Raw genomic sequence first — 133048 nt, 5'->3', positions numbered from 1 at the left:
GGAGCAGGGACTTTGTTGAGGGAGCGAGGCAAATGGGACATGGCAAATGTCTGGTTCTGGGGTGGGGTAGGAGGGTGCTGGGGCTGGGAAAGGGGGAGATAGGATGGGGTGGCAGTTGGGTCTGGGCCTGAGGCAGTGGGAGGGGGCGGGGCTGGCAGTGAGGCAGTTGGAGGGGAAAGGAGGGGCTGGCAGTGAGGCAGTTGGAGGGGGTGGGGCTGGGGCTGGCAGAGGCAGTTGAGGCAGTGAGGCAGTTGGAGGGGAGGGGGCTGGGCTGGCAGTGAGGCAGAGAGGGGAGCTGAGGGGAGAGAGAAGGGGTTGGCAGTGAGGCAGTAGAAGGGGAGGGGCGGGGCTGGCAGTGTGGCAGTTGGAGGGGAGGGGCGGGGCTTACAGAGAGGCAGCTGAGGGGAGAGAGAAGGGGTTGGCAGTGAGGTAGTAGAAGGGGAGGGGCTGGGGCTGGGGCTGGCAGTTGGAGGGAGGGGCGTTGCTGGCAGTGTCTTTGTTGTTGCTGTCGGTGCTTGGCCAGTGTCTGTGAGCAGCGGTGGGGATGGGGCTGCAGGTCTGGGCTCTGCTCCTGCTCCTGCGCCCAGGTGAGGCTCGGAGCGAGTGCGGTGGAAATGCCACAGCAGGAGGTGTTTGGGGTCATGCTTGCAAGGCAGAGGCCGGGCAGGGAAGGGGGAGTCAGGGGTCTGAGCAGGGGTGTGAGGGAATCCGGCCGGAGCAGGGAGGAGGAGCAGGGCTGGGGCACAATGAGAGGAACAGGTACTAGTGCTGGAACTGGGCTGGGAGGGAGCAGGGGGCCATGGCCCGCCACACTTCTACAGATATCTGTTGCCCTTGGGAACAGAGGCCTGAGAGAAGGAGCAATGTATGGTCTGGGGGCAACTCAAGGGGGGGCGGTTTGTGAAGCTGGAGCAGGGCCCACGGAGGGGTAGATTCAGAAGGTGCCAGAGGGGGAGTAGGAGCAGGAGCAGGAGCAGGATCTTCTGAGAGCAGGTCAGGGGTCGGAGCCCTGGAGGAGGCAGAGAGAGGCTGGGGCAAAGGGACTCTGGGGGCAGGGAAAAGGACCATGAACGACCTGGGGGAGAGGGAGGGTTCAAGGGATGGGGCAGGGAGGGGTTAGAGCCGGGGGCAATGGGCTGTGCGGCCTTTGGATCTTGGAGCGAGGCAGCCCTGAGCACCAGAAGGAAAGGGGCAAGGTGGAGCAGGGAGGGGGCTGGGGGGAAGCAGCTGAGGCAATGTGTCTTGCCCGTCATGGCTGCAGTCAGAGGTAGTAGTGAGAGGGCAGGGCCCACAGAAGGCTCAAAGGATGCCTGACCAGGGAAGGTGGTGTGGGCCCCACAAAGGGTTAGTGTTTTGGGATGGAGCCTAGGGATGGTGGTTGTTGTGAGGGAAATACGGTTGCTGGGAGGGTTTGGGAGCATTCCAAGGAGGACTCAGGGGAGCTGAGCATGGAGCAGAGGATCCTAAAATTGGTTTTCAGGAGCCATTGTGAGTGAGGAGCAGTGCCAGCTGGGGGCAGTTTGTAGGGGACTGAATCATGGGCACAGAGAGAGTCTTGGCAAGATGAATTTGGGAGGAGAGAATAGGGAAAGTAGTGTGGGGTTTGCTGAAGGCTTTATTTGGGGTATGGAGCAGGGAGGGCAGAGTGAGTTCCTCTGAGGGGTGTTTTGGGGTACATAGGAAGGAGTACAGCTTGCTAAAAGGAGATGTTGCAGGGACAGTGCAGGGAGCCATGAAGCAGGACCTGCCGGAGGGTCTTTGAGGGTCACTGAGGAGGGTGGAGCAGACCCTGTTCAGGGGGCTCAGGTATACTGGCACAGGGGAAGGGATAGGAGGCCTGCTAAGATGAGAAGAGTTCATGAATGGAGTTTGTGTAGGGCAGGCAAGGGGAGTGAGAGTCCCTGGGAGTGGGGGAGACAAATTTTTGGAGTGATGGAGCAGGGTCTGCAGCATGGGCAGTACCCCAGGGAGTTGGAGAAAAGAGAAGAGAGAGTGTCTCACATAACTGGGGACAGAGTAGATAGTGGGGCTCATTAAGGGCGGCTTTGATGTGTGAGCAGTTTTGGCACTGAAGCAGGGACCTGGGCCAGCTGAGGAAAGCTTGAGCAGGTGGAGAAGGGAGGAGAGGAGTGCAGTCTGCTGAAGATGATGTGGAAGTGGTGTGGTAGGAAGAGGCTTGTGACTGTGGAATAGGGAGTGGCCCTAGAAGAGTTATTTGAGAGATGGAATAGGGAGAAGGAAATGGGTCTTGTCCAGTACAGTTTTGGAGGGCCTGAGCAAAGAGAGGAAGACAGTTCTTACTGATGGGGAAATAGTTGGGAGTGCAGAATAGGGATAGAGGGATTATGCCTCAATAAGAGGGGATTTTGAAGTTGAATAATGGGGACAAACATGGCCTTCAGAGGAGAGGTTTGCAGTGGCTGGAATAGGGAATGGGGAGTGTGGTTTACTGAGTGTGGTTTGCAATAGCAGATGATGAAGTGGGGTCCACTGGGGTTTCAGGGGCAGGGTTGTTCCCTTTGAGGGAAATGGTTGTGGGTGCAAGAAGGACAGAGCAGGGGCAGTGAATGTTGGTATTTGGAGAATAGGGCTCATTGAAGAGTACAGTGCAGCTATGGGGATTGTCATGGTTGCAGGTTGTGTGATGCAAAGGACGGATAGAGGAGCAGGGCTTAGTGTGAGGTGTATTAGAAGAATGAAGCTGGGTGTGATGGGGTAAAGCAGACTAGGGAGGGTGTAATCTGGGAGAGGGGGTTGACGGAATACTGGTTGCAGTTTTATCGTAAGGGCTATCTTGTCATAGCAGGGAGACACACAATTCCAGGTGGAAACTTATGGGGGAGAAAGCCTACTGATGGGGGAATATGGTGCAGGTGGAGGGAAATCAGGATGATGAAAGGATGGAAGGGGCCTGCTGGAGAATTTAGCATGGGTTTGGGTTGTGAAAAAGAACGAAAGGAGTAGTAATGTTGCCGTGTTCTGTGTGTGTGTAAACTTATTAAGTGGATTACAAATATTATTGAATTAAGATGTGGACTTCATCCCTGTTGTTCCCCTAGAATTGTTCCTCCTTCGCACATTTTACAGAGCGACTTCTGTATAAAATGATTTGCAGTGTCAGAATCTAGAAGCATGATCCCAGTAACTGTAAACCTATATTCTATTTAACGTATTTGAAATTAATTCTCTTTTTAGGCTTTTCTGAGACTTTCAAATTCTCTTACTCTGAAGTAATAGTGCCAAGAAAGTTAGAACCAAAGGATGGCATAGACACCAAGGTAATAGTTCTTCCTAAGGAAATTGGAATTGCTATGCTAAATCAGACTAATGATTCATGAATCCTGTCTTTGAAGCATTGAGTACAGGCACTTACCAGTGGACGGTGTAACCGCCTCTGTAATAAAGTGTCTAGGGCAGAAAGTTTCTTCGTAATCCTGAGCAATTAGTGATTTGGTTCTCTTCTGAAGCAGAAGAGTTGACAATCCTTAATATAGTCTATGCTTGCCTGTGTAACTGCATTTGACATTTTTATGAGTGGAACTCAATATGCATTAATAACATTTATCATTTGACAGTAGGTAAACATATAGTATCTTGTTCTTGCAAAGATCTAAGGAATTCAGATGGCCCCCATTAACAAGCACTACACAATATTTACAGGAGTGCTGTGAGGATAAATATTTTAAAGTAGCGAAGTACCTCTGTGAATTGGCAAATCCCAATTTTAAGAACAGTCATGCCATCATAAGACTGATTATTCTTGTCTGTAACTTCTGGTAGGGGGAAATAGCCCATTTGTGCTGGTTTAAAACCTTAGAGAAATTGTTCTGGCATTCTGGTTTTATTGATTGTCTGTTTTGAACTTCTCCTAGAGTACTAGGATTGGAAGTTCATGCTGTACATTATTTGAAAGGTAATTTTGCTTGGTATGTCAGGTATAGAATTTGACCTATGTTGTCCTAGTTTAGGGATTCTTAATATATCTTTTCCTATTGGAAATATTCTACAAGACTTTTATACCAAGGAAAAGGAGCCTAATGTAAACAGCACTCCGAGGGCCACAACCATCTTGCACCCTGTGGACTAGATTTGTTCTGACCAGGTTTAGCTGATTTGGTGTAAAATATTGTTGGGACCATGGGAAGCTGGTTTATATTGTGGATCCTAATGCTGCTAATGGTGATCCAGCTGTACTAGTATTAGCAGCTTTGGGAAATATTTAGCAAACTTCAAGGAGAAAAAAATCTGTGAACACAGTCTGAGGGAACATAGTGAATACAATTTATATAGAATGGAATACAGTATAGGGATTGATTAGTCAGAGTTTTATAATACTATTGAATTATACTTCTTTATCTGAATGCTCTAGGAGAAGGAGTCTTATCTAATTAAAGTAGAAGGGAAGCTCCATATTGTTCACCTATTACAGAAGAAGTAAGTGACAGTTCTCTTCCAACCCTTTCATCTTCTCTTTTAATAGAGAAATAGGTATATATGGGGCTTTGCAATCAGGTATAAAGACAAAAACCCCTTCTCCGAGAAGCTGTCCATCTAGATATGGAGAAATAACAGAAGTGGTAATAAATAAATAAATAAATAAAAGTACCCAATGGGATGCAAAGAAAACTGTTTTTCTAGGGGGCAATAGTTAGAGGAGTAATAATTAGGGAAGGACAAGCGTCTCCATACTTTAAAGTTAAAGCTACCTTTCCATTATTAACTTGATATTCTACATGCTTTCTAACTTTGCCAAGAACAAATCAATCCACACAAAATTCTACAACCATGTAACCATATGACATGGAAGGATATTTCTGAAAGGGTTGGGATACGCTGAAGAATGTATGTTAGCTATATGAGATCTCAGAACAGGAGGCTCTTCTTGGAGGTGGTCTCTGCATATCAACACAAATAAGATTTGTGCTTCCCTGTGCTGCTGAACTTTGGCAATCTTCTTGAAAAGAGGTGTCCACAGAGACCACACGAACACTCCTTGTCAGAGCTAATGTTCAGAGCTAACGTTAGAAAGTGTCATACAATTCCTTATTGCATTTGCTTCTTCTTTTCAACTTGTAGCTGCAGGTATGGAGACCCTTCTTCTGTGCCTGGAGAGAAGTTCTAAATTTTTTTTTTACCTGAAACTTCCTGCTGGTTGATTCAAGTTATTGCAGTTTTAGAAAACGTAGATGCTTTTAGATCACTTCTGCACTGTTGGTCGATTTAAGTTCCTAGACCAACTGCGACTTCAGTGCCCGGCTCATTTCTGATGAGACCCTAAAAATCCAACAGGAGAGAGCTGGTTTAAATAGAATATCATGTCATATCATTTCATGCATCTCTGTCTTGTGAGAGCAGAGTGTATTATGTACTTGCTGTCTGATATGCCTCAGGGACACTCGTTCTATGGATTGTTCTTTTTCCTGGGCATTTACACCCTGGGCATGAAAGAACAGATACACTCAGCTCCAAGATTTTCTCATTACAGTCATTAGGATATAGCTCCTCAGGTTCCTCCTCTTACCAGGCCCCTTTCCTGTGCAAGGACAGAGTAGGGCGTCATCTGCTTGTATTAGTTTTGATGGAATACATGGTCCCAAAACATCAAAGCTGTCACCATAATCCAGTCGCTTTCCAGTGTTAAACGAGGTTTTGGTTTGGTAAACAGCCAGCTCAACCTGCTTAGTACCAAGGCACAAAGGCCATTATAAAGCCGTTTAAGTTTTTTAATAAAGACCAGATCCGCAAAAGTATTTAGCCACCTAGATCCCACTGACTTCAGTGAGAACTCGACACCTAAATATTTGTGAGGAGCTGGGCCTTAGTTACATAAGGTCTGTCAGTTCACATGCATGAAGACTGCAAGCAGCTGTGTTGGAATTTTTGGATCCGGTTTTAAGAATAGGGCTAGGAGTAGACAATTGACCAAAAGTACCTATATTTCCCAAAGGCTGATGAGCTTTTTACCAAAAGAAGTACAACCTACAGGAAGTACAAAGTATGCTGTACTCAATGTAACGATAAACCCCTACAATGATAATGCTTCCCTAGGACTATAAACAATGCCCTGTTCTGTAGAGTAGAGCTAGAAAGAGGACCCACCACATTATCCAGGTCCCACCATGGGCCTGCTGAGCTAAAGCTTGATCTTCAAATCCCCCTTTTTGGATTCTGTGCCTAGATGCCAGCTGCACATGTTGGTGTTAGCAGGTGGTCCACTTGTCTCAGACACATCCTCTTGCAGCAGTTGTTGTCTTCCTCTCACAGCTGTTTCAAGTAGCTTGAACTAGTTTTGCAGTTTTAACTGACTGAAAAACAGTCCCCTTCATTCTTAAAAAAAACAAAACACTTTAATTTGCCTAACAGCAAAGCTAAATACAATCAATTTTATCTAACAACTGATTATCATATATTTGTCAAGCACCATCTTGTATTATCTATATATCTTCAGCAGGGTCCCCTGCTTTCCAATTTCTAATTTTTTAACAACTTTTATTTTCAGAACGTTCATAGTCCCAGATTTCCCAGTTTTTACTTACAATGAGAAGGGAGACTTGATAACAGATTATCCATATATACAGGTAAGCATGAGACACGTACCTTAACCGGTACAGTACTGGGTAAAATGAAACTGCCATGCTGTAAAGTGTCAATGAATGAAGGTTGTCAGTTTTGATAACAAATTCCTGGGTTTTTAATAGGGTTATAATTTGAGGGAATTTTCTGTGTAGTGAGACAACCATGTCCTGGGTTGAAAGCGGATGAATTGAACCTTAGGTATGGTTAAAAAGTCCCTGTTTAATAATCTTATCTTAGACCTTAGTTCCTTGTGAGCAGCTGACACATCAGGCAGTTGATTGTCACTTGCTAGTTGTACTTCTTCCTAGGTGATGCCAGAGCATTCAATCTCCTCTGTCACTGTCATCTGTCAGTTCTTCCATGATCTTCCTCACTTACCCCTTTCTACACATTTCATGGTAAATAACCCTGATGTAAAATACTGAATTTTTTAAGTTCATTAGCCAAATTCTAAGTGAAAGAGGGGATGGCATGAAGAAAATGGAATATCAAACTGCTGAAAGTTGCAAAGGTTTAAAAAAAAGTTTTAAAACATTGTTGGCCGTTCCTACTCTCTGTTCTCATTTCCCCCTTCCCTTGTTAGAGACGAAAAGGACTCATCTTCCCTGAATAGCTCCAAAATATTTTTGCTTTAAAATCAAATTGTTAGGGAGCAGTGGTTGTATTCTTCCAAATATACCATGAATGTATATGCAAATGAATAGTTACTGTAGGGCCATCAGCCTTGCTGACCTGTAGAAGGAAGTAGATTGGGAGAGTATGATGATGGGAGGGGTCCAGTCCTTTTCCCACTGAAGTAACTGGCGGAACTCCCATTGACTTCACTGGGAGGAGGATTGTGCCTGAAGGAAGGAAATCAAATAGAGATCTTAAAAAAACATTCTGTTCTTGCAGTTTGCAAGCCTCATTTTCTTTGGTTCATTGTCACTTTTTCCTCCTTTCATGTAAGCTTTGGCACCCTTTAACTTCAGTTGAAGGGAGTGAGAAGTGGAAGTGGCCACGATTGTTGCTAGCCACCACTTAAATTCACCATTCAGGAGCCAATCAGAAAAGAGACTATAGTAGCCAGACATGCTAGAAAGATATGGTTGACATTCTCAGCTCTCCCTTGCACATGCATTGTTGGTAGGTGGACATTACGGAACATGGTGCCTCAGTAATCCTTAATTTTCTTTCCAATGTGTACATAGTTAAGCTGATTCTTCCTTTGTCTTTAGGGATGATTTACTGCTTTTTTTACATCCCATTAGAAATACCATCAAACGTGTAAGGGACAGAGCAAAGGAGGCAATGCACTTCAGTGGATAATTCACCAGGGTGGAACTGATGCAAACAAATTTAGCCACTGCATTGTGTAAATTTAATTTTATGTAACTAGTATCTGTTATGGTATTTGATTAGAATTAATGATAGAAAAGAACAACATTTTTATTTTTTGAACCTTGCAGGATGATTGCTACTACTCTGGATATGTGGAAGATGTCCCAGAATCTGTTGCAGTTCTCAGCACCTGCTCTGGACTCTGGTAATGTAGGCTCCTCAACACGCTACATTGAAAACATGAAATTTCTTCTTCTGAAATGAGAGGGTGGATTTAGCATAGTAGAATCATAGAATATTAGAGTTGGAAGGGACCTCAGGGGGTCATCTAGTCCAACCCCCTGCTCAAAGCAGGACTAACCTCAGCTAAATCATCCCAGCCAGGTCTTTGTCAAGCTGCAGTTTAAAAACCTCTAAAGATGGAGATTCCACCAGCTTCCTAGGTAACCCATTCCAGTGCTTCACCACCCTCTTAGTGAAAAACTTTTTCCTAATATCCAACCTAAACTTTCCCCACTGCAACTTCAGACCATTGCTCCTTGTTCTGTCATCTACTACCATTGAGAACAGCCTAGCTCCATCCTCCCTGGAACCCGCTTTCAGGTAGTTAAAGGCTGCTATCAAATCCCCCCTCATTCTTCTCTTTTGCAGACTAAACAAGCCTAGTTCCCTCAGCCTCTCCTCCTAAGTCTTGTGCTCCAGCTGCCTAATCATTTTTGTTGTCCTCCGCTGGACTCTCTCCAACTTGTCCACATCTTTTTTGTAATGGGAGGCCCAAGAATGGACACAATACTCCAAATGCGGCCTCACCAATGCTGAATAGAGGGGAATAATCATTTTCCTTGATCTGCTGGCAATGCTCCTACTAATGAAGCCCAATATGCTATTAGCCTTCTTGGCAACCAGGGCACACTGCTGACTCATATCCAGCTTCTTCTCCACTGTAACCCCCAGGTCCTTTTCTGCAGAACTGCTGCCTAGCTCGTCAGTCCCCAGTCTGTAGCTGTGCATGGGATTTTTCCGTCCTAAGTGAAAGGACTCTGCACTTTTCTTTGTTCAATCTCATCAGATTTCTTTTGGCCCAATCCTCCAATTTGTCTAGGTCATTCTGTATCCTATCCCTACCTTCAAGGGTATCTACCACTGCCTCCAGCTTAGTGTCATCTGCAAACTTGCTGAGGGTGCAATCTACCCCATCCTCCAGATCATTAATGAAGATGTTGAACAAAACCGGCCCCGGGACCAACCCCTGGGGCACTCCACTTGTTAGCGGCTGCCAGCTAGACATGGAGCCTTTGATCACTACCTGTTGAGCCAGATGATCTAGCCAGCTCTCTATTCATTTTATAGTCCATTCATCCAACCTATACTTCTTTAACTTGCTGATAAGAATACTGTAAGAGACAGTATCAAAAGCTTTGCTAAAGTCAAGGTATATCACTTCCACCGCCTTCCCTACATCCACAGAGCCAGTCACCTTTTCATAGAAGGCAATCAGGTTGATCAGGCATGACTTGGCCTTGGTGAATCCATGTTGACTGTTCCTGATCACCTTCCTCTCTTCCAAGTGCCTTAAAACGGATTCCTTGAAGACTGCTGCATGATTTTTCCAGGGATTGAGGTCAGGCTGACCGGTCTGCAGGTCCCTGGATCCTCTTTCTTCCCTTTCTTGAAGATGGGCACTATATTTGCATCTGGCCTCAGACTTGTGTATGTCCAATCTTTCTAAATAGTCCTGAACCTGTTCCTTCAGCATTGTGGGATGTTCACCTCCTCCCGATTCTGTGCCGCATAGTGGGAGCTGACCTTGTCTGTGAAGACAGAGGCGAAAAAGGCATTGAGTATCTCAGCTTTCTCCACATCCTCTGTGACTAGGTTGCCCTCCCTAATCTTCCTTTTGTTGGTAACATACCTGTAAAAACCCTTCTTGTTCCCTTTCACATCCCTTGCTAGCTGGAATTCCAGTTGCGCTTTGGCCTTCCTGATTTCATTCCTGCATACTCAAGCTGTATTTTTATAATCCTCCCTAATCATCTGACCAAGCTTCCACTTCTTGTAAGTTTCTTTTTTGTGTTTAAGCTCACCAAAGACTTGTTTGTTAAGCCGAGCTGGGCGCCTACCATATTTGCTATTCTTTTTGCACATCAGGATGGTTTGTTCCTGTGCTCTCAATAAGGTTTCTTTAAAATATAGCCAGCTCTCTTGGATTCCTTTCCCCTTCATCCTGCCCATCAGCTCCCTGAGGGAGTCAGTCTGCTTTTCTGAAGTCCATGGTCCATATCCTGCTCTTCTCCTTTCTTCTTTTTGTCAGGATCCTGAACTCTACCATCTCATGGTCACTGCTGCTTAGGTTGCCACCCACTTCTACCTCCCCTACCAAATGTTCTCTCTCTGTGAGCAGCAGGTCAAGAGGAGCACAGCCTCTAGTTGGTTACTCCAGCACTTGCACCAGGAAGTCGTCCACAACACTCTCCAAAAACGTCCTGGATTGTCTGTGCTCTGCTGATTTGCTCTTCCAGCAGATGTCAGGGTGATTGAAGTCCCCCATGAGAACCATTTCCTGTGAACTGGAAACTGTGCCCTTTTACCATTTCCTAATGCGGATTTCATGCTAACTAGTCATCTAACTAGTCATCTGCTGCTACTGCATAGGGCTAGAAACACAAGTTTGTAATCTTAATATTTTTGTTTTATTTTATAGATTATAAAACAGTATGTCGTGTGGTGATGACTAATCTGTGGCATGACTGTGCCTCTGAAAAGTTGTTGTATTACCAAGAAATTGGTATTCAATTGTAAACTGGAAATGTTTTTCCCTCAATAGCTCTTTCCTTTAAGGGGCAAGGGATGAAATTTCTGTAAAAGTTTTGCAAAAAATTGCATTATACATAAAAAATAATTGAGATGGAAAATTCCTGAGGAGCTCTAATATTTTTGTGGAGTTTTTCAGTTTTCCCAAGTCACTAAATCACACTTCAATTTTACAATTCTCAGGGGACATTTGAAGATTTATGATTTAAACTATGAAATTGAACCTGTTAAATCTTCCTCTACATTTCAACACGTTATTTATCGAATAACAGCTGATGAAGACTCACCTGGTCAATGTGGAGTAACTGATGAAGATATCGAAGATCAAGCAATTAAAAGCAGAGAACATGAAATATCTGAGCTTCAGACTGAGAGTCAGATCGTAATAGATGTACGTATTTTTACGGGTTCACAAAGTAAATGCAGCGTCATGGGAGCCAGAAAACAGAGTTGAAAACAGGGGAGTTTAAATGGGAGTTTGAGGAGGGAGTGTGTGGTGTTCTAGTATTGTTGGGGTGCTTGTTGGGGGTTGTTTTGGTGGGTGTTTTGTTTTTGTTTTTGTGTCTCTCACTGACAGGAAGTAGGGGAAAGGCTATGACAGATACAAGGGCGGTAGTTGTAGTCACTCAAGCAGTGGAAGAGACAATGAAGATGACTGGATGTGGAAGCTGCATGATGTACATGATCCTGGAGGGGGTACCTCAGAAAAACTTCGCTTGCATGAAGTGCCGCCTCATAGAGCTGCTGTAAGAGAAGATTTGAGGGTTGGAGATGCAGGTGGAAACTCTGGTTGAGTTTAGAAGGGTGCTGGAGCAGATGATGGAGCAAAGGAATGATGAGGCTGAAGGGAAAAACCCAGACCTGCAGATGGAAGCAGGACCAACGAACTCTGAGGGGAGAATGCTGGTTGAGGAAAGTGGCCAGTGGAAGCATTTGACTGCGAGAACTTGGCAGAGGAAAAGACAGGCTAGTGAAGGAGAAATAGAGCTCAGAAACAGGTTTACAGAGTTGGAGATTGAAGAAGGGGCACAGCAGGTGGTTACTGAAGGTGGGAGGGCAAGGAAGAAGAGAAGAGCAGCTAGTCCTATAAAAAGAATGGATTGAGCTAATGGAGATAGCACAAAATAAGAACCCCAGGAGGATACAGGGACAGTTGCAGTGGATTGCAAAGGAGAATAGTAGACGCAGTAACTTGCATCCAGAAAGAACAGGGGATAGGCTGGAGAATCGCACTGTCACCAGATGTACGTGACTGGGGACTCCCTCCTGAGAAGAACAGACAGGCCTGTAACCAGAGCTGATCTGGAGAACAGAAGGGTATGCTGTCTTCCCAGTGCTAAGATATGGGATGTGGACCTGAGGCTGAAGAGGATCCTAACAGGAGTAGGAAAGAATCCACTGATTGTCCTTCACGTGGGTACAAATGATATAGCTAGATTCCCGCTGGAATGTATCAAAGGAGACTATGCCAGGCTGGGGAAGACTTAAGGAAATCAAGGCTCAGGTGATCTTCAGTGGGATTCAGCTTGTCCCAGAGGAGGACAACAAAGACCTGAGAAGATTCTGATGATCAACAGATGGCTCAGGCAATGGTGCTATGAGGAGGGTTTGGGATGTATGGTGACTGGGAGGCATTTATGGACAGAGGACTGTTCTCTTGGGATGTACTTCACCTGAGTAGGGAAGGAAATGCACTTCTAGGATGAAAGCTGGCACAACTGATTAAGAGAGCTTTAAACTAGGGAGTTGAGGGAGATGGTTGGGCGATGTAATCTCCACGCCTGATTTTAGCATTGAGAGGGAGGAAAATGAAGTAAGAAAGGACACAGCAGTGCGGAGCAGAATGGACATTAAGAGGAAAGGTAGTATAGATACCAGTCTAATAGGCGATATTGGCAGTAGAATAACTGTACCAAATCAGGTAAAGAACATGAGCGAAGCCAAACAGCAAAAATTAAGATGTTTGTATACCAATGCGAGGAGCCTGGGTAACAGAATGGAGGAACTAGAGCTACTGGTAGAGGAAGTGAAACCAGATATTATAGGGATAACAGAAATATGGTGGAATAGTACTCACGACTAGTGTACAAGTAGTGAAGGGTATGTGCTGTTTAGGAAAGACTGATATAAAGGCAAAGGTGGTGGAGTAGCACTGTATATTAATGATGAGGTAGACTGTAAAGAAATTAGAAGTGATGGAATTATTAAGACAAAGTCTGTCTGGGTAAAAATCACATTGGGGAAGAAAACTACTAGAGTTTCCCCTGAGATAGTGCTTGGGGTGTGCAGCAGACCACCGGGATCTGATTTGGACATGGATAGAGACCTTTTTAAGGCTTTCAGTGAAGTAAATACAACTGGGAACTGTGTGATTATGGGAGACTTTAACTTCTCAGATATAGGTTGGAGGACAAATGCTAGTAGTAATAACAGGGCCCAGATTTTCCTGGATGTGATAGCTGGCAGATTCCTTCACCAAATAGTTACTGAACCAACAAGAGAAGGATGTAGGGGACAACCTTGCTTTGAGCGACCAGGAGCTAATTCAGTTCAAACTACATGAAAAGATAAACAAAAATAGCTCTGTGACTAGGGTCTTTGACTTCAAAAGGGCTAACTTTAAAAAGTTAAGGGAATTAGTTGGTAAAGTGTAATGGACTGAAGAACTCATGGATCTAAAGGTATAGGAGGCTTGGAATTGTTTCAAGTTGCTGGAACAATCTGAAATCTGCATCCCATGGAAGGGGAAAAAATTCATAGGCAAGAGTTGTAGACCAAGCTGGATGAGTAAGCATCTCAGACAGATGATTAAGAGAAAGCAGAAAGCCTACAAGGAGTGGCAGATGGGAGGGATCAGCAAGGAAATCTACCTCTTGGAGGTCAGAACATGGAGAGATAAAATGAGAAAGGCCAAAAGCCAGGTAGAGTTGGACCTTCCAAAGGCAATTAAAACCAGTAGTAAAAGGCTCTATAGCCATATAAATAGGAAGAAAACCAAGAATAAAGAAATTGGATCGCTAAGCACTGAGGATGGGGTGGAGGTTAAGGATAATCTAGGCATAGCCAAATATCTAAACAAATACTTTGCCTCCATTTTTAATGAGGCTAATGATGATCTAAGGGATAGTGGTAGGGTGGCTAATGGGAATGAGGATATGGAGGTAGAAATGACCACATCTGAGGTAGAAGCCAAACTCAGACAGTTTAATGGGACTAAATTGGGGGGAGACAGATAATCTCCATCCAAGAATATTAAAAAAATCTGTAAACTCAGGGGCTGTATCATATGACTGGAGAATTGCTAACATAGTTCCTATTTAAGAAAGGGAAAAAAGTGATGCAGGTAACTACAGGCCTGTTAGATTGACCTCAATAATACGCAAGCTCCTGTAAAAAATTTTTGAAAGAAAAAGTAGTTTAGGACATTGAGGTTAACGGTAATTGGAATAAAATACAACATGGCTTTACAAGAGGTAGATTGTGCCAGACCAACCTGATCTTCTTTTCTGAGAAGATAACAGATTTTTTAGACAAAAGGAATGCAATGGATCTAATTTACTTAGATTTCAGTAAGGCATTTGATACGGTTCCACAAGGGGAATTATTAGTTAAATTGGAAAAAATGGGGATTAATATGAAAATTGAAAGGTGGATAAAGAACTGGTTAAAGGGGAGGCTGCAGTGTGTCATACTGAATGGTGAACTGTCAGGCTGGAGAGAGGTTAGTAGTGGAGTTCCTCAGGGATCGGTCTTAGGACCAATGTTATTTAACCTGTTTTATTACTGACCTTGGCACAAAAAGTGGGGATCTGCTAATAAAGTTTGCAGATGACACAAAGTTGGGAGGTATTGCCAATACAGAGAAGGATCGGGATATCATACAGGAAGATCTGGATGATCTTGTAAACTGGAGTAATAGAAATAGGATGAAATTTCATAGTGGAAAGTGCAAGGTCATGCATTTAGGGACTAATAACAAGAATTTCTGCTCTAAGCTGGGGACGCATCGGTTGGAAATGACAGAGGAGGAGAAGAACCTGGGTGTATTGGTTGATCACAGGATGACTATGAGCCGCCAATGTGATACGACCATGATAAAAGCTAATGGTCCTTGGATGAATCAGACAAGGTATTTCCAGTAAAGATAGGGAGGTGTTAGTCCATTATACAAGGCGCTGGTGAGACCGGATCTGGAATATTGTGTGCAGTTCTGGTCCCCCATGTTTAATAAAATGGAATTCAAACAAACAGGTGCAAAGAAGGGCTAATAGGATGAACTGTGGAATGGAAAACCTACCTTATGAGAGGAAACTGAAAGAGCTTGGCTTGTTTAGCCTAACCAAAAGAAGGCTGAGGGGAGAAATGTACATCAGATGGATAAATACCAGGGAGGGAGAGGAATTATTTAAGTACACTGCCAACGTGGACACAAGAACTAATGGATATAAACTGGCCATCAGAAAGTTTAGACTTGAACTTAGATGCAAGTTTCTAACCATCAGAGGAGTGAATTTCTGGAATAGCCTTCCAAGGGGAGCAGTGGGGGCAAAAAACCTAGCTGGCTTCAAAACTGAGCTTGATAAATTTATGGAGGGAATGGTGTGATGGGACAGCCTAGTTTGTCAGTTGACTGATCTCTGACTACTGGTGGAAGTTATGCCAGTGGCCTGTGAAGGGATGCGTTCTGAGTTATTACAGAGAATTCTTTCTTGGGTGTTTGGCTGGTGTCTTGCCCACATGCTCAGGGTTTAACTGATCACCATATTTGGGGTAGGGAAGGAATTTTCCCCCAGGGCAGATTGGCAAAGGCTCTGGGGGTTTTTCACCTTCCTGTGTAGCATGGGACACAGCTTACTTGCTGGTGGGTTCTCCGTAACCTAAAGTCTTTAAACCATGATCTGAAGACTTTAATAACTCTGTCATAGGTTAGAGTTTTATTACAGGAGAGAGTGGGTGAGGTTCTGTGGCCTGCATGGTGCAGGATGTCAGACTAGATGATCATATTGGTTCCTTCTGACCTTAGAGTCTATGAGTAAATGGGTAAATTATGTGGAACATACTAAGCTATGTACATTAGGCCAATTTTTCTAACTGATTGTTGGAAGTGGTCTCACTTGTGCTGGAAATTCACTTTGTAGTCAGGGGAACAAATTAATTCTTTCTCCTGAGTTTATCCATCCATAAGTCTGGTAGATAAAAGCATTCGTATATATTGATTGTGAAAGAAGCATTTGTCAGCATCGTGGAATCTATTCAACATGAGTCTAAATGCCACTGTTGATAGTCCCACCGCTGTCTCCCTTTCCTGATTTCTTTCTAGAAATGTTGTCAGCTCTGCTTTGCCTTCATTTTTTTCCAAGCTCAGATAGAGCCCAGTGTTCCGCCTCTATCTGGTGGAAGAAGGTCATTCCGTCACCCCAATCTCCCCTGTCTGTTTCACTTAGGGAAGGCCTGACACTCTGGGGGAAGACAGAGCCGAGGGCAGTGAATTTTTCACACCTTTCTTTCCCCTCTTCCTTGCGTCTGTGATTCTGCATTGAGTTAAACACCTCAATTTACTTTACATAACTTTGCTTTACTTCTTCCCTTCCAGAAAGGTAAACTGAACATTATGTACAAATCTACACGATATCTAGAGTGTTATTTTTTTGCAGACAAAGCAAAGGTAAGTAAATAGCATTTTGTTCCAATTATAATGTGATACTTATTAGCCATTTTAGTAGTGATCCCTTTGCACTTAAGTCTCCCAGTAAAATATCTACATGAAACATTAGTTTGATTTATGGATTAGAATGTAAATCATTCTCCTTAGTCATTGGTTAGAAATGTAAATATACCCTTCAGTTGATGAAAGTTGGATATTTTAAAATCAGCAGGTCCAGATAACTTGCATCTAAGAGTTTTAAGAGGGCTGCCTAAGAAATTTGCTGAACCACTGATGTTGATTTTCAATAAGTCTTCGAACACGGGGGAGTTCCAGCAGACTGAAAGAGAACTAATTTTGTGCCAGTATTTTAAAAGGGTAAATGGGATGACCCAGTTAGTTATAGGCCTGTCAGACTGACATCAATCCCAGGGAAGCTAATGGACTGGCTGATGCAGGACTGATTAATAAAGAGCTAGAGGAGAGTAATATAATAAATGCCAATTAGCATGGGTTTATAGAAAATAGATCCTGTCAAACTAACTTGATATCTTTTTTTCATGAGATTACAAGCAGGGCTGATAAAATAATAGTATTGGTGTAATAGACTTCTTTACGATATTTGGCTTGGTAGTGCACAATATTTTGATTAAAAAACTAGAATGATATAAACTTACCATGGCACATATGAAACAGATTAAAAGCAGGCTAATTTGTTAGGTCTTAAAATGTAATTATAAATGAGAATCCATCATTTAGTGCGTGTATTTCTAGTGGGGTCCTGCAGGGATCAGTTCTTGTCCCTATGCTAGTTAACATTTTTATCAATAATGTAAAAGAAAACATAAAATCAGCACTGAAAAAGTTTGCAGATGACAAATTGGAAGAGTGGTAAATGATGAAGACAGGTCACAGATACAGTACAGTCTGGATTGCTTGGTAAGCTGGGTGCAAGAAAACAATATGTGTATCAGTATGGCTAAATGTAAATGTGTAAATTTAGAAATAAAGAATGTTGACCATGCTTACAGGATGAGGGACTATCCTGGGAAGTGGTGACCCTGAAAAAGATTTGGTCATTGTGGTGGACAATCACTTGAGTTCCCAATGTGATGCTCTGACCAAAAGGGCTAATGTGATCATTGGATACATAAATAGGGGAATCTTAAGTAGGAGTAGAGAGATTATTTTACCTCTGTATTTGGCACTGGTGTGACCATTCTTGGAATACTGTGTCCAGTTCTGGTGTCCACAGTTCAGGAAGAATTATGGTAAATTGGAGAGGGTTCAGAGACGAACCACGAGAATGATTAAAGAAAATTATTATTAGAAAACAATTCTTATATTGTTAGACTAAAGGAGCTCAACCTATTTAATAAATGCACAGGGGGCTCTAATGCATCTAGAGTGGAGCATCCAAAAGGTGACATCTTGAAGAACCACAGTTAGTGCACAGATGAGTAACCATTTCTTCAGAGGACATAAAAGCATGTGACGAGGAGTTTTGTGTATGTATGGTAGTGGGGTTGTGCTAAAACACACAGGAGAACACATGGTAAGACTGCAGTGTAGACCTACTCTTTGGAACAAAGAATATGATGTGCACTATTGGAAACTGTACCTTGGAAAGCATTGACTCTGAAAAGCATTTAAGAGTGATGGAGGATAACCAATTGAACATGAATTGCTAGTGTAATACTGTACCTAAGTGAACAAATACAATTATTGGATAAACAGAGCAATACTGAGTTGGAGTAAGAAGTACTTCTCTTTCAAGCATTTTTACACCATTGCTGGAATACTGTGCTCATTCTACTTTAAAAATGGTATTGAAAAATTGATGAGGGTTCAGGAAATATCCACAAGGATGATTGAGGTCTGGAATGCCTGCCTTCCAGTCAGAGATTTAAGAAGCTCAGTCTAGGTAGTTTATCAAAGAAAATGTTAAGTGGTGACTTCATCAACCTATAACATTGGGAAATGGTTTCTGACGGTAGAGGGTTCTCTAGACTAACAGACAGACATAAGACTTAATGTCTGGAAATTGAAGCTAATCAATTCAGGCTGGTAAATTTTAACACTGAGGCTTTTTAAGCATTGGAACATTATCACTGAAGCTTTTAAATCCAGATTGGATGAGTTTTTGAAAGATATGCTCACTCCAAGCTGAACATGAGTTTCTAGTGTGACGCTGTGGCCAAAAGGCCTAATGTGATCCTTGGACGCTTAAACAGGAATCTTGAATAGGAGCTAGTAGTTATTTTGCCTCTGTATTGGGTACTGGTGCAATCACTACTGGAATACTGTGTCCAATTCTGGTGTCCACAATTCAAGAAGGACGTTTGATAAACTGGAGAGGGTTCAAAGAGCTACCATGAAAACAATTAAAGGATTAGAAAACATGCTTTATAATGATAGACTCATGGAGCTCAATCTATTTAGATTTAACAAAGAGAATGTTAAGGGATGACTTCATCACAATCTATGAGTACCTACATGGAGAACAAATATTTGATAATGGGTCTTCAATCTAGATTAAAGGATGAAAATCCTGAAGGAATATTTTCAGATGAGCAACATCACAGAACTATAATTGTCATGAAAATTTAAATTAATAACAGACTGAAAGAGTGAAATGATATGTTGACCTATTTGTGTGAATTGCAGTTAATTTGGAAAGATTTTTCATGAAATACCTGCTGCTGTTTAAAAATCTCACATTGAATTACTTTTCTGTTCAGAATAGAGAGTCTAATATGTTTTGGTCTTTTTACTCCTAGTTTCGCCTTGAAGATTCCAATGAAACTTTGTTGACATTGAAGATGATTCAGTATGTCCATTTAACAAGTGATGTGAGTTATTTATTCTTATTTATTATGGGCACAGTTGTGACTAATGTTATACATCTTCACTTGGGAATCAGGGGACATAAGGTGCTCCTTTAGTGTCCCAGAAGGCATAGGCTCATTGTTCTGGAACAACTCTGAATGAAATTCAGACAGGATCCTCTTGCAGTGTGACAACCCCTTAGGGCATGTGTTCACTGGGACAAACCCCCTTGGCTTCAGTGCCTCCTTGGGTTTGACCTCTGAGCACTCCGCACCCTTGTTCATACCGTGAACTCCCCACAGAGAGTCTCCTTGAATGGGACACTGGGTAAGCCTTGCATGCCCACCAAAGGGGGCCATGCACCCCAACTTCACAGTCAGCTGACTTTCAGCCAGTGTTGTAAAATAGAAGGATTTATTAGACAACTGGAACACAGCATAGACTAGATCTTGTTAGCACAGAAAGTAGGAAAATTTAACAAAGTCTAACTTGGGGGAATCCAGAGCCCTGGACTCTCCCCTTGAGTCCTGAACCAGGAGACTGCCCCGCTTTCAGCAGCCGAGCCTCAGACATGGCCGTTGTCCCTCCTCCACCCTGTGTCTCTCTCCTGGGTAAACAAATCACCTAGCCTCCACTTCTCTTTGTTCCAACTTGTCACAGCTGGCTGGTTCCTGGTAGAGGGGCCCCGACCATCAGTTGCTAGGTTATAGTGTGACTGGTGAATATTTGTGTACAGGCAGCTAGAGGCAGTCGCATCTGCCTGGTAGGGTCTCTGCAAAAATCACATATCCTTGTCCCACCACCAGTATATTTGTGTAGGACACAGAGGAAACTGAGGTACACACGTAATACTCATGCAAAACATTAAGAAATTCCCACACTTTGTCACACCTGTATAAAGGGTTGCAGCTCTGGTATGGATTCAGTTTAAATGCTTTATCATCATCTTTCTCATCAAAAGCAGGGTCTCTCATAATCTGAAAAGGAATTCTGTATTTTAGAAGAAAGCAAGTCATCTTTGTTTCCAGGCTCATCCTGACTATCATCTTCATACACTCTTTAAAAGTTCTAACAGTTCTTTCTACTAGGTCATTGGTGATACCTGGGGTTTCTCAGAACCCAAAACAGTGGTAACATAACTGTTTCACTGCAGGTGGTGTCAGGAATAAGTCAATGGGAACACAGTACTTCCAGCTGATAAAAGATTGATGATAATAGGTGTGCACTTATCTAAAACTATTGTTTATTACTTTTAAGCACAGACATAAGCAGTAGATTTAGAACATCCCAAATAATTACCTAAAATCTGAAGTGGTAGACAGTAAGTAGCAGCCAGTCACTTCCTACTCTTGGGCGGGGATTTCAGGAAAATATCTCAGGATAGCTTCAGAGAACTGCTCCAAAATACATTCGATAATTTAGTCTTTATATAACAACTTTTTACATAGCTTATAGTGACCCCTCCTGGGTTATCACTTCTCCTAACTTCAATAAACTACATAGCAATAATACATTCCTAACAATCTTAGCCATAATAAATTTCTATATCAAAAGCGCCCAAACTCAAGGTCTCCATCCATTTGTTGTCTTTCAGACTCATAATTTGTTCACTCTTTTCTCCCCTCTTCTCATTCTTATTAGTTTATGGTGTCTGAATACACACAATACAGTTGTTATTAGCTTGGTCAAGTTCTGGGGTAACACTCTCCTCAATTTTGGGGTAGTACTGATATGGGGAAGTTTAAATGTTTTATCCCATCCTCATCACCAGTTTTGTAAAGGGTCCTCCCAGTGCAACAGAAATAACACTTCATTCATAGGATGTAGGCTTGAGAAATTGCAGCTTTATTCAACTGCATCAGAACAAACGGAGCTGGAGTAGGGAACGTGCTCTGAAAAATAGGAAGTAGATAGTTTCTTTGAACAGTGTCTCTGTGGATACTCCATTTTAGGTGAGTCTGCATCCTTGTATCTGTGATCACATATTGTTAGTAGCAGTTCCCATTTTGGCCACACATGTGCTTCCTCTGTCTTACGACACCCCCTGGTAGCTATAAAGAACTGTGCAGCCAAACCCCTTTCGGTTCCTTCTCAACCAAACTTTGGCCTCAGACAGAGCTCTTGGCAGTGCCTCCTTAGTTTCTTCATGTAAACCGGTGCAGGGTCTGGCCGGGGCGTCGCGACCCTTCCTCGGGCCCAGGCTCCAACGAAGGCCACAGTGCCTTCCTCTAGGGGAACAAATGGTCCTGGTTACAAGTCTTTAGCCCCGGCCCCCAGTGGGGTGGGCTTCCTTCCAATTCTGTAGCCCTCTGGCCCTCCTGTAGGGCAGACCTGATATGAGGGCTGTAGCCCCAGCCTTCCAATAGGCAGGGCAGTCAAGCAGTCTATTGCCCCTGGCCTTTCCATGGGTGGGGCTGGCAAATGTCTGGTGCCTCCTGGCCCTCAGGCGGGGCGGGGCAGGCAAGCAGTTTATAGCCCCTGGCCTTCCCAGAGGCAGGGCTATCCAGCAGTCTATTGCCCCCAGCCCTCAGATGGGTGGGGCAGATGAAGCAGTTTATAGTCCTTGGCCCGCAGGCCGGGCAGAGCTAATGAGGCAGTCAATAGCCCCTGGCCCTCCAGTGGGCGGGGCAAGCAAAATAGTCTGGACCCCCCGGCCTTGCAGGCAGGTGGGGCTAGTAAGGCTCAGTACCCTCTGCCTCCAAGCTCAGAGGGCATCAAGCACTCCCAGGGTGGTTAGGGAAGGAGAGGAGGTGGACGCAGGCCCACCTGACTCTATTGTGTCCCAGCCCAGGGCCCTATCAGTTGCAAAGCACTTTGCCACTGAATCAGCGGGGATCCCACCACAACACGCTGACATGTTGCCCCTGACTCAGCCACTAACTAGTTGGCTGTCCCTCGGCTACTTCCTCCGACCCAACCCCCGGGTACCTGTCTCCACTCATCTCCCTCCAGGTCACTGGGGCAGTCGGTGAGCGGGCGTCCTGTGAGTCCCTCCCCGTTGACTGGTAGCAGGTCTGGAAACTCCTCATGGTCTTCAGCGGAGGGCAGCTCCCCCAGGTCACAGAATCCCAGGGATTCCTCTGGTCCACCAGTTCAGTCAGCTCCAGGGGGTCCCCGACATCAGGCAGCTCCTCCAGTTCAGGGCTGGCCTCAGGGTTTTTCCCATCCAGTCGTCTCAGGTGGGTCTTTCCAGCTACAAGGGCCCAGCAGCCCTACCTAATCACTAAAGCTCGGTGGCCGTCTCCAGTCACTTGGGCCTGGCAGTCTGGGCAGGCTTTGGAAGCCCTGGTCGGTGGGGTGGTGGCTCCACACAGCCGCTGGGCCTGGCTGAGGCCTAGGCCACAGCCTCTGGGAAGACACATCTGCCTCTGGCGGCAGCTTCCCCCTTACTGAGCTGCTAGGTCTGCCTTTTATAGCTCCCTTTCCTGCCTTGGCTCCACCCCTCTGTTTCTGGGTAGTTTGGCTGTAGAGCCTTGTTCTGCCCAGCAGGAGCATTGCAACCCTTCCTCGGGCCCAGGCTCTGAGGAAGGCCACAGCGCCTTCCTACACTTCACTTTTACCTTTTATAGTTATACAGTAGTTAGTTAGCAATAGCTACCCTCCTCTCTCCCGTTTATTTCTTTAAAAAATAATAGTTCTCTCTTCGAGTGATTGCTCATATGCATTCCAATTTAGGTGTGTGCGCGCCCCGTGCACAGATTCCCGGAACCCTTTTTCCTTAGCCTGCCCGCAGGGCCAGCTCAGGCGCCCCCTGGAGTGCCGCGCTCATATTGCGGTATAAAGGGCACTGCTGACCCCGCGGGCCCCCAGTTCCTTCTTTCCGCCTCTGACGGTTGCTGGAACTTTTGCCCTTGCTATTGCAAGCAGCAGTCCTTAGCCTTCTTGCTATAGTCTAGCTTCTAGCTTCAGTTGTTATTCAGATTTAGTTGAATCGTCGACAGTTCATTACTGTCAATTGCCCTTAGGGGTTCGTCGTTGAGAACCATGCCGGGCTCGGCTGGTTTCAAGAGCTGTTCCATCTGCTCCAAGCAATTTGCGGTGAGTGACCCTCCTGACCGCTGCCTCCGGTGCCTCGGAGAGCAGCACCGCAAAGAAAAATGCAAAATCTGCAAGTCCTTCAAGCCCCACCCCCCCAGAGGAAAGGGAAGCCAGGCTGAAGGTCTTACTCATGGAGTCGGCGCTCTGTCCGGCTTCAGAACCATCACGGTCACCGGCACCGAGCGGATGCTCGGTGCAGAGCGCACCGCCAGCACCGACAGCGGCACCGAAGCCTTCGGTGCCGAAGAAAGCGAAGCGGTCCGGCACCGCCTCCATGGGCTCCTCCCTGCGACCACAGAAGCAGGGAGAAGCTCAGGAGACACCCCAGCCACGTGCCGTGGAGGTTCCTCCGGTACCGATGTCTCCTCGCAGGGAGCCTCCCCCGACTCCTGGAAGTGGGGGAGTGCCCTTGCAAGGGCCGTCGACGCCGGAGGCGTTCATCACGGCAAAGGCTCTCTTAGCTTTGCCAACGCCTCCGTCCCCCCCTCGGCCGAGGGGCGCGGGACTAGCGTCTCGGGGCAAACCCGCACTGGGTAGCTCCGGTGGGTGGAGGAAACATCGCTCCCCATCCTCACCCAGACAGCCACGGAGGGTGGAGAGTGCATCCCCTCCGAGCTCCGACTCCAAGTCGTCGAGCGCCTCGGCACCGTGGCACCGGGGGCGGTCAGGAGGCACCAAGAGCCGGCGCAGAAGCGTTAGTGCGGACTCTGACACCACCCACAGCTCGGGCTCGAGCTCTCTGGTGCAGGACGGGTCACGGCACCGCTCTTCGAGCAACACTCGAGCGGCACCGAGTAAGGTCCAACCTGAGGCCCCCTTAACCCCGGCTGCAATGGCACCGTCTCCTCCGGCACCGACTGTGGCTCAGGCCATGCCGGCACCGGTTGCGATGCCAGCCTTATCAACGGCGTCATACGTCTCCTTGCCGTGGTCCGCCTTAATGGGCTAGTCCATGGTACCTCCAGGGCTGCCGGCACCGGGGGGTGCGGTACCATCGGCACCGGCATACCCACCGGCACCGATGTATGCGGCTCAGCCATCAGCATATGCATCATCGATGGCACTGCCCTATGCGGCGCCGGGGCTTCCGGCACTGCTGACTTTGGCACTGCTGACTTTGGCACTGCTGACTTTGGCACTGCTGACTTTGGCACCGCTGACTTCGGCACCGGGTAAACCAGTGCGCTCCCATTCCGCTTCGACGGCACGCAGCAGAAGGAGCCGTCGCTCCCGGTCCCGTAGTGGGAAGTGCCGCTTCAAACGGTCGGGTCACCGACACAGGAGGTCCACCAGCTCCTCCAGCCGATCCTCCTCGAGGGGACATCGTAGACGTCGGCACCGGTCCTACTCCTCGTCCCAGAGCCGTTCCCCGCCAAAAGGTCGCAAGAGACGGTCCGGGGGCTCAAGTCACAAGAGACAACACGAGGACACCCAGCAGCCACCTATGCCAGGGTGGCCGCAGGGGCCGTGGCAGTGGCCATATTGGGGACCTTGGTCTGCTCAGCCTGGTCAGGTTGCTGAGTCACTCCATTCTGGGATGGTACAGCCCCCACCTCTCCCGACACAGCTGCCCCCTCCACTCCCCTCTGACAGGGAGTCAGACCCGGAGGAGGGCCCCTCCACAGGGCCTGTCAGACCCGGAGGAGGGCCCCTCCACAGGGCTCCTCTTCATCTCCGGATGAGGGGACTCCAGGGACCACAGGGCACCCCTGTTCGATTTCCGGGCGCATCAAGACCTCCTTAAGCAGGTAGCCTCTAATTTGGGGATACCGCTTAAGGAGATGTCAGAGGAGGATGACCCCCTCTTTGGGCCTTCGGGCTCCTCAGGCCCCTCTTGAGTGGCCCTCCCAGTCCATGAGAGGGTTATGAAAATTGTAAAGGCCCTTTGGCAAACGCCTTCCTCTGTTCCCCCAACATCAAAGGGAACAGAAAGGAAATACTATGTGCCGAAGGAAAACTTTGAGTTCCTGTATAACCATCCCCTCCCAGGAACTCTAGTTGTGGATGCGGCAAACCAAAGAGATCGCCAGGGGGGGTCAAGGTAGTACCCCCAAGGATAAGGAGGGGAAGAAGTTAGATTTCTTTGGCCGCAAAGTTTATTCCACGGCGGCTTTGCAACTAAGAGTGGCAAACCATCAGGCCCTCTTAGGGAAATACAATCAGAACCTGTGGGGGTCAATGCAGCATCTGATCTCAGCACTTCCGGCTGATCAAGCGGCTGACCTGGCCACCCTGGCTCAGGAAGGGGAGACGGTAGCCCAAGCGGCCCTGCAATCCGCCAGCGATGTGGCAGATACCGCTGGCAGGGCAATGGCCTCGGACATAGTAATGCGCCGATGTTCCTGGCTGCAGGCATCAGGGTTGTCCGTTGAGGTCCAGCAAGCCATCCAAGACCTCCCCTTTGAGGGTTCCGCCCTTTTCTCAGAAAGGATGGATGATAAACTACACGCCCTTAAAGATTCAAGGGCTACCCTGCGGTCGTTAGGGTTATACACCCCGCAGGCATCGAGACGCCAGTCTCGCCCACAGCCGCAAAGGCAGCCACTTCCCCCGCCAAGACAAGCCCCCAGGGCCGCTCAGCAGAGATGGGGGCGGGAGCGCTTCAGGGGCCCTAACCTCCGTGGTCGGCAGGGTTCTTCTGCGCGGGCGCAGCATGGTGCAAAAACCGGGAGTGGCAACAGTAATAAACGTTTTTGACGGCGACTGTGAGGGTGGCGCTCTTCCTTTTCCCCGGGAGCTCGACCCACCCTTTCGAAATAGGCTTCGGCCTTACTACCAGGCTTGGGAATCGATTACTGCGGACCGTTGGGTCCTAGGGGTGGTCCTTAAGGGTTATGCCCTTCAGCTTACGGCCCGTCCCCCGGACTCCCCTCCCATTCTATCCCCTATGAGGGACCCCGCGCATAAGCAGCTACTCATTCAGGAGGCACATTCACTCCTGAGCCTCGGTTCCAATTGAGGAGGTCCCGGAGGGGGAAAAAGGAAGAGGATTTTATTCCAGATATTTCCTGATCCCCAAGGCCAAGGGTGGCCTAAGACCGATCCTGGACCTACGCCGTCTGAATAGATATATCAGACGTATCAAATTTCGTATGGTTTCCCTAGCCTCCATAATTCCGGCATTAGACCCAGGGGATTGGTACGCGGCCCTTGATCTAAAGGACGCCTATTTTCATATCTCCATCTTGCCAAGGCATAGGAGATTCTTGAGATTCATGATAGAAGGAGGTCACTATCAATTTGCGGCCCTCCCGTTTGGTCTGTCATCAGCCCCAAGGGTCTTCACAAAGTGTATGGCTGTAGTGGCAGCCTATTTACGCCGTAGGGGAATTCAGCTCTTCCCATACCTGGATGACTGGCTCATTAAGGGCAGATCCAGGTCTCAAGTGCAAGACAGCCTGGAGCTGGTCTGCGCCACATGCACCAGACTGGGGCTTGTCATTAATGAACAACAGTCCACTCTTACCCCGGTACAGCGCATTGACTTTATTGGGGCTACGCTTGATGCGGTTCAGGCTAGAGCCTTCCTGCCACGGTCGCGTTTTGAGGCAATGGGTTCCATTATTGCAGAGTTGCATAGGTCCCCCATGACGACAGCTAGGCACTGCCTACAGCTGTTGGGACATATGGCAGCCTCCACCTATGTGGTGAGGCTAGCTCGCCTCAAACTCAGACCCTTACAGGTCTGGTTAGCTTCGGTCTATATTCCCTCTACTCATGTACTGACCAAGGTGGTCACGATTCCCCCACAGGTGCTGTCCTCCCTTCATTAGTGGATGATCCTGAGGGAGGTGCTCAAAGGAGTCCCATTCAGAGATCTGGCTCCGTCAGTATCCCTTATCACAGATGCCTCGGATGTGGGATGGGGAGCCCACATCAGCGGCAATCTGGGCACCCAAGGGTTATGGTCACCGATGGAGAGATCCCTACACATCAACGTCCGCGAGCTCAGGGCGGTCCGTTTGGCCTGCAAAACCTTCCTCAGATTCCTGAAGGGCAGGGCGGTACGGGTCCTCACAGACAATACGGCAGCCATGTTCTATATGAACAGGCAGGGGGGAGCGCGTTCCTCGGCCCCGTGCCAGGAAGCCACGCGTCTCTGGGAATTTGCAGTGAGGCACAACTTTCATTTGTTTACCTATCACCTCCCGGGGAACAGGAACGACGAGGCGGACCGCCTCAGTCGGTCGTTCTCACCCAGGCACGAGTGGTCGCTGCACCAGGAGGTGGCAGCTTTAGTTTTTCGAAAGTGGGGAGTTCCCCAACTGGACCTGTTCGCGTCGTCGCGGAACAAGAAGTGCCCCATTTACTGCTCACTTCGAGGTCGAGAGCCGGGCTCCCTTTCCGACGCGTTCCTAGTGGAATGGGGAGGGGCCCTAATGTATGCATTTCCCCCCATTTCGCTCCTCCCTCAGGTCCTTCTCAAAATCAAGAGGGACAAGGCGAATGTCATATTGATTGCCCCAGCGTGGCCGAGACAGTACTGGTACAGTACACTGCTCCACCTATCTATCGCCACACCGATTACACTCCCTGGGCGATACGACCTGCTCTCCCAGGACCAGGGGTGCCTTCTGCACCCGGACCTGGACTCCCTCCATCTAACAGCCTGGAGACTCTCTGGCTGACGGAAAGTGAAAGGGCTTGTTCCTTACAGGTCCAGCAGGTTCTGCTTGGTAGCAGAAAACCCTCCACACAGGTTACATACCAAGCTAAGTGGAGGCGCTTTACGGGTTGGGCGGAAGCTAGGGGTATCGCACCAGCCTGCTCACCTATACAGGTGATCCTGAAGTATCTCCTATACCTTAAAACCCAGGGCTTAGCCCTGGTATCCCTGAAGGTTCACCTGGCAGCTATTTCAGCTTTTCACCAGCCGCTGCAAGGGAGGTCACTGTTTTCCCACCCCATGTCGGTTAGTTTTCTAAAAGGGGTGGAGAGGATGTTTCCTCAGGTCCGAGATCCAATCCCCCCCTGGGATTTAAACCTGGTCCTCACCATGCTGACAGGACCTCCCTTTGAACCCATGGTCACGTGCTCCCTGTTACTCCTCTCCTGGAAGGTAGCGTTCCTGGTGGCCATCACTTCCGCCAGAAGGGTCTCTGAGATAAGAGCCCTAACTTCGGAGCCCCCCTATACGGTCTTTTACAAGGATAAGATTAGGTTGAGGCCCCACCCAGCCTTCCTTCCTAAGGTGGTGTCCCAATTCCACTGTAACCAAGACATTTTCCTCCCTGTGTTCTTCCCAAAACCCCACGGGTCGGAAGAGGAACAGAGATGGCATTCGCTGGATGTCAGGAGGGCCCTGGCACACTACCTGGAGAGGACCAGACAGACCCTTTCGTAAATCGTCACAGCTGTTTGTAGCTGTGGCGGACAGGATGAAGGGTTCTCCCATCTCCGCCCAGCGGATCTCTTCTTGGATCACGTCTTGCATTAAGGCATGTTACGAGCAGGCGAAAGTGCCTTTACCAGGAATGGTGACGGCACATTCGACTAGGGCTCAGGCCTCTTTGGCAGCCTTCCTAGAGAACGTGCCACTGCAGGACATCTGCAGGGCTGCCACCTGGTCATCAGTTCACACTTTTACGACCCATTATGCCATTGTTCAACAGGCTAGAGACGACGCAGCTGTTGGCAGAGCCGTATTGAGTAGAGCTGCTCGTCAGTGACTCCTATCCGCCTCCATGGGTATGGCTACTCAATCACCTAAATTGGAATGCATATGAGCAATCACTCGAAGAGAGAAAACAAGGTTACTTACCAGTAACTGTTGTTCTTCGAGATGTGTTGCTCATATCCATTCCAAACCCACCCCCCGTCCCCGCTGTCGGAGTCGGCAGAAAGAAGGGACTGGGGGCCCGCGGGGCCAGCAGTGCCCTTTATACCGCGATATGAGCGCGGCACTCCAGGGGGCGTCTGAGCTGGCCCTGCGGGCAGGCTAAGGGAAAAAGGTTCCGGGAATCTGTGCACGGGGCGCGCACACACCTAAATTGGAATGGATATGAGCAACACATCTCGAAGAACAACAGTTACTGGTAAGTAACCTTGTTTTATTAGTTACTGGAAAGATTCTGTTCACCCCTATAATGTACTATAGTTTTCATCTCCTTCCCCTGGGGAATGATACTGACAGGCACATACCCAGATCTCTGGGGTTTAAATGATATCTTTCTTGCCAAGAGTCAATCACTATCAGTGACTGGCACTCTGTGTGTTGGTTGTCTGGGAGAGAGATACATATCTCAACCACATTGCCTCAATCTCAAGACTTGTGCCAGAAAATCAAGGGAGGTCAAGCGAAGGCTTATCCTGATGGAAGATTCACTGCACCTGGCTTCCGACCCCAGACCACCAACCTCCCACGGACAGTGTTCCCCACCAACCCCAGTGATGGCTTCCAGCAGACATTCTCTGCCACCTTCAATGAGGAAATTGCATTCCTCAGAAAAGGTTGTCAAAAAACAGGAAATAACCTCCCCTTCCAGGGAACCAGCTAAAAAGAAATGATCCCTGGCTCATTTGACATTCTTGGTATGGACTGTGGCGCAGTTGAGCGCCTACAGATCAGCAGGATCCTCAGGTATCACTGGTACAATGAAAGCCAAAGATCCGAGGCAAACAGGCTCTAAGAGGAGTTGGCAGAGAGAAGCTTTCCTCCACGGTGCTGTTGGAGCCATTTAAACTTGTAGCATCAGGCAGCTCAGCATCGCAGTCTCTGGCGCCAGCTACTGGTCTCTTGGCTTAAAGCAGAGCTGGTATTGACAGCCAGTACAGCTATAACTGCAGCAGGGCCGCCAACAATGTCCTCCTCAGTACCAATGATTGCAAGAATTTCTTTTCCACAAAGACTTCCTAGTCTCTACAACCCTGGAATCTTCCCTTCTCGGTATTGATATTACTCTGGCATGATTGGTGCTGTGTCAATTGACAACACCATCCAGATCAGCCCCACTCTTTTCCAGTAAGGAGAATGAGGAGGAAGGGGATGTTTACTCCTCACACCATTTCTCACCGATTCAGACAATTTCCAGACCAGGTCCACCTGAACAACCGAGATATCACCCCAGGGGTAACACACTTTAGTGATACGAACATTCATGTATACCACCACCAATGCCATTCCTGCTGCAATGATCTTATTGGGATCCACGGGCTGCGTATAGGCAGCATTATTCTAGGCCTCCTAATACCCACAGAGACAGACTGAGACACTTCCCTTCAGACTCTTACCTCTGAGCCTCAGGAAGACACTTTTGAAGAGCAGAAGCAGATTCTGGATCAGAAAAATGCTCTACCAACCAATCTTTCTTTGTCCTCTTCAGACGAAGGATGACTTTAAGCAATTTAAGAGGATTGCTGACTCACTCAAGATACCCATGGAAGAAGTCACAGAGTCCCAACACAAACTGTTGGACATTTTACAAACGTCAACCTTATTGAAGGTTGCAGGCCCCATAAATGAGGCACTCATGTACCCAGCTAAAATCATCTGTCAGACCCCCAAAATGATACCACCCATTTGTAAGAGTGCCAACAAGAAGTATTACGTCCCCTCTAAGGGACTGGATTTTCTGTTGTCATATCCCCCACCAAATTCCTTAGTGGCAGATGCAAGTGGGGCAGACAATACCACTCCAGAACCACCCTGTCTGACAAAGACTGAAGAGTTCATGGCAAATATACTCTCACCACATGCCATTTGCTCAAGACTTGTGACAAAATCAGGATCACGATGGAAGATTCACTACAAACGAACCAACCAGACCACCAGGCTCAGGGGTAACCTGATGGCACCAGCAACAGTTCTCACTGATGGCCAAATTACTCACCACCAATGACTCCTAAAAAGGAGTTTAGGATCAAAAAAGAAGGATGATCAGAAACAGATTCTGGATCAAGCTCTACTACCACAGCCTAGGATTCAATCCCTCATTTGACATTCTTGGATGGACTGAGTCAATCACTATCAGTTGGCACTCTGTGTGTTGGTTGTCTGGGAGAGAGATACATATCTCAACCACATTGCAATCTCAAGACTTGTGCCAGAAAATCAAGGAGGTCCATTTTATCCTGATGGAAGATTCACTGCACCTGGCTTCCGACCCCAGACCACCAACCTCCCACGACAGTGTTCCCCACCAACCCCAGTGATGGCTTCCAGCAGACATTCTCTGCCACCTTCAATGAGGAAATTGCATTCCTCAGAAAAGGTTGTCAAAAAACAGGACCTCCCCTTCCAGGGAACCAGCTAAAAAGAAATGATCCCTGGCTCATTTGACATTCTTGGTATGGACTGTGGCGCAGTTGAGCGCCTACAAATCAGCAGGATCCTCAGGTATCACTGGTACAATGAAAGCCAAAGATCCGAGGCAAACAGGCTCTAAGAGGAGTTGGCAGAGAGAAGCTTTCCTCCACGGTGCTGTTGGAGCCATTTAAACTTGTAGCATCAGGCAGCTCAGCATCGCAGTCTCTGGCGCCAGCTACTGGTCTCTTGGCTTAAAGCAGAGCTGGTATTGACAGCCAGTACAGCTATAACTGCAGCAGGGCCGCCAACAATGTCCTCCTCAGTACCAATGATTGCAAGAATTTCTTTTCCACAAAGACTTCCTAGTCTCTACAACCCTGGAATCTTCCCTTCTCGGTATTGATATTACTCTGGCATGCTTGGTGCTGTGTCAATTGACAACACCATCCAGATCAGCCCCACTCTTTTCCAGTAAGGAGAATGAGGAGGAAGGGGATGTTTACTCCTCACACCATTTCTCACCGATTCAGACAATTTCCAGACCAGGTCCACCTGAACAACCGAGATATCACCCCAGGGGTAACACACTTTAGTGATACGAACATTCATGTATACCACCACCAATGCCATTCCTGCTGCAATGATCTTATTGGGATCCACGGGCTGCGTATAGGCAGCATTATTCTAGGCCTCCTAATACCCACAGAGACAGACTGAGACACTTCCCTTCAGACTCTTACCTCTGAGCCTCAGGAAGACACTTTTGAAGAGCAGAAGCAGATTCTGGATCAGAAAAATGCTCTACCAACCAATCTTTCTTTGTCCTCTTCAGACGAAGGATGACTTTAAGCAATTTAAGAGGATTGCTGACTCACTCAAGATACCCATGGAAGAAGTCACAGAGTCCTAACACAAACTGCTGGACATTTTACAAACGTCAACCTTATTGAAGATTGCGCGCCCCATAAATGAGGCACTCATGTACCCAGCTAAAATCTTCTGTCAGACCCCCAAAATGATACCACCCATTTGTAAGAGAGCCAACAAGAAGTATTACGTCCCCTCTAAGGGACTAGATTTTCTGTTGTCATATCCCCCACCAAATTCCTTGGTGGGAGATGCAGTGAACAAATGGGGCAGACAATACCACTCCAGAACCACCCTGTATGACAAAGACTGGAAGCAGTTAGGCCTTTTGGGCACAAGGCCTGTTCGTTCGCAACTCTGCAATTCAGAATCACCAGTTACTACCCACTGATGGCCAAATATACTCACATGAATTTCTCTAAAATATCTGAGTTTATTGATTGCATCCCTGATGACAAAAAAGAATTCAAAGCATTTATCTCCGAGGGTCACCTTCTTGACCGGATGGCTGTACAAGCTTAATTGGACACAGCTGCATGGTCCATTGCTATGGCTGTAGTTATTCGACATGCTTTGTGGCTACACTTCTCTGTGTTTCTGAAAGAGGTACAGGCTACCATTGTGGATCTTCCTTTTGAGGGCCCATTGATGAATCCCTTCATACTCTGAAATATTCCAGGGTAACCCTTGTGTCCATTTACACACCTGTGCAAAGAAGGATGCCAGGGAAATACCATTCAGCACATCTTACTGAGATCTGCCCCATATGACCAAACACCGAGACAGTACGACTCATAAAACGGAGACAGTGGTCTACAAGATGTAGGCTACTTCCATCTCAGCCATTGACATACAACAACCCTTCTCCAAAACAACAATTTTGAGGGTTTGGTCAAGGGCCCATGATGCCTGCCCCAATTCCAAGTGCTGAAACCACCAACAACTATCCATCCTTTTGGAGACCATCTGACCCCATTCCACCTAATATGGCAGACCATCACCTCAGACAAATGGGTATTAGAAATTATCAACATTGGTTACTTAATTCAATTTACCTCCTTCCCCTCCACCCACCCTTTCTCCCCATCCCTCTTTAGGGACCGTTCTCATAAGCACCTTCTGCAACAGGAAATAAACCATCTCCTGCACTTGGGTGCTGTAGAACCAGTCATGACACAATGCAGAGGGAAGGGGTTTTATTCCCACTACTTCTTAACCCAGAAATAGAGTGGGGGATAGTGGCCCATTCTTGACCTAAGGAAACTGAACAAGTTTGTGAAGATTCAGCGGTTAGAATCATAGAAGATTAGGGTTGGAAGGGACCTCAGGAGGTCATCTATTCCAACCCCCTGCTCAAAACAGTTTCAGAATGGTCACCTTAGCAATAATAATCCCACCACTGAAATAAGAGGACTGGTTTTCGTCAGCTTCCAAGCACATATTTTCAGATCTCCATGCACCCATCACACAGGAGATTCCTCAGGTTTTTTCTGGGACAAGATCACTGCCATTACAAGGTACTGACTTTTGGCCTCTTTACAGCTCCTAGGGTGTTTCCCAAGGTTCTTGCAGTGGTCGCGGTACACCTCCGCAAGCAAGGGATCATATTCCCCTACTTGGATGACTGTCTCCTCAAGGCCCACTCCCAGGACGGCACCCTAGCAGCTACTCAAAGACGATGGCTCTCATCTCACAAACTCGGTCCCCAGTTCGTAGCAGTGCATAGGATTCTTTCATCCTAAGTGCAGGATTTTGCACTTGTCCTTGTTCAATCTCATCAGATTTTTTCTGGCCCAATCTTCCAATTTGTCTAGGCCACTCTGTATCCTATCCCTACCTTCCAGGGTATCTACCACTGCCCTTAGTTTAGTGTCGCTGCAAACTTGCTGAGGATGCAATCCACCCCACTGTCCAGATCATTAATGAAGAAATTGAACAAAACTGGCCCCAGCACCGACCCCTGGGGCACTCTGCTTGTTACTGCCTGCCAACTAGACATTGAGATGTTGATCACTATCTGTTGAGTCCAACAATCTAGCCAGATTTCTGTACATCTTATAGTCCCTTCATCCAACCCATACTTCTTTAACTTGCTGATAAGAATACTGTGGGAGACTGTATCAAAAGCTTTGCTAAAGTCAAGGTATATCACGTCCACTGCTTTCCCCACATCCATAGAGCCATTCATCTCATCATAGAAGGCAATCAGGTTGGCCAGGCATGACTTGTAAGGCATCACAGACATCTGTAAAGCAGCCACCTGGGCATCAGCCCACACCTTCATGGAGCACTATGCAACTGAGGAAGACTCGACTTTGGATGCTCTTTTAGAATTAACGGTCTTAACATTGCTTGCGGATCCAACTCTGAAAGCCCATCCTTCCAATCATGCGGGGCACTGCTCTACAGTCACCTAAAGTGAAGTAGCTACAGGGTCACTGCTCGAAGAAGAAGGAAAGGTTACTCACCTTGTGCAGTAACCGAAGTCCTTTGAGATGTGTGTCCTGTGGATGCTCCACTACCCGCCCTCCTCCCCTCTACTTTGGAGTTCAGACAAGCACCCAGCAGTGGAGGAAAACTGAGGACAGTTTTGCCATACAGCACTATGAAGCTGACAGGGTGGTGCGAGACAAGGGGAGTGCATTTGCGACCCAAACGGTTTCTACTACTAAGAATCTCCGATCGCAGGCGCAGGGACGCAGACTCACCTAAAGTGGAGCATCCACAGGCACACCTATCTTGAAGAACCTCAATTACTGCATAAGATGAGTAACCCTCTTGTGTTGTAAGAACCCGTGGGACTAGAAACTGACCTCAACTTCCTGACTCTATCTGCCAGCTGCCTGCAATTTGGTGCTTGACCCTGATTTACTGACATTCTGAGCTGACTCACTTCTAACCCTGCTACTCATCTCCAGACTGCAGATGAGCAGCTGACTAGTTTATGCAGGCCACCATGGCTCAGCCCTGATAGGTGTCAGCATTTTCAATATCAGGACAGCTTTCTCCTGTCTTTAGAAGGTTTTAGTCACTAGTGGCTAACACTTCCTCACCAGAAATTTTCCATTTTAGTATAGCTGGGCAACTGGCTAATAAAAGCCTCCATACACCAATTGGTCTTGTGCATGTCAAGCACTAATAATCTTCTGTCTCACCTATGCTTTATTAACCACATCAAGAACAAGCATGTGCCAGGTAATGAATGGTTTACTGGGGAGCTTTACTAAACCCCAACAGTGGGATTAGACCTCCCAGGATGAGAGAGAGCTGAACACGCCGTCTGTCAAGTCATGACCCTCAGGGAAATGCAGACTGCATCAGCCGAACAAGGCAACTCATCTGGCTAAATTCCTCAACTCTCAGGTGGGTTGAGTGGTCCTCGTAAGTGGGCTTCTTTCCAATATGGGGAAGACCCAAAGTAGAGATCTTTGCTCCTCCACCAGCTGCAAAACCTTTGCACTGGAACAGCTAAGTCCTGGCATAGTGCACTGGAGATTGAAGTACTGAAAATCATCTTTTTCTTGTAAACATGTAAGCAAACACAACCCATGATGCAGAGAGAATGCTATAAACTATGAGGATCTCCTGGACCCTAAACTAAAGAAATCCTTTCACCCTGTGCTTTTCCTGATAGAAAAACTGATACCTTCTTGCAAGTGGCTGATCCTTGACTCCTTTAAAGCATTTTAGAATGTTTGCATCCTCCTAGCTTCTTGGAAGCTGTGGTGTTCAGTAATCACTCTGGGACCAAGTGCTTGAAAGAAATCCTCTGTATTCACTGATACAGTTCCAGCTGCTTCTGCATAGCAGAACCCAGGCTTCTGCAGCACTCCTTTTTCAAACTAGCTTTATCTATCCCTCTATACTTCTGCAAATCCCCAGTTCCTCTGACCTTGACATTAGACACTTTAGGTCTCAGCTTCCTCTTAAACAAATTATAGGTAGGTGACAATCCATGTTTCATCCTGTAATTTAACAGTGCTAAGCATAGCTGAGAGGCCTACTCTGCAGTCTTTTTCAGTAGCCACTTTATTATTTTAACACTATTTTCCACCAATTCATAGAAGTGGAGATAATGAGGACTAGTACTTATTCCTAAACCCAAACTTCACAGCAAATTGCTTAAGCTCATGTCCACTAAATTGCAGCCCATTGTCAGACATTACAATCTCAGGTATGTTATGTCTAGGGAAAATATAAGCACATTTACTTGTTTAGCTAAAGTAGCTTCTTGTAAAGCTATCTGAGGTAAGTGAGAATAATAGTCTAGGACGAGTACATAGTTTTTTCCAGTTAATGTAAACAAATCTATGCCTAATTTGCTCCTGGAGGTCAGTTTTTCCTGGGCAATCAATATGGGCTCTTTAGCCTCACTTAGCCTGCATTTCTGGCATATGCATCAAATTGTGACAACTTCCTCAATGTTGGTGTTCATTTGTGACCAGTATAAAACATCTTTAGCCCTTTTCTTAGATTTTTCAGTTCCTAAATGACCTTCATGTATTCAAAATCCCATCTAGGATGGAGCTCTTCCCCCTGAACTGGTCGATAGGGGTTCGGAACATCCTTTCCTGGCCCTAATAACCTAATCGCTTTCTGCAGGTTCTCATTCTGAGGTGTTGCTGTGGCAATCACAATCCACATTTCTTTTGAGACAGCTGTTGTTTTTATTTATTTATTTATTTATCAAATTGTCATTTTATCAAATTTGACTTTTTTCTAGGGAGTGTGCCTGCAAATCCCTCTCAGGTGTGTCTTTGTTTGGCAAATCAGACATTTGTGGAGGGGTGGGGGAGGTGGGAGGGAGAGGTTGTCAGGCTGCATTGGGCAATGGCAATAGGTTGTTAATGGTCTGTTACATGGCTTTATACACCCACGTACTAAGGGCAAGGCTGCCATCGCTCTGTGAGCATAGTGACACTCAGTTTTTGTTAGCAGCTGTGATGTGTAAATCACCTGTCCCCAGTTTTAACCATACTGCTGTAAGGGGACAGCACCAATATTCTCCTTGGAGGAGTCCATAAAGAACTTAGTTTTGTGATGGGGCCTCATTATTTAAACATAAGAACATAATTAACTTCTTCAGTTTCTCAAATTCTTTATTAAAATTTGCATGACATGTCTGTTGGACGTCTTTGCACAGCAGCGTTCTTAGGTTGTTGGTTTGGGCAGCTAATTAGGCACAAATTTCCCTATGAAGTGCAGCATTCCGAGGAATCTTTGTACCCCTTCCTTCTCTGTTGGGCAGGCATGCTGGTGATGGTCTCAGCCTTACTGTGATCTACCCATACATCTTGCTGTGTTAACTTCTCTCCCAGGTATGTAATTTCCATTACATAGAATTTTCATTTTTGTTTGTTTAGCTCTTGCTCTTTCCAAAGCTGCCCAGAACCTCTGGTCATGCTCTTCTACTATTTTTCCCCAGATCAGAATATCTAGGTAAACCTTAATTCCCTTACAATATCAAAAATTCGTTTTAATTTCCATTGAAACATTTCAGTTGCAGAACGCAACCTGAATGGAGGACTGCAGAAACCGTCTCCCCCCAAAGGGTGTATGGAATTTGCACAAACTTTTTTTGTAAGAGCACCTGTTTGAAACTTTCATTGACTGTAGAGAAATATTTGGCATCAGTTATATTCCCCAAAATTTCTCCTCTTATGGGTAGTGGGGAAATTGTTTCCTTTTTACATGTTTAATTTGGGTCTATATAGGTTTCTGTGTCTCTCTTTGTAGGGGAAAAAGACCAATGAGTGTACATGCTCTGTTGATTCTTCTGATTGCTCTGTGATTCCCTGAGCAATAAGTCTGTCTAGATCCTACTTTAGCCTCTGCCTTAGGGTCAGAAGAACTTTCTTAGAGTCATGAATTGTGGGGTAGATGCATTCTTTCAGCTATATTCTGTACTCTCTTGAGATCTTTGCTATGCCCTGTAAAATGTCTTCAAACTCTTTCTCAGTTGTTTTGGTCCCCTCTCCCCCCACTGAATGCTCTCTCTTGATGAGACTAAGGGCTTAAATTAAGACAACTTTATCCCAATAATGGGTGCTGTTTTTCTTGATACTAATTAATATAAATTTTATATTTCCAGTTTACTTATCCATATGTCTAGTTTGCATATTCCTTTGGGGAGGATAGCTTCACTAACATAAGCCCTGAGTTCTATGTGTTCACCTTCCAGTTCTTGTGGCTTTTCTCTGCATGCTAATTTCAGCATGAAAGGAATCAGTTTTAAGAATTTGCTGATGTGCCAGTTTGATTTTAAAGCTGAAATCTAACAAACTTGATTTGCCAATTGAAGAAGTGTTCTAGGCCATATGAGAAAACCCCTGTTTTGTCCAGGGAGGGCTAGCTTATTATTTTGACACTGGGTTCTGTTAACTTGAACAGTATTTCTTCTTTGAATAGTGTCCCTATGGGTGCACCACTTCAGGTGTACGTGTACCTCTCAAGCCATTGATTGGAGATTTCAAGCTAATAGTGTCTGTTGACCCACGCATGAGCCCTACGCATGAGCCCTGTGCCTCCTCGTGACAAATACCAAGAGACACAGACAGTTTCAGGACCTCATTAGAAGGGTAGCTGATACCCTGCAGATCCCTCTAGAGGAAGTCAAAGATCTGTAGCACACCCTCCAGATTAGTACTATATATTAATGAGGCTGTCCTGGATCCGGCTAACATGATATGGGAGACACCAGCTACTATTCCACCAATGTGGTAAAAGGCAGATAAGAAGTAATATGTACCCCTTAAGAATTCCATCTTTTTATTTGTGCATCCCCCACCTAACTCCCTAGTAGTGGATGAACAGGATAGTTCTTCTTTGAGTGGTGTCCCTGTGGGTCCTCCACTCAAGGTGTTTGACATGTCATTGCATCCTAGATTGGAGATTTCCATCAGCAGTGCCAATCTGGGTCATGCATTTGTAGCCCCCATCTCGTGGCACCATTGGTGCTTTGTGCTTCATGCTCATGACCTGACCCCCTCAGTTCCTTCTCAACCATCCACAGTCCAAAACAGAGTCCTCAGCATTTCTCTAATTAGCTCATATTAGTGAATGCATAGTGCATAGACAGTATCTGTTTTAATCAATAGTTAGCTGCTTATCCTTTCCCCAGTTAAAAAAAAAAACCCAAATTTTCTCTCCTCCTCTTCTTCCCCTCATAGACTAGATTAGTTCTCTCCCTCAGGGGACTGACCATTATGCCTGGTTCTCCAGGCTTCAGGAGATGTACGTCCTGTAGGGATGACATCTCGGCATCAGATGGACACTCCCAGTATGTCCGATGCCTCGGTGAGGGACACATTATTCAAAAGTGTTCCCACTGCAAAAATCTAAAGGCTAGGGCCAGAAGACACAGGAATCTTCAACCCAAACTGATCCTAATGGAGAAGTCATTGAGACCCCTCTCTGACCCTGACCGTGAAACTTCACTCCGACCCATGGAAAAATCATTGCTGAAAAGGGTTGCAACTTCTCCTCAAAGCCCTCCAAAATAGAAGAGCCCACTGGCCAGATCAAAGGTGCCTAGACTCAGCACCTGCAAGGCACTAGGCACTTCAGGTACTATTAGATCAGTGGAATTGAAGGATGCTCAGTGATCCGGTCTGGAATCGAGGTCCAAGACAAAAACCACCTCCTCCACTATGGCACCGACTATTATGGTGCTGACGCCGAATGCGGCACCAACCTCAAGGCAGAAACTACTTCGAGGGCTGCATCAACTCTGAGCGCGGCACCCATGACATAGGAGCTGACCACTACATCAACACTGACTCCACCGAATGAAATTATGGTGCCAACATCGGTAGCCAGCCAGTAACACAAGACAAAATCACATTATTGCCACCAAGGCCATATACGGGTGACTTCTACACCCCAGTCACCAGCATTTGGAACAGATACATCCCCACCTCTCACATAGCTCCAGATGAAGCCCTCTCTCCAATACCATTCTTCAGCAAAGATGAGGACAGTGAAAAGGAAGGAGTCTTTTCATCCCACCACTCCCTCACCTCGCAGACCAACTTCCATCTCCTCAAAATGTAGGACACATGCCAGATACCACAGGCAATTGTAGTATGGACCACAAAAGTTTAGACCACCCATGCCTTACCCTATGCAATGGCCCAACTGAGAGGCATGGTTGTTTACACAAGGGTTTATAGCAGACCCCCAAGCTCTCATAGGGATAGAACCAGATCCCCGTCTCTCTCGATTCCACCGGATCTGGAGCCACCTCAGAAGCCATTGAAGAGATGGAAGGCACGACTGAGCAGGAGACATCACCAGCGGTGCACAACTCTTCTTCGTCATCGGACAAAGCTATAATACCACCTCCGCCTATAATGGCAAATGACTTCAGACAATTCCAAGATCTATTCAATAGCATTGCACAAAGCCTCAAATACCACTTGAGGAGGTCTCTGAAACCCACCGTAAGCTTCTCAGATTTTTACACACCGTTGCTTTGTCTAAAACAGCACTGCTAATGGATGAAGCACTGATGGAGCCTGCCAATAACATCTGGCAAACCCCAGCCACAATCCCACCAATATGTAAAAGGGTGGACAACAAATACTATATCCCCTCCAAGGGTACAGAATTTCTCTTTACCCACTCCCTTCTAACTTCCTCATTATAGAGGCGACTAACCAAAGGAACAAACAGACCCAACATAAATCCACACCTCAGGATAAAGACTGGAAAATAATGGACTTATTTGGCTGCAAAGTATATTTATTGGCCACACTGCATCTATGTGTAGCCAATTATGTTGCGCTATTATTAGACTACGGTTATAACAGTTACACAAGATTGATGTATTTTATTGAGGTAATCCCAGAAGAAAGGTGAGAACAATTCAGATCCCTCGTAAACGAAGGTCATCTTGTTGCGAGAACTGCCTTTCAGGCTTCTCTCGACATAGTGGACATGACGGCGAGAACAGCTCTGATGGTTGTAATGCACAGGGCATCATGGCTCCAATCAGCGGCCTTACCAATGGAGTTGCAGTCCACAATTGAAGACCTTCCCTTTGATAAGACCAAGCTGTTTGCTGCAAAGACGGATGAGGTTCTCCACATGATGAAAGATTCATGGGTCACTTTATGAACAGTTGGTGTATATATACTCCTGCACCAAGAAGAATTCTTAAAGGGCAGCCAAAGGAAATGGTACAAAGACACACTCAAGGTCACCCTCAAGCACAGAGGTATTGACATCAACAACTGGGAGGAGCAAGCTGCTTACCACTCAGTGTGGCACCATCTTGTTCTTCAAGTTGCATGCCACTTCGAGGCCCAATAACTCAATACCAAGGTGGAACGGCGGGTGTGGAGGAAGGAGAAGGAGACCAACCTGGAGCTGCGAATCCCACTACTGCCAAAGAACAAGTGCATCCAGAATTGGGCTCCTCAGTCATCTGAAGACCCACCAAGTCTGACAGACGTCATCCTCATTTCCGAGGGACTGTTGATAACAAGCTGGGAATCTTTGACTTTGTTTGGCATCATCAGTATTCTGTTTAAATTCCCTATGCACCGAAGCAATGAAATTGTGGAATTGGTGCATACCATAAAAAGTCAACATATCAGTGGCATACTTACCTGGATACCAGAACACCACTGCAGACCCCCTCACCAGACACTTTGGCCAGAATCATGAGTGGGAACTGAACAATGAAAAATATATTTCGACAGTGAGGTCATCCAGTTGTTGATCCCTTTGGCATGAAACAAAACCGCAAATGCCCCTTTTTTGTTCAAGGGCGGGACTAGGACCAGGTTCACTGGGGGATGTCATTCTCCTCAGCTGGAACAAAGAACTCCTCTATGCATTTCCACCCATCCTGATGATAGCCAGAGCCATCCACAAAATAAGAGATGACAAGGTGACTGTGATAATGATAGGACCCCATGTGGCCCAGACAGACATGGTACTCCAATCTCCTGCAGATGTCAACATAGAAACTGATCACTCTCCCACTTTGGTACGATCTCCTATCCCAGGACAGTGGCCAGATTTTTCACCCTGAGCTACAGAAGCTCCATTTAACATCATGGTTCCTAACTGGTTCCGCCCGGAGGAGCTAGAATGCTCGGAACAAGTTAAACACAAATTAATAAATAGTAGAAAACCTACAACAAGGAAAACTTACCTGCAGAAATAGTATAAATGCGAGTCATGATGCAAGGATAGACAAATCCTTGCTGCACCCACATCTATTCCGCCTATCTTGGAATATGTCATAGAACTAAAAAAATTCAGTTTATCAATTAGGACCTTTAAAGAACATTTATCAACAATTACTTTCTTCCACGACAAGATCAATGACACAACTGTATTCACTCACCCAATAGTAAAATCATTCATGGTGGCGCTACAAAGGGTATTTCCAGTCATATGTGCCCCCACAACACTGTGGGACCTAAATCTAGTACTAAGGGCCATTACTAGGACACCATTCGAATATATGCAATATGTTCACTTCTCCATGTCTATGAAAGTGTGCTTTCTAGTAGCCATCATACTGTATAGGCCTGCTGTGTAGGGGAGATCGGGGCACACATGGCCCACTCACCTTACACAATTTTTTAACAAAGATCAGTCTTATACCTCACCCAAAGTTTTTACCAAAAATAGTATCAGATTTTCATATAAACCAACCTTTTTAACTTACCTGCCTTTTAACTGAAACCTCATAATAATGCACAGGAAACCACACTCAGACGGATGTCAGACGGGCACTAGCTGTTTACCTAGATAGAATGAAACTCTTCAGAAAATCAGGCAAGCTCTTCATATCTGTGGTGGAACACACAAAAGGCAAAGCAATATCTACACAGAAGCTATTCAAGTGGATAGCAGGATGTCCATTTATGCTATAAACAAAAGAACGTACAAGCTCCTCTAGGAACCAGAACACACTCAATGACAGACATGTCCACTATTATAGCATTCCTTAACAACGTTCTCATTACGGACATATGTAAGGCAGTTGCATGGGCCTCTGCACATATTTTCACAAAACATTTCGCAGCTGATCATGCATCCAGTAGAGAGAGATGCCCCATTAAAGTGGAGCACCCACAGGACATCACTCGAGGAAGAAGTGAGGGTTATTCACCATTTGTAGTAACTGAGGTTCTTTGAGATGTATGTTCCTTTGGGTGGTTCACAACCCACCCTGCTCCCCTCTACTTTGGAGTTCAAACACAGGACTCTACAGTAGAGAAGGAACAGAGTGGGTCGGGTTGTGCATGTACCAAAAAAGCACCAACAGCTCCGCAAGACGGGAGCTGTGCACGTGTGGCCCGGATGAGTACTGCTGTAATAATCTCTGATCAAGGACACGGGATGCAACAACACATAAAGTGGAGCACCCACAGGGACACACATCTCAAAGAACCTCAGTTACTGCACAAGGTGAGTAACGCTCTCTTCCCACAATCTCTCATAAGTCATGAGCTCCAGCCCTCTAAGAATTTTTGTTGCCCTCCATTGGACTCTTTTCAATTTGTCCACATCCTTCCTGTAGTGCAGGGCCCAAAACTGGACACAATACTCCAAATGTGGTCTCACCAGTGCTGAATAGAGAGGAATAATCACTCTCCTTGATCTGCTAGCAATGCTTCTACTAATGCAGCCCAATGTCATTAGCCTTCCTGGCAACAAGGGCACACTGTTGACTCATATTCAGCTACTTGTCGACTGTAACCCTCAGGTCCTTTCTGCAGAACTGCTGCCTAGCCAGTCGGTCCCCAGTCTGTAGCAGTGCATAGGATTCTTCCATCCTAAGTATAGGAGTCTGCACTTATCCTTGTTGAACCTCATCAGATTTCTTTTGGCCCAATCCTCCAATTTATCTTGGCCACTTTGTATCCTATCTCTGTCCTCCAGCGTATCTACCACTCTCCCCAGCTTAGTGTCATCTTCAAACTTGCTGAGGGTGCAATCCACTCCATCCTCTAGATCATTAAGGAAGATGTTGAACGAAACTGGCCCCAGGACTGACCCTTGGGGCACTCTGCTTGTTACCGGCTGCCAACTATGCATCGAGCCATAGTGATGTCATGTTAATGAATGAGACCGAAAGTACAATCGACCATCACCAGAACAGAATAGAGAAACAGTCTGTAACCAAAGTACTGTGAAACACACAAAGTAAACAAATGAAAAAAATAGATATTTTTCTGATAAATTTTTTCAGCTTTAGTAATCATGAGTGATGTTTGTAACTATAACATGTAAACATTTTTTCCAGGCAGAAATAAGATTTTTTCAGCTGAACACCAGTGTCTGTTTAATATTATGGTTTGATTCTGAGTGTAGCTTCTGTGGCTGAAGAGAGAAACAGGAACGCGGACTGGGGAGTGACACTAGCAATGTGAATTATGTGAAGGATTAGAGCTTCAAAATGTTACCTGTAGATGATTTTTTAAAATATTTATGTTTTTAGATGTACAAGCCATTTGGCCTTCGTGTTGTTCTGATTGGATTAGAACTGTGGATGGAAAGGGATCTCATTACAATTACTCACCTTTTGGATCAGGTTCTTGATTTTTTTTCAAGCTATGTTAAAAAGTTCCTTATGGGCCGTATACGTTTCGACCACACAGAATTAATTTCGTAAGATTCTTTTATTTTAATCTTTAAAGATATGATAATACTGTTCTTTATATTTATTACTATCAATATTAAGTTCAGATCTTAAAGATATTTTGCAAGAGTTTGTTTGGAAACTTGACAAACTACTCCCCAAAATGTGTCCATTATTCTCCTTCATAGCCCAGCTGCCCATTGCAGCACTGGGTTTTTCCTTGCTTCTGCAGCCTAATAGGAATGAGCTGTTTGATAGTCTCCCCTTCTTGGCAAAATCCTCAGTTCATTCTACCTCCTCTGCAACAGCACAGATGGCTTCCAGATCTCCTGATCCACATTGGACAAAGCAAATGAGAAACCCTGCTCAAATTCTAAATGATTGGCCAATCCTACAGTTTTTTACTCAGTTTGTTTCTTGTAATTTATTTTTGGGGCAGATTTGCTCAGGCTTCAGCTCCAGGGCACTCTGAGCAGTGAAATTGATAAGTAAACCTTTGAGTAGAGCCCGACTCCAGGACTGGGCAAGCTGCTGGGCTCTCCACCTGGCTTTCTGGGCATCGGGCTTTGAGCTGGGGAGGGGAGCTGCCACCTGGGCAAGTTGCAGGCAGCTGCCACCTGGCTTCCAGCCCGGGAAGTGGGCAACTGCCATCCAATCCGAGTTGGGGTAGAGGAGATTTCCTCACAGGCTGGGACCCAGGGATGTGGGCAGGTGCCAGGCAGCTGCTGCCCATCTTCAAGCCAGGGCATGGCAGACTGTCTCTCGCTTCAGAGCCAGGGTACAAGTGGCAGTCACCCAGCTACGAGCCCAGCTCGCAAGGCGCAGGAGTCTGCTGCTGGGCTCCCACCTGGCAGTTGGGACCGGGCGGGATGCGGGTGGCTGTCACCTGGCTTCCCAAAAAGCCAGCTGCTGTCACCCAGCTTCCCAGGATGGGGGTGGCTGCTGTCTACTTCCCAGCTAGGAGGTGGGACCGGGCGGGAATCCGGCGGCTGCCACCCGCCTCCCTTCACTGGGTTTTTTGCTGCGTACCCCCTGCCTCTGTCTCATGTACCCCCAGGGGTACACGTACCACAGGTTGAGAAACTATGTTTTAGAAGAACATCCAATCTTGATTTCAAAATTTCCAGTGATGGAGAATCCACCACAACCTTTGGTAAAATGTTCCAATGGTTACCTATCCTCACTCTTGGCAGATGTGTCTTGGGGAGGTGATTGAAAAATAGTTTCCTTTTGTCTTGGCAATCCTAGTGGTCATTTTATTTATAATTGATTGCTAGAGAGATCTCAGAAGTTACGAGCCTGCATCCGGGAGCACAGAATTGCAACTTCTTACCTGTTCGTTTGTTTTCTCTGTTTCCAGTCACTGACTTGTAATGTCTCATCCAGTAAACAAATAAAAGTAGAGAGTTTCCCGTATATAGATCCTGTCACCTATATGCCTAAGTGTAAGGTGTTTTGCATTCTTTCTTCTCTCTGTTATATTCTGGTTCTTTGAGTGTTGGTCCCTATGTGTATTCTACACATGGGGTACACATGCATGCCATGTGCTCAAGTCCAGAAGTTCTAACAAGCAGTGTCCATTTGCCCATAAGTGCACAGTAGATTTTCTTGTGCTCCTGACCAAGGGCATAAGAGGCAGTGTGTCTCACCAGTTCCTTCTGGCTGTTTGTGGCCTGAATCAGAATTCCTATATTCACACATTTATCCAGCTTTTACTTTTGATAGAAGCTGTACATAGATTTCTAAAGTTTTTATTCTTCGTAGCTTTTATATTAGTATAGTTAGTTTTATAGTCTACTTAGTATAGCTTGTTTTTCCCCTTACTAGGTACCTTGTGGTCTGAGACTATACGCAGAATTCAAGGTTTCAAGAATTGTCTCCTGCTCTTGCTCCCTTGCTGTGAGTGATGATCTTCATCTCTGACTCTACTGCTTGGGTGAGACACATATCTCTGTAAAGTGCAATATTTGTGTCTCATTTTCATCAAGATCTCGCAAAGTTCATGAGCTTCATCTGAGGAAACACCACATGGGGAAGGTATGAGGCCTTACTCACATCCAAGCCAGTGAGACCCCCCTCTGTATATTGGCCCCAATCGACAAGCAACACCCCTCCAAGCACATGCTTAGGAGCTGAGTCCACAGTTCCTGAAGCCAAGGACTCCCACATAGACTCTGTCTCTGAAACACACAGACTGTCATCTGCTGTACAGGAGTGCAGATCCAGACTCATCATTCATATCAGTTTGCTCACTCAAAGACTGCACTGTCTCCCAAGGGGCACAGGAACCATGAGTCCTGACTGTCAGAACCACCTGGACACCAGGATGTACAGAGACATGTATGACACTGGAGGATATCTTCCTCTCTTATCTACAATCTCCCATTCTCTCCAACCCAGGCCTCCTTAGGGAAGTTACTACACTGGAGGATGATACTACTTCAGTATCTCAGGAACCATCTCCTCTCCAATCATCAGGCAGGAGTATCCCGATACCAAGGCTCCACCATTGGAAGGGGAGCAGTTTTTGGACTCAAAAAAGGGGAGATCTGGGTGCTGCCCCTCCAACTATGACTTTCTCAGTGTCCCCTGGTACCATATGCCATTTGGTTCCCCACAATCTTCCTGGCCTTATTGGGGAAATCTGGGTCCCTCTGGCATATGTCTGTGGCCCATGCAGGAGTCTTACCACACTTCTCCTTCTTGGCACCCACCGGATCCATTGGAGAATGAAAAGGATCATATTGACCAGTATCCACAGGTACCGACGGTACCAATGGAAATCTCATCCTCATCTCCAGATGAAGCAGTTACTCTTTCCTCTCCATCTCTGCCAAACAATCATAGGCAGTACTGTTACAGAGGAAGTTCATTTACCCCAGCTTCCAGATCTATCACTGGGGACAGACTGTAAATCACACCGCTGGTGTTCAATTAAAGGGCAATTAATAAACGCAAAACCACTGAAGTTAAGAATGAAACTATGGGGATAAACCCCAGGCCCAAAACCAACAACACAACCCTGGGTTCCCTCAGTCTTAAATATTTACAGTTAATCTTCACTCTCCCTGAGGAGTGCTGTTCACAATCTGATCTTATTCATCTGCTTTGACTCCAGGTCCACAGTTGTCTGCTTCTTGGCCTGGTCCGCAGTTGGCTGCTTCTCGTCCTCTATTCTCGATGCCCATGCAAACCAAACGTACCCTTGCCACACTGTCACTCAGATGGACAGCCCCAAATTGTGGCACTGACCTCCTTAAATCATTTTGGTGTGCTTCTTTATTAGCCAGTCAGTGGCTAGAATCTTTCCCGCTCTCCGTGTCGTGCACACAGCACTAATCCGGTGCTCACAGTACTCTAAATCATACGCTTCCCGCCTTTTTGCCCTGTCTCCAGGCAGATTTGGTTTGCTGGCATCCTGCCAAGCATCGGTGTCTCACTAGCTTACTGTCTGACTCCATTTTGAATTTAAGATCCAATACGGAGTCTGGCCTAGTCTCCTCTTAACTATTAACAGGGAATTATTCAAACTTATTTACAAACGCATAAAACCATCATAAACAATTCCCCCAACAGTACCAAGAGCTACTGCAGAGTATTGCCAGTGATTTCTGGATACTTCTGGAAAAGGTTCAGGACCCACAACACCAGCTCCTGGGTATTTTGCAACCAGCAGGCCCCCGTAAGGTAGTGCTTCCAGGTAACGAGTCTATCGTGGAGCTGATTAGATTGGTATGAAACATACCAGCATTCTATGCCCCCACATATAAAAAAGTCGAGATGTGCTCTTTCCTTCCTACCAAGGGAGTTGAATTTCTTTTCTCTCACTCAGCCCCCAATTCTCTGCTGGTAGAGGCATGGATGGAGAGGGCTAGGTCACAACATCAAAGGACTGATAACAGGGCCCAGATAACAAGGGCTTAAAGAGGTTGGATCTCATGGGGGAAAAGGTCCTCTAACAATGAGGGCTTGTTAACAAAATATGATTTGAACATCTGTTCCAGACCGGTGGACTTTAAGGGCTACCCTGAAGAAAGAGTTCAATTTTGGTCCTTCATAGAGAAAGGGAAGTTAGTGGCAAGAAGATCTCTTCATGGTGCAGTGGATGCAGCAGATATGGCATCCATAAACCTGGCCACTGGTATAGTCACGAGGAGGAATTCTTAGCTACAGTCTTTTGTTTGTTTGTTTGTGTGTGTGTGTGTGTGTGTGTGTGTGTGTTTTCCCAGGGAGGTGCAGAATGCCATAGAAGATCTTCCCTGTGATGAGTTAAATCTCTTCAGTAAGAAAATGGATGAGTTCCTACACTTGTTAAAGAACTCAAGATTGACTTTCACTCCCTGGGGATTGACACTCTGGCCCCAAGAAGAAAACACCAGAGACAAGTCTGTAGGTCAAGGCCACTCCCTGTTGAAGCATTCTACCACCAACGTCCAGCCAAGCCTCTGTGGAAAATCAGAGGGTTCAGAGGCCTTGCTTCTCATTCCCCTCTACCACCATAACCTCTACCCATTCTCAGCCACCTGCAAAGAGCTACTTTTGACATCTTGATTGAGAGCCGATGCCACACACCTCTTCCCCTATTATTTTTGGGGGGTGTCCCGCATCTTCATCCACAATTTGGATTTGATCATGATAGAGAGTTGAGTCTTTGAAATTATCCATCAAGGTCACTCTGTTGAGTTCTTCTCTCTCTGCCCTCAAAAAACCCCTTCCTGGTTCCTCGTCAGGAACCACTTTCATAGGGTATTTTAATCAAGTTGCAGACTCTGTCCTGCACTGTGTCTCACATGTATAGCGAGGTAGAGGGTTCTGTTCCCTGTATTTCCTGGTCCTCAAAAGAGATGGTGGGTGGAGACCAATTCTGGCTCTTTGAGAGCTCATCATCTTTTTCTGAAAGTTGACGTTCAGGATGGTTATATTAGTATCAATAATTCCCTCCCTTCAGGAGAAGATGTGGGTCGCAGTTCTTGACATGAAGGACACATGCTGTCATTTAGACATTCATTTCTCACATAGAAAATGCTGTGGTTTATGGTGGGCCAAGAACATTTCCACTTCAGAGTCCTTCCCTTTAGGCTAGTAATAGCACCCAGAGCACTTACACAATTTTTTCTCTACAATGGCTGCCCAAATAACATGTCAGAGTCATCCAGTTTTCCCATATCTAGTCGATTAGCTCTGGGTAGGTAGCTCCTGCCAATTGATCAGTTCAGTGACAGAGCTTCTGCTCCATATTCCAGCAGCCTTGTGCATCTGCATAAACAGAGAAAAGTTCTTTTATCACCCACAGAGACAATAAACGTCATCACTCTCTTTCCTTCCCACAGAAAAAGATTTTAGTTAATGAGCAGTCTGATAGCTTGGATTACTCACAGATCAAGAACTACAGTGAGAATGTGCCTCTCGGTGTTAGACTATATGGTCTTGTGTGATGCTGTTTGCAAGTTTTCATCCAGTATCTCTGCAGGCCTGGCTTCAATCAATCTACCCACCAACAGAGATTACATCAACTTCAGAGTGACCGTTCCCACTCAGAATCATCACCTCCCTCATCTGGTGGTCGAACCCGAAGAGAGTGAGAATGACCATTCCCTTCAACACTCCCATCCCTAGTGCCACCATTCGAACAGACATTGCTCTTCTGGGTTGGGGTGCCACCTGAACAGCCACACTGCTCAAAGTACCTGACCCCATGGGAGACCAAACTGCACATCAGTATACTAGAACTGAGAGCAGTCCTCCTTACTTGCACAGCCTTTTTCCCACTTACACATTCATTCATATTTAAGTGATGTCAGACAATATCACCATAATCTTCTCCATAAACAGCACAGAGCAAAATCTCTTTCCACTTACCTAGAAACAGTCAGGCTTTGGAACTGGTGCTTCAGAAACCGCACCACTATCCAAACTGCATACCTCCCAGCAGACAACCTGAGCAGGCATTTCTCTGCGGATCATGAGTGAGAGATTCACGACTGTACCCTGAGTGAAATATTCACTCAGTGGGGTACACCTCAATTTGATTTCTTTGCATCCCAAATGAACAGGATACTTTCCTGTTCTGCTCCAGAGGAGCAATGGGCCATGGATCTCAGGGCTATGCTCTCCTGTTGTCATGGAGAAACAATCACAGATATGCTTTTCCTCCCAATCCCCTGCTACCACAGCACCTGAGAAAGATCCATGAAGACAGGACCAGGGTCATTCTCCTAGCACCCAGTTGGCCCAGGCAGTTTTAGATCCCAGAGCTCCTGAAAATATCAACATGCCACCCAATCAGCATCCACCCCTTTCCAGACCTCCTAACATAGGAGGGGGGCACAATCAGACATCCCGATCTGAACTCGATCCATCTCACAGCCTGGTGTTTGGATGGTCATTAGAAAGAGAATGCTCCTGTTTTGCACCCATTCAGACACCCAAAGTAGTAAAGATTCAACTAGGACCTACCATCAAGCTAAATGGAGGTGTTTTTCTGCCTGGATGCAGCATAATCATCCTTCTCCAGGCATTGCAAATGTTCTGGTCATTTGGATTATCTCTGCTCTCTAAAAAAAAATCTTAGGCCTTTCCATTAGCTCACTGTAGGTCCGTCTCACAGCACTCATTGCCTTCCTTCCTCCAGTAGATAGGCATTCTATTTTTACTCACCAAAGTACCTTTCCTCCAATGGTTAAACCTACACATCAATGGGACTTCAATCCCATCCCACACTCACCAGATCACCATTTGAACCATTGGTGATGCCTGCCATGTTCTACCCTTCTATAAAAATTGCATGTTTAGTTGCTCTCACTTTGGCCAGGAGAGTAAGTGATTTGGGAGGCCTCATGGCAGACCCCCCCTTATATGGGTTTTCACAGGGAAAAGGTATCCCATCGCCTCTATTCTAAGTTCCTCCCAAAGGTTATTTCTGAATTCCATATTAACCAAAGTATCCTTTCACTTGTCTTTTTTTCTGAAACCCCATGCTTCTGCCAAAGAGAAAAGACTTATTTTTCTTGATGTCGGACATGACCTGACCCCTGATTAGCAAAAGTCAGGGCATGCTCCACAAGAGCACAAGCTGCCTCTACAGCATCCATGCAGGAAGTTCCAAATCTAGACATATGTAGAGTAGCCCTCTGGAGCTCTATCCACACGTTTGCTAGACACGAGGTACTGGGTCAGGCCTCTGCTGTAGATGGGGCAATGGGAACTGAAGTACTGCAAGCATCTTTGCTGCTGGCTTCCTTGCACTCAGTCTGAACATTTCTTGTCAATCATCCATGTGCGGAACACACATAGGGACCAGCATTAAAGAAGAAATGGGGGTTATTCAACTGTAACTAGAGGTTCTTCAAGATGTACGGTCCCTCTCTGTATTCCACTAACTGCCTCTGCTTTGGATTCTGTGGGGTTCACAGTAAGAAGAGGAACTGGAAAGGTATCATCCTGTGCTGCTTCTTATGCCCTTGTTCGGGAGCACATGGAGGTCTTTTGCGCATGTGTGGGCCAATGGACACTATTTGTTAGAATTTCCAGACTTGGACACCTGGTGTGCATACACATACCATTTGTGGAACACTGATATAGACCACACATCTTGAAGAACTTCCAGTTACAGTTAAGAAAATGGAAGTTACTTACGCTCTAAATTTTCTAGTTAGTTTTGTTGTCTACTTATAAGCAGCCATCTGAAAGGAATTTTATAAGTGCTATGAGTTATAGATTCAGAATGGAGCTGCAACATGGCTGAGGATCTAGGAGATGGTACCAAAACTTCTCATGTTTCTGACTGGTCAAAATGCTGTTTCTTAACAGGGAGGTTTGGGCATCAGAATCGAGGAGTTAGGAGTCTGTGTTTGAAAAGACAGGAAACAAATTAAGCTAGTGACATTTTGGATTTAGTTTCCTCGGTTGTTTTTACATCCTCTTTCACAATGCCCTTCATTCTAGGTCTCCAACGCCCATATTCAACAAAGCACTTAAGTACATGCCTAACTTTTAAGCATGTGCTTAAATTCCATTGAAGTCTTTGGGATTTTACATGGGCTTAAGTACTGCGCTAAATTGGAACCTGAAAGTGCAGGCAATAATAATAGGAGTACTGAGAGCCCACCAACAGCCATCTCATCTCAGGATCAGGAACCAGAATTCTTGAAGGCAATTTCTAGAGTAAATCACCTGTCAGATATCCTGTAGCAAAGTGGAATCCGCAGCTGGAAACAAATACATATTATATAACTTAATATAAAAGGTCACAACCTGGGTGTATCTGTATACTTTTACCGAACACTGTAAAGTAGACTTCACTTCATTGGGTGATGATGGACCTGCCTAAGCTTCCATATTTATGTAAATACTTGCATTCCACCTTTTTCTATACTACTGTAAACCAGTTAACTAGCAGTGAAGACAGTTTGGGCTAGATCATCCGATGATATAGATTGGTATAACGCCATTAAAGCCAATTTACACCAGCTGAGGATCTGGCCCTATGTTTGTATGAATGGGACAACTGCATTCTTACATATATATTTGTCCTCATAAGCGACTTATCTTTTAATGTGGTCACTGCTGTCAGCAGAAGACACTTCAGCAAAGATATTTCCAGTTGGTTTTGATGGGGCAGACTTTAGCCAGTAAATAATTCTGGACCGGTAGACATTTATGTTATGATGAGACATATTTGCAGATAAGAACAAATTGTTTTCTTATAGTTCTAAATACAGATCTTATATAATACTCTTTATTTACACTGTATTTATTTACAGCTACAGAGAGTATTTTCATATCAATTGAACATACTGTACTATTTACTGTATTTTGTATTATAGGGGTGGAAGATATCCAGGGATTGATGGATATTCATTTGGAGACCATCTGTGCACTGGAACTCCCTCAGCAGCTGCTGTCAAAGTATGTGAAATATAGTCTGCAGTATGTACCCTTGAAAAATTGATATTTTAATTAATGTAAATATTTTGTACAGTAACATTATGCTAACAATTGATTGTTTCATAGCATTTAAGCCTACAACTTATTAGAACATCTAAACTGACTTCCTGTATATCACAGGGCATTAAATTTCACCCAGAAATCCCAATATAAGCCCAATGACTTTAATCAGACCAAAGCCTTTTAGTCCTTAAATGATTTAACTATTGTGTGCCAAAGGCAGATAACGGGAGAGACAAAGATGCCGCCAGGGCTCCTGCAGTTGCAGGGAATTAATGAGGTGAGATATGCCTAGATGATCCTCACAGATGATCCATGACTCATGCTGCAGAAGAAGGTGGAACACACCCAAAAGTCCCTGCCAAGTATATCTCAGTGAAAATTTCTCCTGAAAATCTGGTGATCAGTTGGACCCTACAATCTAGTCGTCTAAGAAAGAGAACTCTGCACCTCCTCAAAGTCCTGGTCCATCCATTCAATGTCCCATCTCAAGCTGTAGGTAATTGGATATGCTCTGATGCTTCAGAGGAAAGTGGAACCCTCTCCCCTCCACCCGAGTACATCTGGTCAACTGTGCATTTTGGGGGCTGAGAGAAATCCTTTCTGACCGCTGCAAACAACCAGCTGAAACCCTGAAGCATTCAATTTGATTATATTCCTTGTCCTAATGTGGAGCTGCAGGTGTTATGAGCATGTTGAGGGCAATGCTGAGCTTGGTCTTCTCCCCATAGCTCATTAAAAGATGTAATGAACAAGGAATTCATAGATTCACCAATTCCAGAGCCAGAAGGGTCCACTATGATCATCCAGACAATCGCTCACATACAAAGTCTGTAGAATTTCTTCCAGAATCTTGATTAAAGCATATCTTTTATAAAGATATCTAATCTGATTTTTAAAGACTCCAAGCATTGGTAAACTGTTCCAATGTTTAATTACACTTTCTGCTAGGAAATTGCATCTTATTTCAAGGCTGAACTTGTCTAATTTCAACTTATAGATGTTAGATCATGTTATGGTTTTGTCAGCAGGAATGAACCCCCCCCCACCCACTTTTTGAGATATCTGGTCTATGTGTAAAAAGCTGTACGCAGCAATCAAGTCACCTCTCAACTGTCTCTCTAACATGCTGAGTAAGTTGAGCTTCTTAAGCCTCACATCATAAACTTGTTTTCCAGCCCCTGAATCATTTTTGTGGCCCTCCTTTGAACTCTCTTCAGTGTTTGCACAAGTTTCCTGAAGTGTGGAACCAGACCTGGATACAATATTCTAGTAGTAGTTTTACCAATGTTGTGTACTGAGGCAACATCACTTTCCTACGTGTACTTGATATTCCCTTTTTCATACATTCAAGGATTGCATTAGCCCTTTTTGCCACAGCATTGCACTGACAGCTCACATTAAGGTGATTAACTTAGATGATCCTCAAGTCCTTCTCTTATTACCGCTTTCCAAGACAGAGTCTTCCATCCTGTTGATATAATATGCCCAGGTCTCCCTCATTATTTGCTACCCCACCAATATCTGCAAACTTTCTCAGCCAAGATATTATGTCATCATTGTGATAAAGGCAGCAATTAATATAGGAATGCAGCAGCTGGCTGCTACTTACAGGGTCCCTGTGTCAGGACCTGGAGTAGTGGGTGGGCAAGGGTCCCCCCACACCAGCCACAGGCAGAGTGGCTTACTCCCCAAGGAGCGAGTCGAGCCAGGTTCTGAGAGAAGATTGAAGACCCCAAAGAGGGTCAGTAATTATGGAACTTTGATACACCCTGGAATGGGATCAAATGAACTGAACTGAAAGTGACTCAGCTGCAGGTCTATTTCCCCAACTGATATACCCAGAGCTTCGTATTTTTGTCATAATAACTTCCTAGTGAACTCTTTGGCACCTGATAGTTTTTACAAGTAAATATCCAGGCACTGTCCAGAGTGATGAGAAATTAAACCGTATTTTCTGCCTTAGTATCTTACTCTCACCAATATGAGGTCAAGAATCCTAGAGGTCTGTGTCCTGTGCAGTTATTTAAAAGTAGTAAAAATGTTTGTGGACTTCCTACAAACAAGATATGGAAGCAATAGGTAAAAGTTATTTACCTACTCTTATCTTATCTGAAGTTGATATCAATGATCCATTATGACTAAGTTTCTCTTCCTGATTTTCCAAATAAGGGATATCTACTTTCTCTCCCCCTCCACTTGCCCACTCTTTACGTTCACAAGGATGGTGAAAAATGGGGAGTCTTTAAATCAGGAATTGATGTCCTTACAAAAGAAATTCTTTAGCACACACAGAATTTATGGGCTTGATGTAGGAATTACTGGGTAAAATTCTATGGCTTGGGGAACTTGGCAGAGCTAGATATGTTACTTGTGAATGATTTATTTTTCGCTCTCTTAAAAGTATCTTGGATGGGGGTGTGAAGTAATTATTCCTTCACTCTGAAAGTTCTCTTGTGGGGTTCTACAGTGTTCTAGATTTATGTTTGCAAATGAAATTATCCAGTGTGTTCATGCAATCCCACATCTCTGACATATGTAATTCATAAATCCTTCTTGTCTTTGTGTTTTGTCTGTGTACAGGCGAGACATAAATCAGTGCTCTATGATGCAATCAGTGTTGCACATGAAATGGGCCATTCTCTTGGCTTCCCTCATGATAATTCTAAGAGAAATATAGCTAGAGGCTGTGTTTGCAAATGCCCGGGAGGAGGAAAATGCGTTATGTGGTCATATGCCTCGTGAGTAATTAAAACTTGGTTTTAAAGTTTATAACACAACAATTATGTCTTTGCTAGGTTATTGTAAAGGAATCCCCTAAGGTTTTTCTCCAAGGTGGTGGAAGAATCTGACTGCACCCAGTTATTTATGGTGGGTGGCTCCAGCACAGGCTCTAGTTCCTTATGTTTTCCGAGGAGGCTCTACCCTTTGCAGGTCTTCTTGAGTCTCTTCGGATAGAGGAATAAAAAGGAAAGGTAAATTTCCCAATGCATTTGAGAGGCAGGAAGGATCCACAGCGCTGCCAACAATACAGTGCCTGTGTAGTGGGTTTTGAGATCTCTCTAGCTGTGCTGCTGAGTCAGGCTTACTCTGTCAGCTTGCCCTGAGAGTTCGTTAAACTGCCCACAAGTTTGAGGAGAAGATCTCCTGGATGGAAGTTCCCCCTGTGGCTGCACGAGTCACTCCAACAGCCTTCTACTTAGAGCACTCTTGTTCCTTCTTCCCCCACCCCAGCTGACTGCAGTTTTATCCCTTTAAAAAGCTGCCATCATATATGATTGACAAGACCAGAGGGGTGGGAGTAGTCCTTCCCCCAGTGCCTCTCTGGCACCTTCTTCATCAGTGGTGTCTATACACCCTATCACAGTTGTCTTGGAGAATAGGGCTTTTTTTGTATGGGCTGCTTGCCCTTGATACACGTGAGACAGGATGGTCCTTCCTTTACATTACATATTATATAAGAGGTACAGAATGGCAGTTGAAAATGTTCAATCACTGATTCCTCTGCCTCTCCTTTTTACATTGCTAATAGGCTTCCTGCCTTTGAAGAACCAATTAAATTCAAGAGTCTTCTCTGAGTCTGAGTCTGTAACTTGTACGTGTGATATTTTTCCTTTGTTTTTTGTCGTTCTTTCTTTCTTTTGGGATGCTTATTCAACACTTGACCCTGACATCAATTGCTTTGCAGATTAGTTTTGGAGTTCCAGTTGGAACCTAAAAATGGCAAGTGATTATGGGCCCTGCCCTCCTTATACTGGCCCAAAGCACCTTGCAGCAATGGTTCTCCTTCAAGTGATTACACACACGTACATTTCATTGTAGATATATGTGTGACCGGTGCACAGGAGTTGAAGACTTCTGCTATCATTTCCACTGGGGCTGCACATGTGCACTGTGTGTTCTTGTGCTCACAGCTGAAAGGTATGAAGAACAAGACTGCTCTGACTCCCTCTCAGTTCCTTCTCACTGGCTGTGGTGGAGTTGCAGCTCTCTGTATTCCTTCAAGCCCTTCTTTTACTCTTTCTCATCTATGGTTACTTGTAAATAGTTAGGCAGTCTCTAATGTAAATAGATTAAATACTTCTTAAATGTTAGCTCTCCTTTGACTAATTGCACATGTGTATTCCACTCTTGGTGTGTGCACCTCCTGCTCAGAGATGCCAGAAATTTTTTCCTTCATTGGTACCTGTTGGGGTAGCTTGAGCATCCCCTACTGCTGCACATCACTGGCATAGGTATAAATTGCCCATCCAACCCTGAGCCTCTTCAGTCCCTTCTTACCACTCGTAACAATCACCAGATCTAGTCTTTTTGCATTTGAAAGTTCTCTCACTAGACTGTGTTCTCTTGTGTTGAAAATAGCTAGTGTTATTAAGGTTAATAGTATTTAGTTAGTATTTAGTTAGATTTTTTTTTTTTAACCATCTCATGATTTCAGTCAACTCCCAGTACTGAGGGATGCCTTGATCACAAGGCTTCAAGCCCTGTGTGGTTCCTGCAATAAGGCTATGCCCATGAGCGACCTACACTCAAGTTGCTTGAAGTGGCTTGAGGAAGCTCATGTTGGAGAGTGTTGACAAATTTGCAGAGCCTTTAAGCCTTGCACAAAGAGAGATTTTGAATCCAGACTAAAGCTTTTACTCATAGAGGCAACCTTGAGACCTCCATCTGAGCCTGGTCTGTCAGACTCAGTACCGAGTGCATCAGTGTCAGTAAAGAGTGTGCTTCCTACCATACCTAAGTCCTGACAAGCCCAAGCACTCCTTTGCTTTGGTATTGCAAAATAAAAAATTGTTGACTCCAGTGCCTAGGCAATTGCCATTTGTTCTGGAGCCAGAAGGAGCTCCTCCTGCATCTGCAGTACCAGCATGAAGCTATATTGATACAGACCATGCAGGAGGCATTTGTGGCTGCCAGGGACATCCTGACCCTGTTGGTGCCAGTATTGCCAGCAGTATAAGAGGCAACACTATCAGTGCCGGCAGACACAGGAGAAAGGGCAGGATTACTACTATGCTCAGTATTGTGACAGCCTTGCGTACCCCGATGGTTCATCCTTCAGTACTGTCGAAGGGAAAACTTGCAACGCTCACTTCTCTGAAGGCCTCTCCACCTCAGCACAAGTCACCAGCACATCTGGATCTGAATCTCAGAGGTCAATGGAAGAAAAGTCATCATCTTCTGAATCAGAGGTCGAGTCCTCTATTTCCCGTCCTGTAATCCTGTCATTGATCCTCCTTCAGATGTTTCCACTCTTCCATGGATCCAATCATCACAGTACCATTGAGTGTTTGGCCAGGAGATAACCGGGGGCCTGCCTAGTGGCATTTCTGGAATCCGTAGAGCTTTCTTCCCATTTCGAGATTGTATTCCAGACCCTCCAATTCAGTGACCTCAGAAAGGCAAGCAGCACTTACCTACCAAGCAGCACCTCTTTCTGACTCTGGTACTAAGCCTGACATTGGACATTAAGAGCCCAATTAAGAGGACCCTGCAGATCAAGAAAGAGAGGAAGAGCATCCACAGCCAATGCTGGCCTTTTCTTCCTCCTCTTGTGATAAGGTAGTCTTGGGGATGGGGAAGCACATCAGGAATTGTTAGAGGGTTGCCTTATGTCTAGGCATGAAGGTGGAGGAAGTAAAGGAATCCTCTGCCCACCTAGTTGATATTTTAGCCACTACAGGTCATTCCAGAGTGGCATTGCCTCTCATTGAGGCCATTAGGGACCCAGTTAAGGGACTGTGGCAGACAACTGCTTCTTCGAGTGATGTCCCTGTGGGTGCTCCACTTTACGTGTCGTCACATCCTGCGTCCTTGATCGGAGATCTTTACAGCAGCACTTGTCTGGGCCACGTGCACACAGCTCCTGTCTTCCAGTGCTGCTGGCACATTTTTTGGTGCACACGCAATCCGACCCCTCAGTTCCTTCTCAACCATCCATGGTCCGAGACAGAGCCCTCAGCAGTTACAGATTTAACTTGTCCCACTACAAATTTTAGAAACTGCTTCGTTTTGTCAATAATTACCTTAGTTTCCTCAGTAGTTTACCTTACCTACCTTCCTATAAAAAAAATAACCCACCTTTGGCTTTCCCTTCTCTTTCCCTCTTCTTGACTACCTCACTTAAATAGACTAGAATATTTCCTAAATTGAGGACATTACACTAAGCATGGTTCACCAGGATTTAAAAGGTGTACCTTATGTAGGGATGCCATTCCAATATCTGATGGCCATTCTCAATGTGTCTGCTGTCTTGGGAAAACACCTGTGCCACAAAAGTGCACTCATTGTAAAAATCTTACGGCCAGGAGAGATAGAGATCTGGGGTTGAAGCGTATCTTGGTGGAGAAGTCCCTCAGACCCTCCTCTGACCTGGGGTGAGAGAACACCTCTTCAGAAAAAAATGAAAGAACTCCCAGTAATAGAGCCTCAACGTATCCAAGCAGGAGCACAGCAAAAAAGAGGAGTTCACCCAAAGAATTAACAACAGCCCCAAGACTCATTGCCCATGAGGTGATTGGTTCCTTAGATACGACTTGGGCCGTGGCACCCAAGGACTTGAAACGTCTCATTTAGGGGTCAAGAGACAAAGACATACCATTCTCCTCCAGCACGGAGCAGAAATTGATGGCCCAACTGTCTCAGCCATGGTGTCGTCAGACATCACAGCACCGACTACAATGCAATTGCTCAGTACGGCACCAAGAGCTATCATGGTGCTGACAAATGTCCTGGCACCAACTTTGGCACTGCAGATAATACCTGCACCGACAACTGGTAAGGTGCCAACAACAGCACCTAGCATGACCACGGCACCGATATGAGACATGGCACTGTCTCAAAAGAAGAAGGACAAGCAACACCACTGCCACTAAATGGAGACAGTAGTAACATAGTCTCCACAATGACCAATGTCAGGGATGAACAATTCCCCATTTCACTTTGCACATGATGAAGCTCTTTCCTCAGTACCCTTTTTAAGTGGAGAGGATAGTGAGGCAAAGGAGGCAGAATTTTCATGCCTCTCCTACCAGACAATCTTCAGAGGCACCCAGATATACACCTTGGAAAGGAGCCAGTGCATATCCCTGGCATGGGCCACCATGGTTCATGCTACCCATGCTATATCCCATTCAGTGACAGAACTAGGACGTGTGGTCAAACTATTCCAGAGCTTATAGCAGACCACTCAGCCCACATAAAAGCAGAACAAGATCTTCTACATGCATCTGACCCCACTCCGGAAAATGCTCAGGTGACAAAGGAAATCATTGATCAAGATTCTTCTAGACACAACTCCTCATCCTTGCGAGATGAAGCAATAAGCCCCCCACCCACAGCCGTGGGTGACTTCAAACAGTTCCATGATCTGTTCAAGAGAGTAGCAGAAAACCTGGAAATCTTGAGGAGGTCACTGAATCCCATCATACGATATTGAAGATCATTCATGCTACAGCCTCATCTAAAATTGTACTGCCTGTTGATGAAGCATTTATGGAGCCAGATAATTACATCTGGCAGACACCAGCTACCATCCTACCTACCAGTAAAAGGACTGATGGAAAGTATTATGTTTCCACTAACGGGATGGAATTTCTGTTTACTTATTTCCCTCCCACCCTCGCCTCCCACTCTTGAACATCCTTGTCATCGAGGCAGCAAAAATCCAGAGGGGTAAACAGACCAGCTATAAATCAGCACCCCAAGATAAGTACTGGGAAAGATTAGACTTGTTAGGCAGAAAAGTATATTCATCATCAACACTACAAACAAGAGTAGCCAATTATGCAGCTTTACTTTCCAATCATGACCACAATGTATATGAGAAAATTTCAAAATTTATTAATGACATCCCTGATAACAAGAGGGAACAATTCAGATCACTTATTAAAAAAGGACAACTCATTGCTTGAACATCTCTTCTGGCTTTACTAGATATAGCCAATGCTGCAGCCAGAACGACAGCCATGGTGATTGTTATGCACAGAGCCTCGTGGCTCCACTCTGCTGGCCTGCCTAGGGAATTACAGACAAAAATAGCAGACCTGCCGTTTGACAAATTTCAGCTTTTTTCCAAGAAGACTGATGAGGTACTTCACTCAATGAAGGGCTCATGAGTGACATTACAAACCCTTGGAATTTACACGCCTGCAATGAGGAAAAAACAATATAGATTTCAACCATATGCTCATAGATAACTGTACTATTCACAGCATAGACAATACGAGCCACAAAGAGGTATAGAAAGACCACAAAGACGCAGACAAGCTCAACAAACATCTTTGACGTCTCAAGGAACATCAACTAAGCAACAGATTTGAAGCTTTAGTCGAGGATCTGAAAAACCTCCCTCACCAATTGGTGCCATTATCACTGACCACCCAATTCGAGTTCTGCCTGCAAAATTGCCATCACAAGTAGGCAACAATCACTTCAGATAAATGGGTATTAGAGATCATCGAGTTGGGATACACGATCCTGTTCACATCCATTCCTCCAACCCAACCCCCTTCTCTGTCCCTCTTCAGGGACCCATCTCACATGCAATTACTTAAAAAAGAAATAAAACACATCCCACACATAGGGGCAATAGAGCACATTCCACAACAACACGGAGGGAAGGGGTTTTATTCCCATTATTTTGTTATCCAGAAAAAGAGTGGAGTATGGAGACCCATATTAGATCTGAGGTCATTAAACAAGTTTGTAAGGCGACAAAAATTCAAGATGGTCACATTGTCCACCATAATACCGGCACTGTGAAGAGGGGATTGGTTCAGTCCTCAACCTTCAGAATGCCTACTTCCATATCACTATCCACCCTGCACACAGAGGTTTTCTCAGATTTATAGTGTCTGTGAATCATTACCAATACAAGATATTACCATTTGATGTTTCTCCGGCACCAAGGGTTTTCTCCAAGGTGCTTGCCATAGTGGAGCACATCTGTGAAGAGAAGGGATCACAATCTTCCCATACCTATTCGACTGCCAAACGTCAAATGATAGCGTTGTTTAAAAAACTAGGAATCAAATAAACATTAAACCAACACAACAGTTGGAATTCATAGGAGCAGACCTGAACTCAATAATAGCCAGTGCATCATTACCTGCATGATTCAACGTCGTCATAGACCTTTAATACTACTAGTGAGAAACAGTTCAACAGTAATCTCACTCATTGTCTTGCAGTTCCTAGGACACATGGCGGTCGCTACATTCGTGGTCCAGTACACCCGACTACATATGTGTTGCCTCAGAAATGGCTTACTATGATCTACAGACCACACAGACACAGTTTAAACAGAATGCCGAGCAAAGCCAAAGAGTCCCTACTATGGTGGACTAGGGAGAGCACCATGACGATGGGAATCCTATTTTCACAACAACCACCATCACTCATGATTACCACATATGCATCACTCCTAGGGTGGGGAACGCATCTCCACAATCATACAATACAGGTTCGATGGTCAGAAACTAAAACCAGTCTGCACATAAACTTCTTAGAACTCCAAGTAGTTCACAACTCCTACCATCATTTTCTACCATTCAGAAAAAACAAGATAATAAACGTGTGCATGTTTTATATCAATTGACAGGGAGGAGCAAGATCCCTCTGCCTATGCACTGAAGCAATGACATTGTGGAACTGGTACATAAAGCACAACATCAACATATCAGTGACATACTTACATGGATGCCAGAACACCACTGCAGACACCCTCACCAAACACTTTGGCCAGAATCACAAGTGGGAGTTGAATAACAATATCCTGAAAAACATTTTTCGACAGTTTTCATTGAGTTGTCGATCTCTTTGCTACAAAACAAAACCACAAATGCCTGTTTTTTGTTCAAGGGCGGAACTGGGACCAGGTTCAATGGGGGATGCATTTCTCCTCAACTGGAACAAAGATCTCCTATATGCATTTCCACCCATCCCAATGATACCCAGAACCATCCACAAAATAAGATCAGGCAAGGTGATTGTGGTGATAGCACCCACATGGCCCAGACAGACATGGTATTCCAACGTACTGCAGATGTCAACATAAAAACTAATCACTCTCCCACTTTCATATGATCTCCTATCCCAGGATAGCAGCTGGATTTTTTACCCCAAGTTTCGGAAGCTCCATGTAATGGCATGGTTCCTAACTGGTTCCACCCAGAGGAACTAGAATGCTCGGAACAATTTAAACCAACAAGGAAAACTTACCTGCAGAAATAATATAGATGCAAGTCATGGTGCAAAGACAGACAAATCCGTGCTGCATCATCATCCATTCTGACTATCTTGGAATATATCCTAGAACTAAAAAAATTGAGTTTATCAATTAGCTCCTTAAAGATACATTTATAAGCAATAAACAAATAAATAAATTTATCAGCAATCTTTCACAAGATCAATGACACAACTGTATTCACTCACCCAATGATAAAATCATTCATGGTAGGGCTACAAAGGGTATTTCCAGTCATATGTGCCCCCACAACACCGTGGGACCTAAATCTAGTACTAAGGGCCATTACTAGGACACCATTCGAACACCTAGCACTTCTCCATATGTCTATGAAAGTGTCCTTTCTAGTAGCCATCACATTGGCCCGCTGTGTAGGGGAGATCAGGGCACTCATGGCCCATCCACCTTACATGATTTTTGACAAAGATAAGATCACTTAGACCTCACCCAAAGTTTTTACCAAAAATAGTATCAGATTTTCATATGAATCAACCTATTCATGTACTTACCTTTTATCGGAAACCCCATAATAATACACAGGAAGCCGCACTCGACACTCTGGATGTCAGACAGGCACTAACCTTATATCTAGATGGAAGGAAACTCTTTAGAAAATCAGACAAGCTCTTGTTATCAGTGTCAGAATGCACAAAAGGCAAAACTATATCTACTCAGAGGCTATCAAAGTAGATAGCAGAATGTATCCATGTATGCAGATGGACACGTCCCACCCATGTTTCCCCTCTTCCTTGAAATCCTATTTTCCAAGGGACCTGGGACTGGGGGAGAGGGGAAACTGAGGTGGCTGAAGAGCCACCCCTTTTATACCCTGGGCATGGAACATTAAATGTCTGCTAAGGAGGTGTGTGAGTTCTCCAACAGGCATTGCTAGATCAGGTTCCACTGGTCAGAGCATCCCATGTGTGTGAATATGCACAGTCCATCTCGAAGAACTCCTGATTACAGGTGTAAGTAACCTTCATTTTTCTAACATAGCCTTTCATAGGTCCTTTCTAGGACATCCCTCCCAGTTGTCCAAAGTCATGATGTCTAGTTTTTTCTGACTGTTCTTTTCCCTCCTAGCCCCTGCTGGGAGAGAGGTTATTCCTTTCAAAATAGCTTGGTCTCTCCTCATGTTAGACGCAGGATGCAGAAGAAAGAATTTCTCACCTGGGAATTTTTTCTGTGGACAAAGTCCAAAACTGCACATCCCCCACACTTCAGTTACTGGCTAACCTAAACTGAAGTTATAGTTTTGGGAAAAATTTTACTGGAGAAAAAGGGAGAGCAGTCAGTGACAGAGTAGGAAAATTCTCAACTACTACTGGTGTGTTCCAAGCTGATTTGCATGTATCAGATGATGACCAATCTGGTCTATACTAATAGAATCAGTCTACAGGAAAGAATGACCAGGTAAAGAATTTGTTTTTTAAACTGTCATTCATTATAAAATCAAAAATAGGTTAATTCATTTAAATTTTAATTTGTTAAGAAGAGAATATTCCATTGAAAATGTAGTACAGGATTGATGTGATGCTACAATATATACATTATAATCATCAGTGTTATTTTTGAGCCAAGCGTAGCCAGTCTAATTTTATACCTAAATTCATAGCCAGTTTGTCTGCATTCTTTGTTGTGTATTAGAGAAGTTCATTTCATTTTCAATCAGATTTCCAAATGTCATCTAGGTGGATGGTTACAAGGTAATGCATGTTTCTACTTCAAGAATGTTGTTTGGATTGCAAAGTCAAGCACTTTAAAATTAGGAAAATGACACATTTAAGGTTCTCATTACATCTTTGTGCATCCATCATATGCCCTGAATGAAACAATTAGTTCCATTCTGTTTGAATTTGTCTAGTTTTAATTTCCAGCTATTAGATTTTTATATACGTACAGATTAAAGTGCTCTCTCTTATTAGATATTTTCTCCCTGTGCAGGAGGATAATGTGCACAGAATTCAGTAACTGCTCCAGAGCAGACTATTTTAACATGATAAGAAAACCAGGAAAAACTTGCCTTCTTAACATACCAGAAAAGAAAATATTTGGAACACAGATGTGTGGTAACGGTGTTATAGAAGATGAGGAGGAATGTGACTGTGGCATGGATGAGGTTAGTAATGAAACACTTTAGTTTTATGCATATTTTACAGAAGAATTAATAAGTTTGTATTATCCAACTTCAAAACTACTCCATGAGACATGATTTTATGATGGAAGGGGTGTTCATGGTTCCATAGTTAAGACTGAGTTGAGTTTTGCATTTAAAGCAGTGATTCAATTATTTTGTTATTACATATGAAGAACACAGCATGTGCACAACAAAATTACAGCTTTGAGTACAAGGTGAATTACTCTGAGTGCACAATGAATTTTATGAGGATGTTTTTAAAAAAACAGGAATACATTTCCCCATTTTACAACTATTTTTAAGAAAAGGATAACATTGATCCAGGAAACTACAGGAGTCTTAATATGACCTCAGTTGTATGCAAGATCTTAGAACAAATTTGGAAAGTTAAGGACATAGAGGAAAATGGTAATTGGGATAAAATACAACATGGTTTTACAAAAGGTAGATCATGCCAGACCAACCTGATCTCTTTCTTTATGAAGATTACTGATTTTTTAGACAAAGGAAGTGCAGTAGATCTCTTCTACCTGGATTTCAGTAAGGAGTTTGATACAGTTCCACATGAGAAATTATGACTTAAATTGGAGCAGGATGGGGGTTAATATGAGCATTGAAGGGTGGATAAGGAACTGGTTTAAGAGGAGACTGCAACGAATCATACTGAAAAGTGAACTGTCATTTTGGAGAGAGATTTCTGGTGGAGTTCCTCATGGAATGGTCTTGGGACCAATCTGATTTAATATTTTCATTAATAACCTTGGCACAAAAATGGAAGTGATCTAATAAAATTTGCAGATGACACAAAGTTGGGAGGTATTGCCAGTATGGAAGAGGACCAGGATATCATACAAGAAGATCTGGATGACCTTGAAGAGTAATAGAAATAGGATGAAATTTAATAGTGCAAAGTGCAAGGTCATGGACTTGAGGACTAACAACAAAATTCTTTGTTATAAACTGAGGATTTATCAGTTGGAAGCAACAGAGGAGGAGAAAGGCTTGGGTTTATTTGTTGATCACAGGATGACTATGAGCCGCCAATGTGATGCGGCTGTGAAAAAAGGCTAATGTGAATCTAGGGTGCATCAGGAGAGTTATTTCCAGTAGAGACAAGGAAGTGTTATTACCATTATACAAGGCACTGCTGAGACCTCATCTGGAATGTTGTGTACAATTATGGTCTCCCATATTTAAGAAAGATGAACAGGTGCAGAGAAGGGGTGATGATCAGAGGCATGAAAAACCTCCCTTATGAGACTGAAAGAGCTTGTCTTGTTTAGCCTAACCAAGAGAAGGCTGAGGGGTGATATTATTGCTCTCCATAAATACATCAGAGAGAAATAGCAGGGAGAGGAGTTGTTTAATATAATCACCAGTGTGGGCACAAGAACAAATGGATATAACTGTCCATCAACAAGTCTAGTCTTGAAATGAGATGGTGTCTTTCAACCATCAGTGGAGTGAAGTTCTGGAACAGCCTTGCATGGGGAGCAGTGGAGGCAAAAAACCTAACTGACTTCAAGACTGAGTTTGATACGTTTATGGAAGAGATGGTTGGATGATACTGGCTATGATGGAATTTAGCTGATCTGCAACTGCTAGTAGCAAATATCACTAACAGCCCAGGATGGGACACTAGATGGGGATGGATCTAAGTTCCTACAGAGAATTCTTTCCCAGATGTGTGGCTGTTTGGTCTTGCTGAAATGCTGAGGGTCCAAATGTCCACCATATTTGTGGTGGAGAAGGAATTTTCCCCTGAGTCAAATTACCGGGCAGCCGGGGAGGGTTTGACCTTTTTCTGCAACACGGGGCACAGGTCATTTGCAGGTTTAAATTAGGGTAATTTAGTAGTAGTAGTGGATTCTCTGTAACTGAAAGTCTTTAAATAATGATTTGAGGATTTCAGTAATTCAGCCAGAGGTTATGGGTCTAATACAAGAGTGGGTGGGTGAGGCTCTGTGGACTGCAATGTTCGTGCAGAATGTCAAACTAGATGATCGTGATGGTCCTTTTTGGTCTTAAAGTCTATGAGTCTGGTCTAAGACTGATCATAAAGCCTTCTGCTTCCGGTCAAGTCAACAGAAGTCATGTATAATGAGGCACCACTTTGTATGCATTTCTTATTTGAATTCTACTGTATGTATTACTTGCCTATAAACAGGATCAAGCCCTTTGTATATAAAACATTTAGCCTCCATCCCCCATGGCCACAGAAAGTCCTTTTTCCAGAGGCCTGTGGACTTCCACTGGTGAGGTGCAACATTTACTTCAGCCATTGGGATGTAGTTTCTGTGGAACATAGCACTAGAAGTCAAAGCATCCAGTCCTATGCTATCACAAGCAACCCATTCATATAATCCCATCAAGCTCCATCTTAAAACTAGTTAATTTGCCCCCCATTACTTCTATTGGAAAGCTGTCTAAGCTCACTCCTCTGATGGTTACATCTATTTTCCAGACTGACTTTTCATGGCCAGTTCATTGTCCTGCACAGGTTGGCTTCTTGCGTTTTTATGTGTCTTCAGAGTGCATGGAACTCACCTATTTGGTCCTAGTGTTTAAAATTAGATTTCCCCCACTTGTGTGAATGTCAAGTCTTGTACACAGTAGACTAATCTGAAGAAAGAGTGATGGATTAATCATACACACAAAAAGGCAACTGATAGTTTTTTCTTCTGCTTCTTCCTCTGTACCCCACTAGTGGCACTAGCCCTGGATCCCAGAGGGAGTGGTCAGAAAAAGCGCTAGCTAGAATGATTTAGTTGGGGTTGATCCTGCTTTGAGTAGAGGGTTGGAATAGATGACCTCTTGAGATCCCTTCCAACCCTAATCTTCTATGATTCTAAGTACTGTCCCCTTACTTCTACTGCAAACAGGACTATTATCCTGAACATAAGGCACTGGCCCTCCCATTGAAGGTCAGTCATGAGCCGAGAAGGTCCATTATATCATGAGTGAAACTCTTCACTCGAGTCTGCATCAGTGAATGTGAGCAGGCAGTACAGTTACATTGTCAGAGTGGAGTGGTTCCCAGAGGAGCAGTGGACAAGAGGAAGGCCTGTAGAGCTTGCTACTGGACTCAGCCAAAGGGAATTCTCTCTGCACTTATGAAGCTGATGGGCTCTTGAATCTTGTTCCCCTGCCTATTGATCTGAATCCTCTGAACCCAACTATACTGGTCCCAATTTCAGCAAACATGGCACTTCAGGAATTCCCCTTGCTGTGCTTGTCCAGCCAGAGATCCTCCTGTTTCTGAATGAGATATTGTTCACACACTTGCATTACAGTCCACGGCCAGCTCCTTATAAGTACTCTGGATTCTATAGTAAAGAGTTGAATCCTGACTTTAAGTGTAAAGTGGAACTCAACCTACATTATGAAGTCATTATGAGCATCTCCATAATAGGCTTGTTGTACTAATTTAAGTGGAATATATGAGCCCAAAGAGTCAAAATTGTTAACATAACCCAGTCTTGGCCAGTTAAGCCAGGCTCTTATTAAACAGAAGGAAAAAGAAGAGCAATGGGAAAGAGAAGAAATTAGATGGGGAAGGAAGAGGATATGCAGTGGGAGATTAGAGGTGGGGGTGGAAAAAGAGAGAAAGTGTCTCAGGGTATGTCAGTACTGACAGCGGTAAAGTCGCCGCCGCCAGATCGATCTTTCTGGATGGATTGAGTGATCAGTGTAGACCCGCTCAATCTATCAGGAAGTCAACTGAGTAAAACCATTTCCTCAAGTAGCTCAGTGAAGACAGCGTGCAGAAGGGAAGCAGAGCAGTCGACGTGAGTTACGCAAACTACTCTGCGTAGTTTGCGTAAATCCTGTCGACTGCCGCCGAATCTGCAGGTTAGTGCAGACCAGGGCTCACATTCCGGCTGGTCTTCAGGATTTAGCATGTGGAGGTGTCTGTACCTTCTGGGTTCCTTTTTCTGGCCTGATTTGGTCAGTGGTATCAATAAAACCCTCTTTGTTTAAATTAATTCTGTGTTTGTCTGTCTTACATCTTTTCTTCCAGGGGTGAGGTCGACTTAACTACGTCACTCAGGGTTGTGGTTTTTTCATACCCCTGAGTGACATAGCTGGTCAACCTAACTTTTTAGTGTAGACCAGGCCTTAGTAGTATGTATCAGGCTTAGTCTTAGAGTTAGTGAAACCAAAGTATCTTATTTATTGCACCAAGAACAAATACAATCTATCAAGGGACTGGAGGATTAAAGAAATACTTTTACATGCAGAATTTTTTTTATCTTACCCTGTCTATATAAGTCAGTCTTGAGCTTCTGAATTGTTTATAAATATACCTACTTATTGTGCTGTGACCTGTGTCTGATGTCACCTCTCAGCACCAACCCTTGGTGCCAGGTTACTAGGATGGCTTTGGGAGTCCCTCGCTTTCTCTTACAAAGCTCTGCACTGAAAAGCCCACCATGGTCTACTTATGTGAAAAGCTTCTGGGGCTAGGGGACATGAAGCTGAGTTCTCTTCAGCTTCTTCAGGTTTCCCTTCTCAGAGCTCTTCTAACCCTTCTTCACTTAGCCCTTCTCTAGGCAAGTCTAACCTATGACAACCCTATCAATACCCAGATCGCCCTCTTTCAAGATCCACTTTCCAACTGTCACCTTGACCAATCTCCTCCCGCCCCCAAGGTTCCACCCCATCTGGTGACGTCACCACTGGTGTTGGACATCAGTGCTAAAAGGCTCCTATTTTAAAACATTGCCTTGGCACCACTCCCATTTTGGCAACAAAGCCAGGAGAACTGATGCAGGAGCACAGGGGGTGCCCTTAAATTTTAGGACTCAGGGACTGTACTATCACCATACCTAATAGCACCTAATACCAGTCTCACTAACACAACCCTGCAAGCCAGTAAGTCCATTATAAATTCAGTGATAGGTTCACAAGTACATTTTGGCTTCTTTGTACTACTCTAGTGTACTAGTTAATATGCCTTTTAAAAGTTTACATTAAAATAAAACTATTTTATTTTGTTTGTACATATCCTAAAACCATTAGAAATATTACATATATCTATGGTACATGCGTGACCCACATCACTTTAATTTCTAGCACCTCACAATCTTTTCAATGTAAAACTAAGTGACTTGTCCAGGCTCCAGCAGAACAGGCAATTGAACCCAGTGTTTTTAGTCCCAGGTTGTTGCCCTAACCACTGGACCATGCTTCCCCTCTTGATGATAGTATTTTCTTTGGATTCTTTGTGTAGAAGAAATAGGTAATACTAATAATAATAATAGTTTTAAAAAATTTAATGTAATTCGAACTATGGTAAGAAATGAGAATTTGTCTCTCAAATTCACTGATCTTTGTTGCTTTTTGAAATAAAACAATAAGTGGTAAAAGCGGTGTTTGTTACAAATGAGTACCACAATGGATTTTTATGGAGAGGTGCTATTCATTTTGTACTTGAAGGTGTGCCTACGGAGTGGTTGTTGCCTATCCAATTGTACAATAAAGCCAGGTGCTGCTTGTATTTCTGGACTTTGCTGCAAGAAATGTCAGGTAAGAAAATCCTATAGTAGGTTTTGTATTTTATAGTAGACTGAATGTTTAAGTACTTTTAAAAATGTTTCAATAATGTTCAAATTAAATGTTTTATTTCACCTCAAATCAATTTTTTTTCGACTTTCAGCATTTTGACAAAAGCAAAGGAGGAGAAAATTACAAAATGCTGGGGGTTGAACTCCCTTATAACCTTTAGCTCAGTGGTTATGATCTTCTCCTGGAATCCTCATGTATGATTCCCCCCTTTGGGTGATGTGGAGATGTGATTTAAACTTGGGTCTCCTGTATTACAGAAGAGTGCCCTAGCCACTGAGGTATGGGATATTCTGGTGTCTGTCTTTCTTAACGTCTCCTGTTGAAGCTGTTCCACACATGACACATACACAATTCTTCATTGTCGCCTGATAAGGCCATAATGCCACCGCCTGTCACCACAGCCGATGACTTTAAACAATTCCAAGAGCTCTTCAAGAGGGTGACTCAGAGCCAAAAGATTCCCCTTGAGGAAGTATCTGAGAACCAGCATAAATTACCTCAGATACTTCAGACAACCTCCACTACCAAAATAGTGTCACCAATAAATGACACATTCTTGGAGCCAGCGGAAGTCGTGTGGCAGATACCAGCCACTGCCCCACCAACATGTAAAAAAGTCAATAGAATATACTACATTTCTGCTATAGGCATGGAACTTTTATTCACTAGCCCTCCTCCAAACTCCCTAGTGGTAGAGGCAGAGAATCAAGGAAAGCAAACCCAATATAAATCCACCCCACATGATAAGGAGTGGAAGAGACTTGATTTATTCAGCTGCAAAGTGTACTCTTCTTCAACTTTGCAGTTCAGGATAGTGAACTACAGTGTAGTAATAACAAAATACGATTATGACAACTATAATAAGTTTAGCAAATTCATCAATGACCTGCCAGAGGATAGAAGGGAACAATTCACAGCTATGATAACCGAGTGGTATCTTGTCTCCTGTACAGGATTGCAAGCATCCTTCAATGTCACTGACACAGCGGTACGAACAACTGCCACAGACATGTGCAGGCCATCATGGCTGAAATCATTGGGAATACCAAAAGCTCCATCAGGGTACATCTTGCAGCCATCAATTCATTCCACCACAAATCTAAGGGATGTCTTTATTTACACATCCCATTACCAAATGTTTCCTCACCAGTTTACAGAATATATACCCAGAAGTCCATAATCCCACTGCAACATAGGACTTAAACTTGGTACTAAAAATTCTTGAGACTTCCGTTCAAACCATTGGCTACATGCTCATTACTACATCTTGCCGTGAAAGTAGAATTTTTGGTCGCTATTACCTCAGGAAGACAACTAGGTGAAAAAGGAGGCCTCATGGCTCACCTCAACATGGCTAAAATAGAGTTATTCATCTCTTTCTCCCAACCCCCACGGTGTCCCTCCCACTACTTCCTTTCTAGATCACTGTGGACAACACTATCCTGTCTGTCCCTCAGGCCTGTAACCTGGGTGCCATCTTTGACTTGTACCTCTTTCTAGGACCCCACATCAGTTTGTAAACCTTGCCAATTCTCTCTCTATAGTATATCTAAGATACGGCCTTTCTTATCCAATCACACACCTAAAATTCATCCCAGCTCTCATCATTTCACAGCTCGATTACTGCAACATCCTTGTCTCTGGTCTTGACAAATGCAGTGTTTTCTCACTCATAACCTTTCTGAATGCTGCTGCAAAGATCATTTTCCTAGTCTGTTATTTTGACCATGTCACCCATCTCTTTGCGTCCCTCCGCTGGCTCCCTCTTCTCTATCACATTAAATATAAGCTATTTGTCTTCATTTTCAAGGCCTTTCATGGCCAATACCCATCATGTCATCTGTCATTTGCTATCGAGCGGTCAGTGCTCAACTCCAATCCACGCATGATGCCAGCCTCTATTGCCCACTTATTAAATTTTCAAACAAGTACTTTCATGCTTTCTCCCATGCTGCCCCCTATGCTTGGGAGGAGCGCTCCATAAACATTGATAAAACTAAGTAATTATCCTCCAAAACCCAACTCAAAATTTTTCTTTTCCTTAATGCCTACCAAAAAATTGCCAACAATTAGGCTGCTGGTGAGTTGAGACCACTGCCTATCAAGCTGTCCAATACTGTCAGATTGTTTCCTTGTATGCTCGCCCACCTGTCTGTATCCATCACTTGTCTTATACTTGGGTTCTGGCTCTTTGGGACAGGGATTGTATTCTTGTTCTGGGTTTGTACAGCACCAAGCACAATAGTCTGGGTCCTTGAATGTTGTTCCTAGGTGCTACAGATAGTAATAGTACTTCTAGTAAGTACTCATTGTGGAGAGGAAATTGATAGGTGGGTCCCATCCCCCTCTCCCCAGTGAATGACAAATCCAACTTCTGGGTAAGTGACCCCAACTCTAGCTTCAATAGATTCAACATGGAAAAAAAATGAGTAGAGGGGCAAAAACTACTTTTTCTTTTGTTGATTGTTATTGATTAAAAGCATGAAGAGTTTATCAACATTTGGGAGTGAAAAAGAACCACAAATATTTTTAATTCTGGAATTAGGGTGTACTCCTTAATAAACAGCACAAGGAGTATTTATGTTGCATCTTCCTCTTACCTGATCAGTGTTAAAATAAATGGCAAAGCTACTGCAGGTGGCTTTTTCATTCTTGTTACTCCTAAAACAAATATATTTTAAGAAGGTAAATAGCGGCTTGTGGAATAGGCCTCCAGAGAGAAATCACATCCAGTTCCTTGTTTTATTATTTTAACAGTTTCATAGACAAGGGAAAATATGCAGAGAAAGTATCGGAGAGTGTGATCTTCCCGAGTACTGCAATGGGACTTCAAACTGGTGCCCAGAGGATGTATTTAAAGAAGATGGAACTCCATGTCGTGACAATAACTGTTGTTTCCAAGGGAGATGTCGTAGCCACGAGAGACAGTGCAAAGCTATATTTGGCAAAGGCAAGACCTGCATTATTATTTACAAAAGCACACAGTAGAATCAATTAACTCTTAGGAAATTGGCCATTTCTTAAATGATTGCCATCTGGGGACTAGGTAACAGAATTTTTTGGGAAGCGGGATCTGCCACAAAGGAGGGAGAGTTAATGTGGCTGCTGGGTGTGGCTGCAGTTTTGGTGGACACTGCCTCATTTGTGCTGGAAATCTTCCCTTCTCCCTGAGCTTGTCCTGTCTAAACAGTGGAATTTTTATATCACACCTATATATTAGGATGGTTATTCTAGAACATCTATCACTGCAATATCTAAACAGTTTCACTGTGCCCTACTTCCCCTGCTGCTGGATCCTACACATTTCCTCAGCCCAGGAAGCCACAGAAGAGATTTGGTGTGGCTCCTAGCACACAAGGCAGCTGACTTTTGAGAACAGGTGGTTTGGGAAAGTTGGGAAAATACCTGCTTAAGTGGTTTGGGAGTCCTCTTTGGCTACAGAAGGTGCTACGAGAGACCTCATGAGATGGGGAAGCATTCACTTTAAAAAGGAAAGAGTGCTGAGACACCCAGAAAGAATATAATCGTTCTCAATATCATCTAGCTGCAATATTAGGAGCATTGCCAGCAGATAGAGGAAAGTGATTTTTCCCCTCTATTCCCCACATTTGAAGTACTGTGTCCAGTTTTGGCCCCCCACTTCAGAAAGAATGTGGACAAATTGGACAGAGTCCAGCAGAGGGAACAAAAATGATTAGGGGGCTGGAGCACATGACTTATGAGGAGAGGCTGAGAGAACTAGGCTTGTTTAGCCTGCAGAAGAGGAGAATGAGGGGGGATTTGATAGCAACCTTTAACTACCTGAAGGGGGGTTCCAGGAAGAATGGAACTAGGCTGTTCTCATTGGTGGTAGATGACAGAACTAGGAGCAATGATCTCTAGTTGTAGTGGGGGAAGTCTAGTCTGGATATTAGGAAAAGCTTTTTCACTAGGAGGGTGGTGAAGCCGTGGAATGGGTTACCTAGGGAAGTGTTGAAATCTCCATCCTTAGAGGTTTTTAAGGTACAGCTTGACAAAGCCTTGGCTGGGATGATTTAGTTGGGGTTGGTCCTGCTCTGAGCAGGGGGTTGGACTAGCTGACTTCCTGAGGTCCCTTCCACCCTACTCTTCTATGATTCTATTACATGCCCCATTAATTATCATTCCACCAAGTTTCTGTGATACCTATTATATCAATATCCTCATTTAATAATAAGGTCTCAAGTGAACCCATCTCAGTATTTAGACTTCTTCCAGTTATATACAAGCAGTAATGAAGTTTGTCAATATGCATTTGTCTACCTTCATGTGCTGTAATTGAATGGGACTCTTCTTCATTTGACTGTTTCTCTTCAGGTCTATCCTCTCCTCTTTACTAGGTATATAGAATATCCCCTTTTATAAATCCTCCTCTAAGGGATGTCTCTGTCCGAATGATGCAATCCTATGCATCTCTCATCTTTCCCTCAATCTTTAGTGTAAAAATTCATTTGATCTTTTTAATTTTACATGCCAGCAATTACTGCATATGGCTTCCTTGATTTTCACATAGACCCAATTCCAAAGACACTTGTGATAGAGGCTGCAGCCCAGAGGTCTGAGGGTTGTCAGATTCATTCCACATCCTCTGATAAGGAAGGAAAGATGATGGATATTCTGGATAGAAAAGATTTATTTCTGCTATGATTAGCAGAAAGAGTGGCTGTCAAGCTGTGATGACATGCTGATACCACCTGTGGGAATAGATGATGCTATTTATAAAATCACTCCCTGAAGATCAAAGGAAGTTGGCTGATGATCTCATTTCGGAAGAACAACTTGTTGCAAAAAACATGGTTTAAGGGCATTTGATGCCTCTGGCACTTTTGCCAGAGCAGTAGCTTCTGCCATAACTCTCAAATGACAACTTTAGATCATCTGGACGCCATCCAGAAACAAAGGCTAAAGTGTAGAATCTTCCCTTTAAAGTAGATAAATCATTTAGTAATAGGATGGATGAGAGTTTGAGAGCATGAAAAATACTAGGTTTACAGCCAGATCTTTGGGACTATAGCAACAGCCCAGAAGATGATTTGCATCCTCAGCATCAGCAAAGGAGATCTTTTAAATCCGGTGCAAAGAGTAAACAAACCCCAGTGTCAACATCTGGAACAGGCCTCTCAGGCCTCTTGTTTCATATGAGTCCTGAGAAGTGTTGAACAATTTTGAGACATTTCTTACCCACCTCATTTGAATACTCCCATGTCATTTCTATGACAGCTAGAGTGCTATAATCCCAGAGAGATGGATATTAGAAATAATACACAGAAGATACCCTATCTAATTTAGTTCTCTCCCTTCATCCATCCCAAGTCAGAATAATCGTTCATGTGAGCCTATTGAGAGCAGAAGATCTCTCTTAAGGAAGTAGGGATCATTGTACAGGGGAGTTCAATATGAATACATTTTATTCCAGGTACTTCCTAATCCCAAAGAAGGACTGAGGTCTTTGTCTTGTAATAGTAGCAAAGAAACTCAATTCCTTGACCCTGGTTTAACTAGGAGATATTCAATGATCTGAAACTCAAGAGTTCTACAAAAAGTGGAAACTAAGCCAAATTACAAAGGATGAATAACACAGGTATGTAGGGAAAAATGAGAAACCCCAAGGCACAAAATGAGATTAAACTAGCTAGAGATATAAAGGGTAACAAGAAAATATTCTACAAATATTTTAGAAGCAAGAGGAAGACTAAGGACATGGTAAGCCCATTACTCAATGGGGATGGGGGACAATAACAGAAATGTGGAAATGACAGAAGTGCTAAATGACTTTTGTTTCAGTTTTCACCTAAAAGGTTAGTAGCGATTGGACATTTAATATAGTGAATGCCAGTGAAAATGACATAGGATGTGAGGCTAAGATAGGGAAAGAACAAGTTAAAAATTACTTAGACAAGTTAGAATACTCAGGAGACTGACTGAGTAGATATCTAAGCCATTTGTGATTATTTTAAAAAAAGTCATGGAAGATGGGATAGATTCCAGAGGACTGGAAAAGGGCACATATAGTGCCCATCTATAAAAAGGTTAAAAAGGACAACCCAGGGAATTACAGACCCGTCAACTTAACTTCAATACTCAGAAAGATAATGGAGCAAATAATTAAGCAATCAGTTTGCAATCAGATTTTTTTTATCAGCACTTCATGTTCATCTAGTAGCTATATTGGTACACCACTCTCATAGATAACAAGTCTGTATTCACACACAACACAATTAAGATCTTCATAAAGGGTTCAGTAAATCCTCCTGCCAGGTAAAGATCCTTATCCAACATGGAACCTCCGGTAGCTAATTAAGCTTCCATTTGAGCCGATAGCCGAATGCTCTCTCTGATAACTCTACGTTAAAATAACGTTTATTATTGAATCATAAAAATGTAGGGCTGGAAGGGACCTAGAGAGGTCATCAAGTCCAGCCTCCTATGCTGAGTCAGGATCAAGTAAACCTAGGCCATCCCTGACAAGAGTTTGTCCAACCTAGTCTAAAAACCTCCAATGATTTGGATTCCACAGCCTTCCTTGGAAGCCTATTCCATAGCTTAACTAACCTTATAGTTAGAAAGATCTTTCCTAATATCTAATCTAAATCTTTCTTGCTGCAGAGAAAACCCATCATTGCAGCAAGTGAGATAGCCATAACAGCTGTGTAATTACTGGGGGTTGCTCTGTGCTGGAGTACACTAAATGCCTAAGGTACTAGCAGAATGTCTGTTGCACAGCAACTCAGAAGCAAGTGCTGTAGATGCTTCAGCAGCTAAGCCTTGTAGATGGTAGCCATGGTAGATCTCAATAATCACTTGACCCTATAGTTAAATGAAATGTGCTAGGGTTGCCAGGAAGGAGAAAGTTTTCAAATACCTTGGAATAGAGGCTTAACAGTTACAGTTCAAAGTTCGCAATAGGGGGTTTCATTTTGGGCCTTGGGGCAGTCCAACTGAAAGTCAGGGCTCTTCAGGACTAGTGCCTGGGGTGCCTTCTCCAGTCTAGTTTCTGTTGAAGTAAATAGGCTCTTGCAGGTTTCCAGGCCAGGCTCAGTTTTTCTCACTGGGGCTCTCTGCACTGGCTTCCTGCCATTGCCCCATAAGTCTCACACAGACCCGCACCCAGCTGCAACATTCAGCAGTCACAGCCTGTTCCACACATGGCTCTGCATACAGTTTCTGGCATTTCTTCTTTGCAGCTCCTCACTTGTCATGTGGCTGCTGCTTTTCAAAGAGAGCCCAGTCACTTCCTGTTTCAGGATCTTTCCCCTCCTGGCCAGAGGAAAGGAAAATTCAGTGTGAACGTTTGGTTGGGTTTGTAGTCTCTTGCTTATCCAATCCAATCCATCAAATCTGCTAGAAGAGTGCGGGCATTACAGGTCCTCCCAGCTGACCCATCATTCACTGTTTTCCATAAGGTCAGAGGAGGTTCAACATCCTCATCCCTAATGTGATGACTTAATTTTATTTATTTGTCAATTTACTCAGCAGTATTCTTTTCCAAGGCCAAAGATGTGCAGGAGAAAACATGCTTCTTAGTTTAGGTGCAAAAACGTCTGTAGCTTATTATTTCAATAGGGCTAAATGGTTCAGACAGTGCCATAATGGATTCATTTCCTTTCCTGTTAACGAAGAAAGACAAGAGCTTAAGTCTCATATACTCTCAAAATTGGTTAGGCTATGCTTTCATGAGACCTGCATTTTAGTATCAGACCCTGTTCTGGAGAGAATTCGGTCATATGCCACTAGGGCCAAGGAAGCTTCAGTGGTATGCCTCAGACATATTCCTTCTTCCACAGATCTGTACACCTACAACACTGAGGTCTTTGCAAGCATTTTAGAAAACTCTATTCTTTGGACTTGGCATCCACATTGGATACACAATTTGCCAGGGCTGTACTTCAGTTTCTTCCTAATTATAGAACCCACCTTTATCTCAAGGGAGTATTGTTTGTCGAATGAGTAGGAATCTTCAGAGGATATTCAAAGAAGAAATAGAGGTTATCAACCTTTAACCAGAATTTTTCAAAATGTACTCTGCATATTCATGCTCTGCACTTGCCCTCCCTCTTCCTTGTAGTCCTAAATGCAACCTGGGAATTGGAGGTGGTGGAGGAAGTCACTGAGATGAGTGAAATGCCATGCTTTGTTCTATAGCTTCGCCCTCAGAAAATTCAGGAACACTGAGGGCAGGGGTAAGAGAGGGTGTGAGAGTGCTCCAACAGGCACTGCTCCCTAAAGGTTCCACCATCACATCTGCAGCAGGGGTGGCTCCCATCAGTGTCAATATGCAGAGTTCATCTCAAAGAACTCTGATTACAAGTGAACAACCTCAGTTTCCCTTTAATCCCTTGAAATGATTGGAGGACTTACGTACTTTATTTTGGTTTTGTCATTTACCTTGTGCCTTTTTCCTCCTTGCAGGAGCACATCTGGCGCCAATGAGTTGTTTTGAAGCACTGAACACTAAAGGTGACCGGTGTGGCAACTGTGGTGGGGATGGACTTACTTACAAGAAGTGTCAACAGAAGTAAGTTATATATATATATTGACATCTCTTATCTACTGGAAAATGTACTAAAAAGAAACCCTTATTTTAAGAAATAGTGTAGAAAAATAAATCATAGACAAGTGATCGGGATGCAGAGAAGCATCTCCAGTCTCCAGAAATTTTGTTTGTTCTCACTCCCCGTGTGTTTGATGATGAGGGTGGGTTGTTTTTTTAAGGGTAATTCTACATATTATTCTGTGCAGCTCAGGCAGTGGCAAACATGGTCATAACTCTTGTGGTTTCATGCAACCTCAGGAAGCTGGTACACAGTTGAAAAGATTAGCTGGTGGTCTTCTCAGCTCTGCTATTTTGTGTTGAATTACTTGTTGATGACTAGAGATTTCTTACTTTTAGATGCTGAATCTTAGATGTTGCTTGTTGGTGGACTCTTACACCTTGATGGTCAGTCAGGAGAGTGAAGGAAGCACAGGCTTCTTTGGCAGTCATGGTAACATTGCAAGGCCAGAGGCCTACAGTCAAGGGCCACAGCAGCAGCCATTGCAGGCAAGCAACCCATAGTTTGAAGCCAACAAGCCAGCAGCAAGGCTTTTTTTCTTTCCTTCAGTTTTTGAAGATGGTGGCTGGGGGGTTCCTCCCCCTTAGAACTTCTCCTTGGAACTCCCTTGGCAAATCAGAGTGGGACACTCTCCTTTTGAGGTCACTGGCATCACCCAGTGGAGTTTGATTAGGTCAGATTTATTTAAACCAAGAACCTCCCCATTCTGGTAATTTCAGGTTCAGAAAGTCCACTGATTGAGAAACTTATCCAGTGAATAGGTCCAAAGGTATTTTGAAAAATTTGAAGTCATAGGTCAATCCACAGACACTATCTCAAATGCCCTAAAAAGGCCCAACTCAAATAAATAAAATGATGCAAAGGTAGCAAAAAGTTGAAATTGAAATAATAAGAAAACACCAATTATACACACAGTAAGGCATGTATAAATTGCACAGTTCCTTATTCTAAAGACAGAGGCTTATAATTTCCCCTTTATATTTTGGTATTCAGTGGCTCAACTTTGAGCAGCATTTTTTAATACAAAATCTGAGTGAAAGGTTAGATTTTAATTCATTGAGTAACCAGATCTTTTCCTCCTAAATCATAATTTTGGAGGTTCAATTTTTAATCACTGGTCTACTTGCCTCACACTTCTGATTCTATATAAATGGAGACTGGATAATTGATCCTGCCAAGTTTCCCTGTCTATCAAGAAATGTTAATAATTAATTTTTGTCTTGGTCTGTCTGGCTTTGCCTTTGTTTCATTTGTTGACTATTTCCCCTTAATCTGTTGCTTTCTGTAGGATTAGTTTAGTGGTGGCAGGGTTCTGCCTAGTGAAGTGTCCTTTTTACTTTGTGTCACTCATTCAGAGGAGCACTAGATGGAGATGTGGTCCTCAAGCTGCAGTGCATCCTGCCTCCTTAATTTTTAGCTGGCAAGTAACATACGACCTATTTCACCTGCAGACTGAGTGCAATTTCCTGCCACATAGGTGCACTCTGGCTTCAGGGTATCCATCTTTCTTCTTAACTGCTAGGAAGTTAGTGTCATGGTTACAGGGCTATCTGATCCTTTTATCTGTGGGATGGAAAGGGGGTTGTGTGCCAAGTAATTTTATCTCCAAAATTACTACAATTATTTAGAGAGACAAGGTGAGTGAAGTAATATATTTTATTGGACCAACTTCTGTTGGTGAGATCAAAAAGCTTTCAAAAAGAAAAGCTCTGTATAGTTCCAAAGTTTGTCTCTTTCATCAACAGAAGTTGGTCCAATAAAAGATATTATCTTACCCACTTTGTCTCTCTCATATTCAGGGACCAACATGGCTACAATACTGCAAACAAAATAAATGTATTTTGTCTAGAGAAACAAGAAATGGTAGTCCAGGTTTTACTAATTGTTTCTCTCACTGCCAACTCAGAGATGTGATGCCCACTATTTTAGTCACAGGGGTTCTTTTAGGGCACACCATGGGTAAAAACAAGCAAAATAATCATAATTGTTAACCAGGGCTTTTTTATTAAAGAAAAATAAACAAAATGACAAATGATAGAACACAAGTGAAAACCAATGTGTTGTATGTTTGGATTTAATAAGTCATGAGGTCAAATAAATAAAACTTCAATTGAGTTAGTTAAGAAAGACAATCAAGCAAAACTCTATGCAGCACTATACAGAATACAGAAAAGGAAACTTACATACCAATTCTGAGACTGGAGAAGTGAGGCAGCCTACTTGAGTTCACATCTGACTAACTCCCTAAATCTCACCTCTTATATACTGTTCAGAACAAAGAAAAAGTCTCTTTCAAGCTTGATCTCATATTGAATCAATAAGTCAATGATATTTGTAATTAATTTATCACTTCTAGCACCATCTCTGACCGCAGTTAGCGTTTAATGCTTAGACATGAATCCATATGTTACTGTTCTGCTGGTACATTGATTATAGAACATACCTTACATGTTCCTTCTCTATTTTGTCAGTTACTAAGTTTCAGTTACAGAACATTTATGAGCATCCATTTGCAATTACATCATTCTGTTATTACAGCATATATATATATATAATAACAGGTATCTCTTTATATACTGTGTGTGTTTACAGAAAAGAGACAAAGAAAATGAACTATTGACCATGGTATTTGGTTTACATAATTGATAATCTAAAAACATTTGTTCAACCATCCACTGTTTTATCAGTTACAAAAGAGATCTATCACCAAGTCATTAAGACAGAAATAATCTGTTAGAGTAATTCCTGATGAATTAAAAAATCCTTCAATAGATTATATTCTCAATTACAGAAAACAGTTGTCCCACATAAATTAAAAATAGTTCCTTTCTGGACATTTTCATAAGGGTTCCTTAGAGAACAAATAATAACATGCTACCATCCAGCTAAAATTCAGTTTATGGATATCACACACATTAGGATCTGCTAAAGTTCAGAGCAAACAACAATGGATAATAAAGTACAGGACTACTAAAAGAAAGACATTAATTTATCCCAGCGGTTCTCAACCGGTGGTACGCATACCACCGGTGGTACTTGGAAGAAGGCTAGGTGGTACGCGAGCCGTACCGTGCCGCCGAATCTTCCGCCGAAAGTCCCCGTCCCCCCTCCCCCCGCCACCGCTGAATGTCCCACCCACCCCCGCGAAACCCTGCCGCCGAAAAGGGGCAAATGGTGGCAGGGTTTCGGCGGAGGGCATTGTTCCCCCTATGCAACCCCGCCGCCACCAAACAAAATCTTGGTACTTTAATATTTTATCCAAAACAAAATCTTCTTTAACATTAGAGTTTAGCCAGAACCTTTGACAGAGGTTTGGACTAGATGACCTCCTGCGGTCCCTTCCAATCCTAATCTTCTATGATTCTAAATCTCCCTAGCTGCAAATTAAGCCCATTACTTCTTGTCTTACCTTCTGTGGGCATGGAGAACAGTTGATCACTGTCCTATTTATCATAGCCCTTAACATTTAGGCAGTCTTTTTTCAGGTCCCCTGCTCAGTCTTCTTTTCTCAGCACTAAACATACTGTTATTTTAATCTATCCTCATAAATCATCTTTTCTAAACCTATTGTCATTTTTGTTGCTTTCTTCTGGACTCTTCAATTTTTCTACATCTTTTTGAAAGTGTGGCTTCTGAAACGGGACACACACTGTAGGCGAGGCCTCAGCAATACCGAATCAAATGGAAGAATTACCTCCCGTGTCTTAAATACAACTCTCTTGTTAATACACCCCAGAACTATATTAGCCTTTTTCTTGTTGTATTATATTATTTCCTACCATGATGATTTGATCCCTCAGATTTAAAACAGGACAACCATGATAGAGCCAGTGAGAACTCTGATGATAGAAACAAGAAACTCTTACTTATTTTCATACATACATACCATAGCACTTTACAGAGGAGCGTAGTAGGGCTAGTGATAGCACAATAGACTTACAGTATGGGATCAAATTCAGGACACAAGTTCAATTCCTTATTCCTAAGCATCAGGCTGGGAGTACTACAGAAGCAGCATGTCGCATGGCTCTGCTCTCACCTCACTACCTGCTGCAAAATTGTTGAGCCCTGATTGAACTGAACACAGCGGGGTTAGCATTAGTGGGATTAGCATGACACACAGTGAATGTGTGTAGAGAAGGATTTATGGGAGAGACTTCGCATCTTCAGCTCTCGCACAGAGTTCTTCAAATGTTGCATAAACCTTTAAGCAACTGCTTTTGTTGTTTTTTTCTTTCAGAGATGTCCTGTGTGGAAGACTGCAGTGTGTTAATGTTAAAAAAATACCTCGAACAAAAAATATTGGGTCCATAGTTCAAACTCCAGTTGATAATATCTTGTGTTGGGGTACAGAATTTCATACTGGGAAGGACATGGTGGATGTTGGCTCAGTGGGAGATGGAACAGCATGTGGTGATAACAAGGTACTGTAGTAAATATAGTTAGATTTAACAATGGAGTGTAACAGAAATTAAATGGGGAGGAAGATCTTGAACTCCCATTCCCCTATCCAGGTTTCTTTCCCTCCCCTTATCTAAAAAGTGATCCCTTTAATGAGAGCCTGTTCTCACTCACAAATACCTGAGGAAGACCAGCTTAACATTTTACAAAGAGCAGCAGATGCTTTTTTCCCTTTTATAGAGTAGATGGAGAAGTGGTCAGTAGGGGTCAGTGTCACAGTTCTGGGGTTCACTGTACTTTTGAAAATTACACCTAAGGGCCTAAATACCTTTAAAAATCTGTCCCTAGATGTCGTCTTCCCTCCAGTTGCTAAACTCTCTAAATCCATCATCATTTGCTCAGTATATGCCAGAATGTGACTAAAAAGACAGGTAGTGAGTGGCTCTGTGGGTGCTCCACTTCAGGTGTGCATGTGCCTATGATCAGAGATTTTCAGTAGCAGTAACAGTTCGGCCCACACATGTGCTGCAGACATCGTCATGCCCCATACTGAGGCTGTGTAGAGTTGCATGAGCAAACCACTCTCAGTTCCTTCTCAGCCACCTTGGTGTCACGATCCTAAATTTCTGTATTTTCACAAATGTGTTAGGAGCCTGAGATCTAAAATCTGTCTCCATTCCTCATTCTTTTTGGGGACTAGAAAATACTTGGAATGAATCCCTTTCTCCTGTGCTGCATTGGAACTGGTTCTATGGCTTCTAAGCATAAAAAGGAAATGACTTCCTGTCTTAGCAAGCATTGATGGGTCCCTGAAAAGAGAAGGGGGATGGAATGGAAGTGAAATGGATGGAGTAACCCAATGTTACAACCTCCAGTACCCTTTTGTCGGATGTAACCTGCTCCCATGAAGGTTGGAAATGTAAGAGATGATCTCCAAAAGGGAGAGAGATAGGTAAAGTGCTGCAGCTGTAGATTCATGAAGAGACCCTAGACTGAACCATCAAAATTGTCTTTTCAATGATGAAGATGGTTGAGTGGTGGAAGAAGTAATAGTTGGAGACCTTTCTTTGACCTTTTGGCCTCTTCTTGGGTGGGTCAGTAGATCTCTGGAAGCCAGAAAACCAGATGAGGTGGGAACACTACATTCTTTGGAACCTACTAAACTTTCATTAGTTTACAGGTATATAAATACCGAGAGACCTTAAGGTGGCCCTCAGGTTCTTCAAGGTATTCTGACGGGGCCAGCCCTGACGGCTATAGGAGGGTGCTGGAAGGCATATATATCAGCCCCAGGCTTAGCAAATCTTTGTTCCCTGGGTGATCCAGCTGTAACAGCCACTCCAGGGCAATTAGGCCAATCAGGCCAGCTGCGGCCACTCCAGGACAATTAGGCCAATTATGCCAATCAGGCCAGCTGGGGCCAATCAAGGAACTTGCCCCAGCAGTTAAAAGCCTCCCAGTCAGGCAGATGGGGGCAGCTGAGAGGGTCCTTGAGTAGAGCTGCTACAAGGTGTGGAGTCAGTAGAGGAGCGGAGCGGAGCGGAGCTGCTGCAAGGTGTGGAGACCGGAGGAGAACCTGAAGGAGAGCCACAAGCCAGGGGGGGCTACAGAAGAGCAACCCAGGGAAGGTAGTAGCCCCTTGGACTAAGCTGTTTGAAGCTACTCCTCTTAGGGTCCCTGGGTCGGGGCCTGGGGTAGAGGGCGGGACCGGGCCCCCCCACCCAGCCGCACCACCGGCATAGCCGTAAGGAGCACAGACCCACGGGGCAAAACAGGCCCACCTTGCCACAGTATTTAAAGATTTGTCCATGGACAGAGAGAAGAGCTTTAGATTACATAAGGACAGCCATGCTGGGTCAGACCAATGGTCCATCTAGCCCAGTATACCATCTTCTGACAGTACCAATGCCAGGTGCATCAGAGCGAATGAACTGAACAATTAATTACTGAATGATCTGCCCGCCTGTCATCCATTCCCAGCTTCTTGCAGTCAAAGGCTAGGGACACCCAGAGCATGGGGTTGCATCCCTAACTAACTTGGCTAATAGCCATTGATGGACCATTCCTCCATGAACTTATCTAATTCTTTTTTGAAACTCCCATTATATTTTTGGCCTCCACAACATCCCCTGGCAATGAGTTCCACAGGTTGACTGTTGTGTTTGTTTGGATCCTTTTAGCCTTTAAGCACCCCTTTTACTTTCTTGAAAAAGTATTTCCTTTTGTTTGTTTGAAACCTACTGCCTATTAATTTAATTGGGTGACCCCTGGTTCTTTTGTTACATGAAGGAGTAAATAACTCTTCCTTATTCACTATCTCACACCATTCATGATTTTGTAGACCGCTACCATATCCCCCTTATCAGTCTCTTCTCCAGGCTGAAAAGACCCAGTCTTTTTAATCTCTCTTCATAGGGTAAAACAGCGAGAGTCTTGTGGCACCTTAAAGACTAACACATTTATTTGGGCATAAGCTTTCATGGGCAGAAACCCACTTCATCGGATGCAACGTCATAGGGTAGTGTTCCATAACCTTTATTATTTTTATTGTCCTCGTCTTTCCTTTTTCCAATTCTAATATATCTTAGTTGAGATGGGCAACCAAACTTGCATGCAGTATTCAAGGTGTGGACATATGCACGTCAGATGCAGTGGGTTGCAGCCCACGAAAGCTTATGCCTGCAGAAATTTGTTAGTCTTTAAGGTGCTATAGGACTCTCGTTGTTTTTGCTGTCAACAGACTAACACGGCTACCTCTCTGGAACTTTTCATTCTGGTAATATATTCCTACTGCTGTACTCTTATTATTCAAGCATTGATTTTCATCATTCCACCAAATTTCTGTGATGACTATTTATATCAATATCCTCATTTAATACCAAGCATTCAAGTTCACTCATCTTAGTATTCTAGCATTTGTATACAAGCTTGTACAGACTTCTAGCATTTGTATACAAGCACTTTTAAAATTGGCCACTTTTTAGTTGTCTGCCTTCATGTGATGTAATTGAATGGGACTCTTTTTCATTTGACTGTTTCTCTTCAGTTTCTACCTGTACTTTATCGACTTGTATCCCCTCCTCTTTATTACTGTGTAGAGAATCCCCAATAATAGACCCTCTGTTATGGGATGTCTTTGTCCATACTGTGTGCTCCTCTGCACCTGTCATCTTTCCCCAGCCTTTGGTTTAAAAGCTCCTCTACAACCTTGTTAATTTTACATGCCAGCAATCTGGTTCGGATTAGGTGGAACCCATCCTTCCTGTATAGACTCCTCCTTTCCCAAAGGTTCCCCAGTTCCTAATAAAACTAAACCCCTGCTCCCTACACCATCATCTCATCCAGGCATTGCCACCTTGCTGTTCTGCCTGTCTAACTATCCTGTGGAACTGGAAGCATTTTGGAGAACGCTACCATGGACTTTCTGGACTTCAATCTCTTACCTAGCAGCCTAAATTTAGCCTCCAGGCTCTCTTTCCTTCTTTCGCTATGTCATTATAATCTACATGTACCATGACCACCAGCTCCTCCCCAGCACTGCACATAAGTCTATCTAGATGTCTCGAGAAATCCAGTCTTCACACTCATCGGGCAATTCACCATATGGTTCTTCCAGTCATCACAAACCCATCTAGCTATATTTCTAATGATTGAATCCCCCATTATCATTACCGGTCTCTTCTTAATACCTGGGATTCTTTCCTGAGAGGTATTGTTAGTGCGAGAGGATAGTATGATCTGGAAGGAGGGTCCCAACTATGGGATCATTTCCCTCTGCTCCAGTTTGATGGTCTCCTTTGACAAGACTTTCATTCTCATCAAGAGCACAAAGGCTGTCAGACTGTGGCTGGGACCACTCTGTTGTGTTCCAGAAAGTCTCTTCTGTGTGCTTCTGTCTCCTTTAACTCGTCCGGTTCAGCCACTCTGGTTTTAAGAGCCCATACTTGGTCTCAGAGGGCCATGATCTCTTTGCAGCAGATGCACACACATGCCACATGCCCACAATGTAATTCTGTATGCTGCATTTAGTGCAATAAATTCAATTGCCCCCAACTCTGCTGCTGGACTTCTGCATGCATTCTTTTTACACCTGCAGTGTTTTTCTTTTTTGAGCTTTTTGTTTTGTTTTGACTCTCAAAACACCATGACCAACCATCTCAGCAGGCACTTATTCCAGGATTACGAATGGGAGCTGGATTTACAGAACTTCAGTCATATTTTTCTGACCTCAGGGTTTCTAAGGATGGAACTCTTTGATACTGCCACGAAAAGGAAATGCTGGAAATTCTTCTTAAGAGGAGGGCTGGGTGCTTACTCCTTAAGGTATATGTTCCTCATTCTTTGGATGAAGGGCCCTCTCTATGGATAATCTCCAATACTGCTGATCTTGAGAGTGTTGAACAAGGTTAAACATGACCATGCCAGGGCCCTTTTACTTGTCCCGGTGTGTACAAGACAAGCCTGATACCCTTACCTGATTCACCTCACCTTTTTTCTTGTGTTGTCTTCTGTTCATTCCCCATCTGCTATTTTACTATTCCGATTGGATGCTTCAGCCCAACCTGGGAATTCTTCATCTCAGAGCTTGGTTACTCAGTGGTTATCTGGGACAGAGACTTCCTGTTCTGCAGAGATAACAGGCACTGTTCATCAGTATGAAAATGTCTGTCTAAACCACTTACCTTCATAAATGGAAGACATTTCACCACTGGTTTCTCCAGTGATAGTTTTCACCTGTTCACACTTTCCTCTATGTTGTTCTTGACTACCCTTTGGAACTGAAAAAGTCAGGACTCTCCATAAGTTCTGCCAATGTTCACTTGGTGCCAGTAACTGCCGTTCATTCCTCTGTTGAGGGATTCTCAATGTTTGCTCACTCCACAATAGCAAGATTAATTAAGGAGCTGATGAACCTTTTTCCACTGATTAGAGAGCCTACCTTTGTATGTGATCTAAAGTTTGTCCTTATTTGTCACATGAAACACCCCTTTGAACCAATGGCCAGCTGTCCCCATCTTCACCTGGCCATGAAAATGGCTTTCACAGTGGCATCACTTCTGCATGAAGAGTCGAAGAAATGGGGGTGTTGTGAGGCATACACTGGCTACCAGTTAGGCTGCAAATCAGGGAGTTAATTGATGAGGAACAAGTTCACCTGGACAGGACAGGCAAGACCTGTAGAAAGCCAGGTAGCTGGCTAGAGAGGGGCATGGCTGCTAGGGAAGGACAGTCATTCCCTGGAAACAGAGAGGAGTTTTTGTGAGTGCAGGAAGGCAGACTTCCTGAGAGGAGGGTGTGGAGGAGATGACGAACCCAGAGAGGGGGGAGCCAATTAGGTAGGAAAAAGCCCCGGGAAAAAGCAGCAAGGTCACAGGCAGTATAGGCCTAGGCTGAATGTTATTGGGTCCCTGGGCTGGAATTCAATGTGGAGGGTGGGCCTGGGTTCCCCTGCCAAACACTGGGTGTTGGCTCAGGGTTCTGGAGATGTCCGCCAGAGAGCTGGTCTGGAAAGACTGTGATTTTCCCCAGAAGGGGAGGGACTTAATGACCAGGTTCAAGGGCAACAGACAGGAAGCAGCAGCACCAAGAGCAAGAGAGGCCACATATAGAAAGAAGACAGGTGGAGAGACCACTGAGGAGGGCACAACTGAAAGAATGAGCTAATCCCCAGAGTGACCAGCAGGAGGTGCCATGAGCGCAGAGGAAACCCCATCACTAGACACTTTAATTGAAGATCCTCCCATTACAATATTCTTCAGGAAGAAAGTTTAATTATGACAATATCCTAAGTTTCTCCCAAAGGTATGTTTTGAATTCCATATTAACCAGGTTATTCAGCTTCCAGTCTCTTTTCTGAAACCACACCAGACCAGTGAAGAAGTTGTTCTCCACACTTTGGATGTCAGAAGGGTATTAGCCTTCTATCTGGACAAAACTAAACCCTTTTGAAATTCTCCCAGAATGTTTGTTTCATTTACAGAGAGATCTAGGGAATCCACAGTCTCCATTCAAAGACTCCAAGGTGGATCCCTTTTAAGGTGCTAGCCCATTCTACAAGACCACAATCTACTTCTATCGCAATACAGAATGATATTCTAGTGGCTGAAATTTGTAGAGTGACACCCAACACTATGCCTTGGTTCACGTAGCCAGATCACATGCTGCAGTAGACAGTGAAGTTCTGTCTTCATTGTTGGACTCAAATCCAAAGTTCTTTCCATAGATACTGCTTGGGAGTCACATAAATTTGAGCATCCACAGGGATGCTAGTGAAAGGAGATGTTACTCGACTTGTGCAGTAACTGCAGCGCTTTGAGATGTTTTTCCCAATGGGTTCTACATTACCTGCCATCCTTCCCCTCTGCTTCAGAGTTTCATCTTTTGGGACATCATGGTAGGGAAGGAACTGAGGGCAGTTCACCAGCACAGCTCTATACGTCCTCGACACAGGGCATAAGGATGTCTGGAGCTCATGAGTGTGCCCAAGGGTACTGCTACCAAAAATCTCCAATCAAAGGCTTATGGGGTGCATGTGCAACTGAAGTACAGTACAGAAGTTGCAATAGGGATGGAACTCTTGAAGAACTGCAGTTACTGCACAAGGTGAGTAACCTCTCCTTCTGTACAGTTTATTTTATTTCTGAAATGATCATTTCTCCACAACAGCATCAAAGGAAATCTGTATTTTGATTCCAGACCCACCCCTTTTTCCTCTCATCTCAGTTTACCACAATCATCCTAGGAATTTCAGATCGATGCCCCCATCTGACCCATTAGCTACTCACCTCCTTGCTCTCACCTCCCCATATGATTTTCAACTATGGATTGATTTATAAAGCACAAATCTTAATCCTAGATGTCCATTTGATATTCTAAAGATACTTGTTTGTGCAGCTGCTCATTGGGAATCTCCCCAGCAGGAAGTTTCCTTAATCCTGCAAATGGCATCGAATATATAATGACAGACAAGTTGTCTCTCAAGTAACGCTGGAAATCCTGGCCAAAAATGATTAAATCTGAGCAGCTGACAGGGTAACAAGTGAAGATAAGAAATGTAAATGCATTGCAATCATAGAAGATGTGGGTTGGAAGAGACCTCAGGAGGTAATCTAGTCCAATGCCCTGCTCAAAGCAGGACCAATGAATAAAGGGGGAGCCAGTAGAGGAATACAAAGGAGGGGGAGGGTTATAAGGTCAGAAGATTGATCTAGGGTGATAATTTTGAATGGATGGGGAGCAATGTGGAGATGCTAGTAAAAAGGATGTTTCAGTAGTCAAGAGATTATGGATGAGTTTTAGCTGTTACCACATAACACTGCTTCTTAAAACTCAATTCATATATTCTTCCACATTACTCTCTTGACTTGGCATCTGATGCCTGTTTCAAGAAAGCAATAGTGCAAGGCTTTACACTAAAAATACTTAACGGAGAAATGCTTTATGCCAGGAACTGACTCTTCGAGTAGATTGTCCATATAGATTCGCCCACCCTACTTCTTCAGAGTGTCTGATATGGATTCTGAAGATTTGAAAGGAACTCTATTCTGCAAATGAGCACATGCATAACCTTAATGCTTCCTGCTTTCAAGAGGGCTTTAATTGTGGTGCCAAAATCATGTGCACCTGAAGAATGTGACTATGCTAAGAAATTTTGGAAAAAAGTTATTTATCATTAACCTTTCTTTTAGACCTATAGCATGGTTTCCACATCTAATAACCAGTCAGAAAAGAGACATTCCTAATGTCATTCTATTATCTAATGTATATTTATTTGTGAACTTTTACAGATATGTATAAACAGGACATGTGTCAATATAACAATTCTGAATTATGATTGTAATTACACAAAATGCAGTGACAGAGGGGTAAGTAGTAAAGATTTTAACAACTTCAGTATTTTAGCGTATAATATGTAGGACACTGAACTTAGTCTCTTAGAAGTGATGCCTCACATTAGACTTAAGATTACTTTAGTCGGACAAGATCTTGAAAAGCAGTAATTAAAGTATTTTCAGGAGGAAGTTTATCAACTATTCTCCATTTGAGGGAAAAGCCATATATGACACATGCTACAGTAAGATCTTCAAAATAGCCAGATCTCATGCCATTTGGGATTTTATTGCTAATAAATTATTTCTATATGTTGCACTTAGTCAGCTGCGGAATCAGTGCAGAACAAGAAAGTCAGGTGCTACATTCCCATAGCACAAGATGAAAGTTTCCTGGGGTCTTCAAGAATAGCCCTGAGTGGAGCACATTATACTCATGCATCCTGGAGCTAACCAGGATAGGATTTAGAAGGTTGCACACTTCATTGTTTCTGTAAGTCAAGCTCACTGCTTGCACCATCTTGCATCCCTGTGTTAGAGAGTGAACTGGTACTTAGGAGGAGGAGGAAAATACAACTCCCAAGAAATTGACTCCAATTAAGTATTTCCTTCAGAGGTTGCTGGATGTGGGAAGGGTCTGGGCCTTTATAAGCCAGATTGAGCTCATTCCAAGAAGGGAAAGGTGTGGTAACACTCCAGAAGACTGGAATGCTGAAGCAGTACTGTTGGAAATAATTTTTCTAAATACATTTACTAAGGTTCACCATGACTTAGCTGCTACACAAGTATTCCTTTATTAGTCTAAAAGGCACTCAGTGTTGATTACATTCAAAATAGAAACACCAGCATATACACATTTATACTCTATATTTTAGTGGCAATAGAGTTGTAAGCATTGCTCAAATACTCACAACATGATCAGGCTTGGGATATATTGTCCCATCTTGGCATGGCAGGGAGGAATAAGAAAAAGCTGTGACAAAGGAACCCCTAAAAACCTTGCCATATATAATCAATTATTTACTGCAGCTGGTACCCAATTAACCATATTTTCTTTATTTTAAAGAATTATTTACTGCATCTGAACCCCAAACCTTAAATAAAATAATGCTGGTATTTCAAGGGTAATACATTTAACACAAACTCCTTTTTTTCTCATTTTAGCCTCTCCTCTTATTCTTTTTGGTCACAAGCTTTGGACCTATCATTTGCACTAACATCAAAACTCAATTTAAAACCATCGTTTAGCAGGTCTATATTCCTACAAGTATCTATGGAAAAACAGCTCCAGAAAGGGTCAGGAGAAGAGAGAAACACTGATGGGGAAAAACTGAATACTCATACATCCCTTTTTGAGTATTAGTAAATTAATGATCATCTGCCAAACTCCGTGATCCAGGTGAGAATCCACCTGTTCACATCCTCCATTTCTCCCTATAAACTCCATTTTTGTGCCACCTTCCAATCCACCTCTATTTCAGGAAGTCCTCCTGCCCCTTCCCTCATGCTAGGGGCTCTGTATTACCACCCATGCTCTGCCTTCCCAGCCCCTGGTGTCAAGGGCGCTCTGTGTTTCTGCTCATTCTTCCTGCCCCAAGGATCTCTTTTTCCCCTTAAGATGGAAGGCGTGAACAGACACCTTATTTCCTCTTTGTCCCCCACAACCATGAAGCAGACTTTGGGGAGGCTGCACAGTGAGAGGAAGGAAGGAAGATAAATTCTGTATAGATGAGTGTAGGGCCACTTCACTTTGCTCAGCCAAAACCTGATCAAAGGTCATAATCTTCAGGCAAGATGAAGTGATAAAAAGCATTTTCGACCATCATTGTCCACTGGGATTCCGTGGCTTACTGGTGGATACAGTAGTACTCACATTTCTCACAGAGGAGCGTGAGGCTTGCAAATCTCTGTTAACTAAAATCCTTTCAGATCCTCAAATGAATGGTGCAAAATACTTCATTACTTTTCTTCCTTCTGAGTAGGCTTCTCATCCACGGACAGCCAAATCTGCTCTTCTGTATTGTCTCTTGTTTTCTCCCCCAACAATTTTCATCACTTCAACAAGAAAATGGTAGAACAATAATTTCCCTTGCTCCCAGTGGCATAGCACTTCTAGATGAAATTCATAGGAATTTTTACAAATCCTGTATTTTACGGCAGTTCTATGACCAAAAGCCCTTCTTCTGTCATTTTGTTAATGAAGAGATTGAAGCCTGGTCTATAATGCCGGCAAAATTCAGCAGCAGTCAACGGGAGTTACGCAAGCTACGCAGAGTAGCTTGCGTAACTCCCGTCAACTTTGTAGCTTCCCTTTAGCGTGCCGTCTCCTCTGCGCTGTAGGGAAATGTGTTCCCATTGACGCAGTGCTATGCTTTTTGGGGAGGTGGTTTTATTAGATCGACTTCTGGATCAATTGAGCAGTGTCTTCACTGCCGCTCAATTGAATTGGAAAAATCAATATAACGGCAGCGAATTTGCCGCCGTCAGTGTGTACATAGCCTCAATGGCTCCAGAGTGGGGGCAGAATGGGAAATCCTCAGAAAAATAGGTGTTCTCTTCAGAAAGACTGAGTCTATCCCATGCTAATTTTAAAGGAGAAACTTGTTGTGCAGGATGAAGGGCTGTTAACTGTAGGTACCAGCTTAGCTTACGCACCAAAATTAACTGGAGGAATCAGGAAGAGATGAACATAGTTATTTCAAAGCCTTTTGGAATGAATGACAATGAGAAAGAGGAAGACTTAACTTGCCCTCAAATTGCAGTCAAATGTAATATTTATGTGTCTCACTACAACAAAGTTTTAAATATCGTCACCTCAATGGCAGCGCAGTCACTGGGATTCCTGACAAGCTGTCCAAAGTCCCAGCACGATACAGACTATATTGGAAACCTACTAGACGTAGCTGTAAGGCTTGGGGAGCTGGAACCCTGATCTTTTGGTTCCAAAAAGCCAAAAGTTTCTACTGCTTAAGATAAAGGCAAGCTCCTGTCATAGTTAGTAGTAGAATTGTGAATTTCACTAAAAAGCAGCATGACACTGTTAGTCCACTTACCCACCTACCAGTTAGACAATGTTCAGCCTGAGCAACCGACATGCTCAGGATTTGATGTCTGGCAGTCAGGTGCCCATCTGCAAGGTGATCTATGCAGACCATTGATGCAATTACTATTTAAATCAAGCAGACACAAATGGGAAGTTGGGACAAGAAGCTCAGGATGTTTGTGTCCTAGTCTCAGCCGGACTGTGAGGGAGTTAAACTCCTTCAGTGGGCTGAGAGAAAGAGCCTCGCCTATAAAGATCATCTTAAGTGCCAGGCTTAAGGAGAAGACTTGAAGACTGTAGTTCATTGGCTAACTGAATAGCACAGAGAGAGGAAGCCATAAGAGATTAAGGGTTTCAGCAGGAAACGTGCTCTTGGGAAGAAGCACAGCTGCCCAAATGGAGAAGGGAGGATTTTGTGTGTGGATTGGAGCCTGGGAAGGGGATAAGCACTCTCTTCTTTAGCCCTCCTGAAGAAAGGGGAGCCTGGACTATTTTTGGCTTTCTTGATGAAAGGGAATGGAGGGATTTTAATTGATAACCCTCTGAAAAATAAATGTGGTTTATGAAATTCTAGTAACAAAAATTCAAGTAGTACCTTTACTAAGAATCACCCTTTCTTAAAAGCCCGTTCTATAGTATAAAAACCATCTGGCTGATTTCTGGCCTCACCTGAGGCCTCTGTACTACTGAGTATTATCCTGAGCTCAGCCAAGTTCTAACCAAGCTTTTTGGGGTCATTTATCACATATTTTTGCACAAGCGGACACAATGGGAGCCCAAACTTCTTATGCCCTTTAGGAACTATTGCAAAGTAAACGTTAAATTATAACAACCGGCATTGTGTCCTGATCTTGATTTATACCTACAAGTAGAAAACCTGTTTTATGATCCTGTGGCTTCCCCTCTACCTCATGTCAGGGAATGAGCCATCTTCTGCTTTCCAAGTTACATTCCTAGCACCAGATGGTGTAGTGCAAAAATAGAAACAGTAGCTCTTGCATGGCTGAAAATAGAATTCAAGACTAAGAGATTAATACAGTCAGCTTCACCTGGCTCTGAAGGTAAAAATATACTCCTCCAAGATAAGAATGCCCAGATCTCTACTTCTTATAGTACAGTCCAGAGAGAAGGAAGAAACCAGCTCTGCCATATGCAATCTGCCGTTATTTTTTTATACCTATCTTTCCCTTTTGGGGCTTTACACCTGATTTCACTAAGGGTTTCAGTAAAATTAAAATTTCTTTTATAATAAATTAATAACTCTACATATTGGATTTTTTCATCTGAGGGGAAGTTTGCTCTATCATGTACTCTATTTTCAAAGGTTTGGTGATCCCTACCAGAGAGGGTATATGGTGACTCAATTAAACATGGTCTTCCAGCTCCAAAATACAGCCCTATACAAGATAAACTAAAGGAGAACTCATTTAACTGGTTAGAGAAGTTGGTTCCATTTTTTCTCTTTTCCTCAGCCATTAGATGGCAAGATTGCACATTAATGAATCAAAGTTAGTAAATTAACTCCTTCTGCCAAAGATGGAGACTTTGGATAACTAGTTATCTTGTTGCTCATACCAAGAGACTTGGAGAAATGTAAAGTAGCAGCTAAGAAACTATCATTCTGTCTTTTACTTAATATGTGATGCCATGCTGTACAAGGCAGTTAGAATGCACCAATAGCTCAAGAAAGCTGTATATTAATCAAATTACTCATTTGTTTCATGTTATTTACATCCTTAATTCTATTTCAGGTGTGCAACAGTAAGAAAAATTGCCATTGTAATTATGGTTGGGCCCCTCCAGACTGCAAATACAAAGGATTTGGAGGAAGTGTTGACAGTGGGCCCCCTCCAACTAGCAAGAGTAAGTGCTGTGATACACTAAGCACGCTATATTTTATCCTGGTTTTAGTCTAAAGCCAGGAACCTGTAACTTGTATTCTAATGTGGTCCTTGCAAATGTCACCCATACCTGACACATTCAGGCTATACAACTATAATGTGGTCCACTTGGGCTGCCCTTGAAAGGTTCTGGAAGTCATTACTTAACACCCAAAAGGCCTGATTCTGATATCCTTCGAATTCCCAATTATCACTCTGAGGTTTGACAGGCTCTTGTCCCAAGATCAGGCCCAGTATTATTAAAATTACTGTATAATTGGGAACCCTGATGTGCACAGTTGTGACACTCACACTATAAGTACACTTCTGTGTTTAGAATATTTTATTAATACATTTAGCTAAGTCACAAACACTCTAAGCCAGTAAAGTGGATAAAGATAATACTGAATGTACATCTGAATATCCATATACACACAACATCCCTTACAGAACTGAAATGGAAGCCATTATCTTACTCATCATCATCATCATCACCTTCCTCCTCATCACCTCTGCCCATCATGCTGGCATCTCCCAAGGGCTAAATCTCTCCTCCTGCACACAAGCATGGATACAACTTTTATAATAAGTTATGCAGATGCCACTATGGCTACTGCATATTCAAAAGAGGTTTCTCCCCTCTTCCTTATTTGTATTTCCTCACTCTACTAATGTTAACATGCCCTTCTCCTATATATTAGTATGTTAATTATCTCAACTTATTATCATATGCATCAGTTTGTTGCCATGGAACAAACTGTTGTGATCTGATATCTGCAGATGTTCTATCCAAAGTCCAGTGTTAACTCATATTCTTGTGATTAGCTTGTGTCGTTAAAGACAAAATTCCCCCTTACACACACTATTTCCAGTCCCCTAAATCGTATAGGTGACCATTAGGCCATTTGTCTATGCCAAAGTTCATAGGCCTCAAGCCTTATGCTAACTGCAGAAGCCAATGTCTTACAAGTTACAGGCCTGTAGGTTCCTTGCATTACTGCCAAATAAAATAAATGCTAAAGCTAACCCCTTCTGCTACACAAGCAGCACCTTACTTCACAAATGGTTCCACTGATGTCAGTGGGATCTTGTGCAGGTACTAAGGTACTATTCATCATGAATAAGTGTATCAAAACTTTGCCTGAAATAGACACCAGAGTCAAAAAAGTAGTGGAAAGAATGTGATGCACTTTTTTCTACCTAGCTCAGTGGCGCCTATTATGTTGCTACTCAAACCCCTTGAATTTTCTTCCTACCAATGTAAGATTTCTCTATTTTAGCATACGATTAAATCCACCAGTCCTAGTAGTCATCCATTCCTTTTATGTGATTATTACTTTCCAATTTCTATAAACTCACTGAATTCCTATATCCCCCCAATTCTTCAAGTGATTGTTCACATGTAGTCCTTTTCTAAGGTGCATCTGGAGTCAAAAGGACGGTTTCAAGTTGTTGAGTACCAAGTAATTTAATCTTAGAAATCACTAAAATGTTATTGTCTAGAGTAATAAGAAATAATAGGCCAAATCTTAATAAATGTCTCTCTTAATGCCAATTCAAGTTCTTCACCTCACAGCGACTAAACTATTAGCAATGGCTAAACTAATGACTAAACTATTAGCAATGACTATTGTTAAAGAAAGGGAAAAAATTAAAACCAAAAGAGAATGCAAACAATCAAAAATAGATACTTCAGTTACAATCTTGTCCATATGTCTTTTGACAGAGATTACACCTTTTCAGAGTTGGTCAACCCTTGGAGAGGACCATAGTACCTTATTCCCCAAAATTGGTAGTGAGTCTTGTCTTAGTGTATCATAAATAATAAAACAGTTTATAGATGGGCAAAACACATTTGTTTAAAGGCAGGTGAGCTCTGTTTGAGTTATGGAGAAGAGCGTAAGAACAGCCATCCTGGGTCAGACCAATGGTCCTAGCCCAGTCTTCCAACTGTGGCCAAGGCCAGATGCTCCAGAGGGAATGAATATAACAGGTAATCATCAAGTGATCAATCCCATTGCCCATTTCCAGCTTCTGGCAAACAGCAATCCCTGCCCCTCCTGGCTAATAGCTATCCTCCAAGAACTTACCTAGTTCTATTTTTTTAACCTCGTTATAGTCTTGGCCTTCCCAACATCGTTTGGCAAGGAATTCCACAGGTTGAGTGTGCATTATATGAATAAATATTTCCTTTTGTTCGCTTTAAACCTGCTTCCTGTTAATTTCATTTGGTGACCCCTACTTTTTGTGTTATGAGAAGGAGTAAATAACACTTCCTTATTAACTTTCTCCAAACCAGTCATAATTTTATAGAACTGTAGCATATCCCCCGTCATCTTTTCCACACTGAAAATTTCCAGTTTTATTAATCTCTCCTCATAGGGAAGTTTTTTCATACCCCTAATAATTTTGTTGCCCTTTTCTGTAACTTTTCAAATTCCAATACATCTTTGTGCAAATATAGTAACCCCATCTCAAACAGTATTCAAGTTGTAGGCGTACCATGGATTTATAAAGAGGCAATATGATATTTTCTGTCTTATTATCTATCCCTTCCCTAACAATTCCTAACATTTTGTTAGCTTTTCTGACTGCCCCTGCACGTTGAGTGGATGTTTTCAGAGAACTATCCACAATGACTCCAAGATCTTTCTTGAATGGTAACAGCTAATTTAGATCCTATCACTTTATATGTATAGTTGGGATTATGTTTTCCAATATGCAGTACTTTGAATTTATCAACAATGACCAAGTTTGGAGGCCCTCTTTGCTAGTATTTTTAGATAATTTACGTATGAGATAGCTGTATGTGTGTGTGATGCATGCACACTTCATACAGGCACAAGCCTCAGTTTCTACAGAAATATTTGTTACAGTTGTATGAGTGACTCTTGAGTGCAAACAAATTGTAATGTTCTGTGTTTGTTTCTTTCCAAGTGTCCAGTAGTGACATTATCATTATGGGAATAGCAATTGGAAGCATCCTACTTCTTCTTCTGGTTATCAGCTTTGCCATATATAAAAGAACTCAAATTGCTCAGCTCTTTAGAAGGCAAGTAAAATTCCATTTATGTTTACACTATATGATAAGATTGTGACACTTTTACTTATTTCTAATCCCAGCTTCCCCAATGTTTTTGTTCACATAACACTTGGTTGTAAGCCGGCCATGCATTACTGGCTACCTGTAAAAGCACCTGTTACATTTCCTTACTTATATGTACAGGGCACACATGGAGGGGCAGGCAATGCAAAGGACTTGGTCTCCTCAGGAGCCTAGGCTCCCCATCGAAAAGTTGGAACTGAGAGTAATCAGGCTGGCCTGTGAGCGATTCCTCCCGCACATTCACAACCAGTCAATCCAGGTATTATGGGACAACATGACAGTGATCTATTATATCAACTAGCAGGGAGGAGCACACACCTCACAGCTTTGTGTAGAGGCCATCACCCTCTGATACTGGTGCATACCTATACAGATTACTCTGACTACTGTGCATTTGCCAGGAATACAGAATATCATGGGAGACCTCTGAGCAGACACTTCTTCACAGAGCTTGAGCAGGAGTGGAACGACTGACTCTATAAAAGTGTTTCAGATGTGAGGTTTCCCAACCACACATCTTTTCCAGTCACATATGAACAAAAAGTGCAGGGAGTTGTGCTCCATAGGGGGTTGCAATCCAGGCTCTCAGGGCAACGCTTTTCTCATATAATGGTCAGTAGCCCTGAGACAGCCCATCTTTAAAAAAGGGAAGAATGAGGATCCAGGGAACTAAAGACCAGTCAGTCTCACCTCAGAGCCCGGAAAAATCATGAAGCATATCCTCAAGGAATCCATTTTGAAGTACTTGGAGGAGAGGAAGGTGATCAGGAATAGTCAGCATGGATTCACCAAGAGCAAGTCATTCCTGACCAACCTTATTGCCTTCTATGATATGACTGGCTCTGCGAATGTGGGGAAAGCGGTGGATTTGATATACGTTGATTTTAGCAAAGCTTTTGATGTGGTCTCCCACAGTATTCTTGCCAGCAAGTTAAAGAAGTATGGATTGGTTGGGTGAATGGATTATAACGTGGATAGAAAGCTGGCTAGATCATCGGGCTCAACAAGTAGTGATCAACAGCTCAATCTCTACTTGACAACCGATATCAAGTGGAGTGCCTCAGGAGTCGGTGCTGGGGCTGATTTTGTTCAACATCTTCATTAATGATCTGGAGGTTGTGGTGGATTGCACCCTAAGCAAGTTTGCAGATGACACTAAGCTGGGAGAACTGGTAGATACACTGGAGGATAGGGATAGGATACAAAGTGACCTAAACAAATTGGAGATTTGGGCCAAAAGAAATCTGATGAGATTCAACAAGGACAAATACAGAGTCCTGCACTTACGATGGAAGAATCCCATGCACTGATACACACTGGGGACCAAATGGCTAAGCAGCAGTTCTTCAGAAAAGGACCTGGGGAGTTATAGTGAACAAGAAGCTGAATATCAGTCAACAGTGTGCCCTTGTCGCCAAGAAAGCTAACGGCACATTGGGCTGCATGAATAGGAGTGCTGCCGGCAGATCGTGGGAAGTGGGAATATTGTGTCCAGTTTTGGGTCCCCCACTACAGAAAGGTTGTGGACAAATTGGAGAGTCCAGCAGAGGGCAATTAAAATAATTAGGGGAGGGGAGCACATGACTTATGAGGAGAGGCTGATTGAACTGGACTTATTTAATCTGCAGAAGAGAGGAGTGAGGAGAGATTTGATAGCAGCCTCCAACTACCTGAAGGGGGGTTCCAGGGGGGATGGAGCCAGGCTATTCAGTGTTGGCGGATGACAGAACTAGGAGAAATGGTCTCAAGTTGCAGTGGGGGAGGTCTACATTAGATATTAGGAAAACCTTTTTCACTAGGAGGGTGGTGAAGCACTGGAATGGGTTACCTAGGGAGGTAGTGGAATCTCCATCCTTAGAGATTTTTAAGGTGAGGCTTGAAAAAACCCTGGCTGGGATGATTTAGCAGGGGGTTGGACGAGATGGCCTCCACAGGTTCCTTCCAACCCTAATATTCTATGAGATTATGTGTTCCTTCTGATTCTCTTATTACTGAGGGTAATGTATGTTGGACCTAAGAAAGGTTTGCTTGACTGACATCCAGGTTATACAAAGTACTACTTCAAAAGACTCTGTGGGGAAATATTAGACAACAAGTGGAAAAGATTTTTGTTTTGGTGTGACCAATGAGGAATTTCCTCTTTATAACCAAATATTCCAGGTGTGCCACACTACCTAATATCCTTAAAATGTTTGGGATTGTCTCAGTTATCTCAGGAAACCCCTGGTGGCCATCAGCGCATATCATCCACTGATAGGTACCTACTCTTTATTTTCTCACCCAGTCACATCCTGGTTCCTGCAGGATCTGATTCAAGTCTTTCCTCTTGTGAGAAATCCTGTACCAGCCTGGACTTTTACCTTTTACTTTTATCAATCCTAACAAAGTTGCCATTTGAACCTCTATCATTCTACTCTCTGCTACATCTCTCAGTGAAGATAGTATTCTTGGTCGCTATCACAATGGTCAGAGGGGTTGGAAAGTTAGGAGTACTCATGGCAGACCCAGCCATACAGTTTTCCAGAAGGAAAAGGTATCCATGAGACTGCATCCAATATTTATCCAGCAGGTGATGTCAGATTTTCACACCCACCAAAGTATTCACTCACCTGTGTTACCAAGAACTTTACTCTAGTAGAGAAGAGGTAATATGGTATTCCTTGGTGTTCACAGGACTCTTGGCTTTTACCTACAGTGGACAAAGCCAATTCGTGAGTCTCCTAGCTCTTTGTATAATATGCAGACTGAATGAAAGGAGAGGCCTAAGGCTGTTGAAGTGGATCTCAAGATGCATTGTGATAGCGTATTCAACCAGAGCCCAAGCATTTTTCCTTTTGAGATGTTCCTATTATTGACATATGCAGAGGAGCAACTTGGAGCCCGGTACACACATTCACGAGGCACTGTACTCTGGGGCAAACAGCCAGCTCGGATGTGCCTCTGTGCATGGCAGTTCTACAGTCTGTTGTGGCATAGGACTCCAGGCACCAACCTCCTTGAAAAAGACACTGCTTATGAATCACTTGCAGTGCACTACACATAGGGATAAGCACTTGAAGGACAATGGGATACTCACTTTGTAGTAACTTGAGTTCTTTGGGATGTTTTGTTCCTATGAAGAGTGCATTTCCTGCCCACCTTCCCCACTGCCTAGGTTCCTGGGGGCCTAGCAATAGAGAAGGAACTCAAATGGTAGCAATCTGGCAGCCTCCTTTAGTCCCTTGGTGCAGAGCATGAGGAGAGCTGGGGCGCATGTGTGGAACAGACGGACACTGCTAGGGAAAAATCTCTGATCCTGGGTGCAACCCTGACGTGCACTATGCATAGGGACAACGTATCTCAAAGAACTCAAGTCACTGCAAGGTGAGTAACCCATCCCATCTGTTTTTAACCTGAACCTCACCATTCCAAGGAAGAAGCTGCTCTTCACACCTTAGAAAATAAAAACTCTCCTGATGTCTATCTAGAGATACCCCGTAAAGCATTTGGCTATCCCCCAGATTGTTGCTTTCAGTGACAGAGTTAAAGAAGTCCCTGTCTCCACCCAAAGACTGTCCAAATGGGTTACTGGCTGCATTTTATTTTATGAAATTGCTAATTCCAAGCCTCCTCCTAGAGCTGCAGCCCAATATACCAGATCAGTCTACATCCATAGCTCTGTTCAAGAATGTTTCACTTGCAGAAGTCCATAAAGCTGCCACCTGGGCTTCCCTTCACATCACCTCAAAGTCTTAGACCAATATCAAAAGCACCCACTTCCTGTATGGTGGAGAACCCAGAGAAGAAAAAGAAGAGGTTATTTACCCTGTAAAGTGACTAGATGTTTGTCCCCATGGGTGCTCATCTACCCACCCTCCTTCCCCTCTGCTTTGGATTCTTGTCTTGATGGGACTTTGTGGTAAAGAAGAAACTGAAGGCAGTTCACCTGACACTGCTCTATGTATCCTCAGTATGGGCACAAGGATAGCTAGGGTGCATGTGTGGCTCCAATGGGCACATGGGCCCCTGAAGTGGAGCACGCATAGGGACAAATATCTGGAAGAACTCCCGTTACTGTAGAAAGTAAGTAACCTCCCCATCTCTTCACTTCCCCCTCCCTGCAAACAAATAGTTTCTCCCACCCACATCCAGCCTCCTTAACAGCTCTCTATTGTCCTTTATCTGGTAGGGACGTGGTTCATCCTCTGTCAGCAAAGGGTGGATTCCACAGCCACACAGAGGCATTCCCTGTTAAAAAACATTTATAATAATTGCTTCAAAACAGAAATCAGAATTCATAAGTTGTACATACACAGGCTCCCCAAGCTGTCATACTTGTGTTCCTGAAAACTGCAGAGCAGGACACAGTTTATTTTTTGGAAAGTGAAAAATTCCATTGGCCATTTTTGGGTCTGAGGCTTTCTTCCCCTTTCTCTCCCTCTTTGACTCCACCCCTGCCACATACATACGTATTTATTTTCACTGGAGAGTGGGGAGAAGATAAAACAAAACTGTGAGAAAGTGGGGGGAATGGCATTTTCTTGCACTCTTACTGTTTTCCAACTTTTTTCTTGCACTCTTACAGTTTTCCAACTTTTTTCCAGTAGAAAACTGTGTAAGCAGGGGAATGGGCCTGCTATTGTAGGGAACTTTCCTGGCTTGTACACTACCCTGGTAAAGTTGGCTAGGAAAAGGATCTGAGTCCCTCCTCCCACTCTCAAGGGCTCCCTTCCCACTCTCCTGTGTGGTGGGGTGCTTTGGGGCTCAACCCCCAATCTTGCCATGGTGCCAGAGGGTACCCACCTGACCTCGAGGGCTCCTGGCTCTGTGGATGTAGGGAAGGCGGTGGATGTGATATACCCACTCTCCTGTGTGGGATGAATGCCTGTAACACCGACAAGGCTGGGCCCAGGATTCCTGGGGCTCAACCCCCAATCTTGCCATGGTGCCTTAGGGCAGGGGATTGGAGGGTGTCCCCACTCCAGGGTACTAACTCTGAACTGGGCCCAAGCTTCCTGACCCACTGATCATTGTATACAATGCAAAGCAATATAATTTATTACACAAACAGCAACCAAATTAAATAAAAAAAAGACAAGTAAGAAAAGAGGATAAAGGTTAAAGGAAAACACCCAGCACTACCCCCTGGCACAGAACAAGGAGCACCACAAACAGTGTCTCTGGGATTCATCTTTAGTCTGTCACATGTTGCAGGCCCACTGTCCAGGCCCTGGCTATGCAGTGCTCTGGGGATGCAGGCCCAGTCAGACCAGGGATGCAGTGCTCTGCCAGTAGCCACACAGTCCCAAAGTCCCCTTCGCTCTCCCCAGCTGCTCACCACACACCCAGCTCCAGATGGCTCCTGCCCCAGCTCGCTCTGCTTCAGTGCAGCTGCGCTTGGCTCTCTGGGATGCCTCTCTGGCTCTGCTGCTGTGGGTCAGGTCAGCTCAGCTCCATTCAGTTTTCTGTGCTCCTCTTCCAGCCTTCCAGCTGCAGGCTGCTTTGTTCTTAGCTCCCCTCAGCTCTGCCCAGGCAGGCAGCTCCAGCTCACAGGGAGGGCTGGGCTCCCCCCACCCTCCTGGCTCCCTCATTGGCCTGCCCGCCCTGTCAATCTGGCTGACCTGAGTTGGCCTCTCTCCACTGGCCCTGGGGGCTGTCTGTTCCAGGGTCCTGCTTCCTCCAGAGATAGCCAACCAAAAAGACCCACTAAGTTTCAGTAAGAGGCTAATAGACCCCTTACATATGGAGTGGGGGCAAAAACAGGAAAGAAAATGGAAGAGACCCCACAATCATCTTAAAATGGAGAATGAATATTTTTTAATCTTCAAAAATCAAAATGACTTTTTAAGTCTAGACAAAAAAATCAAAATTTCGTGTGGGAAAATCAAAATTTTCCATCAAAAATGAAGTTTCCCTGCAAAAAATTCTGTGAGAAGAAAGCCTCATTTTTTCTCCTGGAAAACTTTACACATGAAAAATGTTGACTGGCATTATTAGTAGCATAGGTGAGAGCTGGCTGGCCTTCCCCAGTTTTCACATGAATGTTAGAACTGTAGTGCGTAATTTGAACTATTTAAATGCTATTATTAAGCAAAGGGAAATTCCTTTTTGGTCTTTAAAAAAAGAAAAGAAATTTAATGTAGAAAAAGTTAATGCAGAGTTAAGGTTACACAGCTAAAAAGACAAAATTACAAAGCGCTGGGCTCAGAATCTGACAGGATGTCCACATACCATCTAATGTCCAGTTTTGTTCAATAAAGAGTAAATATGATTATTCTATTCATTTCTGAAATTCAGCTAGTACATTACAGAGACTAGCTTTCCTGATCATCAGAATGCACTTATTTTAGTTTTTTCAGGACCTATTGTAGCACCCTGCCTTCAAATTTAATAAGAAGCTTGTGTGTGGTTAGAGGAGCATCTTACCTATCTAGCATTGGGGCTTCAACTGCCTCAGTTTCCCTTCTGCCTGCAGTCTTCCAAAGATGGTAGGCTGCTCTGGTGCCTTTAGGAGGTTGGGTTTTTTGTTTTTTGTTTTTTTGCCATTTTGCCCTCTTGCCAAACATCAATTTAGCATCAATCCCCTGGAGTGAGGAATGCCAGAGAGATGGAAGCTGCCAGGAGCCAACATTTGCAAATTGATTCCACTTACTTAAGGTGAAAGAGAAACACTTTCACCCAAACTGGTTTAATCTGAAATGCAGAAACATGATTATATAGTTCATTAATATTCTTTCATGTAACACAAATGGTTTGATAGATTTTAAGAAGCATCTTCCCTAAACCAGCCATAATAATTATGATTTCAGCATGTATTGTCCAAACAGCATGTGGTTTGTATTATAGGCCCTCCAGAAAAAGACAGACAACACAAGGTGGTTCTGGTGCTGCAGACACAGTAAGTGTTTTTTAAGATAGCATGCTTCAGTTATTCTTTAATATGTGAAGAGCATATGAGTGACAGGTATTGAAACTACTATAGATAAGTTTCCCAAAGCCATTCCATCTTAACTTTTATTTTTAGTTCCTTGAAGCTTTCTAAAACATTCACTTTTGGGGATGAAATTTTCAAAGCCCACAGGTTGCTTTTTTTTTGGGAGGTTGGTTTTTCTTTTGTTTTGTTTTTTTCATTGTAAGCAAAAGAGTTGTGAGCTATTTTACAAACAAGGAGAATTGGAAATACATTTTCCCAATGCAAGAAAATTTCTGCAAGCTTTCTGTGAACATTTATAGCACAGAAACATTTTGGGGTAGTGTGACAGGGTGCTGGCTGAAAACTTAAGGCAAAGTCAGCCCTCTGCCACTGGACTCTTAACTGGCAGCTCTTTTTTCTCCACCTGAGGGGTCTTCCATGAGACCTCTCCGAGCTGCTGGTCTTCTACCAGGACCTCCTCTGGACCTGGAGGCTGGTCTCTGCAACCAGGTCTGGGGCAGCTGCCTAGGGGATGGATCTCCTCGCGGACCCCTACTACACAATGCCCATCTCAGTGTGCAAGTGGCAGAGTCCTACTTGGTGCACCAGAGACTGGTCCTGGCAGGCGTCACCAAGATCGGAGACCTCCTGCACTACGATCGGGGTGACTGGGTGGATCCCCAAGTGCTGGGGTGGTGCATGGGGCTCTCCACCCTTCGAACCTCCCGGTGCATACTCCAGGAAGTGCGAGTAGCATGGCCTCCCACTGCTTGGGCCTACCTCAATAGAGTCCTGAGAGGGAGCCCTCTCCACCTGCCACTCACCCTGGGCCCTCCGTACCTCTTCATTGGGACCCCGCCCCACGAGCCCCCCTCCCGATTGCCTCCTGTGCACACCCTGAGACAGCTGCGGGACCTGCAGCCAGCATGCTTCCGAACCACGCCAGTGACACATTTCCGCACACTCGTGCACCACACTCCATTTTGTCGCCCTCGTGTCCCACCCTGACACTGAGTGGTGGGACCTCTTACCACCTGTCAAGGGTGAGAGACCCCAGTGGGCCAGCCTGTATTCCACCTTGGTTCAACTGGGACATCGGCTGGCGGCTCCTTCACAGAGCTGTGAGCACGGGCGTGTACCTGATGAGATTCACCCCCCATCCCGAAGCCTGTCCCTTTTGTGGCATGAGGGAAACCTTGGTGCACATCTACCTGGAGTGCGCCGGTTTGCAGCCCCTATTCTGGCTCCTCCAGAACCTCCTCCTGAGGTTCTGGCTGCACTTCTCCCCACATCTTCTGATCTTTGCACACCCCAACCATGGCCCCACAAAGTCACAGGACCTCCTTGTCAACCTTCTCCTTGCCTTGGCCAAGGCAGCCATCTACAACACCAGGGAGAAGAGGTTGGCAAAGAGGTGCTCTGCGACTTTGGGGCCTCCTTCCATTCCTGCATCCGCTCATGTCTCCGAGCAGAGTTCCTCTGGGACTTGTCCGCTGACTCCTTGGCTACCTTTGAGGAGCAGTGGGCACTATCCAGGGTCCTGTGCTTGTTGTTCCCATCAGGTTCCCTCCATCTTCCCCTTTGACCTTCTTACCTGTCCTTGTTTTTTCATTCGTTGTCCCCCGTAATTAACTGAGTCCAGGTTCAGTGGCTTCTCCCTTAGTCTGGGGAAAGAGGGTGCTTGCCCACACCCTGGAGCTAAAATAGTACTGAGCCCCTCATGAAAGGAGGATTGGAGTCATCTGAGTGAGCCTGCGGGGCAGTGGGCCAATAGGGACCAGCTGCTAGGCTCCTTAGGCAGGTCCTATAAAGGATCACAGAAAAGGAGGAAAGGGGGGATGAGTGACCAGCCTGAGAGGGAGAAACCACAATTGGAGGTGAGCTGCCTGTGTTAGTGACTAGAACTGTGTGGCCCTTGAGCCTGGAATGTGTGTGTAAATAGATGGTGGTGGGTAACAGCCTGTGAATAAAGAGCACTGGTGGGAGCAGGAGGCTGAGATCTGTGGGTGGTTTGTGGGGCAGAGGACCAGAGCACCGGTGGGGCCTGTGCCAACCGGTTACGGGTAGCAAATTAATATTTCGCAGGAAAACAGCCCTTCGTGAAGAGAAGTGCTTTTTAGAGAAAACTCCGCTTTGATTTGGGTGTATGACAGTAACTCTGGATTCATACCAGTGGAACTCAGTTCAGAATCAGGCTTCTCGTTTCACTGAATTTGCACCTTGTTCAGGCCCTGAGACACTGGAAGTGTTTTACAAATAGTTCCAGATTATAGAAGTTATTTCTTGTTTTTTTAAATGAGTAACTAGGAAATTCTATCAAAACTACATTGAGTGAATCATAGATTCATAGATTCCAATGCCAGAAGGGACCATTGTGAGCATCTAGTCTGACCTCCTGTATAACACAGAACTTCCTCAAAATAATTCCTAGAGCAAATCTTGTAGAAAAACATCCAATCTTGATGTTAAGATGGTCAGTGATGGCGAATACTTGGTAAATTGTTCCAGTTGTTAATGGTGAGTATAATTAAAACTTTATACCGCATTCCCAGTCTGAATTTGTCTAATTTCAACTTTCAGCCATTAGATCATGCTATAACTTTCTCTGGTAGGTTGAAGAGCCTATTAAATATTTATTTCTTGTGTAGGTACTTAGTCATCCCTTAATCTTCTCTTTGTTAAACTAAATAGATTGAGCTCTTTGAGTCTATCACTGTAAGTCATGATTTTTAATCCTTCAGTCATTCTTGTGGCTCTTCTCTAAACCGTCTCCAGTTTATCAACATCATTCTTGAATACTGGATATAGTTTTCCAACAGCAGTTGCACGAGGGCCAAATGCAGAAGTGAGATAACCTCTGTACTCCTACTCAAGATTCCCCTATTTATACATCCCAGGATTGTATTAGCCCTTTTGGCTACCAAATCTTTTTCAGAGTCACTGCATCTCAGGATGGAGTCTCCCATTCTGTAAGTATGGCCTACATTATTTGTTCCTAGATACATACATTTATATTTAGCCATATTAAAATGTGTTTTGTTTGCTTAGGTCATGTTATCAAGTGTCTCAGATCATTCTGTATCAGTGACCTGTCCTTTGTTATTTACTATTGCCCCAATTTTGTATCATCTATAAACTTTTTCAGTGATGATTTTATGTTTTCTTTCAGGTCATTAATAAAAATGTTAAATTAGAGCCAAGAACTGATCCCTGAAGGACCCTACTAGAAACACACCCGTTTGATGAATCCCTATTTACAATTACTTTTTGAGACCTAATAATTAACCAGCTTTTAATCCATTTAATGTATGCCATGTTAATTTTATATATTTCCAGATTTTAAATTAAAATAGTGACAGTTCAGGGCAACTGCACCTGTATTTCTCCCTCATGATCCAGAAAGGGCACCCATTATAGGCCCCTGGCTGTTCATCTGTCATATCTCTTGGGCAGAGTCCTACATCTCTTTTTCTGACCCGGGTTTTTCCAGGTTGCACAGTTGCCTGCCTACACTGTGAGTTCCCCAGCAAGCCAGACTGCCTAAATTGGCCTGTGTCTGTATTTTGCTTTCTCCTTAGAGGCTATGAACAGTTGTAATTGCTCATAGTTGCAAGTTGCCACAGAGCCCTTTCTAAGCAATCACATTTATTCTTAAGGTGAAAGCATTAAAAACAGATTAAAATAATAGAAGAACTTACATGCATGCCAAAAAAGCTTATAAGAGGTCACTCCACTCCAATGGCAGGTATCAGTCCTTCCAAATCTTCCCTTCACCCTAGGGACAAATGGTTTGTCTTGTCCATTTGCTGGTTCAGAAAGAAGGCCCTGAGTCAGTTTAAACTCAGGCTATTTATCCAAAAGTCCTATCTTTATCTGTTGGCCTCTGGAGAATCCAGAATGTAATCTAATATGTTAATCACACAGTTGCAACTTTAGATACACAGGTAGCATATTTTAATCAGGATCCAGTGTAATCCATGATTCTGTAGCTATGGAATTTGCCAAGAGGCTCACAGACTCTAATGTCAGAAGGGACCAATAGGATCATCTAGTCTGACCTTCTGAACAACGCAGGCCACAGAACCTCACCCATCTACTCCTATAATAGACCCTGGCCTATGACTGAGTTATTAAATTCCTCAAATCATGGTTTAAAGACTTTAAGGTACAGAGAATCCACCAGCAAGTGAGCTGTTCCCCATGCTACAGAGGAAGGCAAAAAAAACCCAGAGCCTTTGCCAATCTGCTCTGGGGGAAAATTCCTTCCTGACCCCAAATATGGCAATCAGTTAAACCCTGAGCATGTAGGCAAAACTCACCAGCCAGATACCCAAGAAAGAATTCTTTGTAATAACTCAGAACCCACCCCATCTAACATCCCTTCACAGGCCATTGGCATATCTTTCACCAGTAGTCAAAGATCTGTCAATGGCCAAACTAGGCTGTCCCATCATACCATCCCCTCCATAAATTTATCAAGCTCAGTTTTGAAGCCAGCTAGGTTTTTTGTCCCCACTATTCCCCTTCACTCCTCTGATGGTTAGAAACCTGCATCTAATTTCAAGTCTAAACTTCCTAATGGCCAGGTTACATACATTAGTTCTTGTGTTCACATTGGCACTAAACTTAAATAATTCTTTTCCGTCCCTGATATTTATCCCTCTGATGTATTTATAGAGAGCAATCATATCTCCCCTCAACTTCCTTTTGGTTAGGCTAAACAAGTAATGTAAAAACTCTAAGGACCCAGTCCTGTGTTCCTGCTTGACTTCAATGGGCTCTGACTGAGCACAGGGTGGGATTCTCCCTAGTGGAGCTACTGCTGGATTGGGACCTATGTGAATAAAGTTATACTGGAAATTTTATATCTAAATCAGTGTACGTACTCCAAAAGTGAAAAATGCATTGCAAGGTGCACACACACGTGTGCACACACACAGTTGCAGAAAAATTGTGTAATGATCTATGAAATTTGAAAACCAGTATATGAGCATGCAATGCAATATCCTAAGGCATTCATTCAAGTGGCAGCATTAAAGTTGTGTATGCAACTGATCAAGGCTTGGAGGCATCTGGATATTTTTGGTCATTATATTTATTTATTTATCTCTCACATAATCCTGGACTGTGTGACTATTTCTATTTTAATTTTGTAATAATTTTCTAAGGGATAAGATGGATGAATAGTGAGGCTTTTATTCTAAATCTAAAGAAAGGAAATGTCCTGACTTGAGTATTTAGCTGTACAACTTTGCCAGTTAGATAGACTATGCTTTAATCATTTTTTACTGTTTTGTTTTTTTTTAGAAGAGTGTGAAGAAGAAGAGCAGTATTCGGTCTAAAAATTAGGAGGGAAGCTATATGTTTAACAAAACACAGAATACTGGATGTTTGAAAAAGCAATGTTTTTTCTTATCAGTTCAGCCACTGAAAGAGTATGTGGAACCCTGCTGAGATAGTTGTGTCAAAACTCCCAACTACGTGGGATTCATGGAAAATTTCTCTTTTTGAAACTGTCAGTTTATTTTGTTCTTCTGTTCCACTTTTTATGTGAATAAAGAGGTTTTGTCCTTATTTATGCTTCTCTTTCTGTATTCACATAAGTGTCTCCTCAGAACTTCATAGAATCTCATCCTGCTTCTAAGGTGGTCCTGTCCTCTGAATGCTTAGGATTTATCCCTAAAACTCTCCATCCCTAGGAAGCAGAAACTTAGCTGTTCTTCTTGGAGTGCTTGCACATGTCCATTCCACTGTAGATGGGTATGCGCCTCATGCACAGTAGTCAGAGCATGGTTCTATTGCCACACACCACTGCATGCTGCTTTAAGAGGACAGAGCTGCCCCCAACCTCCCTCAGTTCCTTCTTACTATCAGTCATGGTTGTCGAAGCACTCTCAAACTTGTGATAAGTGCTGCCCTCACTCCTTTGTGTGTGTGTGTGTGTGTGTTTGTGTGTTTATAATTGTTAGAAATTAGTTGGTTAGTTAAGTTTAAGTTAGTTTTAAGTGCTAGGTTTTAGTTTAGGTCTTTCTTGACAAGTTTTTTTCTTTCAGTACCAGGCTCCACACCCAGCCTGCTTAAAATGTTTGAGAGAATCCAACATCAGTGACAAATGTCACATTTGTAAAGGATTCAAGCCCCACTCAAAGAAGGAAAGAGTGGCAAGGCTCAAGTGTTTACTCATGGAGGTAGCACTTCACCCTCTGTTGTACTTGTCTCATGGGGAGAAGTCCCCAGTTACATTAGCTAGGGTATGAAGCAGCCCACCAGAAACATCTGCAGCTCTTCGGTCCCTTTTGCTGGTGCTGAAGAAAAGGCATAAGCCTTCCTCATGTTCAGCACTTTGCTTGGGTGTGTCAGTACCGAAGCCAGATAGGGGCAGAGACTCTACAAGACATTCACTGGAACATTCTTCAGCTAAGAAGAAGGGATTATCACCTCTGGAGTTTGTTGTAGGTCTGTCAAGAGCATCCCCATAAAGATCTGTGTGACACAACCAACAGTCATTGCCATTCTCAACTACACTAGAGGTGTATGCACCCACAAGGGACCTGCTTATCCTCTCGGTACCAGTATCCCTCGCAGTGTAGGAAGGCTGACTGTCAATACAGAAACCTGCAACTCCTACCTCACTGCATGAGGAACCTGTGGAACCATTGCCTCCCAAGCTTTCACAAATGCCAGTGAGTTGAAAGGCTATCCTCCGAAGATATCCTGGCACTACCATCCCCAGGGTACCTATCCCCAATCCCAATGGTTTTGCTCCCCTGCTGTCATTTGTTCCGGATTATTCTTCTTCAGACTCAGAAAAGGATTTGTCTTTGTCTCATCAAAGACAGAGAGCATACACTCCATCAGAAATTTGAGGATCAGGGGTTATGCAGGAATCTCAGCACTGGCCTCCTTCTAAAGGACAATGGTCCGGTCAAGCAGGGTTCCCAAAACCCATTTCAGTGGCCATTCTAGACACAGTTGGAGCATCCCTCCACCCACTAAGGCCTCCCCACAACCATCTTTTTCGCTATCATCAAGGCCATTCCAGTATCAGCTATGTAATATTTTCTTGATTGACATGTCTCTGTAACTTTTGAGGTATAAGAGGGAGGTAGCGAGTTTGAGTCAAGTGGACACATTGAAAGATCTCCAGGCAGTGTAGAAGGACCCCAACCAGAAATCTGTGATTGAATCAACCAAAGATTCCTCCTTGTGGGGTAACAACTAAGTTTTGGTGTGCTCTAATACCTATTCTAGTATTTGTGCAAGACTTATAAGTGGAGACTGTGGCAAAGGAATTCCAATTTTATATAAAAAGTAAAGCTCTAAAGTTAAAGCACTTGGTTTTGATTTGTCTAAGTGACAGTTCAGGGCAACTGCACCTGTATTTCTCCCTCATGATCCAGAAAGGGCACCCATTATAGGCCCCTGTCTGTTCATCTGTCATATCTCTTGGGCAGAGACCTACATCTCTTTCTCCTGACCTGGGTTTTTCCAGGCTGCACAGTTGCCTTCCTACACAGTGAGTTCCCCAGCAAGCCAGACTGCCTAAATTGGCCTGTGTCTGCCCTTTGCTTTCTCCTTAGAGGCTATGAACAGTTGTAATTGCTCATAGTTGCAAGTTGCCACAGAGCCCTTTCTAAGCAATCACATTTATTCTTAAAGTGAAAACATTAAAAACAGATTAAAATAATAGAAGAACTTACATGCATGCTAAAAAAGCTTATAAGAGGTCACTCCACTCCAATGGCAGGTATCAGTCCTTCCAAATCTTCCCTTCACCCTAGGGACAAATGGTCTGTCTTGTCCATTTGCTGGTTCAGAAAGAAGGCCCTGAGTCAGTTTAAACTCAGGCTATTTATCCAAAAGTCCTTTCTTTATCTGTTGGCCTCTGGAGAATCCAGAATGTAATCTAATATGTTAATCACACAGTTGCAACTTTAGATACACAGGTAGCATATTTTAATCAGGATCCAGTGTAATCCATGCTTCTGTAGCTATGGAATTTGCCACGAAGCTCCCAGACTCTAATGTCAGAAGGGACCAATAGGATCATCTAGTCTGACCTTCTGAACAACGCAGGCCACAGAACCTCACCCATCTACTCCTATAATAGACCCTGGCCTATGACTGAGTTATTAAAGTCCTCAAATCATGGTTTAAAGACTTTAAGGTACAGAGAATCCACCAGCAAGTGAGCTGTTCCCCATGCTACAGAGGAAGGCAAAAAAACCCCAGAGCCTTTGCCAATCTGCTCTGGGGGAAAATTCCTTCCTGACCCCAAATATGGCGATCAGTTAAACCCTGAGCATGTGGGCAAAACTCACCAGCCAGACACCCAAGAAAGAATTCTCTAGTAACTCAGAACCCACCCCATCTAACATCCCTTCACAGGCCATTGGCATATCTACCACCAATAGTCAAAGATCCATCAATGGCCAAACTAGGCTGTCCCATCATACCATCCCCTCCATAAATTTATCAAGCTCAGTTTTGAAGCCAGCTAGGTTTTTTGCCCCCACTGCTCCCCTTGAAAGCCAGCTAGGTTTTTTGTCCCCACTACTCACCTTCACTCCTCTGATGGTTAGAAACCTGCATCTAATTTCAAGTCTAAACTTCCTAATGGCCAGGTTACATACATTAGTTCTTGTGTTCACATTGGCACTAAACTTAAATAATTCCTCTCCGTCCCTGATATTTATCCCTCTGATGTATTTATAGAGAGCAATCATATCTCCCCTCAACTTCCTTTTGGTTAGGCTAAACAAGTAATGTAAAAACTCTAAGGACCCAGTCCTGTGTTCCTGCTTGACTTCAATGGGCTCTGCCTGAGCACAGGGTGGGATTCTCCCTAATGGAGCTACTGCTGGATTGGGACCTAAGTGAATAAAGTTATACTGGAAATTTTATATCTAAATCAGTGTAAGTACTCCAAAAGTGAAAAATGCATTGCAAGGTGCACACACACATGCATGCACACACACAGCTGCAGAAAAATTGTGTAATGATCTATGAAATTTGAAAACCAGTATGTGAGCATGCAATGCAATATCCTAAGGCATTCACTCACGGGGCAGCATTAAAGTTGTGTATGCAACTGATCAAGGCTTGGAGGCATCTGGATATTTTTGGTCATTATATTTATTTATTTATCTCTCACATAATCCTGGACTGTGTGACTATTTCTATTTTAATTTTGTAATAATTTTCTAAGGGATAAGATGGATGAATAGTGAGGCTTTTATTCTAAATCTAAAGAAAGGAAATGTCCTGACTTGAGTATTTAGCTGTACAACTTTGCCAGCTAGATAGACTATGCTTTAATCATTTTTACTGTTTTATTTTTTTTAGAAGAGCGTGAAGAAGAAGAGCAGTATTCGGTCTAAAAATTAGAAGGGAAGCTATATGTTTAACAAAACACAGAATACTGGATGTTTGAAAAAGCAATGTTTTCTCTTATCAGTTCAGCCACTGAAAGAGAATGTGGAACCCTGCTGAGATAATTGTGTCAAAACTCCCAACTACGTGGGATTCATGGAGAATTTCTCTTTTTGAAACTGTCAGTTTATTTTGTTCTTCTGTTCCACTGTTTATGTGAATAAAGAAGTTGTGTCCTTATTTATGCTTCTCTTTCTATATTCACATAAGTGTCTCCTCAGAACTTCATAGAATCTCATCCTACTTCTAAGGGAGTCCTGTCCTCTGAATGCTTAGGATTTATCCCTAGAACTCTCCATCCCTAGGAAGCAGAAACTTAGCTGTTCTTCTTGGAGTGCTTGCACATGTCCATTCCACTGTAGATGGGTATGCGCCTCATGCACAGTAGTCAGAGCATGGTTCTATTGCCACACACCACTGCATGCTGCTTTAAGAGGACAGAGCTGCCCCCAACCTCCCTCAGTTCCTTCTTACTCTCAGCCATGGTTGTCGAAGCACTCTCAAACTTGTGATAAGTGCTGCCCTCACTCCTTTGTGTGTGTGTGTGTGTGTGTGTGTGTGTGTGTATAATTGTTAGAAATTAGTTGGTTAGTTAAGTTTAAGTTAGTTTTAAGTGCTAGGTTTTAGTTTAGGTCTTTCTTGACAAGTTTTTTTCTTTCAGTACCAGGCTCCACACCCAGCCTGCTTAAAATGTTTGAGAGAATCCATCAGTGACAAATGTCACATTTGTAAAGGATACAAGCCCCACTCAAAGAAAGAAAGAGTGGCCAGGCTCAAGTGTTTACTCATGGAGGTAGCACTTCACCCTCCGTTGTACTTGTCTCATGGGGAGAAGTCCCCAACTACATTAGCTAGGGTATGGAGCAGCCGACCAGAAACATCTGCAGCTCTTCGGTCCCTTTTGCTGGTGCTGAAGAAAAGGCATAGGCCTTCCTCATGTTCAGCACTTTGCTTGGGTGTGTCAGTACCGAAGCCAGATAGGGGCAGAGACTCTACAAGACATTCCCTGGAACATTCTTCAGCTAAGAAGAAATTATCACCTCTGGAGTTTGTTGCAGGTCTGTCAAGGGCATCCCCATAAAGATCTGTGTGACACAACCAACAGTCATTGCCATTCTCAACTACACTAGAGGTGTATGCACCCACAAGGGACCTGCTTATCCTCTCGGTACCAGTATCCCTGGCAGTGTAGGAAGGCTGACTGTCAATACAGAAACCTGCAACTCCTACCTCACTGCATGAGGAACCTGTGGAACCATTGCCTCCCAAGCTTTCACAAATGCCAGTGTAGTTGAAAGGCTAGCCTCCGAAGATATCCTGGCACTACCATCCCCAGGGTACCTATCCCCAATCCCAATTGGTTCTGCTCCCCTGCTGTCATTTGTTCCAGATTATTCTTCTTCAGGCTCAGAAAAGGATTTGTCTTTGTCTCATCAAAGACAGAGAGCATACACTCCATCAGAAATTTGAGGATCAGGGGTTATGCAGGAATCTCAGCACTGGCCTCCTTCTAAAGGGCAATGGTCCGGTCAAGCAGGGTTCCCAAAACCCATATCAGTGGCCATTCTAGACACAGTTGGAGCATCCCTCCACCCACTAAGGCCTCCCCGCAACCATCTTTTTCGCTATCATCAAGGCCATTCCAGTATCAGCTATGTAATATTTTCTTGATTGACATGTCTCTGTAACTTTTGAGGTATAAGAAGGAGGTAACGAGTTTGAGTCAAGTGGACACATTGAAAGATCTCCAGGCAGTGCTAGAAGGACCGGCCAACCAGAAATCTGTGATTGAATCAACCAAAGATTGCCTCAGTCTTGTGGGGTAACTACTAAGTTTTGGTGTGCTCTAATACCTATTCTATGTATTTGTGCTTAAGACTTATAAGTAGAGACAGTGGCAAAGGAATTCCAATGAGAATTGTTGGAGGCCAAAAAAGTAAAGCTCTAAAGTTAAAGCACTTGGTTTTGATTTGTCTAAGTCAGCCATATATGGGGGGGTGGCGGCGGGGTTTCGCGGCGGCGGCCGGGGGGGGGGGGGGGACTTTCGGCGGCGGCGGGGTTACAAAACAGCACGTGCAGGTACTATGTTTCCTTTGGTTTATTTCCTAATACCAACTTGCAGAGACTAAAAGTTACCAGGTTGAGGAATTCTGAGTAACAATATGGGGTCCCTACAGACTCAGTGTCTCTAGATCTAATGACTCATATAAATGTCCGGTAGTTTAGATCTGTATGACTAACTTGCTCACCCTTCCTCCTGCATATAGAATTTAATTCTAACAGATAATTCTGCAACTATGTTTTACATATACAGGGAAGTCCATGGTCAACCCATATATGCCAGGAGGCAATTCACTTCTGGTACATTTGCGTAACTAATTTGATTAATCACAGAGCTGCTTACCTTCCAGGGCAGCAGAACATATTGGCAGATCAGCTGAGCAGGATCTTTTCTGAAAGTGGTCTTTATGACCAGACATGACCAGATCCATCTTCCAGGTCTGGGGGCCTCCCAAAGTGAATCTGTTTGCAACAAAGTCCAACAGAAAATTTAGAAACTTTAGGATAGGTCTGAGCCCAGACTCATTGACAAATGCTTTTCTGCTACCCTGTTAGTGTACATTATTTGTGGGGGTTGGTCTGGGATTGATACATTTGTCGTTTTAATAGTATTAGGTTTCATTTAGGGTAGTCTTTTTTGTTTTCCTGTTTTTAGTCTCCATGACCAAACAAAAATTTCTGAGTTCTTGAAATGATTGTCCACAGAGATGTCACACTTGCTGAACAGACCTTCCATACACACAAAATTGGATTATTTTTCAATAGCAGTTTGTTGGGGCCTCACCTGCACCCTGGAAGTCCTCACAGCATTCAGTATCTTCCTGTCATCCTTAGCTGTGAGAGGAACCCTGTAGTATCTGCATCTCTTCCACCTACAGAGAGATTCGTTTAGAACTACTTTTCAGCTATTTCCTTAGGTAAGCTTATTTAAACCATTGTTTTTATTTTTTAAGTAATTAGTTACTCCAAGGTATTGATACATTTCCTTAGCCTGGCCCATCCCTTATAAAAGGGCAAGTCTCCTCTGAACACAGGCCTGAAATGGCCAAAGTTAAATCACTAGGAAAGAACATCTGCCTGTACTGTGAATGCAGCAATGCCAATAAATGATGGGTACTGTTGTATTAATTAGGTGGAATAAATTGGCTAATGATGTTAATATAACTCAGTCACTGTCCAACATTACACAGTGTTAAAGAAAGTTTGGGGGTTGCTACACAGAGACCTCAACCTGCTTAGTACTATATCAATAAAGCATTTGAAATGCTAAGAATTAAATAAGGTATTCATTTTAACAATGTCCCTTATTCCCTTTCCATTTAGCTGGAGAGAATTTTTAAAAGGAAAACAGCCCTCTTGTTTGACAGTCTCTTTGATGATGATAACTTGCTGGGGTACCATTAACAGACAACCAAGGTCCAAAACCTAAAGATTCTAAAATCTGTAACAAAAAAAATGTTGATAAGACTTGGCCTTACAAAAGTGCAAAGTTTTGGAATTAATTTAAAAAAAAGCCCTTGACAAATTTGTGCTTGCAAAAGATAAGAAATGTTGGCATTAAATTATCATAATGTGCTTTCCAAAATCCCCCTTCTAATACATTAAGGGACAAGATAATATACACATACTGATCTATAATATTAAAATGAAGGATGACTAGTGATAAGATTAAAAGCTTTGTTAGTTATATTTTAATAAATTATAATTATGGATAATGACTAAGTAGAGATAAAGTAACACACACTCAAAGCTTTGTTTGGTATGAGTGTATTTTGTTAGTTTTTCTTTGATATAAGTTGCTGACTTAGTTAATAATATTGCTGGTAAGACGTTATTTGTCATGTTGGAAGATTTACTCAAGAGGTACAAACATGCAATGATAAATAAATAAAACCTTTTTCTGGGAAACTTAGAAACAGGATGGCCCAGATAAACTTGACTCAGAAACTGCAAATTCAGCAGAAACAATTTGGACTCTAGATAACTAAAGTTTGGAGGAAAGCTGGGCAATGGAGAATGTGAAAATATATCCAAATTCATGTGAAAATGGGCCCAACACTGGAGAAACACTGGGTCAGCAACTGCAGAATAAGACTGGACCCATCAACTACAGCCCCCAGCTAAGCTAAATTTTTTCCAACACATCATTAAGGATCCACAACCTATCCTAGCAGATGATCCCTCACTCGCTCAAGCTGTGGGAGGCAGATCTATCCTTGCTTACAGACAGCCCCTCAACCTGAAGCAAATACTCACCAGCAACCGTATACCATGCAAGAAGAACACTAACCCAGGGACCTATCCCTGCAAGAAACCCTGTTGCCAGCTCTGCCCACACATCGACTCTAGTGACACCATCACAAGTCCTAACCACATCAGCCACACCATAAGGAGCTCATTCACCTGCACATCTACTAATGTAATATATGCCATCATGTGCCAGCAATGCCCCTCTGCCACGTACATTGGCCAAACCAGACTGTCACTGCGCAAAAGAATAAATGGACACAAATCAGACATAAAAAATGGTAACATCCATAAACCAGTCAGAGTGCACTTCAATCTCCCGGGACAATCTGTAGCTGACTTGAAAGTTGCTGTATTTCTACAAAAAAACTTCAAAAACAGACTTCGAAGAGAAACTGCAGAGCTGGAACTCATCTGCAAACTTAACACAATCAAACAGGATCTAAATAGGGACTTGGAATGGTTATCTCATTACCAGAAATGATTGTCAAGGTTCACACATTCTCACCTCCTAATCAATGGTTGTGAATAAGCCTCAACTACTCTAACTGAATGGGAACTTTGCTCAAACCTACCTTCCCCATTATTCTTTACCCTTGGATGCATATATATACCTCCTATCTGATTTCTATTCTTTACATCTGACGAAGTGGGTTACAGCTCACGAAAGCTTATGCCTGCAGAAATTAAATTTCTTAGTCTTTAAAGTGCTACAGAACTCTCGTTGTTTTGCTGTATACAGACTAACATGGCTACCCCTCTGGAATAATTCTCTCTGAAATTGTATTAAATAAAAACAAAACTGATTAAGACTAAATTGAGCAGACTTGTTTCCCACTCTACATGACCAATAAACTATCCTTCTGAGGAAAAAAGAAGTTAGTTGAGATGGGCTGGAGCTGTTGCTGCTGCTGTTTCTTGTTAAAGTCTGATCCCATTTCATCCCAGGTAGTATTTAGGATTCAGCTGGATCCAATAGGGATGGCAATGTCATTTGGGTCTTTCTCTCTCCTCCGGTCTGGTCAGGACATCCCTCAGGATTGGAATGAGGGAGGATCCCAGGGTGGGTAGGGCAGGGCAGCCATGATGGTGAAAGTTGTTCTAGTAGCCAATTTTTCCTCTTCAAAGTTTTTCTTTAAGGGCCCACAAAGGGAATGGTAGGTGGAATAACCCATGTCCTCATTATTTTGTCCATTATTTTAGTTCGGTGGTTTCTGTTTCGTGTTTACCATGCTTTTATCATTGACAGCAGAGAGAGAACAGGAAATAAGTTGGATAGAGCATTTCAAAGAATTGCTGAATAAGGTGTCACCTAACGAGGAAGCAAACATTTGGGAGGCAGGAAAAGAACTTAATATCAGCACAGAGACCCCAATGAAGGAAGAGATCAGTCAAGCCATCAAATCTTTAAAAAATGGGAAAGCTCCTGGCAAGGATAACTTGAATGCAGAATTGTTCAAAAGTTGATCCTGAGTTAGCAGCCTCTATCCTGGCCCTTCTATTTACATCAGTTCGGGGAAAGGAAAAAGTGCCAAATGAGTGGACCAATGCGGTTATAGAGGAGAAACCACAGAAAAGAACTCTTGGTGATTGTAATAACTGGCGTGGTATTACACTTTTCCATAGCACTGATCTTGGGTTCAATAATAATGTTAGTATCAACTTCAAGGAAAGTCCCCATTTTGTTATCTGTGTCTCATTCATTTAAGCAACAAGCAGATCAGCATAGGGCATTGTGAACACATCATGATACAACTCCTCCTCTGAATCAGATTATAGCAGAGGATCATCACCAAGCAGGTCAAGGAAACCTTGTTATTGGCCCTATTCTCCTGATAGACATTTGAGATCTCATTATAGGAAGACTTTTAGACACTCACATCATAAGAGAGCTCCTTGGAGCTCATCTCACTGGTCATCCATGCCATCCCAATATTGGCCTTATTGGACACCCTGTGGAGTCCTTTAATCCTCAGAGATGGATTTAACTATCCATTCCAGACATAGATCCTTTTCACCTCCATCTGGAGCATCCATTGTTTCCACAGGTCTCACAATAATTGGACCATTCTGAGCCTGCTTCTGTCCAGCCTGAAGACCTAAGTCCACATGAAGGTCCATCTCACCAAGAGGAAGTACTGCCTCCTCTCAATTTGTAATAATCACAGCCCTTGTTCCAGAATTCTCAATCCCACTACCAGATGATTTTAAAACTGACCAGGAGCTTCTGAGAAGAGTGATAAGCTTTAGTGGGAGTGCAAGTTGGGCTTGTTCAAGAAAGGCTTATTGATATTTTACAGACCTCAGGACTAGGCAGAGCAGCACTGCCTATTAATGAGGCTGTCCTGCCACACTGTGGCAGACTCCAGCCAATCTCATAGTGACATAAAAAAAAATGACAAATGCTATTGGGTCCATTCTAAGGGTTATGAGCACTATTTGCATCCCATCGCAGAATCCCTGATAGTCATAACCATGAACCTACTAGGAGCCATGCTCCTCTTGACCTGCTGCTCACAAATAGAGAAGAATTCATAGGGGAAGTAGAAGTGGGAGGTAATCTGGGCAGCAGTGACCATGAGATGGTGAAGTTCAAGATCCTGACGAAAGGAAGAAAGGAAAACAGCAGGATACAGACCATGGACTTCAGAAAAGCAGACTTTGACCCCCCTGGGAGCTGATGGGTAAGATCACTTGAAAGGCTAATATGAGGGAGAAGAGAGTCCAAGAGAGCTGGCTGTATTTTAAAGAAACCTTATTGAAGGCACAGGAACAAATCATCCCGATGTGCAGAAAAAATAGCAAATATGGCAGACAACCAATTTGGCTTAACAAAGAAGTCTTCAGTGAGCTGAAACACAAAAAGGAAGCTTACAAGAAGTGGAAGCTTGGTCAGATGACTAGGGAATAGTATAAAAATACTGCTCGAGCATGCAGGAGTGCAATAGAATCATAGAGTTGGAAGGGACCTCAGCAGGTCATCTAGTCCAACCCCCTGCTCTAAGCAGGACTAACCTCAGCTAAATAATCCCAGAGAGCACTTTGTCAAGCCGCAGCTTAAAAACCTATAAAGATGGAGATTCCACCACCTCCCTAGGTAACCCATTCCAGTGCTTCACCACCCTCCTAGTGAAAAACTTGTTCCCAAAGTCCAACCTAGACCTCCCCCACTGCAATTTGAAACCATTGCTCCTTGTTCTGTCATCTGCCACCACTGAGAACAGCCTAGCTCCATCCTCCCTGGAACCACCTTTCAGGAAGTTAAAGGCTGCTATCAAATCCCCCCTCAATCTTCTCTTCTGCGGACTAAACAAGCCTAGTTCCTTCTGCCTCTCCTCATAAATCTTGTGCTCCAGCCTCCTAATCATTTTTGTTGTCCTCCGCTGGACTCTCTCCAACTTGTCCACATCCTTTTTGTAGTGCGGGGCCCAAAACTGGACACAATACTCCAAATGCGGCCTCACCAATGCCGAATAGAGGGGAATTATCGCTTCCCACGATCTGCTGGCAATGCTCCTACTAATGAAGCCCAATATGCTATTAGCCTTCTTGGCAACCAGGGCACACTGCTGACTCATATCCAGCTTCTTAGCCACTGTTACCCCCAGGTCCTTTTCTGCAGAACTGCTGCTTAGCTCATCAGTCCCCAGTCTATAGTTGTGCGTGGGATTCTTTCTTCCTAAGTACAGGACTCTGCACTTGTCCTTGTTGAACCTCATCAGATTTCTTTTTGCCCAATCCTCCAGTTTGTTTAGGTCATTCTGTATCCAATCCCTACCTTCCAGGGTATCTACCATTCCCCCCAGTTTAGTGTCATCTGCAAACTTGCTGAGGGTGCAATCTACCCCATCCTCCAGATCATTAATGAAGATGTTGAACAAAACCGGCCCCAGGACCGACCCCTGGGCCACTCCGCTTGTGACCGTCTTTCAGCTAGACATGGAGCCATTGATCACTACTCATTGAGCCCTGTGCTCTAGCCACTTCTCTATCCATCTTATAGTCCATTCATCCAACCCATATTTCTTTAACTTGCTGATAAGAATACTGTGAGAGACCGTATCAAAAGCTTTGCTAAAGTCAAGGTATATCATGTCCACCGCTTTCCCCACATCCACAGAGCCAGTCACCTCTTCATAGAAAGCAATCAGGTTGGTCAGGCATGACTTTCTCTTCATGAATCCATGTTGACTGTTCCTGATCACCTTCTTCTTTTCCAAGTGCCTTAAAATGGATTCCTTGAGGACCTGCTCCATTATTTTTCCAGGGATTCAGATGAGGCTGACTGGTCTGTAGTGCCCTGGATACTCTTTCCTCCCTTTCTTGAGGATGAGCACTATATTTGCTTTTTTCCAGTCATCAGGGACCTCCCCCAATTGCCATGAGTTTTCAAGAGATAATAGCCAATGGCTCTGAAATCACATGGCTCTGAAATTAGGAAGGCCAAAGCACAATTGGAGTTGCAGCTCACAAGGGACATGAAGGGTAACAAGAAGGGTTTCTACAAGTATGTTAGTAACAAGAAGAAGGTCAGAGAATGTGTGGGCCCCTAACAGAATGGGGAGGGCAACCTAGTGACGGATTATGTGGAAAAAGATAAAGTACTCAATGCTTTTTTTTTTTTTGGCTCTGTCTTCACAAACAAGGTCAGCTCCAGACTACTGTACTGCACAGCACAGAATGGGGAGGAGGTGAGCAGCCCTCAGTGCTGAAAGAACAAGTTAAGGACTATTTAGAAAGGCCGGACATGCACAAGTCCATGAGGCCAGATGCGATGCATCCGAGGATGCTGAGGTAGTTGGCTGATGTGACTGCAGAGCCATTGGCCATAATCTTTGAAAACTTGTGGTGACTGGGGGAGTCCCGGAGTGGTTGGTAGCCTAGAGGGCAGTGATAAGGTATAGAGTGACTTAAATAAAATAGAGGATTGGGCCAAAATAAATCTGCTGAGGTTCAACAAGGATAAGTGCAGAGTCCTGCACTTAGTATGCACTGCTACAGACTGGGGACCGACTGGCCAGGCAGCAGTTTTGCAGAAAAGGACCTGGCAGTTACAGTGGACAAAAAGCTGGATATGAGTCAACAGTGTGCCCTTATTGCCAAGAAGGGTAACGGCATATTGGGCTGCATTAGTAGGAGCATTGCCAGCAGATCGAGGGAAGTTATTATTCCCCTCTACTGGGCACTGTTGAGGCCTCATTTGGAGTACTATGTCCAGTTTTGGGTCTCCCAAAACATCTTTCTCTGCAGTGCTCAGCCTCTCTTTTGTAGTACCTACAAAACCTTATCAAGTTCACTACTCCTTTAAAAAGACAGTACACAGCATCTTATTAATTTAATTGGAGTTAACAAATCCTCGGCTTCAATCAAAGCACTGAGCTGGTTTATGGTAAAAGTAAAACAAGTTTATTAACAAAAGGACATAGATTTAAGAGATATCACATAGAAGTAATAGGGATAGAAATGGTTACAAACAACCAAAAGTAAGAAAAAAATTCTACAACTTCAGCCTAACTTAACAAACCAATGTCCTTTGTTCAAAGAAGTTTTTTCTTCTAGAATGGCTGACTTTTTTTTTTTTTTTTGCCAGGATGCTTTACAGAGCTCAGTGTTCAGGTTCTTTGTCTCTTCAGTTGAAGGATAACTTAGGGGTTTGCACCTCTCTCTTTATAGTCCAGGAAACCTTGGAAATGTATTCTTCTCAAGGGTCTCCCAGCTAAAGTTCCTTTTCTCTGCTGGATGGAGATGTCATGCTGTAGACTCCATGCTGATTCCTCCCTCTCTGATATTTACATTGCAAATGATCTTCCTGAAACCTCCATTACCTTTTGATTTACATGATTTTCATAAGAGACACATTCAAGAAGGCAGAACCACATTCCTTTGTATAGGGTGGTGTGACTTATGCCTTGCCTACCACACATTTTAAGAACATAATTATTTGTGATTTCCCATTCATGCCCTGTACATATTCCGTGCAATAATATTAATGCCCAGTGTGTCACCAGTTCACACTTAATACTTTGTGTGACACCTCTTAGAAACAATAGTAAGTTTTAGTACTGTAATGGGGATATTCACCCCACATCAGCCCCTAGTCTTTTAAAAATGTCTAACTTTAGTAGCTGTTGTTTAATATCCTCCTGAGATATTAGTGGAATGGAAAGAGGGAACACACTATATAACCTAACTAAAAATTGTAGGTAGACTACTGCTGACTCTTAAATTGAAAGAGATTATTTGCCCTGTAATAGCAACTCAGTAACTGAACAATTTATAAGTTCAGGTGATTGTGCAAATCACTCTCTTGGGAGTGTGACACAACTGATTTTCACACTCTCGTGGGATAACATGGTGTTGGTGGTGTGGGATTGTCCTGGTGAACAGGTGGTAAGGAACCAGCTGGATCTGGTACCAAAGTTTCTTTCACCAAGTTGTTGAAATTAAGAGTTGTAATGAAAAGTGGTTCAGTCAGGAACAGAAAGTCCTACTGGAACATCCCTGAGCTCTGGTACTTGTCCAGGCTGCAAATGATCCATATGTTGAATATTTTTACCATGATCAAAACAGGGTCCCATGCATTTTACAATTTCTCCATTTACCCATTTCACTCCATAACTGTAGTTGTGAGTCAACACTAAGTCTCCTACTTGAAAAGAATGATGACGAATCTCACATCATCGATCAATTTGCATAGCTTGGGATTTGGGTACATGTGAGGCAACATCAGGGAGTAGCAGGACCCAACAAGTACACAAAGATCGCTTCAACAAAAGAGTTGCGTGTTACTCCTGAGTAGTAGCATGTGATGTGTTCCTGTCGACAAGCAAGAACTTCACTAACACATTGGTCATCTGTCCAAGTTCTTTTCCAAAAACTTTAGAATGGCTGTCTGTCCAGTATTTCTTGAAGGTTTCAAAGTGTTTTTGGGATCGCCTTGATCTTGGTACAATTCATCCTAAGCTTCTCAAGTCAAATTCTGCCAAATAATGTTGGGTTCTTTCCTTCACTCACACACAAGGATAAAAATACTGGTTGTTCATTTAGCTGGACTTTTACCTGGAGAATCCCTTCTGGGAGAAACATTTCTAAGTCTTCAAAATCGTGGAAGTTTCTTCCAGAGGAACTTGTGACAAAGTCTGGTCATAGATAGATGCCGAAATCAGTGAGATGGCAGCTGCAATATCAAGCTCCATTCTTGTAGGGTGAAGGGTGTGATTCAGATGTCATCTCTGACTCCAGCTTCTGATAACTAATGTAATGCCAGGTCTTGGTTAGTGTTACAAGATCTCTTGTCTTTTTCCACATTTTGAATTCCTGACTTCCATCCTTTCTTAAGTTCTGTTTTTATAGCTGTCTCCTTGGATGGACAGTTCCCTGTGTTTCTGGTCATTGAACTGTGTGACAGGTCATGGCGATGTGTCCTTTCATCTGGCATTTCCTTCTCAGCATGCATCATTTTGTGCACAACAGCCACACAGAAATTCTTTATTTTCCCAAGGTCCTCCGTCTCCCTGATTCAGGTGAACTTCTCAGCTCACAGTAAATTCCAGAGATTTCTTCTCTGCTGTGTCCAAGGCAATAATTACTTCAACAGTCTCCTGGCGTGTAAAGACTGTAAACACTGACACTTTTTCCAGATCTGGTCATTGCATAATCCAGAGACAAAATGGTCATGCAGGGTATCACTTAATATTTCTCGAAACTGAGAAACTCTGTCCATCTGGAATGGAGTTGAATGCCATAAATTGCTCAAAACGTTCAAGGCACACTATCCATGATTGGTGGTTTTCATCGAACTCAGCCACATTGCCCACAAAAGTTGCCATTTCTCTGCCCTCCTGTTGGATTTCACACCTCCTGGACATCTCTGCTATAGGGAAATTCTTTTTTTCATTGTTTTTTTACTATGCACTATCTGTGCTTGTTTTCCCTCTGATGTCTGTGTCTACACAGCAGAATGCAGAATTCCTTCTTTGACTGCACTTGGTTTCCCTCTGCTTACTATAGACTCACAGTGCAGTCTACAGTAATTTCTCTCTCGGCAGAGTTGCACGTGCTCAGCCAAGATGTCTTCTAGCTTTCCCTAAGCTGCTTTGTTTGCACTGCTCAGCAGCAGCAGCAGAAACCTCTTCTTTGTTCTGCTTCTGATTGCCTACTTCCCTTTCTCTTGCTAGCTGGATCACACTGTCCCTGCAGTACAAAGGAGCACTCAGCCACCTTCTGCCTCTAGGTGAACTGTCTCCTCCCCTTTTTTTAATATATTATTTACTTTTTTTCTTCATATGCAGGCAATAAGAGTGCTGGTCACTCATGGGATAGAAGATCTACATTGCCAATGTATTATATTTGAACCCAGCAGAGATGGAGACAGACACAGAGGGAGCTGGTAGAAACACAGGTACGGTGACTATTGTTCTGGCAGCAAAACTGAAACCGAAATGACAGTGAGGCTTTTCACAAGGAAGCAGAAGTGTTCAAACATTTAAAGAGACAATACTTCACAGCAGCGAATGACAGGCTGATTTAAAGCAGTCTATTTGACTGCCCAACCAAGAGAAATATACCATCCATGCTAGATCTAACCTCGCCTACCCCCACCTCCAACTGGAGATAGCTTGTGCTATATCCTCAGTGCTTGGAAGTTCATCGCCTCAGATCAGTGGGTCATAATCACTGTGGAACTGAGATACATAATCCACTTCATTACTTCCACCCCGGTTATCCATCTCTCTTCAGGGATCCTCCTACAAGTTTTCACTTATGAAGAGGAGCCTGCACATTTTGCATTTAGGAGCTATGAGAATGTTCCCCTTCATCATCAAGGAATAGGATTGTATTCTCACTACTCATTCCCAAAGGAAGGGGCTGGAAGTGCTTCTGAGTTCTGTCCTAGACCTGCAGAATTTAAACAAATTCAATGATAGATTAAGTTCTACAAGGTTTCCCTGGCAGCTCTCATCCCATACCTAGGTCCTGGTGACTGATATGCTGCTCTTGATCTCTAATATGTCTGGTTTCATGTAACAATCTATTTGGGCCACATGAAATATCTGAAGTTTCTAGTTGTGGACCAATACATTGTTTTCCCTTTTGGCCTACCATCTGTCCCAAGGTTGCTACCAAATGCATGGTAGTAGTACCAGCTCACCTCAGGAGAGAGGGGAATACCTGCATGCCCAATCTGGACAATTGGTTGATCTGCAGCGCAAAGTATCAAATGGAGATCTGTATTCAGCAGATTCACTCCTTGTTTGCTCAACTGAGTCTAATAATAAACAGAGACAAATTGATTCTCAAACCTGTTCAAGGAATTGAGTTCATTGGAGTGATACCCAGTTCTACAATAGCAACTGCATATCTGTCCCAGGACAAATTTGATGGCCTAGACTTGTGCAACAGCTTACAATCTCACCCGAACACAGTAATGATGTCTGCCTAAGACTATTAGGACAAATGTCATTCAACATTTACATGATTCACCATGCCAGACTATCTCAGGTGCTTATAAGGATGGCCAAAGTCTACATATTATCCATCCAAACATCCTCTGGACATGCTGATTCATGTTCCTGCAAGGGTGCTTTCCTTGCTTAACTGACAGATGGATCCAACCAACATTGACACAATTGTTCTCTACTCCACTTCTCTTCCATCTTGACTCTGAGTATAGACACTTCTGCCATAAAAGGGGGAGCCCATCTGGAGAGTTACAGCCACAAGTTTTGTGGTTGCAGAAAGAATCATCATTCTGTATAAGCTCTAAGCTGTACACAAGGATTGTCAAGCCTTTCTGCTCTCAAAGGGGCCAGATCCACACCATTGTTTTGTGAAGCTATCAATCTGTGGCTGTTCTGTATCCAGAATGAAATCACAAAAAGAGCTCCTCACTTTCTAGGAGCTCAGTATATTATAAGAAAGTTCCTGCAGCCTTTTTTAGAGCAACCATATCACTGAAACAAGTTGAGGTACCAAAATGAAATTGGGCAGGAGGCAAGCAGTAGGGAAGAGAAGTTCCTTTCAGCATTCCAGTGAAAACTCATTTTGATTTGCATGCGTTATTACAGCTTGAAAATCACTGCAGTGCAATGCTTCTGGATTTATAGCTGTGGGACAGAGTGTGCATCTTGTTCAAGGCAGCGGACTCCAGAGGTGTCTGTACAAAATATTTCAGATTATGGAATTATATATTTACTAATTTATAGAATGTATTTGCCACAGAAGCCACGCTTTACTGTACAATACAGTTCCAGAATAAACCCAAGCTTTGATTAAAATTGTGTTTCTAGCCGTTATGGTTGAAAGAATTTTAAAAAAATAATAAAATTTTGTCCTCCTAAATTTAAAAATGGCCTGCAACTATCAATTCCAGAAGTGAGAACTACAACAATTCTTCATCCAGCTGTTAACTCTGAAACCTAGGGATGATTGTTATAAGGCTTTTCTAAAACTAAAAAATTAATTTAATTGACTTTGTGGTGATTAATGGTGCAACCTTAATGTTCTCTTTTTAATTTTTTTGATGGAGCAAAGATAAATGTTATAAGGAAAAGATAGTATAATATGCAGGTTTAGCAAATAATGCTGCCAAATCAGTCAATATGATATAAAGTGACACTACTCAAGAGGAGCTCTATGTAATGGTAAAACTGGACAGACGACACTGTCTTTGGAGAAGTAAAATCATCTTTTGAATGGAGTATGCCTTTGAGCACTAACTGCCAGATCCCAATATACTGTAAACACAATAAATGTGGGAATATAAAAAAGGCAGTATATGCTTAACTTGTGTTACATCTTTAGACGACCCTCTGTGAGAAAAGCAGTATTCACTGTGAAGAGAAAAGCGAAAATGTGTTTTTTAAGCACAAGATACTGGTAAGTTGAAAAAGTACTCTTTTTCTTATTAGATCAGCCACTGAAAGTGGGTGGGCTCATGCTGAGGCAGCTTTGTGCCAAAATTGCTAGATAAAAATTGGAACAGTGAGTTGGTAAAATAGGGCTTGTAGATGGGGGAATTCATAGATGGGAGGGAGAATGCAGCTAGGTTTGGGGGTAGAACAGGAAGAACAAGAACACGGCCTGCTGATGAAGGGGTGGGTGATGCACTGAGGGTGGTTCCAGACATGGAGCAGGACCCAAGGGGAAGTGGGGGTGAGTTTGGGAGAGAGGACAGAGCTGGTTGAGGGCATATGGTTGGGGATGAACTGCATGAGAGAGGAAACGTATGTGGAAAATGCAGGGAAGAAGTTTGGGGCCTGAGCAAGGAGGCTGAATCAGGTCCAGTCAGGGGAAGCGTGGTGCAGGAGGAATGGAGTCAGGTACAGGAGTGAGTTGCACAAAGGGGAGCGTTGGGGAAGGAAGCCAGGAGGAAGCAGAGAGCCACTGGGGCAATGTCTCAGGGCTGGTGTTCACCTGGTATTGGTGAGGACTCAGTGGGGATGAGGACACCCTCCCAAGAGACATGGGCATCTCTGCACTGCTGCTGAGGGCTCTGGTCATGGAGAGGGGGATCAAGGACAATGGATGGCAGAGGACGAACAGAGCCCATCGGGGTGCATGGGGGAACTGAACAGAGAGGAAGGAGCAAGTTTCGTTGCGTGGGGCCTGCGACGAGGGGCAGGTCAGGAGATGCAGGAGTGGTGGTGGAGACGGATGCGGGGTACAGACAGATGGACTTGCCATGGTAGTAGGGGAGCAAGGAGAGGGAAAGGTGGCTGACTGAGGGGGATTCATGGGGGGTCCAATCAGGGAGT

The 133048-nt window shown here is 43.7% G+C and overlaps 1 protein-coding gene across 1 annotated transcript; it reads left to right on the top strand.

The window, feature by feature from the left end:
* The first annotated feature begins 23164 nt into the window (after positions 1–23164).
* Positions 23165–113126, top strand: LOC137165356 (disintegrin and metalloproteinase domain-containing protein 29-like). Its single transcript, XM_067566634.1, has 13 exons — positions 23165–23751; positions 24184–24390; positions 60541–60657; positions 66071–66245; positions 71703–71792; positions 74589–74781; positions 80259–80364; positions 84642–84825; positions 92590–92667; positions 97426–97537; positions 100492–100606; positions 107486–107537; positions 112860–113126. Exons 1-13 carry the CDS (start codon positions 23165–23167, stop codon positions 112899–112901), a joined length of 2058 nt encoding a protein of 685 aa, XP_067422735.1. The 3' UTR covers positions 112902–113126.
* Positions 113127–133048: the final 19922 nt, after the last annotated feature.

The sequence above is a fragment of the Emydura macquarii genome, unplaced genomic scaffold (assembly GCF_026122565.2).
Source record: "Emydura macquarii macquarii isolate MOO-44397 ecotype Brisbane River unplaced genomic scaffold, CSIRO-AGI_Emac_v2 contig_38, whole genome shotgun sequence".
In the NCBI taxonomy this organism is placed as follows: domain Eukaryota; kingdom Metazoa; phylum Chordata; order Testudines; family Chelidae; genus Emydura; species Emydura macquarii.
Note: the sequence above shows the minus strand (reverse complement) of the source record. Positions and strands in the feature narration are given on the sequence as shown.

Bases quoted from the DNA above. Each gene is read 5' to 3' on its own strand.
- LOC137165356 (XM_067566634.1), top strand. From the start codon at position 23,165: ATGCCGGGCTCGGCTGGTTTCAAGAGCTGTTCCATCTGCTCCAAGCAA. The intron at 66,246-71,702 runs GTTAGTAATGAA...TTGTACTTGAAG, and splicing joins GTGACTGTGGCATGGATGAG to GTGTGCCTACGGAGTGGTTG. The intron at 107,538-112,859 runs GTAAGTGTTTTT...GTTTTTTTTTAG, and splicing joins GTTCTGGTGCTGCAGACACA to AAGAGTGTGAAGAAGAAGAG.